The sequence below is a fragment of the Rutidosis leptorrhynchoides genome, chromosome 11, assembly GCF_046630445.1.
Source record: "Rutidosis leptorrhynchoides isolate AG116_Rl617_1_P2 chromosome 11, CSIRO_AGI_Rlap_v1, whole genome shotgun sequence".
NCBI lineage: Eukaryota > Viridiplantae > Streptophyta > Magnoliopsida > Asterales > Asteraceae > Rutidosis > Rutidosis leptorrhynchoides.
In genome coordinates, this window is record NC_092343.1 from 95793433 (window position 1) to 95937611 (window position 144179).

Consider the following 144179-nt stretch of genomic DNA (forward strand, 5'->3'; position numbering starts at 1 on the left):
TGAATTAAAATATTGACTATAACATATGAAACTAAACAATTCTTCAAGTTGCCACTTGATTTCATCTTAAACCTCATTTGTATCTTGGCGATTCCAAACTGCGTTCAAACATTTCATGATTCTTGAAAATACCTCAAACGAGAGGATGAACCAACCACACTTCATCTACGAAAGAAAAAATTTATGCATATAGTTATGCACCTGAGAAACTCTCGGCAACTGAGTAAAAGTTTAACATGTAGCCGCGTCAGATCTTTTGGCATTTATTAGCAAAAATAACTTTGCGATCCCTTTTCAAAGTAGCCAATTTTGTCACAGCTCTAGCAAGACAACTTCAACTTTTCATTCGAAACATCCTTATTATAACCTTGATATATATGCGTGCTCATTTATTGTTACCAGAGAACCGTTTATATTCCACCATATTACCCTCGGCGTTTAATCATCTAAAAACACAATTCTCTTGAAACCACCACGGATTGATAATCGATGACTCAGATATATTAGCATTAAATGCAGAGAAAACAGAAAAATTATAGATTGTCTAAAAGACAAAAAGTTTGATGATAAAGAAGGGAGTGTTAGGAACGTTCGATATAAAATTTGGTACTGAAAAACAGATTGAGCAAACCACGAAGGAGTCTCTGAACGAATCACAAGGACTAAACTTGTACATTAAGAATCCTGATGTTTCTGTTTCTAATGAAATCTTTAACGAATACCTTGCCTCTGACTCCAAACTCTGGCGGACAAATTTTCTTCACCATTCTTCGATATTAGAAATTCCAAGATATCATCGTATTTTTCATTATAAATATCCTCCATATTTCTGAAGATATTTTTATAACTATTCTTATCTGAAATCATTAATCTCTTCGTGCTATCAGTATTACATCATATAGAAACTGTTAGTTTCTATATTCTGTAAACTTCGAGCTTAAAATACGAATGTTATTGAAGTAATGTTGGGAACTGATGCATGAGTTAGTATAATATAATGACACTTGATCAACGTGATTATATTACAGTTAGTCATACTGAGTTTCTAATGGAACATGATGATTCACAGATCATAACGTCATCATGTGCCATGCTACATAACTCTTTCATTCTGCTTAACATCTGAACATATCAAGAAAATATATTCTTGATAGTTCTATCTTTCCCGGATATTCTGGTAATTTGACGAATCAAGATCGTGCTATTACCATTTCTTTCTTAGAACATTAACTATATTCATTCCGAAATTCATATCTACGAATTCTGGACCATTATTCGCTTGGTTTAAAGTCGGGGAAAAGAAAAACAAAAGAATGAATCTCCGAAATAGAAATGAGGGGTATAAATCACAGCAAATAGGAGAGAGTATTAACTGTGGATAATAATGATTATTGAAGACAGAAGCAGGGACTTTGAAATATAAGGAAGAATATAAAGCCCAACAACAACACCGAAATTATAAACTGTGGATATCAGTGCGTATAGCAATATAAAGACACGGGAGGATTATAAATACAATAATCCCTAGAGCATAGTAGAAATAAACAGATTCATCCTGTGGAAGTTAGAAAAGGAGAATGATTGTTGCAAAAGTAAGAATAAGGACAAGGATCAGAACTGGATTAAGCATTTTCACAATTTTTTTGGATGTATGAACTAAGAAAGAAAGTATAGGAATGGTGAGAATAATGGGACGGAAGAGTTTAATTTATAATAGAAATATCAGATAGAGTAATCGAGGCAGATCATCGTATTTAATTATAGAGATCTTAATTTCCTTACTCGCCGAAGAATCAAATCTTTCAGAATTCGAAGATTTTCTTTAAATTCCTTGAATTCCGGAATTCAATCACGACTACGTCAAAAGTTATGGAAAAATCTCCATTTCTTCATCTCGATCTTTTGTGATAGCTTCATTCATACGCTTCGATTAATCGAATCATTTTATCTATATTACTCAATGATGATAAAACTCAATTTATCAGCTCATATTCGTCATGAACACATTTCTATTGTTAGCCATAACCACCTCACTCAAATTTCGGGACGAAATTTCTTTAACGGGTAGGTGCTGTGATGACCTGGGAATTTCCGACCAAATTTAAACTTAATCTTTTTATGTTTACGACATGATAAGCAAAGTCTATAAACCGAGTCTCAATACTTTTGAACTGTTACATGAATTCAGTTACCATTGACCATTTCCGACGATTCACGAACAATAAATTATAAAGAATTATATGTATATAAATAAATAATATTTGGAATTAAAATATAAAATAATATATAGGGTTTTTTTACGTATATATATATATATATATATATATATATATATATATATATATATATATATATATATATATATATATATATATATATATATATTTTGTTAATCAATTACACCACCTTAAAGTTTCCTAACTTTTTGCAAAGTCTAAAAAGAAAAATCGTGTTTTAAAAATTCGTTTTACCAACTGGAGTATTATGGTCGACTGATTTTTTTTATTGTATGAAGAAGATGATGACTAAAAAGAACGAGTTAAATACAAAAGGATTGCTATTATAATTAGAAAAGTTGGAACGGAAGCATGGTTTGAGGTGTTGGGGTTAACCTAGAGTTCTCGGGTTCGAGCCTCTTCCATAGCAGTTTTTTTTTTTGGAAACCTCTTTAAGGTAGTTTTCATTTTTATTTTTTTTATTTTATTTTATTTTTATTTTTATTTCTATTATTGTTATTATTATTATTATTGTAATTATTGTTGTTGTTAATTATTATTATTGCTAATATCATTAAAATGTTTGTTAGGATAATTAAAAGTATTATTATTATGATTATTACTAATATTATTACTAGTAGTATTATTATTATGTTATCCTCATTACTTACTAGTAGTATTGTTATTATCATTAATATTAATACCATTATCATTACTAGTACTAGTATTATCACTAAATATTATTATTATGATTATAAGTATTATTACTAATATTATAATTAGGGGTACAAATTGATGTTATAAAAACTTTAGTTGGTTTAGAAATTAAACATGAAGATTTTATTATCATTGGTAACAAAAGTATTATTATCATTATTAGTATTGTAATGTTACGAATTTTTTATCATTTATACAAAACTTGTTATTTTGTTATCACCACAACTATATAATTATTATTATTATTATTATCATCATTTTTTTTTCTACTAGTATCAGTAATATTATTATTACTATGATTATTATTAAAATTATTATTATAAGTAATATTATTATTATCCATATAATCAAATACAACTTTTATTTACTAGTATTAATATTGTATATTATCATATATATAAAATTAAACTTATAAGTAATATTACATATAAGTATGAATTAATTACATTAATAATCTATATATAAAGAGTTATATATAACAAATTAGGTTTTTTTTTTTAAAAAAATAATAATAATAAATAAAGTCATATAAATATTAATCTTTTTGTATATATATACAAATTAATATATATATATATATATATATATATATATATATATATATATATATATATATATATATATAATATAAGAAATTATTCGAATTACAAGTATATGTATTAATATACATATGAATGATATAGGTTCGTGAATCCGAGGCCAACCCTGCATTGGTTCAATTTCGTTATATGTATTTTTACTACAAAATACAGTACGGTGAGTTTCATTAATCCCTTTTTAAATGCTTTCGCAATATATATTTTTGGGACTGAGAATACATGCGCTGTTTTTATAACTGTTTTACGAAATAGACACAAGTAATTGAAACTACATTATATGGTTGAATGATCGAAATCGAATATGCCCCTTTTTATTAAGTCTGGTAATCTAAGAATTAGGGAACAGACACCCTAATTGACACGAACTCTAAAGATAGATCTATCGGGCCCAACAAGCCCCATCCAAAGTACCGGATGCTTTAGTACTTTGAAATTTATATCATGTCCGATGGAGGATCCCGGAATGATGGGGATATTCTTATATGCATATTGTGAATGTCGGTTACCAGGTGTTCAATCCATATGAATGATACTTTTGTCTCTATATATGGGACGTATGTTTATGAGAAATATGAAATCTTGTGGTCTATTAAATTGATGGAAATGATTATTTATGTTAAACTAATGAACTCACCAACCTTTTGGTTGACACTTGAAAGCATGTTTATTCTCAGGTACGAAAGAAATCTTCCGCTGTGCATTAGCTCATTTTAAGGATATTATTTGGAGTCATTCATGACATATTTCAAAAGACGTTGCATTCGAGTCATGAAGTTCATTAGAGATTATTATTAATAAATGACAGATTAGGTCATTTATAGTTTGGATATTATGAAATGGTATGCATACCTGTCAACTTCCGATGTAATTAAAGTTTGTCTTTTAAAAACGAATGCAATGTTTGTAAAATGTATCATTTAGAGGTCAAGTACCTCGCGATGTAATCAACTATTATGAACCGTTTATAATCGATATGGACTTCTTCCGGATGGATTAGGACGGGGCGTTAAAATTTTGCACCATATTCTCCATATTGATTACTCGAGCGCGAAGTTCGTTGACTTCTTATATTATTCCAGGATGATTGTCGATAGGAACGAGCGGACTGTAGTGACCCGAAATTTTCCATGTTTATATATATTAATTGAGATTGATTTTTACATGACTAAATATTTCCAACGTGTTAAGCAATCAAACTTGTTAAGACTTGATTAAATGAAATAAGTTTCATATAGATAATTGATCACCCAAGTTGACCGGTTATTCATGAACGTTACAAAATTGTAAAAACTACATGTTGTGGTATATATAGACATATATATATATGTTTGACATAAGATTATGATGAGTAAGTATCTCACTAAATATATTAACAATGTGTGATATACATAAGAAATGAGATTACTAAGTTAAGAAACTCGAAATGATATATATAACAATTATCGTTATGATAACGTCTACTAAATACATATGTATCATATTAAGATATTGATACACTATATTTAACATGATAAAATGATATTTAAATATATCATTAAGTGTGTTAACAATAAACTACATATGTAAAAACAAGACTACTAACTCAAGAATTACGAAACGAGACTTATATGTAACGATTATTGTTGTAACGATATTTTAATGTATATATCATATTAAGAGATATTCATACATCATAATATCATGATAACATAATAATTTAACATCTCATTTGATATAATAAACATTGGCTTAACAACATTAATTGAGATCGTTAACTTAAAGGTTTCAAAACAACACTTACATGTATTGACTAACGAAGACTTAACGACTCCACTAGAATGTATATACATGTTGTGTTTTGATATGTATTTTTACAAAAGCAAACTAAAAATAAAAATCTTTTTTTTCTCTTTATATTAGCGTTGCGCTTCCGGCTTTTAAGCTAGAAATTGAGTTCCCCGGCAGCGGCGCCAAAAATACTTGATGTTAAAGATAAGGGGTATAAAATACTATTAAATTTTACAACGAAATACTATTAAATACGATACAATTTTACACAAGATATTTATTTATTTAGAGAATGGATATACTTAAACCTTGTTACAACACTTATAGGCAGTGTACCTAATCATACAGTAGTGTAGTTTTTAGTAAGTCCGGTTCGTTCCACAGGGAATCTTTTAATCAAAGCTTAACACTATATTAGTTTTATTTTATAAAAATACAAATATATATATAAGTAATATTATTATTATAAAGGGGGGTTTTTACCGTTTAATGACCGGTTTGTCGATTTTAAAAACTTTAGTCGCAGTTAAAACAAAATGTAAAATATTGAATAAATAAAAGACTTAATTTAAAGCGTAAAGTAAATAATGATAATGAAATTGCGATAAATAAAAGTGCGATAAAATAAACTTGCGATAATTAAAAAGTACGATAATTAAAAGTGCAATTAAATACAATAACAAAAAATAAAAGTGCGATAATTAGAAGTGCAATTAAATATAAAATAAAGGAAATTAAATATGAAATAAAATAATTATGCATATTTAAACTTCCGTAATCATGATGTTTGACGTGTTGATTTTAGTTTTATGCCCATGGGTTAATTGTCCTTTGTCCTGGATTATTTAATATGTCCGTCTGGTTTTTGCCCATAACAGTCCATCAGTCATAAATATAAAGTGCGAGTGTCCTCGTCAAATTATCCTTATGCCCGAAGTTAAATATTCCAACTAATTGGGGACTTAAACTGTAAGAAGATTTTAATACTTTGTTTAATAATTACACCAGGATGTCGACTGAGTGTAACCCAAGGTTTTAATACTTTGTTATCAATTATGCCAAGTGTCTGAAAGGACCCGTCCTAATCCATCTGGACGAAGTCCATATCGATTATAAATGATTCACAACAGTTGATTACATCGCGAGGTATTTGACCTCTATATGATACATTTTACAAACATTGCATTCGTTTTTGAAAAGACAATCTTTCAATAAAATGAAAGTTGACGGCATGCATACCATTTTATAATATATCTAACTATAACTGATTTAATAATAATCTTGATGATCTCAACGACTCAAATGCAACGTCTTTTGAAATATGTCATGAATGACTCCAAGTAATATCTTTAAAATGAGCAATTACACAGCGGAATATTTCTTTCGTACCTGAGAATAAACATACTTTAAAGTGTCAACCAAAAGGTTGGTGAGTTCATTAGTTTAACATAAATAATCATTTCATAACTTTAATAGACCACAAGATTTCATATTTCCATTTCTCATAAACATACGTCCCATGCATAGAGACAAAAAATATCATTCATATGGATTGAACACCTGGTAATCGACATTCACAATTTGTATATAAGAATATCCCCATCATTCCAGGATCCTCCTTCGGACATGATATAATTTCGAAGTACTAAAGCATCCGGTACTTTGGATGGGGCTCGTTGGGCCCGATAGATCTATCTTTAGGATTCGCGTCAATTAGGGTGTCTGTTCCCTAATTCTTAGATTACCAGACTATAAAGGGGCATATTCAGTTTAATAATCCAACCATAGAATGTAGTTTCATTTACTCATGTCTATTTCGTAAAACAGTTATAAAAGCAGCGTATGTATTCTCAGTCCCAAAAATGTAAAGAGTAAAAGGGAATCAAATAAACTCACCTATTGTATTTTGTAGTAAAAATACATATGACAATATTGAATAACTGAACAATGCAGGGTTGGCCTCGAATTCACGAACCTATATTATTCATATATGTATTAGATCATGTACTCGTAGTCGAACAAATATATATATTATTATTAGTAATATCCTTTTTATATTAATAATATATATATATATACATTTCATATATTCATTTTGTATATAATATTAATTTCTGTTATATTATATGTATAAAATATATCATTTTATTTAATACGTATTAATACATTACGTAGTTCTAGTATATCTATACAAAATGTTATTTTATAATTACTTGATGGTTATAATAGCATAGGTTTTATCCAAAAATTATGTATTTTATATATAAATATATTTATTCATATATAAGTATATATATTTATATATACATATATATATATATAAATATTAGTTATATTTATAAGTCACAACATATAATTATATTTACCATTTTTTACTAACGTTCTATTAATCCATATTAAGCTATATATATATATATATATATATATATATATACACCATTCTCATTTATAGTCGTAATATATTCTGTACTTTAATATATGCCAAGTTTTTTTGTAACTAACATTTACGCCTTAAGGTTATAACAGTCGCTATATATTAAAAATAAGTTCATTTAAAGTTTAACCTTATTAGTTTTCTATACATCTATATATATATATATATATATATATATATATATATATATATATATATATATATATATATATATATATATATATGTTACATATATCTATATAATTTTAATCATCGAAATCCTAATCTTCAAGATATCTTATCGTATTATCTCATATTATATTATAAACTTTATGTACTAACATATTAGTTATCCTATATACATACATATACTCATTCCCGATTCTTTTTACTCATCTTTTATTTACAATCACATTCATATTAAAATTTTCATTTTCATATTTCAAATTAATAATACTTATCATATTTATAGTTATAATAATTTTAATCTTTACTAGTAACTAGGTTAATAATAATAATTAGAATAATGATAATAATAACATTAAATAATATAACTAATGAAAATAATAATAACAACAATAATAATAATCCATGATAATAATAAATAAATAACAAAAAAAAAATATTAGATTGCTACCTTTAAGAAAACAGTGAAAAAGAATGCCCCTGCCGGGACTTGAACCCGCGACCTCCCGCTTACACACAACACCCTATAACCACTGAACCGATCTTTTTTTTCTGATTTATATTCCTCTTGAATTATATATTACCCGTATCTTTTTCCTACTAATTTTCTCCTTCATCATCATCAACACAGGATCGACCAAAGTAACCTCCTAAGGGCTTAATTGATAGTTATCATAATTAAAACATAAACGTTCGAATGTTGTTGAGTTTATTTAACAGAAAACAAAAAAAAAATCGAGCAGTAGCAGCACACTTATGAACACGAAGAACACCATACTTGATTTTTAATTTGAGACTGTTTTAGAACACAAGTTTAACATGAAATAGTTTGCAAAACGATCCCAGAAACTTTCTGGATCATCAATTTAACTTAACACATCGAAACCAATTCGAATTTTTATCAAGAACGGGTCTTTTGACTTTTGAAACTTAATCTTTGACCTCAAAATTCTCACTCAAATAAACGAATTGGGACTCAAGATTTTACAGAAAGTTTTCACAAGAGATTCCTAATAAGACTACGTTTTTAGATTTTGAAAAACAAATTGAAATCGAGCTTTTTGAAAATGGAACCAAGAACAGAGGTTACAACTTCACAGCTTCATTTTTCATTCAATTTAAAATAGATAAAAAGGGATATTTGATAATGAGGATATGAGGTCATTTGAATGTGACAATAACTAGCGTAATTCCTTTGATTTATGATCACTAATGGTCGACAGGAATTGTTTTTATCCGTAATATAAATCAAAAAAAAAATTACGAAGTAAATTGGGAATAGATTGGATCGTACAAATTGATAACGATGTGTAACAAAATTGGGACAAAAACAAAACGCAATTCACCATCAGACAACGATGGCAACTGAATTGATTCCAAATGGGTACGTTCTTTAGCATATTTTAATATTTAATAATTATAATTATATTAATAATAATTAAATTTCTATTAATATTAATAATAAAATCAATAATATTAATATTAATATTATCTAAAAAAATGATTTTATAATATTATCGGTATTAATAATTGTATTATTTTCTAATAATTAAAATATTGATAATGATAATAATTTATAATAATAATAATAATTCTTAATAATAATATCTAATAACAAATATTAATAATACTATTTTGATGCTAATATTATTATACATATTATTAATAATGAATGTAATAATAACATGTCAATTATATTATATCATGTAATTCTATATATATATTTGTTTTTATATTTACATACAGTATTTAAATATAATTGTTTATATATATATATATATATGTATATATATACATATGTATTATATTTAGCCTCATTAATTATTAAATATAACTATAATAATAATAATTCTTAATAATAATAACACTTTATAATGATGTAATGGGAAAAATAATTTTATTATTGTTAATAATAATATCTATAAGTTTCATGACAATAATATTATTAATAATGATGATAATATTTAAATTTATCACACTTTATATCTATATATATATTACTGCTAATACTTCTTATAGTAATTAGAGTAGTATTATTGTTGTATAAAATTTTAATATATTAATATTACATGTTATCGTTTATAATTTATATTAGGTAATAACTTATATTGGATAGTAATTTATATATATATATATATATATATATATATATATATATATATATATATATATATATATATATATATATATATATATATATATATATATATATATATATATATATATATATATATATATATATATATATATATATATAATAGATGTTAACAGAAATATAATATCATGTATCTTATTTTACATTTTTATTTCAAATGGTTAAATTATATTTTTATAATTTTAAGTTAATATACATATACTTTACATCTATATGTACATTTTTATTTACAAACAATTGTTCGTGAATCGTCAGGCGTGGTCAAAGGGTAATTGATTACATGAACATAGATTTCAAAACCTTCGAGACTCAACATTACAAATTTTTTTTTTGCTTATCGTGTCGCAAACATATAAAGATTAAAGTTTAAATTTGGTCGGAATTTCCCGGGTCACTACAGTACCTACCCGTTAAAGAAATTTCGTCCCGAAATTTGAGTGTGGTGGTCATGGCTAACAATAAAAATATTTTCATGACGATTATGAGTTGAAAATTAGAGTTTTATCATCATTGAGTAATATGGAAAAAAAAAAATTCAATTAATCGATGAGTATGAGTGAAACTATCATAAGAGAGGTCCCAACGGCATTGTCCATCTCTGCCCAAAACTCGCCTAAATTTTTAGCTGTTTATATAAAAATATATATATAAAAAAAAATCCCAACGGCTATCCCATCGGCCACTTTTACATTATATAAACACCAACCATATACTTCATTTTATACACTCAAACATATATTTCTTTTATATTTCCACCTCTCTTAAAATCAAAATCAAACACTCCCAAACTGCAAAATGCTAACACTTCCCCCAATGATTGTTTCATTCGATGTTCATTATGGAGGTGATTTTCGTATTTCGTTTGAAGATATCGACATTCGTGATGTTGGTTTGCAAGACTTGCTATCCTTTCTGAAAGAAAAAATTCCGTGTGAATTCACGTCTGTGTTCTTTTATAAAGACGATTATGATGTGGATTGTAGGGCAAGTTTTCTATGTACCGATGATCAATGGCACTTTATAAAAGATACCATTGAAGATCGTGGTAAACGCATTTCTCTGTATGTGGTTCTTGAAGATGAAGAGACATTGGGTTATCGTTACCTCGATGAATCAGCTGAAGCAGCAGCTGAAGCAGCAAGAGAAATACTGATGTCTCCAGAGTAACTCACAGATGATGAAATGACTAGTGAACGCTACATCACAGATGACGACGACGGTGACAAGTAGTTTGTATTTTTAGATTAATTGTCGTAATCTTTTAATTTTTAATTGTTGTGATGTTTTAATTTTTAATTATTGTAATTTCAGTGTTGTTGTCGAGTTTTATATCTTCCCTTATGTTTCGGAGCTCTTTGTCTTTTTAATCTCCTCTCGATCTCTAGTAAAACGAAGTAATTGTCCAGAATTTGTAATTATGGAGTGTCGAATGAATTTAATGTTATAATCAAGAAAGAACGTAATAGTACGATTTGATTCGTCAAATTACCAGAATCATTGAGAATAGAACTATCTAAAATATATTTTTCTTGATATGTTCAGAGGTTAATTAGAATGAAAGAGTTATGTAACATGGCACATGATGAAGTTATGATTTGTGAATCATCACGTCCCATTAGAAACTCAGCATGACTTACTGTAATATAATCATGTTGATCAAGTGTCATTATATTATACTAACTCATGCATCAATTTCAACACTACTCTAGAAATCATTCATAATTTAAACTCGAATTTTAAAGAATTTTAGAAACTAAAGTAGTTTCTTTTATGATATAATATAGATAGTACGAAGAGATAAATAATTTCGGACGAGAATATTTATGAAAATATTTTCAGAAATATCGAAGATATTTATGATGATATTTTGGAATTTCTAAGTTCGATGGTTGATGGAGAAAGATTTTCCGCAAGACTTTATCATGAGTACGGAGCAAGATATTCATTGAAGGTTTCATCGGATCCAGAATTACCTGGATTCTTTGAATATATGGTATGGTCCTTGTATTTGTCCTTGGTCTCCTTCGTGGTTAGTTCAATCCATTTTCCAGTTCCAACTTTTCTGAGCTTTTCCAACATACTATTCTTTATCATCAAACTTTCGATGATTAAGGTCGTTTACGGTTGTCTATGTTTCTGCTGCTTCATTCAGCTTTTTCAACATTCAGAGTATTGATTTGTAGACTGAGTGCTTTTCAGGATTTCAGATGAAAGATCATAATTCTAAGAGATGAATGTTATACATATAACTGTTGATGTAGATATGCTGTGAGTTTTCAAAGTACTGATTGCTGATTCCCGGTAATCGGTATGGCAGTTCTCGTTATAAGATGTGGATGAGTATATGATAGGGTTTCAATGAATAAATATAATGATTTGTCAGAAAGATTTAAGTCAAAAAGCAACGAGGTTGCTGGTACGTCTGCTGGTAATATGGTGAAATATAAAAGAATTCTCCGGTATCAAAAGGGTAATCGTATATATCAGGATTATAGTAAAGCTACTTCGAATGAAAAGTCAAAGTTGACTTGCTGAAGTTGTGACAAAATTGGCTACTTTGAAAAGGGATTGTAAGGTTATCTTCGGTAATAACAATGCCAAAGAAGTTAGCACAGATATGTATTAAACGTTTAAATCAGATTCAGAGTATTTTTTTCAGGTGCATAACTATATGCATAAATCTTTTCTTCCGTAGGTGAAGTGCGGTTGGTTCACTCTCTCGATTGAGGTGTTTCTAAGAATCATAAAAGGTTTGAACGCGGATTGTAATCGTCAAGATACAAATGAAGTTTAAGATGAAATCAAGTGGCAAACTTGAAGAATTATTTAGTTTCATATGTTATAATCAATATTTTAATTCATTTTTAATTGTCCAATCTTATTAGTCCACAGTCGATAGTCCACATTGACAGTCCAATAATTCATATACACTTTAATATATTATATTCGAATTAATTAATACGTGTCGTGACCCGTATACGTCTCAGACTCGATCACAACTCAAACTATATATATTATTATAGAATCAACCTCAACCCTGTATAGCGAACTCCCGCATTACTGCATATAGAATGTCTATGGTTATTTCGAATAATATATATAGATGCGTCGATATGATATGTCAAAACCTTGTATACGTGTCCTGATATTTAAAGTGCGTAAAATAAATAGCAGAAATTAAATGACGATAAATAAAATTACGAGAATTAAAATTGCGATAAATAAAATGCGATAAATAAATTGCGATAAACAAAAAGGTAATGCGGAATTAACAGTTAGCTAGGAACAGTTTGCTAGGATTTTGTTAGCGTGGATTCTTAATAGAATTTCATATTGTTAATTAATCTGTTTCTAATCAATTTTATTGTGTCCATTATTTCTTCGTTATGCCACTTGATGGATTCTGATAGGTCAAAATCCAAATATGAAATTGAATGAAAAAGGTTATTCTGCGGTAAACAGATTCGTATATCTGTGGATGTAAGTAGGATAGTAAATGACTGTTGAATCAGATTGGAAAAATGTACAGTGTAACTTATTAATGTGAAATCTGAATATTCCTCGGGTATTACCTACCCGTTAAAATATTTTCACCATTAACACTTTGTACAAAAGAATTTTTAATTACAATCCTTATGAAAACATATGTACATATATACTTTCTTCAGATGTAATCATGGATTTAATGAGTTAATATGATATTAAACTCATTTGGTTTTTGGTTAGAATTAGAATGAATAATCCCTAAATCTTTAGAGACTACATAATCGCCATGAAGAACGAAAATGATTGATGTAGAACGATAAGTAGTATGATGATTATACTCGAGGTACCGAATGAGACATTGAGCCATGGATTGTTGATGGTATTGGTGCTCTTATTGATGGTATTGTTGGTGTCGGTGATGTTGCTGAAGCTGGTACATTTTGCACCATATTCTCCGAATTGATTATTCGAGCGCGAAGTTCGTTGACTTATTACTTCAGGATGATTGTCGGTCGGAACGAGCGGATGAATAAGGTTCAGAATTGTGGTTAGAATATAATCTTGTCGGGTTACCCTAGAAATGAGACTGAAAATGGTGTCTCGAACAGGTTCGCCGGTAAACGCTTCAGGTTCATTGTCAAGAGGTGAATTCGGTTGGTGGAAGGGATTGCCTTCTGTGCGTTTCCATTAATTAAGTCAACTACGAACCCATCAGATGAATTGATAATGGCTGATTGGTTGATTCATGCCGATGACGCTATTTTCGGAGCTTAGGCGAACATCTATGTCGGAATAGCTGTCGGAATAACTATCGGAATAGCTATCGAAATCTGAGGGACTCGAACTGGTTGCAGGATTCATCTCGTACGATCAGATGGTGGATTTTCGATAAGAAATAGATTATAGGATGTAGATTAGTACCTTGCAATACATAATTTACATATGCATATATAATACTAAAATCCTATAAGTTATGAAGGAATCTACAGAAGCAGTCAGGCAAAGGTAACAACAACAGATACGCTAAGATATGAATTTATCTATACATAATCAATGCAATAGAGGCAGTAAGACGTGTCTAGACTTTAAGGATGATAAGCAAATGATTTCCGACTAGAAATGATAAGCAAAACTTTTGACATGCAGACACGGTCGAAGTTCAGACTCACTAATGCATCCTAACGACTTATCAGTTAGACACACTAATGCAGACCTGGTTCGCTAAGACCACCGCTCTGATACCAACTGAAAGGACCCGTCCTAATCCATCTGGACGAAGTCCATATCAATTATAAATGATTCACAACAGTTGATTACATCGCGAGGTATTTGACCTCTATATGATACATTTTACAAACATTGCATTCGTTTTTGAAAAGACAATCTTTCAATACAATGAAAGTTGACGGCATGCATACCATTTTATAATATATCTAACTATAACTGATTTAATAATAATCTTGATGATCTCAACGACTCAAATGCAACGTCTTTTGAAATATGTCATGAATGACTCCAAGTAATATCTTTAAAATGAGCAATTACACAGCGGAATATTTCTTTCGTACCTGAGAATAAACATACTTTAAAGTGTCAACCAAAAGGTTGGTGAGTTCATTAGTTTAACATAAATAATCATTTCATAACTTTAATAGACCACAAGATTTCATATTTCCATTTCTCATAAACATACGTCCCATGCATAGAGACAAAAAATATCATTCATATGGATTGAACACCTGGTAATTGACATTCACAATTTGTATATAAGAATATCCCCATCATTCCGGGATCCTCCTTCGGACATGATATAATTTCGAAGTACTAAAGCATCCGGTACTTTGGATGGGGCTCGTTGGGCCCGATAGATCTATCTTTAGGATTCGCGTCAATTAGGGTGTCTGTTCCCTAATTCTTAGATTACCAGACTATAAAGGGGCATATTCAGTTTAATAATCCAACCATAGAATGTAGTTTCATTTACTCGTGTCTATTTCGTAAAACAGTTATAAAAGCAGCGTATGTATTCTCTGTCCCAAAAATGTAAAGAGTAAAAGGGAATCAAATAAACTCAACTATTGTATTTTGTAGTAAAAATACATATGACAATATTGAATAACTGAACAATGCAGGGTTGGCCTCGGATTCACGAACCTATATTATTCATATATGTATTAGATCATGTACTCGTAGTCGAACAAATATATATATTATTATTAGTAATATCCTTTTTATATTAATAATATATATATATACATTTCATATATTCATTTTGTATATAATATTAATTTCTGTTATATTATATGTATAAAATATATCATTTTATTTAATACTTATTAATACATTACGTAGTTCTAGTATATCTATACAAAATGTTATTTTATAATTACTTGATGGTTATAATAGCATAGGTTTTATCTAAAAATTATGTATTTTATATATAAATATATTTATTCATATATAAGTATATATATTTATATATACATATATATATATATATATATAAATATTAGTTATATTTATAAGTCACAACATATAATTATATTTACCATTTTTTACTAACGTTCTATTAATCCATATTAAGCTATATATATATATATATATATATATATATATATATATATATATATATATATATATATATATATATATATATATATATATATACACCATTCTCATTTATAGTCGTAATATATTCTGTACTTTAATATATGCCAAGTTTTTTTGTAACTAACATTTACGCCTTAAGGTTATAACAGTCGCTATATATTAAAAATAAGTTCATTTAAAGTTTAACCTTATTAGTTTTCTATACATCTATATATATATATATATATATATATATATATATATATATATATATATATATATATATATATATATATATATATATATATATATATATATATATATATATATATATATATGTTACATATATCTATATAATTTTAATCATCGAAATCCTAATCTTCAAGCTATCTTATCATATTATCTCATATTATATTATAAACTTTATGTACTAACATATTACTTATCCTATATACATACATATACTCATTCCCGATTCTTTTTACTCATCTTTTATTTACAATCACATTCATATTAAAATTTTCATTTTCATATTTCAAATTAATAATACTTATCATATTTATAGTTATAATAATTTTAATCTTTACTAGTAACTAGGTTAATAATAATAATTAGAATAATGATAATAATAACATTAAATAATATAACTAATGAAAATAATAATAACAACAATAATAATAATCCATGATAATAATAAATAAATAACAAAAAAAAAAATATTAGATTGCTACCTTTAAGAAAACAGTGAAAAAGAATGCCCCTGCCGGGACTTGAACCCGCGACCTCCCGCTTACACACAACACCCTATAACCACTGAACCGATCTTTTTTTTCTGATTTATATTCCTCTTGAATTATATATTACCCGTATCTTTTTCCTACTAATGTTCTCCTTCATCATCATCAACACAGGATCGACCAAAGTAACCTCCTAAGGGCTTAATTGATAGTTATCATAATTAAAACATAAACGTTCGAATGTTGTTGAGTTTATTTAACAGAAAACAAAAAAAATCGAGCAGTAGCAGCACACTTATGAACACGAAGAACACCATACTTGATTTTTAATTTGAGACTGTTTTAGAACACAAGTTTAACATGAAATAGTTTGCAAAACGATCCCAGAAACTTTCTGGATCATCAATTTAACTTAACACATCGAAACCAATTCGAATTTTTATCAAGAACGGGTCTTTTGACTTTTGAAACTTAATCTTTGACCTCAAAATTCTCACTCAAATAAACGAATTGGGACTCAAGATTTTACAGAAAGTTTTCACAAGAGATTCCTAATAAGACTACGTTTTTAGATTTTGAAAAACAAATTGAAATCGAGCTTTTTGAAAATGGAACCAAGAACAGAGGTTACAACTTCACAGCTTCATTTTTCATTCAATTTAAAATAGATAAAAAGGGATATTTGATAATGAGGATATGAGGTCGTTTGAATGTGACAATAACTAGCGTAATTCCTTTGATTTATGATCACTAATGGTCGACAGGAATTGTTTTTATCCGTAATATAAATCAAAAAAAAAATTACGAAGTAAATTGGGAATAGATTGGATCGTACAAATTGATAACGATGTGTAACAAAATTGGGACAAAAACAAAACGCAATTCACCATCAGACAACGATGGCAACTGAATTGATTCCAAATGGGTACGTTCTTTAGCATATTTTAATATTTAATAATTATAATTATATTAATAATAATTAAATTTCTATTAATATTAATAATAAAATCAATAATATTAATATTAATATTATCTAAAAAAATGATTTTATAATATTATCGGTATTAATAATTGTATTATTTTCTAATAATTAAAATATTGATAATGATAATAATTTATAATAATAATAATTCTTAATAATAATATCTAATAACAAATATTAATAATACTGATTTTGATGCTAATATTATTATACATATTATTAATAATGAATGTAATAATAACATGTCAATTATATTATATCATGTAATTCTATATATATATTTGTTTTTATATTTACATACAGTATTTAAATATAATTGTTTATATATATATATATATATATGTATATATATACATATGTATTATATTTAGCCTCATTAATTATTAAATATAACTATAATAATAATAATTCTTAATAATAATAACACTTTATAATGATGTAATGGGAAAAATAATTTTATTATTGTTAATAATAATATCTATAAGTTTCATGACAATAATATTATTAATAATGATGATAATATATAAATTTATCACACTTTATATCTATATATATATTACTGCTAATACTTCTTATAGTAATTAGAGTAGTATTATTGTTGTATAAAATTTTAATATATTAATATTACATGTTATCGTTTATAATTTATATTAGGTAATAACTTATATTGGATAGTAATTTATATATATATATATATATATATATATATATATATATATATATATATATATATATATATATATATATATATATATATATATATATATATAGATGTTAACAGAAATATAATATCATGTATCTTATTTTACATTTTTATTTCAAATGGTTAAATTATATTTTTATAATTTTAAGTTAATATACATATACTTTACATCTATATGTACATTTTTATTTACAAACAATTGTTCGTGAATTGTCAGGCGTGGTCAAAGGGTAATTGATTACATGAACATAGATTTCAAAACCTTCGAGACTCAACATTACAAATTTTTTTTTGCTTATCGTGTCGCAAACATATAAAGATTAAAGTTTAAATTTGGTCGGAATTTCCCGGGTCACTACAGTGTCCTTGTACATAATTTCACCCCTGTTTTAATAATTCTAGTGGCTATTAATCCATTCCCGTGTCCGGTTAAATGAACGATTATTCGTACATATAAATATCCCGCCCATCGTGTCCGATTGAGTGTATATGGTTATTTATAGGGACGTACAATTGTAAATCTTTATATTAAAATTAACAAACTATCATTTAGTTAAAAAAATATAAAGCCCATTAATAGCCCATAGTCTAATTTCCACAAGTGTCGTTCTTTTATCCAACCCCTAATTATGGTACAAAGCCCAATTATCCAATTTTAGTAATTAGCCCAACATCATGATTACTTCATTTTAAATAAGCATAATAATAACTTAGTTACGAGACATTAAATTAAAAAGATTGAACATAACTTACAATGATTAAAAATAGCGTAGCGTTACCCGGACAGAATTTCGACTTACACCCTTACAACATTCGCTAACACACCCTTATTATTAGGATTTAAAATTAAAATATAAATTATATATACATATACTACGTTTGAGTGAAGAAGAAAAAGATGTGTTTTTACGTTCACCAAACTGCGAATTTATAGGCCTGTAGGCTGGAAAATATGCTCATGCGATCGCATGGAGTTTCTTCCTCCAGGCCATGCGATCGCATGGCCAGCTGGGGAGACTCAAAAGTCTTTGTTTTTTTATGCCGACGGTTTTTAAATATAATATAATATATATATTAATTTTAAGAATTAATTATATATTATATTATATTCATGTGCATAGTTGACTTAAAATTTTTAGTCTGTTGCGTCGAGCGTTGAGAGTTGACTCTGGTCCCGGTTCCGGATTTTCGAACGTCCTTGCGTACAATTTAATATCTTGTACTTTGCGTTTTGAATCTTGTACTCTTGTAATTTCGAGACGTTTCTTATCAATAATTGGAACCTCTTTGATTGTAATTTGTTCTTTTGAGCTTTTTGGTCGTTTGCGTCTTTAATTCGTCGAATCTATCTTTTATCTTCACCTTTTATTATTTAAACGAATATCACTTGTAAATAGAACAATTGCAACTAAAAGCTTGTCTTTCTTGAGGAATAATGCTATGAAATATATATTCGTTTTTAGCATTATCAAATATTCCCACACTTGAGCTTTGCTTGTCCTCAAGCAATATAGTCTTGAAATACTAGAATCACTTCTTTATTCTTCACACTTTGTACATCATTGATTTCTTTACGGCGGTATAAACAATGGTAGTTACATTGTGGTTTACAGTCCCACATGACTATAAAAATTTAGATCCTTTAAGAAATTGGATCTTTATAAAAACATTTGATCTTTTTAAAAATTCAATCTAGCTTTTACCCTAGATAAGTTTTCCGAAATAACCCTTCACCGGTGTTTGCAAAATATTTTTGTGGGTTTGGTGGGTTTCAGATTTGAAAATTTTAGCTCAAAACTTGTGATTTTGTGTCACCCACTTGCTAACCTTGTATTGGGAAAGCAACACGTCCAGTATACTTGCTCCGTATATTACCTTTCGGTAAACTACCGTCCGGTTGTAAAGGAAAGCGTTTGAACAAGCAATTGTTAAGGCAATGTCCCCTGACATGCTTTTAATTATGGTCTATAACGTGTCGGACGCAATTACTATCCTTGGTAGGAGCAATAGTAAAGCTCACCCTTATGATTTTTCGGTCTGGCACAAGGTCCTGTCTTTGACCATGCTATGCAACCACCGTTCTTACGGTTGACACCCGATTTGGTTCAGGTGGCCTAATGAATTCCAGGTGAATTCCTAGGATTTTACGTTCAATGGTAATGAACGCATTGAATATGGGTTTTCAGAAAACAAATCGGTTTGTAATTTTGATCAAAATATTTTTTCGTTCAAGCTCGAGTTTAGATATCATTGAATTCCATAAGTTTGTAATTCTCAATCTTTAAGGTCAATCTCTAGGATTGAGTAATATCTGTCTTAAAAGCTGATTTTTGATCTTTAAAAGAGATTATCCTTTCTGGGGATCTGATTTATTAGTCTTATCAAGCTAATTTGCACGGTGCCCCCCATTGTATGAGACATATCCTCTCATGGTTAAGATAAGTCTGACCACTTGGCGACCCTGTTTGATGCTGAGGTCCATGGATTTCCTGCTGATTTTAGTGATGACTTTTCTAGGTTTTTCGTCAATCTACAGCTGGTCTGGACGACAACTTCATGACATAAATCAAGAAGCGCGTGTCTTTTCAGAAGATTTTACTTCCTTTAAATGATGGATTTGATTCATCGTGTAGATCCATCTTTCTTTCAAATATATTACAGTAAATCGGGTAAAACTGTTTAGTTTAGTCCAAAGCAAAAGTATCTTCAATTATTTGTTACAGAAATATGTGATATATGTTTAAGATAACTTGGTAATTTTTCCCACACTTGGCTTTTATTTTCCTTTTTATTGTCCTCTATTCCATTTTAAATGAATTTTAACATTTTGGTTTGTTTCTCAATTTATGTCCTTTCTGAGGTAACAATAATTTCGGTGTTAACACCTAGTTTTATCGTTCATAAATATGTATAAACATGATTTTGAGTTCATTTAATTGAAAATTTTGAAAAATTTTACTAGAATTGGGTAGTCAGTATATAAGACTAGGGCTGTTCTTTATCAGAGAGCACTAGATTCTAATACAACTACTACTTTACTAGTATTTCTAATGGTAACCAAGTGTATAAAGTAAAAATTTTAAAATTCGAAAGAATTTAACCCCTTCCCACACTTAAGATCTTGCAATGCCCTCATTTGCAAGAAATCAGTAACAATTTAAATTATTGAGGGTGATTAGTGTGAAAATGATTAAATTTTACCAAAGTTTCCAAACATATTGGCGTTTGTTTGCTGAATGATAAATGGTGCATATCATTTGTTCATTCCGTCTGTTGTTACATCACATTTATCTTGTCGTCAAAATTAGTAGCTTTTGCTGAACTTAATGTCAGTCTTTGAAAATGCGCTGTTTTACCCTGTTTTGTACAATTTACAATATACATACATACAAATATAAACATGCATGACAATTTGAAATGGGACTTAATATCCCACTTTCAAATCCTAAATGTGAAATATTAGTACAAAAAATAATAAAAATGATAAAGATTACATAAGTATATTCAATAACATAAGTTTAAACATGAATAAGTAAAAAGATAAAAACATAAAAATCATATAAATAACCAAATGGAACCAAATCAGTCTGGATAGGGGTTCCAGTTCATCTCATCAGGTCGGTTCCATTGTTGGTTATAGGTGTTTTGATAGGCTTGGTTATAGTCATACCGGTTAAAGGGTGGTCGGATATCGGGGCTGTGTGGCGGAAAATGAGCAGGTCGAGTAGGTACATAGTTATTTGGTACCTGATATGATAGCTGGCTCATGATTTGGTACTGATGAACTACCCAGCTATCGTGTTGGCGTCGCCTATAATCCTCGTATACTCGCTCGGAGTTCCACTGCTCATACATACTATGTCTGGCCGCGTTCGTCATTGCTTCCTCATCTATACGAACGTGGACGTCAAGAATAGCATCTCGAAAGACATCCCTAATGTCTTCCGCCTCCTCCATTTCCTCGTCTGAGCCTCTCTCTACCTGAGGATGAGATCCCTCATAGGGTACTGCCTGGTTACGTCTACTTTTCAATACCTTAGCACCCACATAAACTTTCAATCCTATGGGCTCAACCTGTTCTCTACAAAGCTGTAATGGACCCCCTTGGTTCCTTTCAACACCTAAATACTCTCCAATGAGAGTAACAAAAATACCTCCTCCTATTATACTCCCGTCCTGCATTCCCTCTACCATTTTAGATAAATAAAAAGCAACACAGTAATGGATATTGACAAAGCTTCTAGGATCCCGAATACACTTTAGGTAGAATAAATCATGTAAGGTAATTTTTTCTTTATTGTGACCTCTCTGTGTAATCGAGTTAGCTAAAAATCTATGAATAATACGAAGCTCGGCTCTGTCAATATGTGTATAGGAGTGTTCTCCTGCTCGTGTAAAAACATCAAAATGTGACATACGCCTCCAAATGGCGTCAGCGTCAAAGTTGCTATCTACCCTTTCACCATAATGAATCAAATTTGTACAATTGGGTAATAGCAACTCACCAGGCGTATATATCTGTAAGGCCCTGGCCATGTCCAGCATGGACATTCTGTACATCCTACCGCCAAGGATAAACCTAAGAAATCTTCTATCATCTATTCTAACTATATTTGTATCAAGTGATACAGTACTCATCAACTCAACACACCATTCCTTATAAACAGGTCTACGAATGGTGAAGAGACGTTCCCAATCTGTAAAAGAAGAACTGCCATGCCTTTGAACTAAAAGCTGTCGAACACGGTCAGCTAGATGGACCATTTCCAAAGGGGCCCAATCGATTACCCTTGGCACCTCTACATTTTTTGTTACCAATTTGAATTTGTTCCTTTGATATGTCTCGTAATCTCTCCATCTCCTATCAAATCTCAGATTAGGATGCAGAGTGTGCTCAGGAATCGTTGGGAATTCTACTGGTGGCCTCATTGGGAATACTATGAATTCATCAACAAACTGTACCGGATCATAATAAGGTACGTGCTGATCAGGCTGTTGTTGTTGTTCCTGTTGTGGTTGTTGTTCGTGTTGCATTTCTGGTTCTGGTTCTGGTGCTGGTCGTCTAGATGATGATGCACCTGAACCTCCAGTATCGGCTTTCTGCAAAACACATTAAACACAAAATTTGTGCATCCAAATATGCATTAGTGTTAGCAAAATAACAACTTAAAACAATCACTATAACATGTTAAATCAAAATTAAACTTATACACATTTTCACAATTTTTTACAATTCTACACTTTTCAAATAAGCACATATGAAAATGTATACAAAATTCATAAGCATTTAACTCAAATAACATGTCAAAATAGTCATTACTAATAATTAAACAAGTCTCAAATGGCAAATATATCAAATTAATCAAGTTCATGAATTTTGGACTTAAAAAGTCCACTTTAATCTCTAAAAATCATGTTTAGGATCAATGTTTGGATCATTTAACTATCTAAACATGTTACACTACTCAATTTAGCAATAATTCATGACAAAAATCGGCCATAACCTGTTTATATCAAAAAGCCCCAAATTGCTCAAGAACACAAACCCTAGATTTCTAAAAATTTTGAAGTTTTTGGCTTCAAATCATGTTAAATAGCATCAATCTAGGTTATACATGCATAAAATACTAACAATTTAACACTAATTACACTAGAAATTAACAAAATTGCATTAGGTAAAAAATTGGTAATTATCACAAAAACTAGGAATTTATAGAGTTTAGGGGTGTAATTTTTACCATTTTGCTGAAGAATGAGAATCTAGGCATGATTAGGGCAAGAAAAATGACGAATTACGGTGGATTTTGGTGAATTTTGATGAAGATTTGAGATTATTTTCGTGTATGTTGTGTGTATTTTGTGGAGAAAGCAGAGCAGCAAGCTGTATGTATCAGGCCTGTTTTCCAGCTCCATGCGATCGCATGGAGTTGGAGTGCAATACCCATGCGATCGCATGGGTATCCGGGAACAGTGTTTTCAGTTTTTTTTTTTAATAAAACCTTATACTTTATAAAACATAAAATTAATAAAATTTTAAAAATTTGTTTCTTTTTAGGATGAGGGCGTTTCGGATCGTTGTCCTAGTCCGTCTCTCGACAAAATTTTAAAATTTGTCAATTTAAAGCGCGATTTTAAAAGCAAAGATTTTTGGGTTTTTTAATGTTTTTGGCATACTTTAATTCAATAAGATTAAAAATAATGATAATAAAAGTTCTCGTCCCTCCCTCGGGTAAAGCAATTTCGGTTCAACGACCTAGTCTTCAACTCACGACGAATTTTAAAAATCATATTTTTAACTTAGCGAAATAAAGTAAATTTTTGTTTTTAAATTCACACCAAACTTAAATTTAAAATGCATAAAATTAAAAATTCACACCAAACTTAATTAAAAATTTATATTATAAATTCACACCAAACTTATATTATATTTTTGTTTTTATACATACAAACTTATATTAAAAATATTAATTTTTCAAATATTTACAATTTTAAATATATTAATTTTAAAAAGTTTACAATATTATTTTAATTTTTATATATTAATTTTTAAAACATGGTAAAAATAAAATTAAAAATCTTTTTGGCTTTTATCCCACTTTAATCAATCAAATATTATCAAAAATATACGCCCTTCTTTTCGGTAAAGTAATTTCGGTTCCATGACCTAATTTAACTCATGATGAATTTTTGAAATATTTTGGGTTGATTGATTTAAGATATTTATACCTTAAGAATAAACGTTAAATTTCGCAGTGATGTAATAAATTTTTGTATGATATCAATAATTTCGGTCGCCAAACCTAATTTTATTCAATACCAATTTAATACTTTATAGCGAACAAATTAGCGTTTATTATCAAAAGGTTAAAAATAAAAATAAAAAATAAAAACTGTACAGACTTACCTGTGAGATAGTATTCTTAGTTATATGATCTATCCCATTCATAAGATAGTCGGTTTAATTAGTTTTCCATAGCTACATAGGCGTAACCTCGAGCATTCAGTGTTTTTTCTTCTAAACATATGAACGGTCCGTCTCTGCATAAAGTAACAAATTCGGTGTTTGAATAGGTTTGATTATTTGAACATTTACCTCCATGTGACCATTTTCCGCATTTGTGACATCTTTCTAGGTGTCGTGCTCTTCTTTTCGCTGCGGATTTTGATTTTCCTTTACCAAATTGTAACTTATTATCTTCGCATCTGGATTCTTTTCTTACTCCGTCCAATCTTTCTCTGATTACTGATACTAGTTCACTAGGAAGTGTGTCATTATTACGTTTAGTGATCAAAGCGTGTAGCATTAGACCATGGTTTAGTTCACAGGAAGTCTTCATTTCCTAAAAAAATAAAAATTCAGAATGGGGGGAGAAGATTAGTTCTTTAGGGTCTGCTAGGAAAAGACCATTCGGGTTCCATTTTCGAGAACTACACGAAAACAGACAATCTAACTCTAACAGAAATACATATTATCCTTTAAAGACTTGATTCTCCCCACACTTTGTTAGCTGTGGTATCGGAATTGTGATTAACTTCATTGTCGATTTCCATTGGACTATCTATGTAATGTTTAACTCTGTGACCATTAACCTTAAATTTAATCCCATTTGAATTTATTAATTCTATCATTCCGTATGGAAAAACTCTTTTGACTATGAATGGTCCAGACCATCTTGATTTCAATTTTCCAGGAAATAGCTTGAATCGTGAATTGAAAAGAAGAACTCTGTCTCCTTCTTTGAATTCTTTTAAACTTCTGATTCTTTTATCATGCCATTTTTTGTTCTTTCTTTATAGATTAACGAATTTTCGTATGCTTCATATCTTAATTCTTCTAATTCGTTTAATTGACTTAACCGTAGACGTCCAGCTTCATGTAAATCAAGATTACATGTCTTCAAAGCCCAAAATGCTTTGTGTTCAATTTCTACTGGAAGATGACATGCTTTTCCATAAACGAGTCTAAAAGGTGTGGTTCCAATTGGAGTTTTGTAGGCTGTTCTAAAATCCCAGAGTGCATCATCCAATTTAATGGACCATTCCTTTGGATTTGATCCTACGGTTTTTTCTAGAATACGTTTTAAAGCTCGGTTGGTATTTTCAACTTGTCCACTTGCTTGTGGATGATATGCGGTGGAGATTTTATGAGTTACTCCATATCTTTTGAGAACTTTCCCAAGTTGATTATTACAGAAATGAGTACCCCGATCACTTATTAAAGCTTTCGGTGTTCCAAACCTTGCAAAAAGACGTTTTAAAAAGTTGACTACAACTCGTGCATCGTTAGTTGGGAGAGCTTGTGCTTTCGCCCATTTAGATACATAATCAATGGCTACGAGAATATAGAGATTATTATGAGATTTTGGAAATGGACCCATAAAGTCAATACCCCAAATGTCAAATACTTCACATACTTGAATGACATTTTGTGGAATTTCATCACGTTGACTTATTTTTCCGGCTCTTTGACATGCATCACAGGATTTGCAAAGAAGGTGTGCGTCTTTGTAAATTGTAGGCCAATAGAATCCAGCATCATAAACTTTTCTTGCTGTTAGTTGAGGCCCATAATGCCTTCCTGTTGGTCCTGTGTGACAATGGTTTAAAATTTTACTAGCTTCATCTCCGAATACACATCGGCGTATTATTTCATCTGGACAACTTTTAAACAGATGTGGATCTTCCTAGAAATAGTGTTTTATATCACTGAAGAATTTCTTTCGTTTTTGGTACGATAATCATTTTTCAAGGAATCCACATACTAAATAGTTTGCATTGTCTGCAAACCATGGAATTTCATTATAATCTATCTTCAATAGATATTCATCACGAAAGTTGTCTTGTATGGCTGATTCATTTAGAACTTCTAATTCAGGATTTTCAAGACGAGAAAGATGATCAGCGGCTAGATTTTCTGCTCCTCTTTTATCTCGGATTTCAATATCGAACACTTGTAAGAGTAAGATCCAACGGATTAATCTTGGTTTGGCATCTTGTTTCGAAAATAGGTATCTAAGAGCAGAATGGTCGGTATAGACCACCGTTTTTGCTAGAACGAGATATGAACGAAATTTGTCAAAAGCAAAGACAATAGCAAGGAGTTCTTTTTCAGTAGTTGTGTAATTCGTTTGTGCTACTTGTAACGTCTTACTAGCATAATATATAGATTGAAATCATTTTTCAATCCTTTGTCCTAAAACGGCTCCCATTGCAAAATCACTTGCATCGCACATTAGTTCAAACGGTAAATTCAAATTCGGTGTTATCATGATCGGCTCATTAGTGAGTTTCTCTTTAAGAATATTAAAAGATTTTATGCATTCATCTGAAAAGATGAATGGAGCATCCTTTTCTAGGAGTTTATTCATAGGAGTGGCAATTTTAGAAAAATATTTTATGAAACGTCGGTAAAAACCGACATGCCCTAGAAAACTCCTAACTCCTCTAACATTGGTGGGATGTGGAAGTTTAGCAATTACATCTACTTTAGCTCTATCCACTTCAATTCCTTCTTTTGAAATTTTATGTCCAAGAACGATGCCTTCTTTAACCATGAAATGGCATTTCTCCCAATTAAGAACTAGATTTGATTGTTTGCATCTAATAAGCATTCGTTCAAGATTAGCTAGACATGATTCAAAAGTATCACCGAAGACTGAAAAGTCATCCATGAAAACTTCCATGCATTCTTCTATCATGTCGTGAAAAATCGCCATCATACACCTTTGAAAGGTTGCAGGGGCGTTGCAAAGTCCAAATGGCATGCTTTTGTAAGAAAAAGTACCATAAGGGTACGTGAACGTGGTTTTCTCTTGGTCCTCGGGTGCTATTGGAATTTGAAAATATCCGAAAAATCCATCTAGAAAACAATAGTAACTGTTTCCGGCTAGCCTTTCCAACATTTGATCAATGAAAGGTAAGGGAAAGTGATCTTTTCTGGTGGCATCATTTAATTTTCTATAATCAATACATACACGCCATCCTGTTACAGTCCTAGTAGGAATAAGCTCATTTTTCTCATTTGTAATGACAGTTATGCCACCCTTCTTAGGCACGCATTGAACTGGGCTTACCCATGGACTATCAGAAATTGGATAAATTAAACCTGCATCTAGCAGTTTAATAATTTCTTTTTTAACAACATCTTGCATATTCGGATTTAGTCTTCGTTGGCGTTGCACATACGTTTTATGACCTTCTTCCATAAGGATTTTATTTGTGCAATACGAAGGACTTATTCCTTTTATATCATGAATCTTCCATGCAATGGCTGGTTTATGAGCTTTCAACACAGAAATGAGTTGTGATTTCTCATTTTCAGTAAGAGAAGACGATATTATTACAGGTAATTCAGATTCACCATGTAAATAAGCGTATTCCAAATGGTTTGGAAGTGGCTTTAACTCTAATTTCGGAGGTTCTTCTATCGATGATTTATATCGATATCTGTCTTCTTCTTTTAGCATTTGAATTTCTTTTGTTGTTGGTTCATATCCATTAGCTATTAGTGTAGCTAACATTTCAGCTTCATCAATTGGTTCAGTTCCTTCTCCTAAAGAACATTCTCCTGTTCCTTGTAATTCTGGAAATTCTTCTAATAATTCTGCATGTGAATCTATAGTTTGAATATAATAACATGTATCATCTGCAAATTGCGGTTGTTGCATTGCTCTATCAACTGAAAAGGTAACACTCTCATCCTCTATACTTAGGGTCAATTTCTTACCGAACACGTCTATCATTGCTTTAGCCGTGTTTAAGAATGGTCTTCCTAATATGAGAGGAACTTGAGAATCTTCTTCCATGTCCAGAACAACAAAATCTACTGGAAATACTAAAGTACCAACTTTAACTAGCATGTTCTCCATTATCCCTCTAAGATATTTTATTGATCTATCGGCTAGTTGTATACTTATTCTTGTTGGTTTCAATTCTCTAAGGTCTAGTTTAGCGTATAATGAATACGGCATTAAATTTATACTAGCACCTAAGCCTGCCAATGCTTCTATTTAACTAAGACTACCCAGAAAACATGGAATTGTGAAACTTCCTGGATCAGATAATTTTTCTGGTATCTTATTCAACAGCACTGCTGAACAATTAGCATTCATAGTAATAGCCGAGAGTTCTTCCATTTTCTTTCTATTTGAGATTAGATCTTTCAGAAATTTAGCATATCTAGGCATTCCTGAAATCACATCAATGAAAGGAAGATTTACATTTATCGATTTAAACATATCCAAGAATTTGGATTGCTCGGCTTCAAGTTTCTCTTTTTTCATTTTACTCGGGTAAGGAAGTGGTGGTTGGTATGGTTTAACATAAGGTTTAGCCTTAACTGTGTTATCTTCATTAACCTTTTCAACTACCGGTTCTTTTTCCTTATCTTGATCAGGTTGTGGTTCTTGTGGAGTAGGAATAGCTTCATCAGAAGTTACAGTTCAGGTGGTTTAAGTGTTGTACCACTTCTTGTGGTAATGGCTTTAGCTGTTTCATTCCGGGGGTTAGCATTTGTATCACTAGGTAAACTTCCCGGTTTTCTTTCACCTATTAACCTTGCTAGGTTACTTACTTCTTGTTCCAAGTTTTGAATAGAAGCTTGTTGATTTCTAAATGCTTGAGCATTTTGTTCATTAGTTTGTTTTTGAGATGTGAAAAACTGCGTTTGAGTTTCAACTAGCTTTGTCATCATATCTTCTAAATTCGGCTTTTTATCATCGGTTTGTGGTGGTTTGTTTTGAAAATTAGGTCTTTGCTGATTGTAAGTATTATTGGATACTTGTTGATTGTTAGGACGTTGTTGGTTGTTGTATGGAATATTTCGATTATAATTCTGGTTTTGATTGTAAATTGGTCTTGGCGGTTGATAATTATTCTGATAATTATTTCCAGGCCTTTGGTTTAGATATGAAACATTCTCTCTTTGTTCCATTGTTAATTCAATACTGAGACAATCTTTTGTCAAATGTGGTCCTCCACACTGCTCACAACTAATTCGTATTGAGTGGATATCTTTAGTCATCTTTTCCATTCGTCTCTCGACAGCATCTATCTTTGCGGAAATGGAATCTAAGTCATGGCTAGAATCGGCTCTAGCTGCTTTAGATGATCTAACGATATCTTTTTCTTGGTGCCACTCATGTGAGTGGGAAGCAGTGTTATCAATAATTTTGTAAGCATCAGTTTCGGTTTTCTTCATAATAGAACCACCAGATGCTATATCGATGTCTTTTCTTGTAGTGATGTCGCATCCTTGGTAGAATATTTGTACTATTTGACAGGTGACTAAACCATGTTGCGGACATCCTCTTAATAACTTTCCAACTCTTGTCCACGCCTCATATAGAGTTTCATTTGGCTTCTGTGTGAACCTAACAATTTCTCCTTGAAGTCTTACGGCTTTAGATGCAGGAAAGAATTGTTTAAGAAATTTTTCAACTAAAACGTCCCATGTATCAATCGCCCCTTCAGGTAATGATTCCAACCAATCTTTGGCTTCTCCCTTTAAAGTCCAGAGAAATAACATGAGATATATCTGTTCATCCTCAACTTCTCTTATTTTAAATAGTGTGCAGATCCTATTAAAGGTATGAAGATGTTCATTTGGATCATCCTTCGGCGCACCACTAAATTGGCATTGATTAGTCACCATGTGTAGAATTTGTCGTTTGATTTCATAATCTGACGCATTAATGTCTGGATGAGTAATTGCGTGACCTTGGCCAGTGCGTTTAGCTCTCATTCGGTCTTCCATACTTAAAGGTTCCATTACTTCCATAATTGAATTTGTTGAATCGGAATCACTAGAGGATTCTGATTTAATGGTTCGTTCCTCAACAATCTCTGTTTGAATGATTGGTGGTTCCGGAGGAAAATTTAATGGTTCAGGATCTATGAATTGTCCCTGAATATTCTCCGGATTCTCAATTGTGAGGTCGGGTTCAAAAAATGGATTATCGGAAATTTGAATTGGAGTACTTGGTAGACTGGATGACGATTCTAAAGAAAAATCAACGGCGGTAATATTTGCTAAGTGTCTTGATCAAGTTACAGGTGGTGAACGTACAAAAGGTGGTGAACTTCTTGCTCGGTGCATTCACTGAATATCCTATTAGTTTTTAAAAGGAAAGAAAAATTATATAAGTTATCCAATTAATAGACTTTTCTGATTTTTCCCACGTTTCGAATAGCCAAAAGATGCAGCAGAGGGGCAGGATTCGTTTGGTCTCAATATAATTGAGGACTGTTTGGCTCCAATAACCCGGTCCACGTACAAATCCAACTATTACTACGAACCAGAAAATTTTGATGTCTATCAATTTAACCACTTAAAATAAATTTTCGTAATTTTAAGAAATTTAGATAAGAAGTAGAATAAAAATCTATGTCCTAAAAACTAGAATAGCGAGAAATAAGAAAGAAAAAGAGCGCGTCGAAAAAGGTCGAAAAAGAAAAAAAAATTGAAAAAGGCGTCGAAAAATGAAAAAGAAAAAGAGTGACTTATAAAACTTAAAAACACTCGACTAACCCAACTTTATTACTATCACTAACTTCAAATTATAATCGCAAATTGAGATTACTTATTGGAATGATAATTGATACATAGGTAAAAGGCGTCTAAAAATATTAAAGCTTACAAGTAAAACTATATCCCAAATGGAAATAACTTAAAAAGAAACTAAAACTTAAAAAGGCGTCGCAAAATTTTAAAGCACTTAAATCTTAGTCTAAAGAAAAAGCACTTAAGGGATTTTACGGCAAAACCTAAAAATCTAGAAGTAAAAATACTAAGGCAAAAACTTATGTTTAAAACTAAATATGAGCGAAAAATACAAATATTACGCTAAAACAATTAAAAAGGGACAAAATATAAAAATACACTAAAAGTTGTAAAAAGTACAATTTTTATAAAAATATTATTTTTATATTATTTATTTATTAAAACTATTAATTTTACAATTTAATTAAACTAAATATACAAATTAAATAAATAAACTAAACTTAATAATAAATTAACAAAACTAATTAGGGTTTAATTAAAAATTAATAATAATAATTACTCCGTAATAAATGCTGATTAGGGTTCTGTCAGGAGCGTCAGGGAGAACTCCGCGAGTTGCGGCTCCACCTGGCAACCAACTCCGCGAGTCGCGGAGATCGAAATTTCAGATGACAGGCTGTTTCGTTTCAGTTTTCGACGTAATTTTTTTTTTCTGTTTTTAATTTAATTAATATATTTATATAATTTAAATAAAACTTATCTTAAAAAACTAAAATAGAAATAAAATACTTTATAATTTTATAAATAAAAATCTTAAAACTAGATTTATATATATATATTTTTTTCGATTTTTTTTATGTTTTAATAAAAACAAAATATTTAAATAAAACTTATATTTTTTTATAAAATAAAAATAAAGAAACTTTATAAAACTTAAATATTTAACAAACTCTTAAAAATATTTATATTTTTATTTTCTTTTTATGTTTTCGAATATTTAAAACGTATTTTTACAAAAGCAAACTAAAAATAAAAATCTTTTTTTTCTCTCTTTATATTAGCGTTGCGCTTCCGGCTTTTAAGCTAGAAATTGAGTTCCCCGACAGTGGCGCCAAAAATACTTGATGTTAAAGCTAAGGGGTATAAAATACTATTAAATTTTACAAGGAAATACTATTAAATACGATACAATTTTACACAAGATATTTATTTATTTAGAGAATGGATATACTTAAACCTTGCTACAACACTTATAGGCAGTGTACCTAATCGTATAGTAGTGTAGTTTTTAGTAAGTCCGGTTCGTTCCACAGGGAATCTTTTAATCAAAGCTTAACGCTATATTAGTTTTATTTTATAAAAATACAATATATATATATATATATATATATATATATATATATATATATATATATATATATATATATATATATATATATATATATATATATATATATATATATATAAGTAATATTATTATTATAAAGGGGGGTTTTTACCGTTTAATGACAGGTTTGTCTATTTTAAAGCCTTTAGTCGCAGTTAAAACAAAATGTAAAATATTGAATAAATAAAAGACTTAATTTAAAGCGTAAATTAAATAATGATAATGAAATTGCGATAAATAAAAGTGCGATAAAATAAACTTGCGATAATTAAAAAGTACGATAATTAAAAGTGCAATTAAATAGAATAACAAAAAATAAAAGTGCGATAATTAGAAGTGCAATTAAATATAAAATAAAGGAAATTAAATATGAAATAAAAGAATTATGCTTATTTAAACTTCCATAATCATGATGTTTGACGTGTTGATTTTAGTTTTATGCCCATGGGTTAATTGTCCTTTGTCCTGGATTATTTAATATGTCCGTCTGGTTTTTGTCCATAACAGTCCATCAGTCATAAATATAAAGTGCGAGTGTCCTCGTCAAATTATCCTTATACCCGAAGTTAAATATTCCAACTAATTGGGGACTTAAACTGTAAGAAGATTTTAATACTTTGTTTAATAATTACACCAAGATGTCGACTGAGTGTAACCCAAGGTTTTAATACTTTGTTATCAATTATGCCAAGTGTCCTTGTACATAATTTCACCCCTGTTTTAATAATTCTAGTGGCTATTAATCCATTCCCGTGTCCGGTTAAATGAACGATTATTCGTACATATAAATATCCCGCCCATCGTGTCCGATTGAGTGTATATGGTTATTTATAGGGACGTACAATTGTAAATCTTTATATTAAAATTAACAAACTATCATTTAGTTAAAAAAATATAAAGCCCATTAATAGCCCATAGTCTAATTTCCACAAGTGTCGTTCTTTTATCCAACCCCCAATTATGGTACAAAGCCCAATTACCCAATTTTAGTAATTAGCCCAACATCATGATTACTTCATTTTAAATAAGCATAATAATAACTTAGTTACGAGACATTAAATTAAAAAGGTTGAACATAACTTACAATGATTAAAAATAGCGTAGCGTTACCCGGACAGAATTTCGACTTACACCCTTACAACATTCGCTAACACACCCTTATTATTAGGATTTAAAATTAAAATTAAAATTAAAATATAAATTATATATACATATACTACGTTTGAGTGAAGAAGAAAAAGATGTGTTTTTACGTTCACCAAACTGCGAATTTATAGGCTTGTGGGCTGGAAAATATGCTCATGCGATCGCATGGAGTTTCTTCCTCCAGGCCATGCGATCGCATGGCCAGCTGGGGAGACTCAAAAGTCTTTGTTTTTTTATGCCGAAGGTTTTTAAATATAATATAATATATATATTAATTTTAAGAATTAATTATATATTATATTATATTCATGTGCATAGTTGACTTAAAATTTTTAGTCCGTTGCGTCGAGCGTTGAGAGTTGACTCTGGTCCCGGTTCCGGATTTTCGAACGTCCTTGCGTACAATTTAATATCTTGTACTTTGCGTTTTGAATCTTGTACTCTTGTAATTTCGAGAAGTTTCTTATCAATAATTGGAACCTCTTTGATTGTAATTTGTTCTTTTGAGCTTTTTGGTTGTTTGCGTCTTTAATTCGTCGAATCTGTCTTTTGTCTTCACCTTTTATTATTTAAACGAATATCACTTGTAAATAGAACAATTGCAACTAAAAGCTTGTCTTTTTTGAGGAATAATGCTATGAAATATATGTTCGTTTTTAGCATTATCAGTAATCATATAAGATCAAGGAACCTTTGTTATTTACAGTAGGTTATCTTTCTAATTCAAGATAATATTCATATTCAAACTTTGATTCAATTTCTACAACTATAACAATCTTATTTTGAGTGAAAATCTTACTTGAACTGTTTTCGTGTCATGATTCTGCTTCAAGAACTTTCAAGCCATCCAAGGATCCTTTGAAGCTAGATCTATTTTTCTAATTTCTAGTAGTTTTATCCAGAAAACTTGAGGTAGTAATGATGTTCATAACATCATTCGATTCATACATATAAAGCTATCTTATTCGAAGGTTTAAACTTGTAATCACTAGAACATAGTTTAGTTAATTCTAAACTTGTTCGCAAACAAAAGTTAATCCTTCTAACTTGACTTTTAAAATCAACTAAACACATGTTCTATATCTATATGATATGCTAACTTAATGATTTAAAACCTGGAAACACGATGAACACCATAAAATCGGATATACGCCGTCGTAGTGAAACCGGGGGCTGTTTTGGTTTGGATAATTAAAAACTATGATAAACTTTGATTTAAAAGTTGTTCTTCTGGGAAAATGATTTTTCATATGTGAAATGTCCCGTTCATATTGATTATAAACGTTCCATATTAATTGATTTCGTTGCGAGGTTTTGACCTCTATATGAGACGTTTTTCAAAGACTGCATTCATTTTTAAAACAACCATAACCTTTATTTTATCAATAAAGGTTTCAAAAGCATTACGTAGATTATCAAATAATGATAATCTAAAATATACTGTTTACACACGACCATTACATAATGGTTTACAATAGAAATATATTACATAGACATATGTTTCTTGAATGCAGTTTTCACATAATATCATACAAACATGGACTCCAAATCTTGTCCTTATTTTAGTATGCAGCAGCGGAAGCTCTTAATATTCACCTGAGAATAAACATGCTTTAAACGTCAACAAAAATGTTGGTGAGTTATAGGTTTAACCCATATATATCAAATCGTAACAATAGACCACAAGATTTCATATTTCAATATACATCCCATACATAGAGATAAAAAGCATTCATATGGTGAACACCTGGTAACCGAAATTAACAAGATGCATATTTAAGAATATCCCCATCATTCCGGGACACCCTTCGGATATGATATAAATTTCGAAGTACTAAAGCATCCGGTACTTTGGATGGGGTTTGTTAGGCCCAATAGATCTATCTTTAGGATTCACGTCAATTAGGGTGTCTGTTCCCTAATTCTTAGATTACCAGACTTAATAAAAAGGGGCATATTCGATTTCGATAATTCAACCATAGAATGTAGTTTCACGTACTTGTGTCTATTTTGTAAATCATTTATAAAACCTGCATGTATTCTCATCCCAAAAATATTAGATTTTAAAAGTGGGACTATAACTCACTTTCATAGATTTTTTTACTTCGTCGGGAAGTAAGACTTGGCCACTGGTCGATTCACGAACCTATAACAATATATACATATATATCAAAGTATGTTCAAAATATATTTACAATACTTTTAATACATTTTGATGTTTTAAGTTTATTAAGTCAGCTGTCCTCGTTAGTAACCTACAACTAGTTGTCCACAGTTAGATGTACAGAAATAAATTGATAAATATTATCTTGAATCAATCCACGACCCAGTGTATACGTATCTCAGTATTGATCACAACTCAAACTATATATATTTTGGAATCAACCTCAACCCTGTATAGCTAACTCCAACATTCACATATAGAGTGTCTATGGTTGTTCCGAAATATATATAGATGTGTCGACATGATAGGTCGAAACATTGTATACGTGTCTATGCTATCTCAAGATTACATAATATACAATACAAGTTGATTAAGTTATGGTTGGAATAGATTTGTTACCAATTTTCACGTAGCTAAAATGAGAAAAATTATCCAATCTTGTTTTACCCATAACTTCTTCATTTTAAATCCGATTTGAGTGAATCAAATTTCTATGGTTTCATATTGAACTCTATTTTATGAATCTAAACAGAAAAAGTATAGGTTTATAATCAGAAAAATAAGTTACAAGTCATTTTTATAAAGGTAGTTATTTCAGTCGAAAGAACGACGTCTAGATGACCATTTTAGAAAACATACTTCCACTTTGAGTTAAACCATAATTTTTGGATATAGTTTCATATTCATAATAAAAATCATTTTCCCAGAATAACAACTTTTAAATCAAAGTTTATCATAGTTTTTAATTTACTAACCCAAAACAGCCCGCGGTGTTACTACGACGGCGTAAATCCGATTTTACGGTGTTTTTCGTGTTTCCAGGTTTTAAATCATTAAGTTAGCATATCATATAGATATAGAACATGTGTTTAGTTGATTTTAAAAGTCAATTTAGAAGGATTAACTTTTATTTGCGAACAAGTTTAGAATTAACTAAACTATGTTTTAGTGATTACAAGTTTAAACCTTCGAATAAGATAGCTTTATATGTATGAATCGAATGATGTTATGAACATCATTACTACCTCAAGTTCCTTGGATAAAGCTACTGAAAATGAGAAAAATGGATCTAGCTTCAAAGGATCCTTGGATGGCTTGAAAGTTCTTGAAGCAGAATCATGAAACGAAAACAATTTCAAGTAAGATTTCCACTCGAAATAAGATTGTTATAGTTATAGAAATTGAATTAAAGTTTGAATATGATTATTGCCTTGTATTAGAAAGATAACCTACTATAAGTAACAAAGGTTTCTTGATCTTGGATGATTACTTGGAATGAATTTAGAAAACTTGGAAGTAAACTTGCAATCTTGGAAGTATTCTTGATTTTATGAAACTAGAACTTTTGGAATTTATGAAGAACACTTAGAACTTGAAGATAGAACTTGAGAGAGATCAATTAGATGAAGAAAATTGAAGAATGAAAGTGTTTGTAGGTGTTTTTGGTCGTTGGTGTATGGATTAGATATAAAGGATATGTAATTTTGTTTTCATGTAAATAAGTCATGAATGATTACTCATATTTTTGTAATTTTATGAGATATTTCATGTTAGTTGCCAAATGATGGTTCCCACATGTGTTAGGTGACTCACATGGGCTTCTAAGAGCTGATCATTGGAGTGTATATACCAATAGTACATATATCTAAAAGCTGTGTATTGTACGAGTACGAATACAGGTGCATACGAGTAGAATTGTTAATGAAACTGAACGAGGATGTAATTGTAAGCATTTTTGTTAAGTAGAAGTATTTTTATAAGTGTCTTGAAGTCTTTCAAAAGTGTATGAATACATATTAAAACACTACATGTATATACATTTTAACTGAGTAGTTAAGTCATCGTTAGTCGTTACATGTAAATGTTGTTTTGAAACCTTTAGGTTAACGATCTTGTTGAATGTTGTTAACCCATTGTTTATTATAACAAATGAGATGTTAAATTTTTATATTATCATGATATTATGATATATAATATATCTTAGTATGATATATATACAGTTAAATGTCGTTACAACGATAATCATTACATATATGTCTCGTTTCGAAATCATTAAGTTAGTAGTCTTATTTTTACATATGTATTTCATTGTTAATACACTTAATAATATATTTACTTATCATTTAACATAATTAACCAAGTGTATCAATATCTTAATATGATTCATATGTACCTAGTAAGACGATAATCGTTATATATATCGTTTTCGAGTTTCTTAAATTAATAGTCTCATTTTTATGTATATAACTCATTGTTAAAATACCTAATGAGATACATACTTATAATAAAATCATGTTAACTATATATATAACCATATATATGTCATCGTATAGTTTTTACAAGTTTTAACGTTCGTGAATCACCGGTCAACTTGGGTGGTCAATTGTCTATATGAAACCTATTTCAATTAATCAAGTCTTAACAAGTTTGATTGCTTAACATATTGAAAACACTTAATCATGTAAATAACAATTTCATTTAATATATATATAAACATGAAAAAGTTCGGGTCACTACAGTACCTACCCGTTAAATAAATTTCGTCCCGAAATTTTAAGCAGTTGGAGGTGTTGACGTATCTTCTGGAAATAAATGCGGGTATTTCTTCTTCATCTGATCTTCACGCTCCCAGGTGAACTCGGGTCCTCTATGAGCAAAACATTTCTTCAATGAATTGAAGTTTTTAACCTCGGGTCCTCGGTATCTTGTTTTGTTTAAGTCTCTTAACCTCACGATCCATTATTTCGACGGGTTCTTCAATGAATTGAAGTTTTTCATTGATTTGGATTTCGTCCAACGGAATAGTGATATCTTCTTTAGCAAAACATTTCTTCAAATTTGAGACGTGGAAAGTGTTATGTACAGCCGCGAGTTGTTGAGGTAGCTCCAGTTGGTAAGCTACTGGTCCGACACGATCTATAATCTTGAATGGTCCAATGTACCTTGGATTTAGTTTCCCCCGTTTACCAAATCGAACAACGCCTTTCCAAGGTGAAACCTTAAGCATGACCATTTCTCCAATTTCAAACTCTATATCTTTTCTTTTACTGTCCGCGTAGCTCTTTTGTCGACTTTGGGGGTTTTCAACCGTTGTTGAATTTGGATGATCTTCTCAGTAGTTTCTTGTATTATCTCTGGACCCGTAATCTGTCTATCCCCCACTTCACTCCAACAAATTGGAGACCTGCACTTTCTACCATAAAGTGCTTTAAATGGCGCCATCTCAATGCTTGAATGGTAGCTGTTGTTGTAGGAAAATTCTGCTAACGGTAGATGTCGATCCCAACTGTTTTCGAAATTAATAACACATGCTTGTAGCATGTCTTCAAGCTTTTGTATCGTCCTTTCACTCTGCCCATCAGTTTGTGGATGATAGGCAGTACTCATGTCTAGACGAGTTCCTAATGCTTGCTGTAATGTCTGCCAGAATCTTGAAATAAATCTGCCATCTCTATCAGAGATAATAGAGATTGGTATTCCATGTCTGGAGATGACTTCCTTCAAATACAATCGTGCTAACTTCTCCATCTTGTCATCTTCTCTTATTGGCAGGAAGTGTGCTGATTTGGTGAGACGATCAACTATTACCCAAATAGTATCAAAACCACTTGCAGTCCTTGGCAATTTAGTGATGAAATCCATGATAATGTTTTCCCATTTCCATTCTGGGATTTTGGGTTGTTGAAGTAGACCTGATGGTTTCTGATGCTCCGCTTTGACCTTAGAACACGTCAAACATTCCCCTACGTATTTAGGAACATTGGCTTTCATACCCGACCACCAAAATTGTTTCTTGAGATCCTTGTACATCTTTCCCGTTCCAGGATGTATTGAGTATCTGGTTTTATGAGCTTCTCTAAGTACCATTTCTCTCATTTCTCCAAATTTTGGTACCCAAATCCTTTCAGCCCTATACCGGGTTCCGTCTTCCCGAATATTAAGATGCTTCTCCGATCCTTTGGGTATTTCATCCTTTAAATTTCCCTCTTTTAAAACTCCTTGTTGTGCCTCCTTTATTTGAGTAGTAAGGTTATTGTGAATCATTATATTCATAGATTTTACTCGAATGGGTTCTCTGTCCTTCCTGCTCAAGGCGTCGGCTACCACATTTGCCTTCCCCGGGTGGTAACGAATCTTAAAGTCGTAATCATTCAACAATTCAATCCACCTACGCTGCCTCATATTCAGTTGTTTCTGATTAAATATGTGTTGAAGACTTTTGTGGTCGGTATATATAATACTTTTGACCCCATATAAGTAGTGCCTCCAAGTCTTTAATGCAAAAACAACCGCGCCTAATTCTAAATCATGCGTCGTATAATTTTATTCGTGAATCTTCAATTGTCTAGACGCATAAGCAATCACCTTCGTTCGTTGCAATAATACACAACCGAGACCTTGCTTTGATGTGTCACAATAAATCACAAAATCATCATTCCCTTCAGGCAATGACAATATAGGTGCCGTAGTTAGCTTTTTCTTCAATAAATGAAACGCTTTCTCTTGTTCATCCTTCCATTCAAATTTCTTCCCTTTATGCGTTAATGCAGTCAAGGGTTTTGCTATTCTGGAAAAGTCTTGGATGAACCTTCTGTAGTAACCAGCTAGTCCTAAAAACTGGCGTATGTGTTTCGGAGTTTTCGGGGTTTCCCACTTTTCAACAGTTTTTATCTTTGCCGGATCCACCTTAATACCTTCTTTGTTCACTATGCGACCGAGGAATTGAACTTCTTCCAACCAAAATGCACACTTTGAAATATATATATATATATATATAAATATAAATATATATATATAAATATATATATATATATATATATATATATATATATATATATATGAAAAAATAGCGTACAATTCTTCCTTCCACAATACTTCTAACACCTTTCTCAAATGTTCACCGTGTTCTTGGTCATTCTTTGAGTAAATAAGTATGTCATCAATGAAAACAATGACAAACTTGTCAAGGTATGGTCCACACACTCGGTTCATAAGGTCCATGAACACAGCTGGTGCATTAGTTAAACCAAACGGCATGACCATAAACTCGTAATGATCGTAACGTGTTCTGAAAGCAGTCTTTGGAATATCATCTTCTTTCACCCGCATTTGATGATACCCGGAACGTAAGTCAATCTTTGAATAAACAGACGAGCCTTGTAGTTGATCAAATAAGTCGTCGATTCTCGGTAGTGGGTAGCGGTTCTTGATGGTAAGTTTGTTCAACTCTCGGTAGTCGATACACAACCTGAATGTACCATCTTTCTTCTTGACAAACAAAACAGGAGCTCCCCACGGTGATGTGCTTGGTCGAATGAAACCACGCTCTAAAAGTTCTTGTAATTAGCTTTGCAGTTCTTTCATCTCGCTGGGTGCGAGTCTGTAAGGAGAACGAGCTATTGGTGCAGCTCCTGGTACAAGATCTATTTGAAATTCAACGGATCGATGTGGGGGTAATCCCGGTAATTCTTTCGGAAATACATCGGGAAATTCTTTTGCGACGGGAACATCATTGATGCTCTTTTCTTCAGTTTGTACTTTCTCGACGTGTGCTAGAACAGCATAGCAACCTTTTCTTATTAGTTTTTGTGCCTTCAAATTACTAATAAGATGTAGCTTCGTGTTGCCCTTTTCTCCGTACACTATTAAGGGTTCTCCTTCTTCTCGTACAATGCGAATTGCATTTTTATAACATACGATCTCTGCTTTCACCTTCTTCAGCCAGTCCATGCCAACTCTTACATCAAAACTCCCTAACTCTACTGGTATCAAATCAATCTTAAATATTTCGCTACCCGGTTTAATTTCTCGATTCCGGCATATATTATCTGCTGAAATTAATTTACCGTTTGCTAATTCGAGTAAAATTTTACTATCCAAAGGCGTCAATGGACAACTTAATTTAGCACAAAAATCTCTACTCATATAGCTTCTATCCGCACCCGAATCAAATAAAACGTAAGCAGATTTATTGTCAATAAGAAACGTACCCGTAACAAGCTCCGGGTCTTCCTATGCCTCTGCCGCATTAATATTGAAAACTCTTCCGCGGCCTTGTCCATTCGTGTTCTCCTGGCTTGGGTAATTTCTAATAATGTGGCTCGGTTTTCCACATTTATAACAAACTACTTTGGCATAACCTGCTCCGACACTACTTGCTCTGCCATTACTCGTTCCGACACCATTTGTTCCTTTCGTTCTGTTAACCCCTGGTCTGTAGACCTCACACTTCGCCGCACTATGACCATTTCTTTTACACTTGTTTGCAAAATTTGGTGCAAAACCCCGAGTGATACTTTTCACACCTTTGACATAGCTGCTTCTGATTGTTGTTGCTGTTGCGGTTATTATTGTTGTTGGGATGATTGTTGTAGTTGCTGTTGTTATTGTTGTTGTTGTTGTTGTTGTTGGGCCGTTTGTTGTAGTTGCGATTGATGTTGCGATTGTTGGGATAGTTGTTGCGATTATTATTGTAATTGCTGTTGTTGTTGTATTGGTGATTCTTATCACCGTTTTCCTCCCACTTTCTTTTGACTTGCTTCACATTGGCCTCTTCAGCCGTCTGTTCTTTAATTCTTTCCTCAATCTGGTTCACTAGTTTGTGAGCCATTCTACATGCCTGTTGTATGGAGGCGGGCTCGTGTGAACTTATATCTTCTTGGATTCTTTCCGGTAATCCTTTCACAAACGCATCGATCTTCTCTTCCTCATCTTCGAACGCTCCCGGACACAATAGGCACAATTCTGTGAATCATCTTTCGTACGTGGTAATATCAAATCCATGGGTTCGTAACCCTCTAAGTTCTGTCTTGAGCTTATTGACCTCGTTTCTGGGACGGTACTTCTCATTCATCAAGTGCTTGAATGCTGACCACGGTAGTGCGTACGCATCATCTTGTCCCACTTGCTCTAGATAGGTATTCCACCATGTTAACGTAGAACCTATGAAGGTATGCGTAGCGTACTTCACTTTGTCCTCTTCGGTACACTTACTTATGGAAAACACCGATTCGACCTTCTCGGTCCACCGTTTCAATCCGATCGGTCCTTCTGTTCCATCAAATTCCAAAGTTTTGCAGGCAGTGAATTCTTTGTAGGTGCATCCTACACGATTTCCTGTACTGCTAGATCCAAGGTTATTGTTGGTATGTAGCGCAGCCTGTACTGCGGCTATGTTTGAAGCTAGAAAAGTACGGAATTCCTCTTCATTCATATTCACGGTGTGTCGAGTAGTCGGTGCCATTTCCTTCAAAATAGTCAAATGGAACAAGTTAATCATACAGAATATTAAGAGTAGTTAATAGTATTTCGTAGCATAATATGAACTCATTTATAAAAGCTTTTTCTTCATATTAGCATTTTATAAGTTTAAATTCAGGTAGTATCTACCCGTTAATTTCATACTTAGTAGCTAATATACAATTCAACTACTACAATTCTATATAAAAAACTGATTATAATAATATTTCGCGTTCAAACTTTTATACAATATTTTACAAACTTACAATACCGCTTATTTTACGTAAAGCATGAAATATAGCACACAATAACTTTGATACAAGATACTTGTGAAGATAATTCTAGCTAGTACACAAGTCGTTCAGCAAAGGCAATAAAGACACGTAATTCATACGTCCAGAAACAAGTCATGCATTCTGGTTTTACTAGGACTACTTCCCATCCTTGGTCTTGTCGAACATAACTGTTATGGCCGTTGATAAGACAGCGTGTTGTAATGTGGTCAAAGGGACGAGGGTTACGTAATGACCAACAGTCTCGTAATAACCTAAAAACCTCATTTCTTACCCCAATTATCGACTCCGTCACTTGTGGGAACGTTTTGTTTAATAGTTGTAGCCCGATGTTCTTTTTCTCACTTTGGTGAGAAGCGAACATTACTAACCCGTAAGCATAGCATGCTTCTTTATGTTGCATGTTAGCCGCTTTTTCTAAATCATGAAGTCCTATATTCGGATACATTGAGTCAAAATAATTTCTTAACCCGTTGCGTAAAATAGCATTTGGGTTCCCCGTAATATATGCGTCAAAGTAAACACATCGTAACTTATGGGTTTCCCAATGTGATATCCCCCATCTCTCAAACGAAAGTCTCTTATAAACCAAGACATTCTTGGAACGTTCTTCGAATGTCTTACAAACTGATTTCACCGTAAATAGTTGTGCCGAAGAATTCTGACCGACTCTAGACAAGATTTCATCAATCATGTCTCCGGGTAGGTCTCTTAAAATATTGGGTTGTCTATCCATTTTGTGTTTTTATACTGTAAAATAGACAAGAGTTAGATTCATAAAAAAAAATACTTATTAATACAAGCAATTTTTACATATATTATAAAGCATAAGCACACTATATTACATATATTACACCACACGAATACAACTATCTTATTCCGACTCGCTCGTTTCTTCTTCTTCGGTTTTGGTTCGTTTTGCCAAGTTTCTAGGGATATATGATGTTCCCCTAATACGAGCTGTCATTTTCCACAACGGTTTAGGAAAACCTGGTGGTTTAGAGGTTCCCCGGTCATTGTTACAACTTAAGGGCTTCGGGGGTAGACGATACATATAAAGTTCATCGGGGTTGGAATTAGATTTCGCTATTTTTATGCCCTTTCCCTTATTATTTTCTTTTGCCTTTTTAAATTTAGTTGGGTTAATTTCTATAACATCATCGGAATCCTTGTCAGGATCCGATTCATCGAAGAATTGGTAATCCTCCCAATACTTTGCTTCCTTGGCGGAAACACCATTGGCCATAATTAACTTTGGTCGGTTGGTTGAGGATTTTCTTCTACTTAACCGTTTTATTATTTCCCCCACTGGTTCTATTTCTTCTTCCGGTTCCGATTCTTCTTCCGGTTCCGATTCTTCTTTCAGTTCCGACTCTTCTTCCGGTTCCTCTTCGGGAACTTGTGAATCAGTCCACGAATCATTCCAATTTACATTTGACTCTTCATTATTATTAGGTGAGTCAATGGGACTTGTTCTAGAGGTAGACATCTATCACATAATATCAAACACGTTAAGAGATTAATATATCACATAATATTCACATGTTAAAAATATATAGTTTCCAACAAAATTTGTTAAGAAATCATTTTTCAAGTAAACACGATCGAAGTCCAGACTCACTAATGCATCCTAACAAACTCGATAAGACACACTAATACAAAATTCTGGTTCTCTAAGACCAACGCTCGGATACCAACTGAAATGTCCCGTTCATATTGATTATAAACGTTCCATATTAATTAATTTCGTTGCGAGGTTTTGACCTCTATATGAGACGTTTTTCAAAGACTGCATTCATTTTTAAAACAACCATAACCTTTATTTTATCAATAAAGGTTTCAAAAGCATTACGTAGATTATCAAATAATGATAATCTAAAATATACTGTTTACACACGACCATTACATAATGGTTTACAATAGGAATATATTACATCGACATATGTTTCTTGAATGCAGTTTTCACATAATATCATACAAACATGGACTCCAAATCTTGTCCTTATTTTAGTATGCAGCAGCGGAAGCTCTTAATATTCACCTGAGAAAAAACATGCTTTAAACGTCAACAAAAATGTTGGTGAGTTATAGGTTTAACCTATATATATCAAATCTTAACAATAGACCACAAGATTTCATATTTCAATATACATCCCATACATAGAGATAAAAATCATTCATATGGTGAACACCTGGTAACCGACATTAACAAGATGCATATTTAAGAATATCCCCATCATTCCGGGACACCCTTCGGATATGATATAAATTTCGAAGTACTAAAGCATCCGGTACTTTGGATGGGGTTTGTTAGGCCCAATAGATCTATCTTTAGGATTCGCGTCAATTAGGGTGTCTGTTCCCTAATTCTTAGATTACCAGACTTAATAAAAAGGGGCATATTCGATTTTGATAATTCAACCATAGAATGTAGTTTCATGTACTTGTGTCTATTTTGTAAATCATTTATAAAACCTGCATGCATTCTCATCCCAAAAATATTAGATTTTAAAAGTGGGACTATAACTCACTTTCATAGATTTTTTTACTTCGTCGGGAAGTAAGACTTGGCCACTGGTCGATTCACGAACCTATAACAATATATACATATATATCAAAGTATGTTCAAAATATATTTACAATACTTTTAATACATTTTGATGTTTTAAGTTTATTAAGTCAGCTGTCCTCATTAGTAACCTACAACTAGTTGTCCACAGTTAGATGTACAGAAATAAATCAATAAATATTATCTTGAATCAATCCACGACCCAGTGTATACGTATCTCAGTATTGATCACAACTCAAACTATATATATTTTGGAATCAACCTCAACCCTGTATAGCTAACTCCAACATTCACATATAGAGTGTCTATGGTTGTTCCGAAATATATATAGATGTGTCGACATGATAGGTCGAAATATTGTATACGTGTCTATGGTATCTCAAGATTACATAATATACAATACAAGTTGATTAAGTTATGGTTGGAATAGATTTGTTACCAATTTTCACGTAGCTAAAATGAGAAAAATTATCCAATCTTGTTTTACCCATAACTTCTTCATTTTAAATCCATTTTGAGTGAATCAAATTGCTATGGTTTCATATTGAACTCTATTTTATGAATCTAAACAGAAAAAGTATAGGTTTATAGTCAGAAAAATAAGTTACAAGTCGTTTTTGTAAAGGTAGTCATTTCAGTCGAAAGAACGACGTCTAGATGACCATTTTAGAAAACATACTTTCACTTTGAGTTTAACCATAATTTTTGGATATAGTTTCATGTTCATAATAAAAATCATTTTCCCAGAATAACAAATTTTAAATCAAAGTTTATCATAGTTTTTAATTAACTAACCCAAAACAGCCCGCGGTGTTACTACGACGGCGTAAATCCGATTTTACGGTGTTTTTCATGTTTTCAGGTTTTAAATCATTAAGTTAGCATATCATATAGATATAGAACATGTGTTTAGTTGATTTTAAAAGTCAAGTTAGAAGGATTAACTTTTATTTGCCAACAAGTTTAGAATTAACTAAACTATGTTCTAGTGATTACAAGTTTAAACCTTCGAATAAGATAGCTTTATATGTATGAATCGAATGATGTTATGAACATCATTACTACCTCAAGTTCCTTGGATAAACCTACCGGAAATGAGAAATATAGATCTAGCTTCAAAGGATCCTTGGATGGCTTGAAAGTTCTTGAAGCAGAATCATGACACGAAAACAATTTCAAGTAAGATTTCCACTCGAAATAAGATTGTTATAGTTATAGAAATTGAATTAAAGTTTGAATATGATTATTACCTTGTATTAGAAAGATAACCTACTATAAGTAACAAAGGTTTCTTGATCTTGGATGATTACTTGGAATGGATTTAGAAAACTTGGAAGTAAACTTGCAATCTTGGAAGTATTCTTGATTTTATGAAACTAGAACTTTTGGAATTTATGAAGAACACTTAGAACTTGAAGATAGAACTTGAGAGAGATCAATTAGATGAAGAAAATTGAAGAATGAAAGTGTTTGTAGGTGTTTTTGGTCGTTGGTGTATGGATTAGATATAAAGGATATGTAATTTTGTTTTCATGTAAATAAGTCATGAATGATTACTCATATTTTTGTAATTTTATGAGATATTTCATGTTAGTTGCCAAATGATGGTTCCCACATGTGTTAGGTGACTCACATGGGCTTCTAAGAGCTGATCATTGGAGTGTATATACCAATAGTACATATATCTAAAAGCTGTGTATTGTACGAGTACGAATACAGGTGCATACGAGTAGAATTGTTAATGAAACTGAACGAGGATGTAATTGTAAGCTTTTTTTTAAGTAGAAGTATTTTGATAAAATTCTTGAAGTCTTTCAAAAGTGTATGAATACATATTAAAACACTACATGTATATACATTTTAACTGAGTCGTTAAGTCATCGTTAGTCGTTACATGTAAATGTTGTTTTGAAACCTTTAGGTTAACGATCTTGTTGAATGTTGTTAACCCATTGTTTATTATAACAAATGAGATGTTAAATTGTTATATTATCATGATATTATGATATATAATATATCTTAGTATGATATATATACAGTTAAATGTCATTACAACGATAATCGTTACATATATGTCTCGTTTCGAAATCATTAAGTTAGTAGTCTTATTTTTACATATGTATTTCATTGTTAATACACTTAATAATATATTTACTTATCATTTAACATAATTAACCAAGTGTATCAATATCTTATTATGATTCATATGTACCTAGTAAGATGATAATCGTTATATATATCGTTTTCGAGTTTCTTAAATTAATAGTCTCATTTTTATGTATATAACTCATTGTTAAAATACCTAATGAGATACATACTTATAATAAAATAATGTTAACTATATATATAACCATATATATGTCATCGTATAGTTTTTACAAGTTTTAACGTTCGTGAATCACCGGTCAACTTGGGTGGTCAATTGTCTATATGAAACCTATTTCAATTAATCAAGTCTTAACAAGTTTGATTGCTTAACATGTTGGAAACACTTAATCATGTAAATAACAATTTCATTTAATATATATATATATATAAACATGGAAAAGTTCGGGTCACTACAATATGAACATGAAACTATATCCAAAAATCTTGGTTAAACTCAAAGTGAAAGTATGTTTTTCAAAATGGTCATCAAGATGTCGTTCTTTCGACGGAAATGACTACCTCTTTAGTAATTGACATGTAACTTAAATTTCTGACTATAAACCTATACTTTTTCTGTTTGGATTCTTAAATTAGAGTTCAATATGAAACCATAGCAATTTGATTCACTCAAAACGGATTTAAAATGAAGAAGTTATGGGTAAAACAAGATTGGATATTTTTGATCTTTTTAGCTACGGGAAATGTTTAACAAATCTATACAAATCATATCCTAGCTAACTTATATTGTATTATACATGTATTCTAATATATTATGTAATCTTGGGATACCATAGACATGTATGCAAATATTTTGACATATCATATCGACCCATGTATATATATTATTTGGAACAACCATAGACACTCTATATGCAGTAATGTTGGAGTTAGATATACAGGGTTGAGGTTGATTCCAAAAATATATATACTTTGAGTTGTGATCTAGCCTGAGACGTGTATACACTGGGTCATGGATTGATTCAAGATAATATATATATATATATATATATATATATATATATATATATATATATATATATATATATATATATATATATATATATATATATATATATATATATATATATATATATATATATATATATATATATCAATTTATTTCTGTACATCTAACTGTGGACAACTAGTTGTAGGTTACTAACGAGGACAGCTGACTTAATACACTCAAATCTTTAAAACATAATAAATATGGTGTAATTACATTTTGATCATATTTTGATATATATGTACATATTTGTATAGGTTCGTGAATCGATCTGTGGCCAAGTCTTATTTCCGAGGAAGGAAATATCTGTGAAAGTGAGTTATAGTCCCACTTTTAAAATCTAATATTTTTGGGAGGAGAATACATGCAGGTTTTATAAATGATTTACAAAATAGACACAAGTACGTGAAACTACATTCTATGGTTGAATTATCGAAATCGAATATGCCCATTTTTATTAAGTCTGGTAATCTAAGAATTAGGGAACAGACTCCCTAATTGACGCGAATCCTAAAGATAGATCTATTGGGCCTAACAAACCCATCCAAAGTACCGGATGCTTTAGTACTTCGAAATTTATATCATATCCGAAGGGTGTCCCGGAATGATGGGGACATTCTTATATATGTATCTTGTTAATGTCGGTTACCAGGTGTTCACCATATGAATGATTTTTATCTCTATGTATGGGATGTGTATTGAAATATGAAATCTTGTGGTCTATTGTTACGATTTGATATATATAGGTTAAACCTATAACTCACTAACATTTTTGTTGACGTTTAAAGCATGTTTATTCTCAGGTGAATATTAAGAGCTTCCGCTATTGCATACTAAAATAAGGACAAGATTTGGAGTCCATGTTTGTATGATATTGTGTAAAAACTGCATTCAAGAAACATATGTCGATGTAATATATTTCTATTGTAAACCATTATGTAATGGTCGTGTGTAAACAGTATATTCTAAATTATCATTATTTGAATAATCTACGTAATGTTTTTAAAACCTTTATTGATAAAATAAAGGTTATGGTTGTTTTAAAAATGAATGCAGTCTTTGAAAAACGTCTCATATAGAGGTCAAAATCTCGCAACGAAATCAATTAATATGGAGCGTTTATAATCAATATGAACGGGACATTTCAGTTGGTATCCGAGCGTTGGTCTTAGAGAACCAGAAAATTTGCATTAGTGTATCTTATCGAGTTTATTAGGATGCATTAGTGAGTCTGGACTTCGACCGTGTTTTCTTTAAAAATGATTGCTTAACATTTTTGTTGGAAACTATATATTATTAACATGTAAATATTATGTGATATATTAATCTCTTAACATGTTTGATATTGTGTGATAGATGTCTACCTCTAGCACAAATCCCATTGACTCACCTAATAATAACGAAGAGTCGAATATATATTGGGAAGATTCACAAGTTCTCGAAGAACCGGAAGAAGAGGAAACGGAACCGGAAGAAGAGGAACCGGAAGAAGAAGAGGTTCCGGAGGGGAGAATATTAGGAACCACAGAAAACCGGTCAAATAAAAGAAAATCCTCAACCAATGGACCAAAGTTAATAATGGTCAATGGTGTTTCCGCTAAGGAAGCAAAATATTGGGAAAATTACCAATTTTTTGATGAATTGGATCCTGATGAGGATTCCGATGATGTTATAGAAATTACCCCGACCCAATTTAATGAGGCAAAAGAAAATAATAAGGGAAAAGGCATCAAAATAGAGAAATCTGATTCCGACCCCGATGAACTTTATATGTACCGTCAACACCCGTATTTTCAATATCGTGACAATAACCTGGGAAACTCTAAACCACCGGATTTTTCTAAACCAATGTGGAAAACGATGACTCGTATTAGAGGAACATCATATATGAAATGTCCCGTTCTTATTGATTAAAAACGTTCCATATTAATTGATTTCGTTGCGAGGTTTTGACCTCTATATGAGACGTTTTTCAAAGACTGCATTCATTTTTAAAACAAACCATAACCTTTATTTCATAAATAAAGGTTTAAAAAGCTTTAAGTAGATTATCAAATAATGATAATCTAAAATATCCTATTTACACACGACCATTACATAATGGTTTATAATACAAATATGTTACATCGAAATCAGTTTCTTGAATGCAGTTTTTACACAATATCATACAAACATGGACTCCAAATCTTGTCCTTATTTTAGTATGCAACAGCGGAAGCTCTTAATATTCACCTGAGAATAAACATGCTTTAAACGTCAACAAAAATGTTGGTGAGTTATAGGTTTAACCTATATATATCAAATCGTAACAATAGACCACAAGATTTCATATTTCAATACACATCCCATACATAGAGATAAAAATCATTCATATGGTGAACACCTTGTAACCGACATTAACAAGATGCATATATAAGAATATCCCCATCATTCCGGGACACCCTTCGGATATGATATAAATTTCGAAGTACTAAAGCATCCGGTACTTTGGATGGGGTTTGTTAGGCCCAATAGATCTATCTTTAGGATTCGCGTCAATTAGGGTGTCTGTTCCCTAATTCTTAGATTACCAGACTTAATAAAAAGGGGCATATTCGATTTCGATAATTCAACCATAGAATGTAGTTTCACGTACTTGTGTCTATTTTGTAAATCATTTATAAAACCTGCATGTATTCTCATCCCAAAATATTAGATTTTAAAAGTGGGACTATAACTCACTTTCACAGATTTTTACTTCGTCGAGAAGTAAGACTTGGCCACTGCTGATTCACGAACCTATAACAATATATACATATATATTAAAGTATGTTCAAAATATATTTACAACACTTTTAATATATTTTGATGTTTTAAGTTTATTAAGTCAGCTGTCCTCGTTAGTAACCTACAACTAGTTGTCCACAGTTAGATGTACAAAAACAAATCGATAAATATTATCTTGAATCAATCCACGACCCAGTGTATACGTATCTCAGTATTGATCACAACTCAAACTATATATATTTTGGAATCAACCTCAACCCTGTATAGCTAACTCCAACATTCACATATAGAGTGTCTATGGTTGTTCCGAAATATATATAGATGTGTCGACATGATAGGTCGAAACATTGTATACGTGTCTATGGTATCTCAAGATTACATAATATACAATACAAGTTGATTAAGTTATGGTTGGAATAGATTTGTTACCAATTTTCACGTAGCTAAAATGAGAAAAATTATCCAATCTTGTTTTACCCATAACTTCTTCATTTTAAATCCGTTTTGAGTGAATCAAATTGCTATGGTTTCATATTGAACTCTATTTTATGAATCTAAACAGAAAAAGTATAGGTTTATAGTCGGAAAAATAAGTTACAAGTCGTTTTTGTAAAGGTAGTCATTTCAGTCGAAAGAACGACGTCTAGATGACCATTTTAGAAAACATACTTCCACTTTGAGTTTAACCATAATTTTTGGATATAGTTTTGTAACATCCCGCGTTTTTCCGTTAAATTTATTTTTAATACTATCTGTTTTTTTTATAATATCTTTCGTTATTTATATTCGTAGATTCCGTTGACAAACGTTCATAATATTTCCGTTATTTAATTATAACATCACTCGTTTACTCGAGCGTTTTTAAAATATTCGTTTGGCGAATTCACGCACCCGCTTTGAAACTTGAGGGACCGAGGTTGCCAAGTGGGCAAACTAGTTAACTAGGTCAACTAGTCAACCCACCTCATCCACCCATTCATCTCCACCCACCTTCTCACCTCTTTCTCCTCTTTCTCTCTTCATCTTCCATTTTTGAACTTAAACACCCAACTCACAAAAATCATCATCTAAATCCGGATCAAGAGGCAAACATCAAAACAAATTACATATTCGTGATCCTCTCTTCATCCTCTACATTTTGGTACCAATTTCATCTCGTTTGGGTAACATTTCTAAAACACTAAATTTCTCTAAATTCGTTTTATATACTTAAAATGGTGTTAGTTAGTGTCTATGGCTCGTGTATAACATGAATATATGTTTTGTTTGCTCGATTCGTTGTTTTGAGTAACTAGTTTGAACATTTGAAATGGGTGTGCTAAATCTTTAATTTTGGATGAGTTAATGTTGTTAAATTGTTAAAGTTCATATTTTAATTGTGTTACTAGTATCACTAGCTTCGTTTTGATGCGTAGGTTGATTAAGAAAACTTCAAACACATGATTATTGATTTTTGTGAATTTTGGTTAGGGTTTGATAGACTCTGAAATGAACTTTTGATGCGTTGAATGCTTGTTAATGTTGTTAGTAAGTGTTTAGATGCAATGTATGCTTAATTACCTTCGAAACGGCATATCGTATGTGTAAATTGGATTCCCGAATCATAAAATACGTTTTACGAACTTGAAACTTTGAAAATAAACCTTTCTTGATCAATTGACAAGTTTTCGGTTATTGTAATTGATGTTTTGCTTGTGAAAGGTAGTTAATTGTATTCCTTGTCAAAAGAGCTTTCCAATGATATAAGATGCGTATTCTAAGTGTTTACTGTTTGCGTTTTGTGCTAAATTGAATTTTGGATCAAGACTTGAACTTTTGAAACTGACCAGGTACCAGGCCACGCCTAATGTCGCGGCGCGACACCTCTGGCCACGGCGCGGCATTTGCCGTGTTTGGGTTCTGACCTACACGGTCAAAATTTAGAAAATGTTTGCTACGCTACGCACCTCCGATTCACATGTAACTTGTTCTAACATGCTTACATATGATTAAAAACCTTAGAAAAATAGTTCGGGACCCGACCCGAACGTGTTGACTTTTTCGTTGACTTTGACTTGACCGAGTTTGACTTTTAGTTAAACTTAACCAAACGTTTATGCAATCGTTCTAATCTTCTTTTATACTTGATTCTTGCATGAAACTTGACAACGTGATTCACATGCTATACTATTCGAGTCGTAACGAGCCATAGGACTAATTGAACACATTTTGCCCGACCTTGTTTCGTAACCGGTTAATTGATACAACTTACTTGTTTAGGTCAAGGCTAAGCAACAATCATGCACACGTTTACTTTGTGAAGTACTTTTATACTCGTGCACTCGAGGTGAGATCATAGTCCCATCTTTCAAACAACTTTTATGCTTTAAACTATGGGATGAGAAACATATACGTATCATGCTTTTACACTTTGAACACAAGTACGAAAACGAACATTCCACGTACGGGTTTGAACAAAAATCCTCAATTCAATTATCATTAGTTACACTTGCAGGGTGTAAACGTGAACTTATATTATGTGATCACATGGGCTTGACGAGCCTCATTCGGACGGTTCGCTACCGTTAGCGGATGAAATATATTTTCGGGTCTAGTGTATGTTCTAACACTACGCAAAGGGTGCAAAATAGTTAAGTTTGATAATTGGGTGCCCGGGATACAAATAACAACTTTTGGAATGCAAATGATTTTGATAATCATCTTATATTAAATCTTGTGGTTCAAATACAACGTTTACTAAAACACCTATGATTTTCACCAACGTTTTTCGTTGACAGTTTTCTATATGTTTCTCAGGTTCATACTTGGGTATTTGATACATGCTTCCGCGTACACTCATACTTGCTTGGGGTCAAGCATACATGCATACACTCTAATTTCTTGCTTGGAGTCAAGCATACATACATGCATACGCTAGTGATAGCACCTTTGGATTCAAACATATTGTTTACATACTTACGCTATTTATAGCAACTGTGATTTTAAACTAATTATGTCGCAAGATATTTCATTTGTACTTTACTACTTTTGTAAACTTAAACTTGTTGTCGATCCGTTTGGTGAACTAAACTTTGCAAGTCATGCACGTTTCAAATGAATGCGACATAATTTTGGTCAAACGCGTCTCATATAGGGACTATGACCACGTAACGGGACCTAAGTTAGCGGCGCCATCAATGACGATTTTTTCGGGTCACTACAGATGGTATCAGAGCGTTGGTTGTAGGGAACTAGGATGTGCATTAGTGTGTCTGACAGAGTCGTTAGGACGCATTGGTGAATCTAGACTACAACCGGATAGTTAATCCTTGCATTCTGACTTGCATTTGCTATAGATAGCACTTACTTGACTACTTGTGCATTATACTTAAATCATTCTTAGGTGAACCTCTTAATGGTACCAAGTTTTCATCATACGAATCCGTATTCTGCCACTTTCTGGTAACACACGTAAATTCAAGATTCATACGCGTAAGGATGACGACGACTTCATTAGTCACACTTGTTCGGGAACTCTGTCTCCTAGATTGTTATTCGCCACCGTTTCAACTTACTATAGGTGTCACACCGGTGTTCCTTACTATCTACCATATCGTGCTACTACCATCACTACTCCAGGTGAGTATCGTCATCAATACTTAACACTACGGTTGTGTACTATTCATTATCATGATTCGTTACACTTCTCGCACCGAAAGACATTATTGTTTGACTTGAACCTCATTGACTTGAACAATCATTTATACACTTCCCTCGGGGAACGCTTCTTTAGAGTTGCACAAATTCTTGCGATTAAATACGAGTCACGTTGGTGACGTCGCTATGCTTCGTTCATTTTAAAACTTCACGATTACACGAACCTGAATCTATGGAGTGATGTGGGGATGGAGGTATGAGTTAGCGTAATATAACGACACTCAATCAACGTGGTTATATTATGGTAAGTCATACCAAAGTTCTAATGACACGTGATGGTGGTTGGACTCGATCAACCTAATCACCACCATGTGCCATGTACATGACTTCATCTTTCTTGTTAGGTATCCGAAAACTCCGAGAATATTGATAACAACCATACCAAGGACACACCTTCGATTACTGTCGAACCATATTTATGCTTCCGAATGAATGATAAATTCTTTCGACTTCAAACATATGTTACACATGTATACTATCTCGTTTTCGCATAATTTTATCGACGAACTACAAATGCTTGGTATGCTCACATCGAGGCGGAAACCTCTCTCGCCTTACACTCGCACTTTCGTATAAGGAAATATTTATTTTAAATTCTCAATGGAGGGATAGACTCTTCACGTTATACAAGTATTCACCACGAGGGTGAATAGTCCTAATGAACGTTTTTCAGAACCCGGTACGAAACTTGCTCTAATAAACGTCTTCGAAAACCGATAAATTTTCCGCGGCGCGAAATTCTTGAGAAACAGAAACTTGTTCCAACAAATGTTTTCATGTCCTAACAAACTTTTTCAAATATACCTTAAGGAAATGTACCTCGTTTCGGATCGAGATTCTCATTTCACTTCTAGATTTCGGAGTGCCTTACAAAAAGCCTCGGGACCACGTTTAAACATGAGTACCGCGTATCATCCACAAACCGACGTACCAAGCAAACACATGATTCAAACCTTGGAAACCATAATACGAGTTTGCATTATCAACTTCAAATTTACTTGAGAAAAGTTTTTGCCTTTAACCAAATTCTCTTACAACGATGGTTATCATTTAAGTCTTAACGTCACACCTTTTGAAATCTTATATGACCGGAAACGTCATTCTCCTTTTGTTGAACCAAGTAAATGATAATCAAGTCACCGAACCCGGACTCATTCATGGAGTAACCGTTAAAATCGTTTCAAATCCGAGAAAGGCTCGAGATGGCCCGTAGTCACCAAAGGAGCTATGCCAATGTTAGACGTAAACCTTTCGAATTCCATGTGGGAAACCGCGTAACGTTAAAGTCGCACCTTGAAAAGGTGTAGTCCGTTCGGAAACATAGAAAGCTAAATCCGCGATATTTTTAGTCCTTTTGAAATCTTGGGGCGTGTTGTGCCCGTTGCTTACCGCTTCAAACTTCCGACTCAAACAAATACCGTTCATCCTACATTCTGTGTATCAAACTTAAAGGCATGTCTTGCGAAACAAGAACTTGTTATCCTCTTCTATGAACTTACTATCAACGATAAACTTCACTTCCTAGGAGGACCGGTTGAAACTATAAATCATGAAACCAAACTTTAAACCAACGTAAAATCCCGACCGTCAAAGTCCGTTGAAATTCCTAAGGACGTACCTTCACTTATTCGTAGAATCGGCAACACAACATTTCGAAGAAGAAATAACAACTACTACTTCCAACTAAATTTCGGGATGAAATTTCTTTTAAGGTGTAGGTAATGTAACATCCCGCGTTTTTCCGTTAAATTTATTTTTAATACTATCTGTTTTTTTTATAATATCTTTCGTTATTTATATTCGTAGATTCCGTTGACAAACGTTCATAATATTTCCGTTATTTAATTATAACATCACTAGTTTACTCGAGCGTTTTTAAAATATTCGTTTGGCGAATTCACGCACCCGCTTTGAAACTTGAGGGACCGAGGTTGCCAAGTGGGCAAACTAGTTAACTAGGTCAACTAGTCAACCCACCTCATCCACCCATTCATCTCCACCCACCTTCTCACCTCTTTCTCCTCTTTCTCTCTTCATCTTCCATTTTTGAACTTAAACACCCAACTCACAAAAATCATCATCTAAATCCGGATCAAGAGGCAAACATCAAAACAAATTACATATTCGTGATCCTCTCTTCATCCTCTACATTTTGGTACCAATTTCATCTCGTTTGGGTAACATTTCTAAAACACTAAATTTCTCTAAATTCGTTTTATATACTTAAAATGGTGTTAGTTAGTGTCTATGGCTCGTGTATAACATGAATATATGTTTTGTTTGCTCGATTCGTTGTTTTGAGTAACTAGTTTGAACATTTGAAATGGGTGTGCTAAATCTTTAATTTTGAATGAGTTAATGTTGTTAAATTGTTAAAGTTCATGTTTTAATTGTGTTACTAGTATCACTAGCTTCGTTTTGATGCATAGGTTGATTAAGAAAACTTCAAACACATGATTATTGATTTTTGTGAATATTGGTTAGGGTTTGATAGACTTTGAAATGAACTTTTGATGCGTTGAATGCTTGTTAATGTTGTTAGTAAGTGTTTAGATGCAATGTATGCTTAATTACCTTCGAAACGGCATATCGTATGTGTAAATTGGATTCCCGAATCATAAAATACGTTTTACGAACTTGAAACTTTGAAAATAAACCTTTCTTGATCAATTGACGAGTTTTCGGTTATTGTAATTGATGTTTTTGCTTGTGAAAGGTAGTTAATTGTATTCCTTGTCAAAAGAGCTTTCCAATGATATAAGATGCGTATTCTAAGTGTTTACGATTTGCGTTTTGTGCTAAATTGAATTTTGGATCAAGACTTGAACTTTTGAAACTGACCAGGTGTAACGACCCGCACTTTTTCGATCATTCTATACTTATAAGATTAATATTTACATAAATTAAACCTTGCCAACATGATAAGTAATCCAAATTGTCGAGACTTATATTTCCGAAAAGAGTTTTACACAACGTTTGACCGTCTAGTTTGACCGATTAAATCACGAACTATACAATATATGATAATTATACGTTTGTGTATATAAATGTATATATACATATTTAACATGATTAATAAATGTTTTAATATCTCATTTTGTATTAATAACAACAAGTTATAAGTATATTTTGAAACTACTAACTTAAGTTTTCAAAACGATAACTATACGTAACGTTATTTGACATAAATACTTAAGACTTATAATGTTATACATATATCGTATAAGTAATGTATTTAATCACTTTTAAGAACTTAAATACATAAAATCATATAAGTGTATTCACAAAAGATAGCTATATTTGAATCCTCATTCCATTTTTCACAAAATTTCTATACGTATACCTAGAGTATTTGTACTCGTATCATACCAAGCTTCTATACGTATTTACTATTGGTATATACACATCAAATCACCACCTAACCAGCCCTTATTCATGCCTTATGTATAAGGTAATTACTTTTGAATCATTGCAAGACTAATTACAAAAATACAAACTAGAATTTTGTCATGTTATCCTTAAAGATCACATTTTTAGGAGTATATATGTATCATCATTTTTGATTCATTTTTACTTCAATCTCTTAACTAAAAACACACACTCTTTCTTACTCTCTAAACTCCATAACAATCCAGCAAAGTTCCATAAAGATCTAGCTTCAAAAACCATACTAAAACACCATAAGAAAACCATACAAAAACACTTCAAGAAAACCCTCCAAGAACACCAACTTACTTCCAATCTTTCATCCACTTCTATCACCCTTTTGATTCTAGCTTCTTACTTCTCTTTTACAGCAAACTTATCCAAGGAACTTGAGGTAGAATCTATGTTCATAACCTTATTCGATTCATATATATATAGCTATCATATTTTGTGGTATACAAGTTTAACAACAAGAACATAGTTTGAATGTTTTCAAACTTGTTTGCAAACTAAATAGATCCTTCTAACTTAACTTTTAAAATACTTCAAGACATGTAACATAACTTATTTATATGCTAATTTAACAAGGTAAAACTTGGTTTTTCAAAGTATAAGTATTTTTGGAAAAATGGTCATTAAATGATTTTGTTGTAACAAAAATGTTTAACTTCATATGTTTCACTAATGTTTCACTTATGCCGTATGATTTTGAATACAAACCAAGGTATTTACAGTTCATAGTCTTAAAGAAGAACTCGATCCAAGAAGATGGCAATTTGAATCAACGAAAACGGATTTGTAACGAAGAAACTATGACCGAAACAAAATTGGTTATCCTAGATCATTTCAACTACGGGATCAATTGGAAAAAAATGATATAAATCACATATTTCTAAGATAACATGATATTTTATATATATGTACTTATAATTCAATTTTATATGGTTCAGGATCACCCGTAAAACAATACGAGAAGATTAATCATAAGATCCCATGTTTGTACGCAACACGTCATTTGACAACACCGGTACCATGGGTCAAGATTAATCTCGACCAATACATATACGATGGGGTTTTATTTATTTCGTTGGGGGTTTTGTTTATTGCGGGTATATTAAACATCTAAAAATGAACCATTAAAAATTGAATTACTAACATCGGAATGCTAACTACGGACTAAGGAAATATTCAAAATATTAAAAGTATAACAAGTATATATATATATAACGTTTGTTTTAAAATGAAAACATATTGATATATTATATATGGATAGGTTCGTGATATCAACCGGAAGACCGAGTCAAAATATATATATCATCAAGACAAGAGTGAGTATATAGTCCCACTTTTAAACTCTAAATATTTCGGGATGAGAATACATGTATTTTATGTTTTACGATATGGACACAAGTAACTGAAAAATATGTTCTACGTTGAGTTGTACCACTGGCATACTTCCCTGTAGCTTGGTAACTAATATTTACAGCGGTATTGTAAACGCGAATCCTGTTGATAGATCTATCGGGCCTGACAACCCCAACCGGACTGGACGACCAGTATTCAACGGTTGCACAGTACTTCGTTTTGTGACTACACTTGGTACGATGTAGTAAGATTTCATATTAAAGGGAATATGCGACGTGAAAATGTTAAGTATGGTTACCAAGTGCTCAACCACTTAGAATATTTTTATTGAAATGTTTATATACGAAATCTTGTGGTCTACATATATATATTGCTGCGCACTAAACCTATATCTCACCAACTTTATGTTGACGTTTTTAAACATGTTTATTCTCAGGTGATAATTAAAGCTTCCGCTGCATTATGTTGAATCTAAGCAGGATCATGCGTACTCATATTTGTGTCAAAAATAAAACTGCATATCCGAGGACGTGTGTTGTAAAATATGCTAGAAATCGTGTTGTTATTATCATTTGTAAAGTTTGTAAGTCGAAGATTATCGTTAAACGATAATCATCTTTTTATTGTCTAAAGCTTGTACAAAAATAATGGTTTGGTTTGTAATGTATAATATATGCAGTTTTCCTTTTTAAAAATGTCGCATATAGAGGTCAATACCTCGCAATGAAATCATACGTTATCTAACACGTTCTTATGGTTAAGGACGGGTTATGACATGTGGTATCAGAGCGTTGGTCTTAGCGAACCAGGTCTGCATTAGTGTGTCTAACCGAGAAGCCGTTAGGATACATTAGTAAGTCAGGACTTTGACCGGGTCTGATTTAAAAAAAAAAAAAACCATTGCTTATCACTGTTGGTTAAAATTTATATGTAAATATTATATAAGTACTAATGGGTTAGTTGTTGTGTGATAGATGTCGAGCTCAAAAATTGTTATCACAATCAACGACTCCGAATCAGAATCTTCAGATGGCGTTCCAGTCATTAACCTGTCTGATGACGAAAATGATATCTTTGGGGAAGACTCACAAATTCCGGATGAACCAACTATAGAAATATCGGAAAGTGAACCCGAGGAGGAAAGTGAACCCGAGGAGGAAAGTGAACCCGAGGAGGAAAGTGAACCCGAGGAAGAAATACAGGAAATTACAAAAGACGAGTTCGAACTAGGAAAGAAACGAAAGGCTAATGAATTAGAAAATCCAAATCCCGAGTTTAATGAGAATGATGTGGCACCAATTCCACTCAACACTACCACCCCTATCCCCGCTATTCCTATTCGTTCTGTCCCGGCATCCAGTTCTTCAGTCCCACAGCCAAAATATAGGCAGACAGTTAGGATAAGCGTTAAGCAAATCTTTGTGTCTAAACGTCCTAGAAAATAGATCAAACGATGCGCTGCTGTGTCAAACCATGGAACCGAATAATGTTTTGTATAATATTAATAGTGTGGTTTGCTTAATGTTCGATGTAAGATAAGCATATGTAAAATATTGAAGTATGAAATGCAATAATTTTCCATGGTTAAGTATTATTTAGATTGTAGTAATTGATTCTGTACTAAGCTATTAAGTATGAACATTAACGGGTAGGTACTACCCAAGATATAATTATAAAACGCTAATAAGAAGAAAAGGCTTTTATAATAATACCTAGTTCATATTATTAATAAGCTATAATGTACTATAAATACACACTACATCTATAATAATCCATGTGAATAATTATTTTCTTTCATTAGGAAATGGCGCGATTGAATCGAATGACGGAACAAGAACTCGAGGAACTCATCAACCAGCGAGTGAACGACAGAATGTTATGGGTTGAGGCTGCAAGAGCTGCTGCAGTTAATCCAAATCCTCGTGTAGGATGCTCCTACAAGACGTTCCAAGCTTGCAAGCCATCATCATTCAGTGGAACGGAAGGACCTATCGGTTTAACCCGATGGATAGAAAAGATGGAGACGGTGTTCAAAATCAGCGGTGGTGATGAAAAAGACATGACCAAGTTTGCATCGTGCACTTTACAAGATAGTGCACTCACATGGTGGAAGAATTATGTGAAGGCGGTAGGAGGAGATGTAGCTTATGATACTCCATGGGAAGAATTCAAAGCAATGATAATCACCGAGTATTGTCCAAGGAATGAGGTTATTAAGTTAGAAGATGAGTTACGAAGTTTGAAGGTGGTTGGTACTGAAATCACCAACTACAACCAGCGATTCATGGAATTAGTTTTGCTATGTCCTGAATTGGTTCCAACCGAAGAACGGAAGATTGAAATGTACAAAGCTGGTTTGCCCAAAAAGGTCAAGGCAAATGTTACAGCATCGAAACCTAAGACAATTCATGAAGCTATAACCATGGCAAACGAGCTAATGGATCAGGTCATCATGGATAAGAAAGTATCCAATACTGATGTGAAGGTATCAGGTAACAAAAGAAAGTGGAATGGAAATTATGATCGAGGTAACCAACAACAATCTTTTAAGAAACAAGAAAACACGCAAGGTGCGGGTAGTGGTTTAAGCTTTGGTTATAAAGGACAAAATCCTTTATGCAACCGTTGCCACAAACATCACTTTGGTTACTGTAGTGTGTTATGCACCAAGTGTAATCGACAAGGTCATCTTGCGGAAGATTGTAAGGCTCTCGTTACAAATGGCAACAAGACTCCTGCCACCAACGCAAATAGAACTGCTTTGGCTACCATTACTTGTTTTGGTTGTGGAAAACAAGGTCACTATAAGAGTCAGTGCCCGAATCAGAATGGCGGACCTGCACGTGGAAGAGCGTTTGTTATTAATGCTAGAGAGGCACGAGAAGACCCGGAGCTTGTTACGGGTATGTTTACCATTAATAACTTATCAGCATCTATTTTATTTGATACTGGCGCCGATAGAAGCTACGTGTGTATAAATTTTTACACTAAATTGAATTGTTCATCATTACCTTTAGATGCTAAGTACTTGATTGAGTTAGCTAATGGTAAACTAATTAAAGCCGATAAAATTTGTCGTGATTGTAAGATAAATTTAGCCGGAGAAACATTTAAGATTGATTTGATACCCGTAGAATTAGGAAGTTTTGATGTAATAGTCGGCATGGACTGGATGTCCAAAGTAGGAGCGGAAGTTGTTTGTGCCAAGAAGGCAATTCGTATTCCTGGTAAGGATAAAATGCCGGTGATGATTTACGGAGAGAAGGGTGATTCAAAGCTAAAACTCATTAGCTGTTTGAAAGCCAAAAAGTGTTTAGAAAAGGGATGTTACGCTATTTTAGCACATGTTAATAAAGTCGAAAAGGAAGAGAAGTGCATCAATGACGTGCCTGTGGCAAGAGATTTTCCCGAAGTTTTTCCGGAAGAATTGCCGGGATTACCTCCATTTAGATCGGTAGAATTTCAAATAGATTTAGTACCAGGAGCTGCACCAGTGGCTCGTGCTCCATATAGACTTGCACCGTCCGAGTTAAAAGAACTTCAAAGTCAGTTAAAAGAATTACTGGACCGTGGATTCATACGACCGAGTACTTCATCGTGGGGAGCTCCAATTTTGTTTGTTAAGAAGAAAGATGGATCTTTTAGGATGTGTATAGACTATCGTGAATTAAATAAGTTAACTATCAAGAATCGGTATCCACTACCGAGAATTGATGACTTATTTGATCAATTGCAAGGATCATGTGTTTATTCAAAAATCGACTTAAGATCGGGCTATCATCAACTACGCGTCAAAGAAGAGGACATTCCGAAAACTGCTTTTCGGACACGTTATGGTCATTACGAATTTTTGGTTATGCCGTTTGGATTGACGAATGCGCCAGCTGTATTCATGGACCTCATGAATCGAGTTTGTAGTCCGTATTTAGATAAGTTTGTTATCGTTTTCATTGATGATATTCTTATCTATTCCAAGAGTGAGCAAGAGCATGAAGAGCATTTAAGGTTGATACTGGAGTTGTTGAGAAAAGAACAACTTTATGCTAAATTTTCTAAGTGTGCTTTCTGGTTGAAAGAAGTACAATTTCTTGGCCACGTTGTTAGTAGCAAAGGAATTCAGGTTGATCCAGCAAAAATTGAAGCCATTGAAAAATGGGAGACTCCTAAGACACCAATGCAGATACGCCAATTTTTGGGTTTAGCCGGTTATTATAGAAGGTTTATTCAAGATTTTTCCCGAATAGCTAAACCGTTGACAGCGTTAACGCAAAAAGGGAAGAAATACGAATGGACCTCGGAGCAGGAGAACGCATTTCAATTGTTGAAGAAGAAGTTAACTACGGCGCCTATTTTATCGTTACCTGAAGGGAACGATGATTTTGAAATATATTGTGACGCTTCGCGACAAGGTTTTGGTTGTGTTCTTATGCAACGAAAGAAAGTAATTGCATTTGCATCCCGACAATTGAAGATTCACGAGCGGAATTATACGACGCATGATCTAGAACTGGGAGCAGTCGTGTTTGCATTGAAGATGTGGAGACATTACTTGTATGGGGTTAAATTCACTGTGTTTACTGATCATAAAAGCCTTCAACATATTTTCGATCAAAAACAGCTGAACATGAGGCAACGTAGGTGGGTTGAGTTAATAAATGACTATGATTGTGAAATTCGTTATCATCCCGGGAAAGCGAACGTGGTGGCCGACGCTCTAAGCAGAAAGGAACGAGAACCAATTCGAGTACGAGCGATGAACATAAAAATTCGCATGAATCTCAACTCACAAATCAAAGAAGTTCAACGAGAAGCACTTACTAAAGAAAATATAGGAAATGAAATAATGAAGAAGTATGAGAAGCAACTCGTTATGCGGGAAGATGGAATTCGATATTTTGCAAATCGTATTTGGGTACCGAAGTTGGGTGGATTAAGGAAGTTGATATTGAACGAGGCACATAAGACAAGATATTCGATACATCCTGGAGTTGGAAAGATGTACCAAGATCTTAAGACGCATTATTGGTGGCCTAATTTAAAAACAGACGTTGCAACATATGTTGGGGAGTGTTTAACTTGTTCCAAGGTTAAAGCAGAACACCAGAAGCCGTCAGGGTTACTTCAACAACCAGAAATTCCAGAATGGAAATGGGACGGTATTACCATGGATTTCATCACGAAGTTACCAAAGACTGCCTGGGGATACGACACCATTTGGGTGATTGTTGATCGTCTCACCAAGTCTGTACATTTCTTGCCTATAAAGGAAACGGATAGAATGGAGAAACTATTACGATTGTATATAAAGGAAGTTGTATCAAGGCATGGAATACCTATTTCCATTATATCCGATCGTGATAGTAGATTTACCTCAAAGTTTTGGCAATCACTACAGGAGGCACTAGGAACTCGGTTGGATATGAGTACCGCATATCATCCACAAACCGATGGACAGAGTGAAAGAACGATTCAGACTCTCGAAGACATGCTCAGGGCATGTGTGATCGATTTTGGAAACGGATGGGATAAATATCTACCGTTAGCAGAATTCTCGTATAATAATAGTTATCATGCGAGCATTGGAGCTGCGCCATTCGAAGCATTGTACGGAAGGAAGTGTAGATCTCCTATCTGTTGGAATGAAGTAGGAGATCGACATTTAACTGGTCCCGAGATCATACATGAAACGACTGAGAAGATAGTGCAAATCAAGGAGAGATTGAAAACATCCCGTAGTCGCCAAAAGAGCTACGCTGATGTTCGAAGGAAACCATTAGAGTTTCAGGTCGGGGACATGGTTATGCTAAAGGTGTCACCTTGGAAAGGTGTGATACGTTTCGGCAAAAGGGGTAAACTAAACCCAAGGTACGTAGGCCCGTTCAAGATCATCGAACGCATTGGACCGGTAGCTTATCGACTCGAGTTACCGCAACAACTCGCCGGAGTACATAATACCTTTCACATCTCGAACCTTAAGAAGTGTCTTGCAAAGGAAGACCTTACCATTCCTCTTGAAGAAATCCATGTCGACGAGAAACTACAATTCGTCGAAGAACCAATCGAAATCATGGACCGTGAAGTTAAAAAGCTCAAACAGAGCAATATACCGATTGTTAAGGTTCGTTGGAATGCTAGAAGAGGTCCCGAGTTTACGTGGGAACGAGAGGATCAAATGAAACGAAAGTATCCGCACTTGTTTCTCGATGACGCAAAATAGGTACAATTTTAAAATTTCGGGACGAAATTTATTTAACGGGGAGGTAATGTAACGACCCGCACTTTTTCGATCATTCTATACTTATAAGATTAATATTTACATAAATTAAACCTTGCCAACATGATAAGCAATCCAAATTGTCGAGACTTATATTTCCGAAAAGAGTTTTACACAACGTTTGACCGTCTAGTTTGACCGATGATATCACGAACTATACAATATATGATAATTATACGTTTGTGTATATAAATGTATATATACATATTTAACATGATTAATAAATGTTTTAATATCTCATTTTGTATTAATAACAACAAGTTATAAGTATATTTTGAAACTACTAACTTAAGTTTTCAAAACGATAACTATACGTAACGTTATTTGACATAAATACTTAAGACTTATAATGTTATACATATATCGTATAAGTAATGTATTTAATCACTTTTAAGAACTTAAATACATAAAATCATATAAGTGTATTCACAAAAGATAGCTATATTTGAATCCTCATTCCATTTTTCACAAAATTTCTATACGTATACCTAGAGTATTTGTACTCGTATCATACCAAGCTTCTATACGTATTTACTATTGGTATATACACATCAAATCACCACCTAACCAGCCCTTATTCATGCCTTATGTATAAGGTAATTACTTTTGAATCATTGCAAGACTAATTACAAAAATACAAACTAGAATTTTGTCATGTTATCCTTAAAGATCACATTTTTAGGAGTATATATGTATCATCATTTTTGATTCATTTTTACTTCAATCTCTTAACTAAAAACACACACTCTTTCTTACTCTCTAAACTCCATAACAATCCAGCAAAGTTCCATAAAGATCTAGCTTCAAAAACCATACTAAAACACCATAAGAAAACCATACAAAAACACTTCAAGAAAACCCTCCAAGAACACCAACTTACTTCCAATCTTTCATCCACTTCTATCACCCTTTTGATTCTAGCTTCTTACTTCTCTTTTACAGCAAACTTATCCAAGGAACTTGAGGTAGAATCTATGTTCATAACCTTATTCGATTCATATATATATAGCTATCATATTTTGTGGTATACAAGTTTAACAACAAGAACATAGTTTGAATGTTTTCAAACTTGTTTGCAAACTAAATAGATCCTTCTAACTTAACTTTTAAAATACTTCAAGACATGTAACATAACTTATTTATATGCTAATTTAACAAGGTAAAACTTGGTTTTTCAAAGTATAAGTATTTTTGGAAAAATGGTCATTAAATGATTTTGTTGTAACAAAAATGTTTAACTTCATATGTTTCACTAATGTTTCACTTATGCCGTATGATTTTGAATACAAACCAAGGTATTTACAGTTCATAGTCTTAAAGAAGAACTCGATCCAAGAAGATGGCAATTTGAATCAACGAAAACGGATTTGTAACGAAGAAACTATGACCGAAACAAAATTGGTTATCCTAGATCATTTCAACTACGGGATCAATTGGAAAAAAATGATATAAATCACATATTTCTAAGATAACATGATATTTTATATATATGTACTTATAATTCAATTTTATATGGTTCAGGATCACCCGTAAAACAATACGAGAAGATTAATCATAAGATCCCATGTTTGTACGCAACACGTCATTTGACAACACCGGTACCATGGGTCAAGATTAATCTCGACCAATACATATACGATGGGGTTTTATTTATTTCGTTGGGGGTTTTGTTTATTGCGGGTATATTAAACATCTAAAAATGAACCATTAAAAATTGAATTACTAACATCGGAATGCTAACTACGGACTAAGGAAATATTCAAAATATTAAAAGTATAACAAGTATATATATATATAACGTTTGTTTTAAAATGAAAACATATTGATATATTATATATGGATAGGTTCGTGATATCAACCGGAAGACCGAGTCAAAATATATATATCATCAAGACAAGAGTGAGTATATAGTCCCACTTTTAAACTCTAAATATTTCGGGATGAGAATACATGTATTTTATGTTTTACGATATGGACACAAGTAACTGAAAAATATGTTCTACGTTGAGTTGTACCACTGGCATACTTCCCTGTAGCTTGGTAACTAATATTTACAGCGGTATTGTAAACGCGAATCCTGTTGATAGATCTATCGGGCCTGACAACCCCAACCGGACTGGACGACCAGTATTCAACGGTTGCACAGTACTTCGTTTTGTGACTACACTTGGTACGGTGTAGTAAGATTTCATATTAAAGGGAATATGCGACGTGAAAATGTTAAGTATGGTTACCAAGTGCTCAACCACTTAGAATATTTTTATTGAAATGTTTATATACGAAATCTTGTGGTCTACATATATATATTGCTGCGCACTAAACCTATATCTCACCAACTTTATGTTGACGTTTTTAAACATGTTTATTCTCAGGTGATAATTAAAGCTTCCGCTGCATTATGTTGAATCTAAGCAGGATCATGCGTACTCATATTTGTGTCAAAAATAAAACTGCATATCCGAGGACGTGTGTTGTAAAATATGCTAGAAATCGTGTTGTTATTATCATTTGTAAAGTTTGTAAGTCGAAGATTATCGTTAAACGATAATCATCTTTTTATTGTCTAAAGCTTGTACAAAAATAATGGTTTGGTTTGTAATGTATAATATATGCAGTTTTCCTTTTTAAAAATGTCGCATATAGAGGTCAATACCTCGCAATGAAATCATACGTTATCTAACACGTTCTTATGGTTAAGGACGGGTTATGACACCAGGTACCAGGCCACGCCTAATGTCGCGGCGCGACACCTCTGGCCGCAGCGCGGCATTTGCCGTGTTTGGGTTCTGACCTACACGGTCAAAATTTAGAAAATGTTTGCTACACTACGCACCTCCGATTCACATGTAACTTGTTCTAACATGCTTACATATGATTAAAAACCTTAGAAAAATAGTTCGGGACCCGACCCGAACGTGTTGACTTTTTCGTTGACTTTGACTTGACCGAGTTTGACTTTTAGTTAAACTTAACCAAACGTTTATGCAATCGTTCTAATCTTCTTTTATACTTGATTCTTGCATGAAACTTGACAACGTGATTCACATGCTATACTATTCGAGTCGTAACGAGCCATAGGACTAATTGAACACATTTTGCCCGACCTTGTGTCGTAACTGGTTAATTGATACAACTTACTTGTTTAGGTCAAGGCTAAGCAACAATCATGCACACGTTTACTTTGTGAAGTACTTTTATACTCGTGCACTCGAGGTGAGATCATAGTCCCATCTTTCAAACAACTTTTATGCTTTAAACTATGGGATGAGAAACATATACGTATCATGCTTTTACACTTTGAACACAAGTACGAAAACGAACATTCCACGTACGGGTTTGAACAAAAATCCTCAATTCAATTATCATTAGTTACACTTGCAGGGTGTAAACGTGAACTTATATTATGTGATCACATGGGCTTGACGAGCCTCATTCGGACGGTTCGCTACCGTTAGCGGATGAAATATATTTTCGGGTCTAGTGTATGTTCTAACACTACGCAAAGGGTGCAAAACAGTTAAGTTTGATAATTGGGTGCCCGTGATACAAATAACAACTTTTGGAATGCAAATGATTTTGATAATCATCTTATATTAAATCTTGTGGTTCAAATACAACGTTTACTAAAACACCTATGATTTTCACCAATGTTTTTCGTTGACAGTTTTCTATATGTTTCTCAGGTTCATACTTGGGTATTTGATACATACTTCCGCGTACACTCATACTTGCTTGGGGTCAAGCATACATGCATACACTCTGATTTCTTGCTTGGAGTCAAGCATACATACATGCATACGCTAGTGATAGCACCTTTGGATTCAAACATATTGTTTACATACTTACGCTATTTATAGCAACTGTGATTTTAAACTAATTATGTCGCAAGATATTTCATTTGTACTTTACTACTTTTGTAAACTTAAACTTGTTGTCGATCCGTTTGGTGAACTAAACTTTGCAAGTCATGCACGTTTCAAATGAATGCGACATAATTTTGGTCAAACGCGTCTCATATAGGGACTATGACCACGTAACGGGACCTAAGTTAGCGGTGCCGTCAATGACGATTTTGTCGGGTCGCTACAAGTTTCATGTTCATAATAAAAATCATTTTCTCAGAATAATAAATTTTAAATCAAAGTTTATCATAGTTTTTAATTAACTAACCCAAAACAGCCCGCGGTGTTACTACAACGGCGTAAATCCGGTTTTACGGTGTTTTTCGTGTTTCCAGGTTTTAAATCATTAAGTTAGCATATCATATAGATATAGAACATGTGTTTAGTTAATTTTAAAATTCAAGTTAGAAGGATTAACTTTTGTTTGCGAACAAGTTTAGAATTAACTAAACTATGTTCTAGTGATTACGAGTTTAAACCTTCGAATAAGATAGTTTTATATTTATGAATCGAATGATGTTACGAACATCATTACTACCTCAAGTTTAGTAGGTAAACCTACTGGAAGTGACAAGAAATGATCTAGCTTCAAAGGATCTTGGATGGCTTGAAAGTTCTTGAAGTAGGATCATGACACAAAAACAAGTTCAAGTAAGATTTTTACTCGAATTAAGATAGTTTATAGTTATAGAAATTGAATCAAAGTTTGAATATGAATATTACCTTGAATAAGAAAGATAACCTACTGTATATAACAAAGGTTTCTTGATCTTAGATGATTACTTGGAATGGATTAGAAAGCTTGGAAGTAAATTAGTAAACTTGAAGGGATTTTTGAAGTGTTCTTGAAGTGTTCTTCCTATGATGATTATAGCTTGATTCTTGATGTGATTTTTGATGAAGATGATGATTAACTACTGGAAAAATACATTCATAATAGTGTGTGTGTGTGTTGAGAGAGAATTAGAAAGAGAATTGGAAGTGAAATGGAGTGAATGATGAGTGGTAATTGGTGAGTGGTGAGTGGGGTTAAAAGGAGTTCTAGTTAGTTGACTAGCTCATGGTAGAAGTTAAAATTGATTAGTCATACATGACATAATCAAGAGTGGAATCCCATGCTAGTTCCTATTGGTATATACCCATAGTAAGTACGTTTTGAAGCTGTGTATAATACGGGTAAGAATACGACTAGAATTCTTGATGAAAGAAAAGAATGGGAAAGTAACTGTAACCATTTTCATTAAGTATGAGTGTTTTGATATATGTCTTGAAGTCTTCCAAAAGTATTTTAATACATCTAAATACACTACATGTATATACATTTTAACTGAGTCGTTAAGTCATCGTTAGTCGTTACATGTAAGTGTTGTTTTGAAACCTTTAAGTTAACGATCTCAATTAATGTTGTTAACCCATTGTTTATTATATCTAATGAGATGTTAAATTATTATATTATCATGATATTATGATATATTAATATATCTTAATATGATATATATACATTTAAATGTCGTTACAACTATAATCGTTACATATATGTCTCGTTTCGAAATCCTTAAGTTAGTAGTCTTGTTTATATGTATATAACTCAATGTTAATATACTTATGGAGATACTTACTTATCATAATCTCATGTTAACCATATGTACATCCATATATATATCGTCATGTCGTTTTTACAAGTTTTAACGTTCGTGAATCGCCGGTCAACTTGGGTGGTCAATTGTCTATATGAAACATATTTCAATTAATCAAGTCTTAACAAGTTTGATTGCTTAACATGTTGGAAATATTTAATCATGTAAATATCAATCTCAATTAATATATATAAACATGGAAAAGTTCGGGTCACTACAGTACCTACCCGTTAAAAAAAATTCGTCCCGAAATTTTAAGCTGTTGAAGGTGTTGACGAATCTTCTGGAAATAGATGCGGGTATTTCTTCTTCATCTGATCTTCGCGCTCCCAGGTGAACTCAGGTCCTCTACGAGCATTCCATCGAACCTTAACAATTGGTATCTTGTTTTGCTTAAGTCTTTTAACCTCACGATCCATTATTTCGACGGGTTCTTCGATGAATTGGAGTTTTTCGTTGATTTGGATTTCATCTAACGGAATAGTGAGATCTTCTTTAGCAAAACATTTCTTCAAATTTGAGACGTGGAAAGTGTTATGTACAGCCGCGAGTTGTTGAGGTAACTCAAGTCGGTAAGCTACTGGTCCGACACGATCAATAATCTTGAATGGTCCAATATACCTTGGATTTAATTTCCCTCATTTACCAAATCGAACAACGCCTTTCCAAGGTGCAACTTTAAGTATGACCATCTCTCCAATTTTAAATTCTATATCTTTTCTTTTAATGTCAGCGTAGCTCTTTTGTCGACTTTGGGTGGTTTTCAACCGTTGTTGAATTTGGATGATCTTCTCGGTAGTTTCTTGTATAATCTCCGGACCTGTAATCTGTCTATCCCCCACTTCACTCCAACAAATCGGAGACCTGCACGTTCTACCATAAAGTGCTTCAAACGGCGCCATCTCAATGCTTGAATGGTAGCTGTTGTTGTAGGAAAATTCTGCTAACGGTAGATGTCGATCCCAACTATTTCCGAAATCAATAACACATGCTCGTAGCATGTATTCAAGCGTTTGTATCGTCCTTTTGCTCTGCCCATCAGTTTATGGATGATAGGCAGTACTCATGTCTAGACGAGTTCCTAATGCTTGCTGTAATGTCTGCCAGAATCTTGAAATAAATCTGCCATCCCTATCAGAGATAATAGAGATTGGTATTCCATGTCTGGAGACGACTTCCTTCAAATACAGTCGTGCTAACTTCTCCATCTTGTCATCTTCTCTTATTGGCAGGAAGTGTGCTGATTTGGTGAGACGATCATCTATTACCCAAATAGTATCAAAACCACTTGCAGTCCTTGGCAATTTAGTGATGAAATCCATGGTAATGTTTTCCCATTTCCATTCTGGGATTTCGGGTTGTTGAAGTAGACCTGATGGTTTCTGATGCTCAGCTTTGACCTTAGAACACGTTAAACATTCTCCTTCGTATTTAGCAACATCGGCTTTCATACCCGGCCACCAAAAATGTTTCTTGAGATCCTTGTACATCTTCCCCGTTCCAGGATGTATTGAGTATCTGGTTTTATGAGATTCTCTAAGTACCATTTCTCTCATATCTCCAAATTTTGGTACCCAAATCCTTTCAGCCCTATACCGGGTTCCGTCTTCCCGAATATTAAGATGCTGCTCCGATCCTTTGGGTATTTCATCCTTTCAATTTCCTTCTTTTAAAACTCCTTGTTGCGCCTCCTTTATTTGAGTAGTAAGGTTATTATGAATCATTATATTCATAGATTTTACTCGAATGGGTTCTCTATCCTTCCTGCTCAAGGCATCGGCTACCACATTTGCCTTCCCCGGGTGGTAACGAATCTCAAAGTCGTAATCATTCAACAATTCAATCCACCTACGCTGCCTCATATTCAGTTGTTTCTGATTAAATATGTGTTGAAGACTTTTGTGGTCGGTATATATAATACTTTTGACCCCATATAAGTAGTGCCTCCAAGTCTTTAATGGAAAAACAACCGCGCCTAATTCCAAATCATGCGTCGTATAATTTTGCTCGTGAATCTTCAATTATCTAGACGCATAAGCAATCACCTTCGTTCGTTGCATTAATACACAACCGAGACCTTGCTTTGATGCGTCACAATAAATCACAAAATCATCATTCCCTTCAGGAAATGACAATATAGGTGCCGTAGTTAGCTTTTTCTTCAATAACTGAAACGCTTTCTCTTGTTCATCCTTCCATTCAAATTTCTTCCCTTTATGCGTTAATGCAGTCAAGGGTTTTGCTATTCTGGAAAAGTCTTGGATGAACCTTCTGTAGTAACCAGCTAGTCCTAAAAACTGGCGTATGTGTTTCAGAGTTTTCGGGGTTTCCCACTTTTCAACAGTTTCTATCTTTGCCGGATCCACCTTAATACCTTTTTTGTTCACTATGTGACCGAGGAATTGAACTTCTTCCAACCAAAATGCACACTTTAAAAATTTAGCGTACAATTCTTCCTTCCTCAATACTTCTAACACCTTTCTCAAATGTTCACCGTGTTCTTGGTCATTCTTTGAGTAAATAAGTATGTCATCAATGAAAACAATGACAAACTTGTCAAGGTATGGTCCACACACTCGGTTCATAAGGTCCATGAACACAGCTGGTGCATTAGTTAAACCAAATGGCATGACCATAAACTCGTAATGACCGTAACGTGTTCTGAAAGCAGTCTTTGGAATATCATCTTCTTTCACCTGCATTTGATGATACCCGGAACGTAAGTCAATCTTTGAATAAACAGACGAGCCTTGTAGTTGATCAAATAAGTCATCGATTCTCGGTAGTGGATAGCGGTTCTTGATGGTAAGTTTGTTCAACTCTCGGTAGTCGATACACAACCTGAATGTACCATCTTTCTTCTTGACAAACAAAACAGGAGCTCCCCACGGTGATGTGCTTGGTCGAATGAAACAATGCTCTAAAAGTTCTTGTAATTGGCTTTGCAGTTCTTTCATCTCACTGGGTGTGAGTCTGTAAGGAGCACGAGCTATTGGTGCAGCTCCTGGTACAAGATCTATTTGAAATTCAACGGATCGATGTGGGGGTAATCCCGGTAATTCTTTCGAAAATACATCGGGAAAATCTTTTGCTACGGGAACATCATTGATGCTCTTTTCTTCAGTTTGTACTTTCTCGACGTGTGCTAGAACAGCATAGCAACCTTTTCTTATTAGTTTTTATGCCTTCAAATTACTAATAAGATGTAGCTTCGTGTTGCCCTTTTCTCCGTACACCATTAAGGGTTTTCCTTTTTCTCGTATAATGCGAATTGCATTTTTGTAACAAACGATCTCTGCTTTCACTTCTTTCAACCAGTCCATACCGATTATCACATCAAAACTCCCTAACTCTACTGGTATCAAGTCAATCTTAAATGTTTCGCTAACCAGTTTAATTTCTCGATTCCGACATATATTATCTGCTGAAATTAATTTACCATTTGCTAATTCGAGTAAAAATTTACTATCCAAAGGCGTCAATGGACAACTTAATTTAGCACAAAAATCTCTACTCATATAGCTTCTATCCGCACCTGAATCAAATAAAACGTAAGCAGATTTATTGTCAATAAGAAATGTACCCGTAACAAGCTCCGGGTCTTCCTGTGCCTCTGCCGCATTAATATTGAAAACTCTTCCGCGCCTTGTCCATTCGTGTTCTCCTGGTTCGGGCAATTTCTAATAATGTGGCCCGGTTTTCCACATTTATAACAAACTACATTGGCATAACTTGCTCCGACACTACTTGCTCTGCCATTACTCGTTCCGACACCATTTGTTCCTTTCGTTCTATTAACCCCTGGTCTGTAGACCTCACACTTCGCCGTGCTATGACCATTTCTTTTACACTTGTTGCAAAATTTGGTGCAGAACCCTGAGTGATACTTTTCACACCTTTGGCATAGCTGCTTCTGATTGTTGTTGTTGTTGCGGTTATTATTGTGGTTGGGATGATTGTCGTAGTTGCTGTTGTTGTTGTTGTTGTTGTTGTTGTTGTTGTTGTTGGGCCGTTTGTTGTAGTTGCGATTGATGTTGCGATTGTTGGGATAATTGTTGCGATTATTGTTGTAATTGCTGTTATTGTTGTATTGGTGATTCTTATCACCGTTTTCTTCCCACTTTCTTTTGACTTGCTTCACATTGGCCTCTTCAGCAGTCTGTTCTTTAATTCTTTCTTCAATCTGGTTCACTAGTTTGTGAGCCATTCTACATGCCTGTTGTATGGAGGCGGGCTCGTGTGAACTTATATCTTCTTGGATTCTTTCCGGTAATCCTTTCACAAACGCGTCGATCTTCTCTTCCTCATCTTCGAATGCTCCCGGACACAATAGGCACAATTCTGTGAATCGTCTTTCGTATGTGGTAATATCAGATCCTTGGGTTCGTAACCCTCTAAGTTCTATCTTGAGCTTATTGACCTCGGTTCTGGGACGGTACTTCTCGTTCATCAAGTGCTTGAATGCTGACCACGGTAGTGCGTACGCATCGTCTTGTCCCACTTGCTCTAGATAGGTATTCCACCATGTTAACGCAGAACCTGTGAAGGTATGCGTAGCGTACTTTACTTTGTCCTCTTCAGTACACTTACTTATGGCAAACACCGATTCGACCTTCTCGGTCCACCGTTTCAATCCGATTGGTCCTTCGGTTCCATCAAATTCCAAAGGTTTGCAGGCAGTGAATTCTTTGTAGGTGCATCCTACACAATTTCCTGTACTGCTAGATCCAAGGTTATTGTTGGTATGTAGCGCAGCCTGTACTGCGGCTATGTTTGAAGCTAGAAAAGTACGGAATTCCTCTTCATTCATATTCACGGTGTGTCGAGTAGTCGGTGCCATTTCCTTCAAAATAGTCAAATGGAACAAGTTAATCATACAGAATATTAAGAGTAGTTAATAGTATTTCGTAGCATAATATGAACTCATTTATAAAAGCTTTTTCTTCATATTAGCGTTTTATAAGTTTAATTCGGGTAGTACCTACCCGTTAAGTTCATACTTGGTAGCTAATATACAATTTAACTACTACAATTCTATATGAAAAACTGATTATAATAATATTTCGCGTTCAAACTTTTATACAATATTTTACAAACTTACAATACCGCTTATTTTACATAAAGCATGAAATATAGCACACAATAACTTTGATACAAGATAGTTGTGAAGATAATTCTAGCTAGTACACAAGTCGTTCAGCAAAGGCAATAAAGACACGTAATTCATACGTCCAGAAATAAGTCATGCATTCTGGTTTTACTTGGACTACTTCCCATCCTTGGTCTTGTGGAACATAACCGTTATGGCCGTTGATAAGACAGCGTGTTGTAACGTCGTCAAAGGGACGAGGGTTACGTAATGTCCAACAGTCCCGTAACAATCTAAAAACCTCATTTCTTACCCCAATTACCGACTCCGTCACTTGTGGGAACGTTTTGTTTAATAGTTGTAGGCCGATGTTCTTGTTCTCACTTTGGTGAGAAGCGAACATTACTAATCCGTAAGCATAACATGCTTCTTTATGTTGCATGTTAGCCGCTTTTTCTAAATCACGAAGTCCAATATTCGGATATATTGAGTCAAAATAATTTCTTAACCCATTGCGTAAAATAGCATTTGGGTTCCCCGCAATATATGCGTCAAAGTAAACACATCGTAACTTATGGATTTCCCAATGTGATATCCCCCATCTTTCGAACGAAAGCCTTTTATAAACCAAGGCATTCTTGGAACGTTCTTCGAATGTCTTACAAACTGATCTCGCCTTAAATAGTTGTGCCAAAGAATTCTGACCGACTCTAGACAAGATTTCATCAATCATGTCTCCGGGTAGGTCTCTTAAAATATTGGGTTGTCTATCCATTTTGTGTTTTTATACTGTAAAATAGACAAGAGTTAGATTCATAAAAAAAATACTTATTAATACAAGCAATTTTTACATATATCATAAAGCATAAGCACACTATATTACATATATTACACCACACGAATACAACTATCTTATTCCGACTCGCTTGTTTCTTCTTCTTCGGTTTTGGTTCATTTTGCCAAGTTTCTAGGGATATATGATGTTTCCCTAATACGAGCTGTCGTTTTCCACATTGGTTTAAAAAAACCTGGTGGTTTAGAGGTTCCCGGGTCATTGTTACAACTTAAGGACTTCGGGGGTTGATGATACATATAAAGTTCATCGGGGTTGGAATTAGATTTCTCTATTTTTATGCCCTTTCCCTTATTATTTTCTTTTGCCTTTTTAAATTCAGTTGGGGTAATTTCTATAACATCATCGGAATTCTCGTCAGAATCTGATTCATCGGAGAATTGGTAATCCTCCCAATATTTTGCTTCCTTAGCGGAAACACCATTGACCATAATTAACCTTGGTCGGTTGGTTGAGGATTTTCTTTTACTTAACCATTTTATTATTTCCCCCACCGGTTCTATTTCTTCATCCGGTTCCGATTCTTCTTCTGGTTCCGACTCTTCTTCCGGTTCCTCTTCGGGAACTTGTGAATCAGTCCACGAATCATTCCAATTTACATTTGACTCTTCATTATTATTAGGTGAGTCAATGGGACTTGTTCTAGAGGTAGACATCTATCACATAATATCAAACGCGTTAAGAGATTAATATATCACATAATATTCACATGTTAAAAATATATAGTTTCCAACAAAATTTGTTAAGCAATCATTTTTCAAGTAAACACGGTCGAAGTCCAGACTCACTAATGCATCCTAACAAACTCGATAAGACACACTAATGCAAAATTCTGGTTCTCTAAGACCAACGCTCGGATACCAACTGAAATGTCCCGTTCTTATTGATTAAAAACGTTCCATATTAATTGATTTCGTTGCGAGGTTTTGACCTCTATATGAGACGTTTTTCAAAGACTGCATTCATTTTTAAAACAAACCATAACCTTTATTTCATAAATAAAGGTTTAAAAAGCTTTACGTAGATTATCAAATAATGATAATCTAAAATATCCTGTTTACACACGACCATTACATAATGGTTTACAATACAAATATATTACATCGAAATCAATTTCTTGAATGCAGTTTTTAAACAATATCATACAAACATGGACTCCAAATCTTGTCCTTATTTTAGTATGCAATAGCGGAAGCTCTTAATATTCACCTGAGAATAAACATGCTTTAAACATCAACAAAAATGTTGGTGAGTTATAGGTTTAACCTATATATATCAAATCGTAACAATAGACTACAAGATTTCATATTTCAATACACATCCCATACATAGAGATAAAAATCATTCATATGGTGAACACCTGGTAACCGACATTAACAAGATGCATATATAAGAATATCCCCATCATTCCGGGACACCCTTCGGATATGATATAAATTTCGAAGTACTAAAGCATCCGGTACTTTGGATGGGGTTTGTTAGGCCCAATAGATCTATCTTTAGGATTCGCGTCAATTAGGGTGTCTGTTCCCTAATTCTTAGATTACCAGACTTAATAAAAAGGGGCATATTCGATTTCGATAATTCAACCATAGAATGTAGTTTCACGTACTTGTGTCTATTTTGTAAATCATTTATAAAACCTGCATGTATTCTCATCCCAAAATATTAGATTTTAAAAGTGGGACTATAACTCACTTTCACAGATTTTTACTTCGTTGAGAAGTAAGACTTGGCCACTGCTAATTCACGAACCTATAACAATATATACATATATATTAAAGTATGTTCAAAATATATTTACAACACTTTTAATATATTTTGATGTTTTAAGTTTATTAAGTCAGCTGTCCTCGTTAGTAACCTACAACTAGTTGTCCACAGTTAGATGTACAGAAATAAATCGATAAATATTATCTTGAATCAATCCACGACCCAGTGTATACGTATCTCAGTATTGATCACAACTCAAACTATATATATTTTGGAATCAACCTCAACCATGTATAGCTAACTCCAACATTCACATATAGAGTGTCTATGGTTGTTCCGAAATATATATAGATGTGTCGACATGATAGGTCGAAACATTGTATACGTGTCTATGGTATCTCAAGATTACATAATATACAATACAAGTTGATTAAGTTATGGTTGGAATAGATTTGTTACCAATTTTCACGTAGCTAAAATGAGAAAAATTATCCAATCTTGTTTTACCCATAACTTCTTCATTTTAAATCCGTTTTGAGTGAATCAAATTGCTATGGTTTCATATTGAACTCTATTTTATGAATCTAAATAGAAAAAGTATAGGTTTATAGTCGGAAAAATAAGTTACAAGTCATTTTTGTAAAGATAGTCATTTCAGTCGAAAGAACGACGTCTAGATGACCATTTTAGAAAACATACTTCCACTTTGAGTTTAACCATAATTTTTGGATATAGTTTTATGTTCATAATAAAAATAATTTTCTCAGAATAACAAATTTTAAATCAAAGTTTATCATAGTTTTTAATTAACTAACCCAAAACAGCCCGCGGTGTTACTACGACGGCGTAAATCCGGTTTTACGGTGTTTTTCGTGTTTCCAGGTTTTAAATCATTAAGTTAGCATATAATATAGATATAGAACATGTGTTTAGTTAATTTTAAAAGTCAAGTTAGAAGGATTAACTTTTGTTTGCGAACAAGTTTAGAATTAACTAAACTATGTTCTAGTGATTACGAGTTTAAACCTTCGAATAAGATAGTTTTATATTTATGAATCGAATGGTGTTACGAACATCATTACTACCTCAAGTTTAGTAGGTAAACCTACTGGAAGTGACAAGAAATGATCTAGCTTCAAAGGATCTTGGATGGCTTGAAAGTTCTTGAAGTAGGATCATGACACAAAAACAAGTTCAAGTAAGATTTTTACTCGAATTAAGATAGTTTATAGTTATAGAAATTGAATCAAAGTTTGAATATGAATATTACCTTGAATAAGAAAGATAACCTACTATATATAACAAAGGTTTCTTGATCTTAGATGATTACTTGGAATGGATTAGAAAGCTTGGAAGTAAATTAGTAAACTTGAAGGGATTTTTGAAGTGTTCTTGAAGTGTTCTTCCTATGATGATTATAGCTTGATTCTTGATGTGATTTTTGATGAAGATGATGATTAACTACTATAATTCTTAATATGATATATATACATTTAAATGTCGTTACAACTATAATCGTTACATATATGTCTCGTTTCGAAATCCTTAAGTTAGTAGTCTTGTTTATATGTATATAACTCATTGTTAATATACTTATGGAGATACTTACTTATCATAATCTCATGTTAACCATATGTATATCCATATATATATCGTCATGTCATTTTTACAAGTTTTAACGTTCGTGAATCGCCGGTCAACTTGGGTGGTCAATTGTCTATATGAAACATATTTCAATTAATCAAGTCTTAACAAGTTTGATTGCTTAACATGTTGGAAACATTTAATCATGTAAATATCAATCTCAATTAATATATATAAATATGGAAAAGTTCGGGTCACTACAATATATCCCTAGAAAATTAGGAAAAAGAACCAATTCCGAAGAAGAAGAAACCAGTGATTCAGATTAGAGGGGTGTGAGCATGTTGTGTAATAAATGTATTGTAGTGTGCTTGTACTTTTATGTTATACGTAAAAATTGCTTGTATTGTTTGTTATTACGAATCTAATCCTTGTCTATTTTACAGTATAAAAACAAAATGGACGTTAAGGGTAGACAACCGAATATTTTAGAAGACCTACTAGAGGATATTATTGAGGAAATCTTGTCTAGAGTCGGTCAGAATTTATCAGCACATTTAGTTTTGGCGAAATTAACTTGTCAAACATTTGAAAGACTTTCCAGAAATGCCTTAGTTTATAAAAGGCTTTCCTTTGATAGGTGGGGTATATCACATTGGGGAGACTTTAAGTTACGCCGTGTTTTCTTTAAAGTATTAAATGCGGGGAACCCAAATGCAATTTTACGCTACGGGTTAAGAACCTATTTTGACTCAACATATCCCAACATAGGATTTCGTGAATTAGAAAGAGCTTCTAACATGCAACATAAAGAAGCATGTTATGCTTACGGGTTAGTGATGTTCGCTTCTTACCAAAGTGAGAAAAAGAACATTGGATTGCAGCTTTTAAGTAAAACATTCCCACAAGTGACAGATTCAGTAGTTGGAGTGAGAAACAAGGTTTTTAGATTATTACGGGGCTGTTGGACATTACGAAACCCTCGTCCTTTTGACGACATTGCAACATGTTGCCTAGCCAATGGTCATAACGGTTATTTTCCACAAGACCAAGGATGGGAAGTCGTCTTAGTAAAACCAGAATGCATGACTTGTTTCTGGACTTATGAATTACGTGTCTTTATTTCCTTTGCTGAACAACTTGCGTATTAACTAGATTTATCTTCAAAACTGTCATGTATCATAGTGTACTATATTTCATGTTATATGTAATATAGCGAAGTTGTAAGTTTGAAGAATATTTGTATGTGATATATTATTATAATCAGTTTTTCATATGGAATTGTAGTAGTTGAATTGTATATTAGCTACTAAGTATGAACTTAACAGGTAGGTAGTACCCGAATTTAAACTTATAAAACGCTAATATGAAGAAAAAGTTTTTATAAATGAGTTCGTATTATGCTACGAGATACTATTGACTACTCTTAATATTCTGTATGATTAAATTGTTTCATTTGACTATTTTGAAGGAAATGGCACCGACTACTTGAAACACTTTGAATATGAGCGAAGAGGAATTTTGTGCCTTTCTTGCTTCAAACATAGCCGCAGTACAGGCCGCGCTACATACCAAAAATAACTCTGAATCTAGCAATACAGCTAACGGCACAAGAAATCATGTAGTATGCTCCTACAAGGAATTCACTGCCTGTAAACCTTCAGAATTTGATGGGACTGAAGGACCAATCGGATTGAAACGGTGGACCGAGAAAGTTGAATCAGTGTTTGCCATAAGTAAGTGTGCTGAAGAAGACAAAGTGAAGTACGCTACTCATACCTTCACAGGTATTGCGTTAACATGGTGGAATACCTATCTAGAGCAAGTGGGACAAGATGCTGCTTACGCGCTACCGTGGTCAGCATTCAAGCACTTGATGAACGAGAAGTACCGTCCCAGAACCGAGGTCAATAAGCTCAAGTCAGAACTTAGAGGTTTACGAACACAGGGATTCGATATTACTTCGTACGAAAGACGATTCACAGAATTGTGCCTATTGTGTCCGAGAGCGTTCGAAGATGAGGAAGAGAAGATCGACGCGTTTGTGAAAGGGTTACAGGAGAGAAACCAAGAAGATATAAGTTCACACGAGCCTGCCTCCATACAAAAGGCATGTAGAATGGCTCACAAACTAGTGAACCAGATTGAGAGAAGAATTAAAGAACAGGCAGCCGAAGAGGCCAACGCGAAGCTAGTCAAAAGAAAGTGAGAGGAAAACGGTGATAAGAGTCACCAAAACAACAACAACTATCCCAACAATCGCAACATCAATCGCAACAACAACAACAACAACAACAACAACAACAACAACAACAACAAAAACAACAACAACAACAACAACAACAACAACAACAACAACAACAACAACAACAACAACAACAACAACAACAACAACAACAACAACAACCGCGACAACAACAACAATCAGAAGCAGCTATGCCAAAGGTGTGAAAAGTATCACTCGGGGTTCTGCACCAAATTTTGCAACAAGCGTAAAAGAAATGGTCATAGCGCGGCAAAGTGTGAGGTCTACGGACCAGGGGTTAACAGAACGAAAGGAACAAATGGTGTCGGAATGAGTAATGGCGGAGCAAGTAGTGTCGGAGCAAGTTATGCCAATGTAGTTTGTTATAAATGTGGAAAATCGGGCCACATTATTAGAAATTGCCCGAACCAGGAGAACACGAATGGACAAGGCCGCGAAAGAGTTTTCAATATTAATGCGGCAGAGGCACAGGAAGACCCGGAGCTTGTTACGGGTACGTTTCTTATTGACAATAAATCTGCTTACGTTTTATTTGATTCGGGTGCGGATAGAAGCTATATGAGTATAGATTTTTGTGCTAAATTAAGTTGTCCATTGACGCCGTTGGATAGTAAATTTTTACTTGAATTAGCTAACGGTAAATTAATTTCAGCAGATTATATATGCCGGAATCGAGAAATTAAACTGGGTAGCGAAATATTTAAGATTGATTTGATACCAGTAGAGTTAGGGAGTTTTGATGTAATAGTTGGCATGGACTGGCTGAAGGAGATGAAAGCAGAGATCATATGTTACAAAAATGCAATTCGCATTGTACGAGAAGAAGGAGAACCCTTAATGGTGTACGGAGAAAAGGGCAACACGAAGCTACATCTTATTAGTAATTTGAAGGAACAGAAACTAATAAGAAAAGGTTGCTATGCTATTCTAGCACACGTCGAGAAAGTACAAACTGAAGAAAAGAGCATCAATGATGTTCCCGTAGCAAAAGATTTTCCCGATGTATTTCCGAAAGAATTACCGGGATTACCCCCACATCGATCCGTTGAATTTCAAATAGATCTTGTACCAGGAGCTGCACCAATAGCTCGTGCTCCTTACAGACTCGCACCCAGCGAGATGAAAAAACTGCAAAGCCAACTGCAAAAACTATTAGAACGTGGTTTCATTCGACCAAGCACATAACCATGGGGAGCTCCTGTTTTGTTTGTCAAGAAGAAGGATGGTACATTTAGGTTGTGTATTGACTACAAAGAGTTGAATAAACTTACCATCAAAAACCTTTATCCACTGCCGAGAATTGACGACTTATTTGATCAACTACAAGGCTCGTCGATTTATTCAAAAATCAATTTACGTTCTAGATATCATCAAATGCGAGTAAAGGAGGATGATATTCCAAAAACTGCTTTTAGGACGCGTTATGGTCATTACGAGTTTATGGCTATGCCGTTTGGATTGACTAACGCACCAGCTGTGTTCATGGACCTTATGAACCGAGTGTGTGGGCCATATCTTGACAAGTTTGTCATTGTTTTCATCGATGACATACTTCTTTACTCAAAGAATAATCAAGAGCACGAAGAACATTTGAGAAAAGTGCTAGAAGTATTGAGGAAAGAAAAACTGTACGCTAAGTTTTCAAAGTGTGCATTTTGGTTGGAAGAAGTTCAATTCCTCGGTCACATAGTGAACAAAGAAGGTATCCAGGTGGACCCGGCAAAGATCGAAACCGTTGAAAAGTGGAAAACCCTAAAAACTCCGAAGCATTTACGTCAATTTTTAGGATTGGCTGGTTACTACAGAAGATTCATCCAAGATTTCTCCAAAATAGCAAAACCCTTGACTGCATTAACGCATAAAGGGAAGAAATTTGAATGGAAGGATGAACAAGAGAAGGCGTTTCAGTTATTGAAGAAAAAGCTAACTACGGCACCTATAATGTCATTGCCTGAAGGGAATGATGATTTTGTGATTTATTGTGACGCATCAAAGCAAGGTCTCGGTTGTGTATTAATGCAACGAACGAAGGTGATTGCTTATGCGTCTAGACAATTGAAGATTCACGAGCAAAATTATACAACTCACGATTTGGAATTGGGTGATGTTGTTTTTGCATTAAAGACTTGGAGGCATTATTTATATGGGGTCAAAAGTATTATATATACCGACCACAAAAGTCTCCAACATATATTTAATCAGAAGCAACTGAATATGAGACAACGCAGGTGGATTGAACTGTTGAATGATTATGATTTTGAGATTCGATACCACCCGGGGAAGGCGAATGTGGTAGCCGACGCTTTGAGTAGAAAGGACAGAGAACCTATACGGGTAAAAGCTATGAATATAATTATTCGTACTAACCTTACTACTCAAATAAAGGAGGTGCAACAGGGAGTTATAAAAGAAGGAAAGTTGAAGAATGAGATACCCAAAGGATCAGAGAAACATCTTAATATTCGGGAAGACGGAACCCGATATAGGGCTGATAGAATTTGAGTACCAAGGTTTGGAGATGTGAGAGAAATGGTACTTAAAGAAGCACATAAAACCAGATATTCAATACATCCTGGAGCGGGGAAGATGTATAAAGATCTCAAGAAACACTTTTGGTGGCCGGGTATGAAAGCCGATATTGCTAAATATGTAGGAGAATGTTTGATGTGTTCTAAGGTCAAAGCTGAACATCAGAAACCATCAGGTCTACTACAACAACCTGAAATCCCGGACTGGAAATGGGAAAACATTACCATGGATTTCATTACTAAATTACCAAGGACTGCAAGTGGTTATGATACTATTTGGGTAATAGTTGATCGTCTCACCAAGTCAGCACACTTCCTGCCAATGAGAGAAGATGACAAAATGGAGAAGTTGGCACGATTGTATTTGAAGGAGGTTGTCTCCAGACATGGAATACCCATCTCTATTATCTCTGATAGGGATGGTAGATTTGTTTCAAGGTTCTGGCAGACGTTGCAACAAGCATTGGGGACTCGTCTAGACATGAGTACTGCCTATCATCCACAAACTGATGGGCAGAGCGAAAGGACGATACAAATGCTTGAAGACATGCTACGAGCATGTGTTATTGATTTCGAAAACAGTTAGGATCGACACCTACCATTAGCAGAATTTTCCTACAACAACAGTTATCATTCTAGTATTGAGATGGCGCCGTTTGAGGCACTTTATGGTAGAAAGTACGGGTCTCCGATTTGTTGGAATGAAGTGGGGGATAGAAAGATTACGGGTCCGGAGATAATACAATAAACTACCGAGAAAATCATCCAAATTCAACAACGATTGAAAACTGCCCAGAGTCGACAAAAGAGCTACGCGGACAGTAAAAGAAAAGATAAAGAGTTTGAAATTGGAGAAATGGTCATGCTTAAGGTTTCACCTTGGAAAGGCGTTGTTCGATTTGGTAAACGGGGGAAACTAAATCCAAGGTACATTGGACCATTCAAGATTATAGATCGTGTCGGACCAGTAGCTTACCAACTGAAGCTACCTCAACAACTCGCGGCTGTACATAACACTTTCCACGTCTCGAATTTGAAGAAATGTTTTGCTAAAGAAGATCTCACTATTCCATTGGACGAAATCCAAATCAATGAAAAACTTCAATTCATTGAAGAACCCGTCGAAATAATGGATCGTGAGGTTAAGAGACTTAAGCAAAACAAGATACCGATTGTTAAGGTTTGATGGAATGCTTGTAGAGGACCCGAGTTTACCTGGGAGCGTGAAGATCAGATAAAGTAGAAATACCCGCATCTATTTCCAGAAGATTCGTCAACACCTTCAACAGTTTAAAATTTCGGGATGAAATTTATTTAACGAGTAGGTACTGTAGTGACCCGAACTTTTCCATGTTTATATATATTAATTGAGATTAATTTTTACATGACTAAATGTTTCTAACGTGTTAAGAAATCAAACTTGTTAAGACTTGATTAAATGAAATAAGTTTCATATAGACAATTGATCACCCAAGTTGACCGGCGATTCACGAACATTACAAATTGTAAAAACTACATTTTGTGGTATATATAGACATATATATATGTTTGACATAAGATTATGATGAGTAATTATCTCACTAAATATATTAACAATGTGTGATATACATAAGAAATGAGATTACTAAGTTAAGAAACTCGAAATGATATATATAACAATTATCGTTATGATAACGTCTACTAAATACATATGTATCATATTAAGATATTGATACACTATATTTGACATGATAAAATGATATTTAAATATATCATTAAGTGTGTTAACAATGAACTACATATGTAAAAACAAGACTACTAACTCAAGAATTACGAAATGAGACTTATATGTAACGATTATCGTTGTAACGATATTTTAATGTATATATCATATTAAGAGATATTCATACATCATGATAACATAATAATTTAACATCTCATTTGATATAATAAACATTGGGTTAACAACATTAATTGAGATCGTTAACTTAAAGGTTTCAAAACAACACTTACATGTAATGACTAACGAAGACTTAACGACTCCATTAGAATGTATATACATGTTGTGTTTTGATATGTATTCTTACACTTTTGAAAGACTTCAAGACACATATCAAAGTACTTCTACTTAACAAAAATGCTTACAATTACATCCTCGTTCAGTTTCATCAACAATTCTACTCGTATGCACCTGTATTCGTACTCGTACAATACACGGCTTTTAGATGTATGTACTATTAGTATATACAATCCAATGATCAGATCTTAGCAGCCCATGTGAGTCACCTAACACATGTGGGAACCATCATTTGGCAACTAGCATGAAATATCTCATAAAATTACAAAAATATTAGTAATCATTCATGACTTATTTACATGAAAACAAAATTACATATCCTTTATATCTAATCCATATACCAACGGCCAAAAACACCTACAAACACTTTCATTCTTCAATTTTCTTCATATAATTAATCTCTCTCAAGTTCCATCTTCAAGTTCTAAGTGTTCTTCATAAATTCCATAAGTATAGTTTCATAAAAATCAAGAATACTACCAAGTTTGCAAGTTTACTTCCAAGCTTTCTAATACATTCCAAGTAATCATCTAAGATCAAGGAACCTTTGTTATTTAGAGTAGGTTATATTTCTAATTCAAGGTAATATTCATATTCAAACTTTGATTCAATTTCTACAACTATAACAATCTTATTTCGAGTGAAAATCTTACTTGAACTGTTTTCGTGTCATGATTCTGCTTCAAGAACTTTCAAGCCATCCAAGGATCCTTTGAAGCTAGATCCATTTTTCTCATTTAAAGTAGTTTTATCCAGAAAACTTGAGGTAGTAATGATGTTCATAACATCATTCGATTCATACATATAAAGCTATCTTATTCGAAGGTTTAAACTTGTAATCACTAGAACATAGTTTAGTTAATTCTAAACTTGTTCGCAAACAAAAGTTAATCCTTCTAACTTACTTTTAAAATCAACTAAACACATGTTATATATCTATATGATATGCTAACTTAATGATTTAAAACCTGGAAACACGATGAACACCATAAAATCGGATATACGAAGTCGTAATGAAACCGGGGGCTGTTTTGGTTTGGATAATTAAAAACTATGATAAACTTTGATTTAAAAGTTGTTCTTCTGGGAAAATGATTTTTCATATGAACATGAAACTATATCCAAAAGTCTTGGTTAAACTCAAAGTGAAAGTATGTTTTTCAAAATGGTCATCAAGATGTCGTTCTTTCGACGAAAATGACTACCTCTATAGTAATTGACATGTAACTTAAATTTCTGACTATAAACCTATACTTTTTCTATTTGGATTCTTAAATTAGAGTTCAATATGAAACCATATCAATTTGATTCACTCAAAACGGATTTAAAATGAAGAAGTTATGGGTAAAACAAGATTGGATATTTTTGATCTTTTTAGCTACGGGAAATGTTTAACAAATCTATACAAATCATATCCTAGCTAAATTATATTGTATTATACATGTATTCTAATATATTATGTAATCTTGGGATACCATATATACGTATGCAAATGTTTTGACATATCATATCGACCCATGTATATATATTATTTGGAACAACCATAGACACTCTATATGCAGTAATGTTGGAGTTAGCTATACAGGGTTGAGGTTGATTCCAAAAATATATATACTTTGAGTTGTGATCTAACCTGAGACGTGTATACACTGGGTCGTGGATTGATTCAAGATAATATATATATATCGATTTATTTCTGTACATCTAACTGTGGACAACTAGTTGTAGGTTACTAACGAGGACAGCTGACTTAATACACTCAAATCTTTAAAACATAATAAAAATGGTTGTAATTATATTTTGATCATACTTTGATATATATGTACATATTTTTATAGGTTCGTGAATCGATCCGTGGCCAAGTCATATTTCCGAGGAAGGAAATATCTGTGAAAGTGAGTTATAGTCCCACTTTTAAAATCTAATATTTTTGGAATGAGAATACATGCAGGTTTTATAAATGATTTACAAAACAGACACAAGTACGTGAAACTACATTCTATGGTTGAATTATCGAAATCGAATATGCCCCTTTTTATTAAGTCTGGTAATCTAAGAATTAGGGAACAGACACCCTAATTGACGCGAATCCTAAAGATAGATCTATTGGGCCTAACAAACCCCATCCAAAGTACCGAATGCTTTAGTACTTCGAAATGTATATCATATCCGAAGGGTGTCCCGGAATGATGGGGATATTCTTATATATGCATCTTGTTAATGTTGGTTACCAGGTGTTCACCATATGAATGATTTTTATCTCTATGTATGGGATGTGTATTGAAATATGAAATCTTGTGGTCTATTGTTACGATTTGATATATATAGGTTAAACCTATAACTCACCAACATTTTTGTTAACGTTTAAAGCATGTTTATTCTCATGTGAATATTAAGAGCTTCCGCTGTTGCATACTAAAATAAGGGCAAGATTTGGAGTTCATGTTTGTATGATATTGTGTAAAAACTGCATTCAAGAAACATATGTCAATGTAATATATTTCTATTGTAAACCATTATGTAATGGTCGTGTGTAAACAGTATATTTTAAATTATCATTATTTGATAATCTAAGTAATGTTTTTAAAACCTTTATTGATAAAATAAAGGTTATGGTTGTTTTAAAAATGAATGCAGTCTTTGAAAAACGTCTCATATAGAGGTCAAAACCTCGCAACGAAATCAATTAATATGGAACGTTTATAATCAATATGAACGGGACATTTCACGGATGAATAAGGTTTAGAATTGTGGATAGAATATAATCGTGATGAGATACTCTGGAAATGAGAGAGAAAATGGTGTCTCGAACAGGTTTGCTGAAAGAAATCTTCCGCTGTGCAATTGCTCATTTTAAAGATATTACTTGGAGTCATTCATGGCATATTTAGGTCAGTACCTCGCAATGGGACCAGATGTTGATGACTTCGTCCAGGTGGATTAGGACGGGTCATCACATTTGCCGGTAAGTGCTTCAGGTTCATCGTCAAGAGAACAATATGGCAGATGAAAGGGATCGCTTCTACTTGTCTCCAATGATTAAGTATACTACGAACTCATCAGATGAATTGGGGATGGATGATTGGTTGATTCATTCTGGTGACACTGCTTTCGGAGCTTAGGTGAAACTCCATATCGAAATAGTTGTCGGAATCCGAGGAATTTGAACTGGTTGAGGGATTCATCTCGTACAATCAGATGAAGGATTTTTGATAAGAAATAGATTATAGGATGTAGATTAGTATCCTGCCATACATAATTTATATATGCATATAAAATACTAAAATTTCATAAATTACGGAGGAATCTACGGAATCTGTCAGGCAAAGGTAATAAAAAAAGATACGCTAGATATGAATTAGCAGATACGCTAAGATATGAATTTTGTCTATACACTATTCATGCAATCATTGTAGTATGATGTGTCTAGACTAAGAAAGATAAGAAAGTGATTCCCTAAGATTGATAAGCAGGTAATTTTCGACACGAAATGATAAGCAAAACTTTTGACATGCAGACACGGTCGAAGTCCAGACTCACTAACGCATTTAAATAATTATCAGTTAGACACACTAATGCAAGACCTGGTTCACTAAGACCACCGCTCTGATACCACCTGTAGTGACCCGTCCTAATCCATCTGGACGAAGTCTTCAACAGCTGGTCCCATTGCGAGGTTCTGACCTCTATATGCCCTGAATGACTCCATGTAATATGAGCAAATGCACAGCGGAAGGTTTCTTTCATACCTGAGAATAAACATGCTTTAAAGTGTCAACCAAAAGGTTGGTGAGTTCATAGGTTTATCATAAAACAATAAAATTCATCATTTTGATAGACCACAAGATTTAAATGCTGCATGGTACAAATGTGCCTGAATCCTATACCCACCTGTAATGTACATGCTATATCTTTTAAATACAGTACACATTTCTCGTGTACGAAATCCCTTTTCATAAATCATAGTAACCGAACACATATCTTGTGCACAAAAATAACCTACACATAACCTGTGTATAAAATCATTCTCTCGATACATAACATTCATATCAATTGGTGGCAATTATCATGTCCACATAATTCAACGGTGGCAATTATCATGTCCACATAATTCAACGGTGGCAATTATCATGTCCACATAATTCAACGGTGGTAATTATCATGTCCACATAATTCAACGGTGGCAATTATCATGTCCACATAATTCATTCGAGGAATGTTTTGCTTGTGTCAATCTCGTCAAACATTTATAAAAGCAATTCATGTATTCCCAGTTCAAAATATATATTTCAAAAGCATTTAATAAAGCAGTGGTAAAAACAGCGCATGTATTCTCAGTCCCAAAAATGTAAAGAGTAAAAGGGAATCAAATGAACTCACCTAATGTATTTTGTAGTAAAAATACATATGAATATATTGAACAATGCAGGGTTGGCTTCGGATTCACTAACCTATAACAAGTATATATATATTAACACCTTTAATATTAATTAACTAGGTTTTCATCGTATTAAGACTAATATCCTTATATATATATATTCATTTTAATACTTATAATTTGTCGTAGTGTGTACATGATATATAACTTATTTACTAGGAATTATATTATATTAAAAAAATGATATTATGTAATATTAGTATATTTATGATATAGTTGATAATAATAATAATAATAATGATAATAATAATAGTAATAAGAATATTGATAATAATAATAATAATAATAATAATAATAATAATAATAATAATAATAATAATAATAATATTCATAACAATTAATAATAATAATAATTATTATTATTATAATAATAATAATAATAATTATAATAATAATAATAATAATAATAATAATAATAATAATAATAATAATATTAATATTAATATCAATTAAAATAATAATAACAATTATAATAATGATCATAATAACAATAATGATAGTATTTATAATAATAATAATAATAATAATAGATATAAAAATAAGAAGTATACCCTCTTTAAGGAGTTTTTACAAAAAAGAATTCTCCAAACCAGAATCGAACTCGAGACTTCTCGCTCATCAGACAAATGCCTTAACCATCTGCTCTGTCTGCTGTTTTCTGATTAAATTCGTATTTAAATTCTCTTAACCCCTATCATTCTATTTTCTTCTTCTTTATCATCTAAAGTCATCACATAATTACCCTCATCATCATACATCCATTTACCATCATCATAATCATACATCCAATATCAACATCGTCGTTTTTCGATATCATATTATCATTATCATCAAAACACGTCATAAACTCATCATCAACATCATAAAACTTCATCATCATTCGCCATCATAAATAACACAACTGTCATCATCATAATCATAATTAATTATCATGATCATTAGTCTAATTATCCATATCCACGACCCATTAGAAAAAAATAAAAAATAAATTGCAACCTGTAACGACCCGGATTTTTCCAATCGTTTTATACTTATGAGATTAATATTTACATAAATTAAACCTTACCAACATGATAAGCAATCTAAATTGTTGAGACTTATGTTTTTGAAAAGAGTTTTACACAACGTTTGACCGTCCAATTTGACCGATGATATCACGAACTATATAACATACGATAATTATACGTTTGTGTATATATATGTATTTATATATATTTAACATGATCTAAGTATGGTTTAACATCTCATTGTGTACTAATAACAATAATATAAAAGTATACTTTGAAACTACTAACTTAAGTTTTCAAAACGATAACTATACGTAACGTTCTTTGACATAAATACTTAAAATTTATAATGTTTATACATGTATCGTATAGATATGTATTTAATAACTTTTAAAGGGCTTTTATACATAAAACAATATAAGTATATTTACAAAAGATAGCTATATTTGAATCCTCGTTCTGTTTTCTCAAGATTTCTATACGTATATCAAGGGTATATGTACCCGTATCATACTCAGCTTCTATACGTATTTACTATTAGTATATACACATCAAATCAACATCCTAATCAACATTATTACTGCCCTAGATAAGAGGTAACTAGGATTTGTCAAGTAGCATGAATAATTAGTAAGAAAACAAAATTAGGAATCCTTTTCTTTCTTTATAAACTAAAAAAGTTTTTTTGAATGAACACCATTTCTTCACTCCATTTTCTCATACCTACACCCTCATTTCTCTCTCAAAATACTCCTAACTTCATACTTGATCATCTCCAAGCATTTTCCCCACCATTTAGCTTCAATTACAAGCCTTAAACACCATAAGAAAACTCTTTCAAGAACATATCAAAATAACCACCCATTTGAAGAAGTATGCTTCCAACCTTTTGATCTAACTCCATCACTCTTTGATTCCAAGATTTTTTCTTATCTCTTACAGTAACTTTGTCCAAGTAACTTGAGGTAGTAATCTTGTTCATAATCTTGTTCGATTCATAATTATATAGCTATCTTATTTTATATTGTAAAATTTTAACAACAAGAACATAGTTTGAATGAGTTCAAACTTGTTTGAAAACTAAATAGATCCTTCTAACTTAACTTTTAAAACACTTCAAGACCTGTAATATATCATAATGATATGCTAACTTAACAAGATATAACTTGGTTTTACAAAGAACATCTTAAAAACTGAATCTACGTCGTCAGAGTGCAACCGGGGGCTGTTTTGGGTTGGATAATTAAAAACCATCATGAACTTTGAATTGGAAGTTTATGTTCTGGAAAAATGATATTTCTTATGAATATGTTAACACATAAAAATTTCATGGTTTAACTCAAAGTGTAAGTATTTTTAGAAAAATGATCATTAAATGTTGTTTTTATGATGGAAAATGATCACTTTCATAAGTTTCACCAAAGTTTGACCTATAACCTGTGATTTCGAATACAAACTAAGGTATTTTTAGTTCATATTCTTAAAATTTGACTCGATCCAAGGAAGTGTCAAGTTGAACCAACAAAAACGGAGTTGTAATGAAGAAACTGCGACTAAAACAAGATTGGGTATCCGAAGCTAGTTTAGCTACGAAAATATTTGGAGAAAAAGTAAATTAATCATATCTTTTCTAATTAATATGATATTTTATATATAATTACTTATGATTTGATTTTATATATTTCAGGACAACCCGTAAACAACACGAGAAGATTAATCATAAGACCTCATGATTGTACGCAACACGTCATTTGACAACACGGTACTTTATGTACGCAACACGTCATTTGACAACATGGTACCATGGGTCGAGATTAATTCTGATCAACACGAATACGATGGGGTCTTTATTTATTTTATTGAGCAACTAATTGTGGACCACTAACATCGGACTGCTAACTACGGACTAAGAAAATATTAAAAGTATTATAAGTATATATATATATATATATATATATATATATATATATATATATATATATATATATATATATATATATATATATATATATATATATATATATATATATATATATAACGATTACTTGAAAAGAAAATATGTTGATATATTATAGATATGGTTAGGTTCGTGATATCTATCGGAGACCAAGTCGAGTTAAATACTTTCAAGGCAAAAGTGAGTATATAGTCCCACTTTTAAACTCTAAATATTTCGGGATGAGAATACATGCATTTTATGATTTACGTTATGGACACAAGTGATTAAAAATATATATTCTACGTTGAGTTGTACCACTGGCATACTTCCCTGTAACTTGGTAACTACTATTTACATGAGGTATTGTAAACGCGAATCCTGTTGATAGATATATCGGGCATGACAACTCCAACCGGACTGGACGACCAGTATTCAACGGTTGCACAGTACTTCGTTTCGGTGACTACACTTGGTACGGTGTAGTAAGATTTCATAATAAAGGGAATATGCGACGTTGATTAAATGTTAAGTATGGTTATCAAGTGCTCAACAACTTAGAATATCTTTATTAAAACGTTTATATATGAAATCTTGTGGTCTATTTTTATAACACTGCCGGCATTAAACCTATATCTCACCAACTTTATGTTGACGTTTTAAGCATGTTTATTCTCAGGTGATAATTAAAAGCTTCCGCTGCAACATGTTGAATTTAAGCAAGATCTTGAGTATGCATATTTGTGTCAAAAATAAAACTGCATATCGGAGAAGTTGTAATGTAAAATACGTTGGAAATCGTGTTGTTATCATCACATGTAAAGTTTGTAAGGCTAAGATTATCGCTAAACAATTATCATTATTATGTTGTTTAAACTTTGTATTTTTAATAAAAGTTATGGTTTGTATTGTAAAAACCAATGCAGTTTTCTTTGAAAAATGTCGCATATACAGGTCAATACCTCGCGATGAAATCATATGTTATTATATTTGTCCTTATGGTTTAGGACGGGTTATGACATGTGGTATCAGAGCGTTGGTCTTAGAGGACCAGAAAATTTGCATTAGTGTGTCTTATCGAGTTTGTTAGGATGCATTAGTGAGTCTGGACTTTGACCGTGTTTGATTTCAAAAACTATTGCTTATCCTTGTTGGTTAAAAAAAAAATAATATGTAAATATTATGTGGTACTAACGTGCTAGTTTTTATGTGATAGATGTCTGGCTTAGAACTTGTTATCACATTCAGTGACTCCGAACCAGAATCTTCAGATGGTGTTCCAGTCATTAACCTGTCTGATGATGAAAACGATACCTTTGGGGAAGACTCACAATTTTCGGATGAATCAATTGAAGAGGAACCAGAAAGTGATCCTGAGGAGGAAGAAATACAGGAAATTATGAAAGACAAGTTCGAAAGAGGAAAGAAATGAAAGGCTACTGAATTGGAAAATCCAAATCCCGAGCTTAGTAAGGATGTTGTGCCACCAACTCCACCAAACACTTCCACCCCTATTCCCTATTCCTATTAGTTCTATCCCGGCATCCAGTTCTTCAGCCCCTCAGCCAAAACGCAGGGAGACAATCAAGATAACCTATAAGCGATTTCTTTGAACACAAACGTTTTGGGTTAAATGATGCGCTGTTGTTTTAAACCATGGGATCATATAACGTTTTGTATAATATTACTAGTGTGGTTTGCTTAATGTTTGATGTAAGATAAGCATATGTAATATATTGAAGTGTGAAATGCAATAATTTTCCATGGTTGAGTATTATTTGGGTGATAGTAATTGATTTCTGTACTAAGCTATCAAGTATGAACTTTAACGGGTAGGTACTACCCTAGATATAATTATAAAATGCTAACAAGAAGAAAAGGCTTTTATAATAATAACTGGTTCATATTATTAATAAGCTACGATGTACTGTAAATACATACTACATCTATAATATTCCATGTGAATAATTATTTTTCTCATTCTTATTGAAGATTATGGCGAGATTGAACCGAATGACGGAACAAGAAATCGAGGAACTCATCAATCAGTGAGTGGACGACAGAATGTTATGGGTCGAGGCTGCAATAGGTGCTGCAGTTAACCCAAATCCTCGTGTGGGATGTACTTACAAAACTTTTCAAGGTTGCAAGCCCTCATCATTCAGTGGAACAGAAGGACCGATCGGTTTAACCCGGTGGATCGAAAAGATTGAGTCTGTGTTTAAAATCAGTGGTTGTATTGAGAAGGACATGACCAAGTATGCATTGTGCACCTTACAAGATAGTGCACTCACGTGGTGGAAAAACTATGTGAAGGCCGTGGGAGGAGATGTAGCTTATGATACTCCCTGGGAAGAATTCAAAACAATGCTAATCAATGAGTATTGTCCAAGGAACGAGGTTAGGAAGTTGGAAACTGAATTACGAAGCCTGAAAGTTGTTGGTACTGAACTCACCAACTACAATCAGCGATTCATGGAATTAGCTTTGCTATATCCCGAATTGGTACCAACCGAAGAACGGAAGATAGAACTGTACAAAGATGGTTTGCCTAAAAATGTCAAGGCAAATGTTAGAGCATCGAAACCCAAGACTATTCATGAAGCCATCACTATGGCAAACGAGTTGATGGACCAGATTATTTTGGATAAGAACACTGATGTCAAGACATCGGAAAACAAAAGAAAGTGGGAAGGTAATCAACAATCCAATAAGAAACAAGAAATCACGCAAGGTGTGGGTAGTGGTTCCAACTCAGGTTACAAAGGAAGAAATCCTTTATGTAACAGATGCCACAAACATCACTCTGGTTATTGTAATGTGGTGTGCGATAATTGTAATCGAAGGGGTCATCTTGCTGAAGATTGTAGGATTCCTGTTACAAATACCAATGGCACCAAGACTCCTGCCACCAATGCAAATAGAACTGCCTTGGCCACTGTTACATGCTATGGGTGTGGGAAACAGGGTCATTATAAGAGCCAGTGCCCAAATCCAGAGAAGAATAATGGATCTGCGCGTGGAAGAGCATTTATTATTAATGCTAGAGAGGCATATGAAGACCCGGAGCTGGTTACGGGTACGTTTATCATTAATAACTTATCAGCATCTATTATATTTGATACTGGTGCCGATAGAAGTTACATGTGTAGAGACTTTTATGCTAAATTGAATTGTCCATCATTACCTCTAGATGCTAAGTATATGATTGAGTTAGCTAATGGTAAACTAATTAAAGCCGATAAAATTTTCCGTGATTGTAAAATAAATTTAGCCGGAGAAACATTTAAGATTGATTTGATACCCATAGAATTAGGAAGTTTTGACGTAATTATCGGCATGGACTAGATGTCCAAAGTAGGAGTCGAAGTGGTGTGTGCTGAAAAGGCAATTCGTATTCCTCGAAAGGATAAATCAATGAAAATGATTTACAGAGATAAAGGTAACCCAAACCTAAATCTCATTAGCTATTTGAAAGCTCGAAAGTGCTTAGAAAATGGATGCTATGCCATCCTAGCACATGTAAAGAAAGTTGAAGAAAAGGAGAAGAATATTAACGATGTAAATGTAGTAAGAGACTTTCTCGATGTATTTCCGGAAGAATTACCGGGACTACCTCCTTTCAGGTCTGTAGAATTTCAAATAGATCTTGTACCAGGAGCTGCACCGATTTCTCGTGCTCCATATAGACTTGCACCGTCCGAGTTAAAAGAACTTCAGAGTCAGTTAAAAGAATTACTGGACCGAGGATTCATTCGACCGAGCACTTCACCGTGGGGAGCTCTGATTTTATTCATCAAGAAGAAAGACGGATCTTTTCGAATGTGTATAGATTATCGTGAATTAAATAAGTTAACTATCACGAATCTGTATCCACTACCGAGAATTGATGATTTATTTGATCAATTGCAAGGATCATGTGTTTACTCGAAAATCGACCTAAGGTCGGGCTATCATCAACTACGCGTCAAAGAAGAAGATATTCCGAAAACTGCTTTTCGGACACGCTACGGTCATTATGAATTTTTGGTCATGCCATTTGGATTAACGAATGCGCCAGCTGTATTCATGGACCTCATGAATCGAGTTTGTAGTCCGTATTTAGATAAGTTTGTTATCGTTTTCATTGACGATATTCTTATCTATTCCAAGAGTGAGCAAGAGCATGAGCAGCATTTAAGATTGGTATTAGAATTGTTAAGAAAAGAACAATTATACGCCAAATTTTCTAAGTGTGCGTTTTGGTTGAAAGAAGTGCAATTTCTTGGCCATGTTGTTAGTAGCAAAGGAATTCAGGTTGACCCAGCTAAAATTGAGGCCATTGAAAAATGGGAGACTCCTAAGACACCAACGCAGATACACTAATTTTTGGGTTTAGCTGGTTATTATAGAAGGTTTATTCAAGATTTTTCCCGAATAGCTAAACCATTAACAGCGTTAACACAAAAAGGGAAGAAGTACGAATGGACTTCTGAGCAGGAGAGTGCATTTCAATTACTGAAGAAGAAGTTGACTACAGCACCTATTTTATCGTTACCTGAAGGGAACGATGATTTTGAGATATATTGTGACGCTTCGCGACAAGGTTTTGGTTGCGTCCTTATGCAACGGAAGAAAGTTATAGCATACGCATCCCGACAATTGAAGATTCATGAGCGGAATTATACGACGCATGATTTAGAACTGGGAGCAGTAGTGTTTGCATTGAAGATATGGAGACACTACTTATATGGGGTTAAATGCATTGTGTTTACCGATCATAAAAGCCTTCAACATATCTTCGATCAGAAACAGCTGAACATGAGGCAACGTAGGTGGGTCGAGCTGATAAACGACTATGATTGTGAGATTTGCTATCATCCTGGGAAAGCGAATGTAGTGGCCGACGCTCTAAGCAGAAAGGAACGGGAACCAATTCGAGTACGAGCAATGAACATAAAAATTCGCATGAATCTCAACTCACAAATCAAAGAGGCTCAACGAGAAGCTCTTACTAAAGAAAACATAGGAAATGAAATAATGAAGAAGTATGGGAAACAACTCGTTATACGGGAAGATGGAATTCGATATTTTGCAAACCGTATTTGGGTACCAAAGTTGGGTGGATTAAGGAAGTTGATATTGAATGAGGCACATAAGACAAGATACTCGATACATCCTGGAGTTGGAAAGATGTATCAAGATCTTAAGACGCATTATTGGTGGCCTAATTTGAAGACAGACGTTGCAACATATGTTGGGGAATGTTTAACTTGTTCCAAAGTCAAAGCAAAACACCAGAAGCCGTCAGGATTACTTCAACAACCAGAAATCCCAGAATGGAAATGGGACGGTATTACCATGGATTTCATCACAAAGTTACCTAAGACTGCCTGGGGTTATGACACAATTTGGGTAATAGTTGATCGTCTCATCAAATCTGCACATTTATTGCCTATAAAGGAAATGGATAGAATGTAGAAACTATTACGATTATACATAAAGGAAATTGTTTCAAGGCATGGAATACCTATTTCCATTATATCCGATCGTGATAGTAGATTTACATCAACGTTCTGGCAATCACTACAGGAGGCTCTAGGAACTCGTTTGGATATGAGTACCGCATATCATCCGCAGACTGACGGGCAGAGTGAAAGAACAATTCAGACTCTTGAAGACATGCTCAGGGCATGTGTGATCGATTTTGGAAACGGATGGGATAAATATCTACCATTAGCAGAATTCTCGTATAATAACAGTTATCATACGAGCATTAAAGCTGCACCATTCGAAGCATTATATGGAAGGAAGTGTAGATCCCCTATCTGTTGGAATGAAGTAGGAGATCGACAATTAACTGGTCCCGAGATTATACACGAAACGACTGAGAAGATAGTACAAATCAAGGAGAGATTGAGGACGGCCCGTAGTCGCCAAAAGAGCTACGCCGATGTTCGAAGGAAACCATTAGAGTTTCAGATCGGTGACACGGTTATGTTAAAGGTGTCACCTTGTAAAGGTGTAATACGTTTTGGAAAAAGAGGTAAACTGAACCCAAGGTATGTAGGCCCGTTCAAGATCATCGAACGCATTGGACCAGTAGCTTATCGACTCGTGTTACCACAACAACTCGCCGGAGTACATAATACATTTCACATTTCAAACCTTAAGAAGTGTCTTGCAAAGGAAGACCTCACCATTCCTCTTGAAGAAATCCAAGTCGACGAGAAACTACAATTCATAGAAGAACCAGTCGAAATCATGGACCGTGAAGTTAAACAACTCAAGCCGAGCAACATACCAATCGTTAAGGTTCGTTGGAATGCTCGAAGGGGTCCCGAGTTTACTTGGGAACGAGAGGATCAGATGAAACAAAAGTACCCACATTTGTTTCCCGAGAACGCAAAATAGGTACAATTTTAAAATTTCGGGACGAAATTTATTTAACGGGTAGGTGCTGTAACGACCTGGAATTTTCCGATCGTTCTATACTTATGAGATTAATATTTACATAAATTAAACCTTACCAACATGATAAGCAATCCAAACTGTTGAGACTTATACTTTTGAAAAGAGTTTTACACAACGTTTGACCGTCCAATTTGACCGATGATATCACGAACTATATAACACACGATAATTATACGATTATGTATATGTACATATCTATACATATTTAACATGATTTAAGGATGGTTTAACATTTCATGGTGAACTAACAACAATGAGTTATAAGTATACTTTGAGACCACTAACTTAAGTTTTCAAAATGATAACTATATGTAACGTTCTTTGACATATATACTTACAATCTATAATGTGTTGTGATTTATGTCACCAATATGATTTAAGTGTAATGGGATTAATTTGTAACCTAAATAATCTTGATAAATATCGAATAAGTTTGGGGAAGTGTGGAGTGCACACTTGTTTGAACTTATCTTGATTATGATGGGGGTTCGGGGGCAGCGCCCCCGATAAGCGGGGTCCAAGGGGTGGCAACCCCTGGCGGGGTCCAAGGGGCAGAGCCCCTGGCTGGGGTCGAGCTGCCAGGTCATACCCATTAATTTGGGCTAACATTGCTTTATTAAAAATGTCTTAAAATTTTATTTTTGGCCCAGTTGGACCCAAAATAAAAGCCCGATTTTGAGCTTCTTTTACCGTATCATACCCATCATCCATACATATTTACTATTGGTAAATACACATCAAATCAATATCCTTATCAACTTTAGATCTGCCCTAGATAAGAGGGAATCTTATTTGTAAGCTAGCATACATTATTACTCAAAAATTCAACACAATAATTTGTCCTTGTTCCCTCAACAACCAGACTGTCCTATAAGTATCACCATCACCTTGGTTTTTCATTTCATTCTTACAACCATCTTTCTCTAACAAAAAAAAAACACACTCTTAGGAACTCTAAGTGTTCTTCACAATCTCACCAAATACTCATGAAGAACTAGCTTCATGAACAACCTATAATCATCATAAGAAAGTTTGATCAAGATTATTTTCTATCTTTTCCAGTAGCTTTATCCAAGTAACTTGAGGTAGTAACCTTATTCATAATCTTATTCGATTCATATTTATATAGCTATCTTATTTTGTGTTATAAAATTTTTAACAACAAGAACATAGTTTGAATGATTTCAAACCTGTTCGCAAACTAAATAGATCCTTCTAATTTGATTTTTAAAACACTTCAAAACCTGTAATATATCATATTATGACAAAATTGGATTAATCATATCTTGGCTAATTAACATAATATTTAATATATATTTACTTATGATTTGATTTTATATATTCCAGGACCACCCGTAAACAACACGAGAAGGTTAATCATAAGACCTCATGATTGTACGCAACACGTCATCTGACAACACGGTACTTTATGTACGCAACATGTCATTTGACAACATGGTACCATGGGTCGAGATTAATTCTGATCAATACGAATACGATGGGGTCTTTATTTATTTTATTGAGCAACTAATTGTGGTCCATTAACAACAGACTGCTAACTACGGACTAAGAAAATATTAAAAGTACTATAAGTATATATATATATGTAACAATTACTTGAAAAGAAAATATGTTGATATATTATATATATGGTTAGGTTCGTGATATCTATCGGAGACCAAGTCGAGTTAAATACCTTCAAGGAAAAGGTGAGTATATAGTCCCACTTTTAAACTCTAAATATTTTGGGATGAGAATACATGCATTTTATGATTTACGTTATGGACACAAGTGATTAAAAATATATATTCTACGTTGAGTTGTACCACTGGCATACTTCCCTGTAACTTGGTAACTATTATTTACATGAGGTATTGTAAACGCGAATCCTGTTGATAGATCTATCGGGCCTGACAACCCCAACCGGACTGGACGACCAGTATTCAACGGTTGCACAGTACTTCGTTTCGGTAACTACACTTGGTACGGTGTAGTAAGATTTCATAATAAAGGGAATATGCGACGTTGATTAAATGTTAAGTATGGTTATCAAGTGCTCAACAACTTAGAATATTTTTATTAAAACGTTTATATATGAAATCTTGTGGTCTATATTTATAACGCTGCCAGCATTAAACCTATATCTCACCAACTTTATGTTGACGTTTTAAGCATGTTTATTCTCAGGTGATAACTAAAAGCTTCCGCTGCAACATGTTGAATTTAAGCAAGATCTTGAGTATGCATATTTGTGTCAAAAATAAAACTGCATATCGGAGGATTTGTAATGTAAAATATGTTGGAGGTCGTATTGTTATTATCACATGTAAAGTTTGTAAGTCTAAGATTATCGCTAAACGATAATCATTATTAAGTTGTTTAAACCTTGTATTTGTAATAAAAGCTATAGTTTGTATTGTAAAAACGAATGCAGTTTTTGAAAAATGTCGCATATAGAGGTCAATAACTCGCGATGAAATCATATGTTATTGTATTCGTCCTTATGGTTAAGGTCAGGTTATGACAACCTATCCTACTATATTTGATTTGTCCTTCTGGCTCAAACTCAGTACAAATCACAACCTAATCCAAGAATAAATCCAAAATTTTGTTACACTTCGCTATCCCTATTTTTTCTTCTGATTTTATTTATGTCGACAAAATTGATATATAAATCGATAGTCTTGGTTATTGATACAAGTCATTCAAGTCTTTCCTCAACATTATCAAATATCAAATCCAATTACTCTAAATCAGACGAATTAAACAGAATTGATAAGAACAGACATCTCGATACTCTGTGTGTTCATCTTTTTAGTCAAATCACGAATTCGAAACACATTTAAAAATCTAACAATGCAGTTTAGTTATAAATCTTGTAATTAAACTATCTGCAAGGTTTCAAGATCCAATTTTTGTTATCGAATTTGAATTCATAAGTCAAAGGTTTTGAATAAAAAGTTAACCGTGAATTTCAAAATTAAATTAAAGCTTTAAAAGGTTGTTTCAGTTGAAATAAAGATTCATAAAGTTTCTATGGGTGATTTAAAACATAATTCATTTTATAATTTTCATCTAAAAAGGTCTGGATTGCAAAATCGAGTTTGAAGTTCCTGGGTGTTCTTGACGATCTGTTATCGTTTAATTTTTCAAAATTCTTGTTTCTATTAATTTTATAACAATCACAACAAGTCGTTTATATGTAATTCAAGTTCTAAATTAATCTGGTAACTTGAATTTTTGGTTGTTGTTCTTGGTCGAGTCTGTCTGTTTAAAGGAAGAAGAGGGAGGAATAGAAAACAGATAGAAAAAAAACGGGTTATAATTATTTGGAAATAATGTTAATCAGAAAAGTAAAGAGCAGCAGGATGGTTTGTGAGGGTGTAAGGGTAACGAGAGGTCTCGGGTTCGAGCCCGGCTCGAGGCATTTTGTTTTGAGAAAAGTTTGTTTGAGGTAGTTTTTATTACCAAAATTATTATTATTATTGTTATTATTATTATTATTATTATTATTATTATTATTATTATTATTATTATTATTATTATTATTATTATTATTATTATTATTATTATTATTATTATTATTATTATTATTATTATTATTATTATTGTTATTATTATTAATTGTTGTTAGTATTATATTAAAAATTTATAGTATAATTACCATTATTATTATTTTAGTTATTAATAAGTAATATCACCATTACTATTATTATTATTATTATTATTATTAGTCTTACAAGTATTATTAATATAGTTATTATTGTTAATTTTAATCATTTAAGTATTATTACTATTATTATTATTATTATATTATTATTATTATTATTATTATTATTATTATTATTATTATTATTATTATTATTATTATTATTATTGTTGTTATTATTATTATTATTATTATTATTATTATTATTATTATTATTATTATTATTATTGTTATTATCACACTTATCATTTTTGCTATTATTATTATCAATAAGTATTAGAATTATTATTAGTATTATTATTATTAATAAGTATTATGAAAATCAATTATTACTGTTATTATCGCTAATATAAGTAGTAGTTATCAATTAATATTATTGTTATCATAACCCTAATTACAATTATAATTATTATTATTATTGTTATTACTAATATCATTATCAAAATAAGTATTGTTATTAAGTAATATGATTATTAATATTATCATTATTAATATAAAAAAACTACCTTTTTAAGCAGATAAATATTTTTGTACATAAAAAAATATACTTATTACATATACTATAATTATATTAAAATTTTACATAACTATATACCTCAAACTTGCTAATATTATTTATATAAATACTTACAAATAACAAACTATAAATTTTTAAATATAACATTAAACAAGTATGTATATAAATATAGATATATTAATATAACTATATAAATATTAACCATTTTGAATATATACACAAGTTAAATATACATAATATATATAAATTAGGGATATAATAAATAAATTGGTTCAGTTACGATTATATGTTTTAATATATATATATACAAATGATATAGGTTCGTAAATCTGAGGCAAACCCTGCTTTGTTAAATGTTGTCATATGTATTTTTACTACAAAATACAGTATGGTGAGTTCATTTGATTCCCTTTTACTCTTTACATTTTTGGGACTGAGAATACATGCGCTACTTTTACAACTACTTTATTAAATGCTTTTGAAATTCATTTTGAACTGCGAATACATGAAATGCTCTTATAAATATTTGACGAGATAGACACAAGCAAAACATTCCTCGAATGAATTATGTGGACGTGATAATTGCCACCATTGAATTATGTGGACGTGATAATTGCCACAATTGATATGAATATTTTTCTCCTGATTATTATTGCTTGGTAACCTAAGAATTTGGGAACATCACTAATTTTGAGAATTAGTGCACGCCTAATTGACGCGAATCCTAAAGGTAGCTACCGGGTTTAACACCCCCACCCAGAATGTTCACTAGACGGAAGAGCTAGTGGGCGTGGTGTTTAGTACTTCGAAGTTTATATGATTATTATACAGACGAGATGTTCTGTTTTGGGGATATTATTATGCGCATTATATGTTAAGGTCGGTTACCAAGCCAAGCTATGAAAGCAATGAAATGTGAATGTTATGTATCGAGAGAATGATTTTATACACATGTTATGTGTATGTTATTTTTGTGCACAAGATATGTGTACGGTTACTAAGATTTATGAAAGATGATTTCGTACACGAGAAAGGTGTACTGTATTTAAAAGATATCGCATGTACATTACAGGTGGGTATAGGATTCGGGCCCATTTGTACCATGCATGATTTAAATCTTGTGGTCTATTAAAACGATGAAGTTTATTGTTTTATGATAAACCTATGAACTCACCAACCTTTTGGTTGGCACTTGAAAACATGTTTATTTTCAGGTATGAAAGAAATCTTCCGCTGTGCATTTGCTCATTTTAAAGATATTACTTGGAGTCATTCATGACATATTTCAAAAGACGTTGCATTCAATTCGTTGAGTTCATCAATATTATTATTAAGTCAATTATAGTTGGATATATTATGAAATGGTATGCATGCCGTCAACTTTCGATGTAATGAAAGATTGTCTTTTCAAAAACGAATGCAATGTTTGTAAAATGTATCATATAGAGGTCAAGTACCTCGCGATGTAACCAAATGTAATGTATTCATCCAGATGGATTAGGATGGGTCATGAAACCTGCTACCTGCAAGATATCCAAATTAGCAATGCGTTAGCAGACTTAGGAGCCAGTGTAAACCTAATGCCCTATTCATTATTCAAGAAGCTAGGATTAACTGACTTAAGGCCTACCAGAATGACTATCCAACTGATATGCCCAAATCGGATGATTTATTTATGCGGTGTCGTTAGGTCACAAAATGTTAATTCAGGATATCAACAGAAGAAGCTGATTGTTTAATTTATATATTTGATATCGGCTAAATAGTCAAGTTTTTACCCCCGATATTAGCCCTATTTATGATAAAGTAATTGACTTTATCATCTAAATAAGCATTTGTTTGCTTCATTTGGTAGATTATGTCATTACAAAGGCTATGTCTCAAGAATCACTAAAAACGGATGAAAAACGAGCAAAATCGGCTAAGACGATTAACTCGCGTTTAAATAACTTACTTTATAATTTTCGGAAAAGTTTATTTACTTAATCTCATGTTGTAGTATATTCAATTATGAACGCGTGGGCGCAAGAATCGTCAAAAACGGAGCTAAAACGAAGATTCTAGAGCGAAAACGGTGAAAGACAAGATACGATCCAGCAAACTCCTTGCCAAACGGCTTGCCATAATGGAAAATGGCCTGCCAGCAAACGGGCACCAAAAACGGCTTACCTGGGCAAACGGCCATGACAAACGGCTTACCAAACGGCCTGCCAAGTGGCAAGCCATTTTTCAGCCATTTAATTACAATTTTGCCACCAAGCACTTCCTATAAATGGGGGCTTCATCCTACCATTTCAAACACACCAATTCTTCACTTCTCTCTGAAATATCTCTCTATAGTCGCTCTCTAGTGATCTATACGAGATTAGTTCTCTCTCTACTTTCTCTCTCTAGATTCTAGAGAGAGAAAAGTACAGAGATTAGGAAATGTAATTATCTCTCTATTGTCGCTCTCTAGTGATCAATAGGAGATTAGTATGTAGTTAGTAGTAGAAGCTATCAAGCATTGTAATGCTACAGATATTATGAAGAAATACAAGTGTTATTCTGCCGACATTATTCGGTAATATCTATCCTTTCTTTTATTAATTTAGTATAATATTCTTGTTAGATATTTGTGATTTATTAATATTAGAAATGCTTGTTGCCATGATTTGTGAGTAATTGCTTGATTGTTTGCCACGATTTAATAATGTTAGTTATGGATGATTATCGTTTCATATTCACTTTCTGTCTATGAGATTAAACCTCGTTATTATCGTCGTTCCACCAATAAACGTGATTAAAACCTTTTATAAAGTCAACATTATAAAGGTAATTAATTATCTGTGTTTATACATTGGTCAAGGTTTGAACCCATCGAAAATACTATAAAGTACATGGGGAATTACCATAGGACCAGATCAAGAAATTGGTCAAGAGTATAAGACTCATGTTGAGATACTATAGGACCACTTGGGCATGGTCAAGGTTAGAAGCTATGGAACCACTATAAGTCTAGTACATGGTGGATAACTAAGAGATTTATTGGGTAGATTTAAGTAATGGTTGGTTTATATCATAAATGAGAATTTAACGCACTACAATACAAGCTAAGCTTATAAATCTTTAAGAATGACTGAGAACCATCAGAGGTTCTAATTTGTCTGCAACCCCTTAGATTTTACCAAACCATTGACAGAAAGGGATTCTAAACACAATCATAACCACCCACTTGGGTGATACACTAAGGTGTTAAGAAAGGTTGGATATTATATGTATAAGGCTATGCTACTTTATTCGTGCGCCCAAGGTATGCATTGCATCCAAGATGGGCCGCTTATATCCTTAAACTGGATAAATCGTCGGGAGTTGAGGATAATCCATCCGATCAGAATCTTCAAAGCCTAGTTCCTCGTGACATGCTAATCGGGAAACCGCTTAGTCGGGAATCTAGTTTTCACACCAAGGTATATCTATCCAAGGAGTGTCTCATAATCATCCCGACACTACATTATCTTAACTCATGGTGAACCACGTCTTCTCTGACCTTAGCTGTTGCATGCTAGCTAGCTTATTTTAATTATATTGCTTTAATATCTTAATTACAATTATATAAACTATTCAACCCAACTATTGTCTTTACATAATTTGATATTCCGATAAAGGTGTCTAGAATAAACCGGTTGGACTTGGTTATTGGATTTTCCGAACAGTCGCCAATTTATTGGGACCAAAAGGATCCTGCCACTCCACCACAAGGTGTACCTGGCCACTAGTCTTGGATACTAAATTGTGTACAAACCCAATCTTAATTACTAAACTATCTGAATAAACTCCGTTTCAAATTCAACCGCTCAAGGAACGACCCTAGGTCATATTTGCCCTTGCTAACTCATAAGAAGGAATAATAGATTTAGGCCCAGCATATATAAATTAAACAATCAGCTTTTCTTCTGTTGATATCCTGAATTGACGTTTTGCGACCTAACGACACCGTATAATTAAACCGTCCGATTTGGGCATACCATAAGGAACTGTAATTTTTAGCGCCGCTGCCGGGGAGCGGTAGTACGATTTGGAGCCTGTTTAGATTAGTTAGTTTTGAAGAGACCCTTTTGACGGAGACTAGCTTTGTTAGAAGTTACTAATTTTCCGTAGTTAGGTTAGATAAAATTAGTTTAATTTAGATTAATTGAAAAGTTTAAAATAGACTTCTTTATTAGTGAACCTTTAGGATGGTTTAACCTACTTAGACCGCTAAGAATTCTTCCAACACATCCTTTCTTCTATCTGATATCATGCATTGTACCCATCCGACGAGATCCACACTTATCTGTCGATAGTTCGACGATGTCCGCACGCATCACTCTCGCTGACATCACCAAACCCTCGTTAGAAGGACGAGGAGGACCGATACTCTATCCAGAGGTTAACGGAGCGTCTTTTGTGCTTAAGCATAGCATAATACAACTCATTCAAAATTACTGTCTATTCTATGGCTTACCAAATGATGATCCCAACTCTCACTTAGATAGATTCCTCTCTTTATCCAACTCATATAAGTAAAACGGAGTTGAACAAGATGTAGTTCGTCTGTATCTATTCTCCTATTCCTTAACTCTTCATGCAAAAGCCTGGTTAGGGGGGTTAGAACCCAACTCTATCAGCTTATGGGAGGAAATGGCAACAACTTTCTTAATCAAGTACTTTCCCCCATCAAAACAAATCAGACTTAGGAATGATATCGTAAACTTTCAACAAGTATGCGATGAATCACTCTACACTGCATGGGAAAGATTTAAACATTTGCTTCGAAGATGCCCGAACCACCGTCTTGAGAGCTCTGTTCAAATTTTAACCTTCTACAACGGACTGAATTGGAACAATCAGTCAACTCTTGATGTTGTTTCACAAGGTAACTTCATGAAATTCACCGCAGATGAGGCTTGGAGATTGATCGAGGAGATGACTATGCACCATCACGATTGGAACACGGAAGAGCTTGATTCATCAGCAACACCGCTTTTCACCTCCGATCCTATCGAAAATAAAACCATCAAATTTCTCTCAGACCAAATATAAAACATCACCAAAGAAATTAGAGAGCTAAAGAAACTCCCGCAACATGTGTCTCAAGTACAATTATGCCAGAATTGCACTAACCCACATCCAGCTAAGGTATACAAGGTTAAATGTGAGGACTCTGTTGTCTACTCTGATATGATCCTAGCTCATCCACACAACCCACCCACTAAACCCACTACCCCACCAGATACAAGTCCAGACAATGACCTACTGCGAATCATCCACATGATCACAGCAAGACAAGACGCAGCTGACTTAGTCATGACTAATCACTTGAGTAGTCTTGAAAATCAAATAAGCCAGCTAAATCAACGTCTCGATTCTCTAGGTTGTCCTAAAAATGACTCAAAGGTGGCACATAGCCAACCTTCAGTTTCTTCTAAGGAGGAGAAACTAACTAATACCTGTTCGGTAGTAGTCATTGAGTCATCACCTAAACCTACTGTGAAAGTACCCATTCCATTCTCGGGTCGTCTCAAGCAAAGACATAACAAGATGAAATCTTTCAAGCTTGACGGTAAATTTTTGGACACTGTGTCTAAAAATCCTCATAGTTGGAAGTATTTTAGGAAACTCCTATCATCAAAGGATAAGGTACCCGAAGTACCCAATGTCCCGCTGAACGCGGATTGTTTAGCCATTATCTTACATACTCTTCAAGAAAAATTAGGAGATACCGGACGATTTACCCTTCCTTGCTCTATCTACCAATCTGGTACTGTCTATTCTCTCGCTGACCTTGGTGCCAGCATCAATCTCATGCCCTACTCACTGTTCTAGAAACTCGAAATTAGAAACCTTAACCCTACCAAAATGAGCATCCAGCTAGTTGACCAATCCACTAGATATCCTAAGGGAATAGTTGAGAACGTCATTGTTAAGGTCGACAAATTCCTTTTTCCGACCAACTTTGTGGTTATGGACTATAAAGAAGACATGAAAACCCCTATCATCTTAGGAAGGCCTTTCATGAATACAGCCAAAGCAATCGTTGACGTTTATTCACGGACTATCACCCTGAGAGCCCGTGGAGAAGAGGTCACTTTCACGATTGACGAGTCTGTATGTCCTTCTGATAGGAACGACGAAGTAAATACCATCTCCACTAGGAAAGTCACCTCTTATTCCGAGAATGAAGGGAAGAAGATAGAAGTAGAAGACAAGACGAATAACCACTCCACACCAACCCAATTTTCACTCCCACCTTATTTTGATCTTTTAATGACTGGAGAGGATTTTGTTCTAGAAGAACTCTCTGAACCAATTATACTTGAAACTCCTGAACAGAGTGACGAGGAGGTGGATAAAGAAATTGAAATGGAAAGCCCGAATAAGAAGAAAGAGATGGAGGATTCTAGCACCAAAGTAGTGGTTAATATTGCTATCATATTGGAGACGTCAATGGACATCGTCCCACCTCCATCCTTAGAGTACAACATTACGACCAACCCGAAGTCACAAAGAAAAAAGACAGGTTTTGCGTCAGGGCTACCCTATAAACCAACACTCAAATACATAATGACATACACATCATTAAGTGATGAGGACCCGTTTGACCAACCCGCACCAATCAAGGAGGTAAAAGAAGTTGATAGCTTTGTTATACCTCAAGTTAAACAAAGCATTCACTTCGAACCACCTTCTCCTCTCATTGGACATACCTTATTCTATGTCTGCATCAATCTCATCGGTATGTTCCAATATTACCTCTTGTGTCTACTGATGGATGCAAGGGAGCCACCTAGATTTCCTGAGAAATAAGGCTAGAGTCAGGCTCGTGACTCGAACAAAAACAAGCGCTTCTCGGGAGGCAACCCGTGTGTTTATTTTTCTATAGCTTTAGTAGTATTTAGATTATGATAATTAGGTTAATTGAATAAAATGAGAAAGTGAAACTTAAAATAAAATTTTCAACGTTTCTTAGGACGAATTCACTTCTCCTACTTGTCTTGGGCTTAAGTGAATTAATTGCTACATTATTTCAAAAGTCTTAAAATTAAAGGCAGTCGACACTTTAAGTATGAGATTAAGCTTTTTAGTCATACACTGATTTGTTGAATTTTCAAAAACCTAATTTTGAAACCCTAAAGTTTCCAAATAACTTTTTCATCAAAATGCAAATCAGAGAGTCTATGGCCTAAAGCTTAATCACCTATCTAGGTTTGATCTTTTCCATTTTTACAAGTAACATACAGTTATTGATGCATGTGGTGGAGACTCTTTGAATAATGATGAAACGACAAGGAAACTCGTTGATTATTTCATTGCAAGTTATTGGTGGATGATGTATGGAGGATGAGAACGCCCTAATGAGCTCGAGTACACTTCAAGAAGACCGATTTGAATCCAGCGGAAGATGGTTCAAACTCAGTCTACCTTCAGATCCTCAGCTCACAGCCGCACCCAAGGGGAGTAATTCGTTTCTTTTTCTTTGTTTATTTTGCTTCGTTATATCTTTAAACTATACCCTCTCCTAAGCTTATCACTAAGTGTGGGATTCCAACCAAATATTGAGCTTAGATACATTTTTCGATATGTTCAAACTCTAAGTGTGGAATTTTAGCTCCCTAAAATCTAAAAATGAACATTAGGGACAATGTTCCTCTAAGTGTGGGATAGGGGTGTAGTACACCGTAAATATCTACGGGATGCTCGGAAAATGTTCTTAACTTAAAATTTTACTAAGCTTTTCGAGTATACCTACTATTTAGATTCTTTGTCCTCAACGTAAATTATTCAAAAATTTTGACTAAATGATACTTTCTGAAAAAATACTTTCGAAAATCAAGCGTGTTTGTTCTAAAATTAAGACAAATGAGGACAAATATCTTCTTAAGGATGAACCGATTCTCTAAAAGAGCATTGCATGACTAGGCATTATCGACCCAATATAATTGTTGTAAAGCTCCCCAAAAATGGCCCAATAAGCATTCATTTTTAATGCTTCACTATCTTTTCCATTGAGAGTGCCGATGTTAGCATTTAGAGTTAGAACTTGATCTTGACATACATTTCGAGGCCAATGGTTAGTAACCGCCATACGCGGTGTAGGTGCGATACTCCTTCCGAAATCATTCTGAATAGAGAAGACAAAAACCTCCGTTTCTGTTTCCACTCCACGCATTTAAACCGACCAACTCATCCTAAAGAGTTGATGAATCAGAAAATACTTACACCCAAATTCACTATCAAATACGTTACCTTTTCCACCCTCTTTTCTTTCTCATTTCCAAAATCTAGAGATTCAAAGAGATAGATCGACCAAGTTTACTTCAAACACTTGTCGAAAAATTCCGAAATTCGAGACTGTTTTTGATAGGTCAAAAGACCTATTTCTGGTGAAATACCATTCTCTCCGGGCACAAGAAGAAATAGACAAAGTTAAGAAGATGGGATATGAAAAAAAAAAAAAAAAAAATTGAGCAAAGTCTCAAAAACAAAGAAGAGAAAAGTCTTCAATTCAAAGCATATATCCCCCAAGAAAATGAAGATTGTGATCCAGGAGGATTGTAGAAAAGAAGTAAAGTCTTCGCTGAAAATCAGCACCCTCTAAAGGAACTCTTTAACAAAAATAGAGTACCATCTTTCCTACAAAAAGGATATCCTCATCATGAAACCAAAATAATCGAATCTCTCTAAATTTCAATGATTCGAAATCATCCTTTTCGCCATATCAAAACCTTCACTTTTCTCCGCAAACCAACCTTTAAACCCGCCCTTCCTCTTAAAAGAATGATTAGGGAAGAAGATCAGTGCCGTCCTTATCTAACCGGTGGAGATTTGATTCTTGGTCAAGCCTATGACAATACTTGCAACATGACTGGCTATGAGCGAATTTATTTCATAGATTGATAGGGAATCCTAAACACTTAAGTGATTTGAGTGACCCGTGTAAGGAAGCCAATGTCATGTAACCTCCCCTCATGCTTGCAGAGATAGTTTCTACCCTTTTTAGAAGACGGTTTGTCTGATTTTGCTCTTATAATAAATAACAAGCCACTTGAATAATAGAACGGAAACCTCAGAAGCATCCTTGAACTCAAAATAAAAGAAAGGTTTGCTTGAGGACAAGCAAAGTCTAAGTGTGGGATATTTGATATCGGCTAAATAGTCACGTTTTTACCCCCGATATTAGCCCCATTTATGATAAAGTAATTGACTTTATCATCTAAATAAGCATTTATTTGCTTCATTTGGTATATTATGTCATTACAAAGGCTATGTCTCAATAATCACTAAAAACGGATGAAAAATGAGGAAAAACGAGCAAAACCGGCTAAGACAATTAACTCGCATTTAAATAACTTATTTTATAATTTTTGGAAAAGTTTATTTACTTAAACTCATGTTGTAGGATATTCAATTACGAACGCATGGGCGCAAGAATTGTCAAAAACGGAGCTAAAACGAAGATTCTAGAGCGAAAACGGTGAAAGACAAGATACGATCCAGCAAACCCCTTGCCAAACGGCCTGCCAAGTGGCAAGCCGTTTTTCAGCCATTTAATTACAATTTTGCCACCAAGCACTTCCTATAAATGGGGGCTTCATCCCAACATTTCAAACACACCAATTATTCACTTCTCTCTCAAATATCTCTCTATAGTCGCTCTCTAGTGATCTATAGGAGATTAGTTCTCTCTCTACTTTCTCTCTCTAAATTCTAGAGAGCGAAAAGTACAGAGATTAGGAAATGTAATTATCTCTCTATTGTTGCTCTCTAGTGATCAATAGAAGATTAGTATGTAGTTAGTAGTAGAAGCTATCAAGCATTGTAACGCTACAGATATTATGAAGAAATACAAGTGTTATTCTGCCGACATTATTCGGTAATTTCTATCCTTTCTTTTATTAATTTATTATAATATTCTTGTAAGATGTTTGTGATTTATTAATATTAGAAATGCTTGTTGCCATGATTTGTGAGTAATTGTTTGATTTGTTTGCCATGATTTAATAATGTTAGTTAGGGATGATTATCGTTTCATATTCACTTTCTGTCTATGATATTAAACCTTGTTATTATCGTCCTTCCACCAATAAACGTGATTAAAACCTTTTATAAAGTCAACATTATAAGGGTAATTAATTTTCTGTGTTTATACATTGGTCAAGGTTTGAACCCATCGGAAATACTATAAAGTACATGGGGAATTACCATAGGACTAGATCAAGACATTGGTCAAGAGTATAAGACTCATGTCGATGTACTATAGGACCACTTGGGCATGGTCAATGTTAGAAGCTATGGAACCACTATAAGTCTAGTACATGGTGGATAACTAAGGGATTTATTAGGTAGATTTAAGTAAGGGCTGGTTTAAGTCATAAATGGGAGTTTAACGCACTACAATACAAACTAAGCTTATAAATCTTTAAGGATGACTGAGAACTATCAGAGGTTCTAATTTGTCTACAAACCCTTATATTTTACCAAACCATTGACAGAAAGGAATTCGAAAGACAACCATAACCACCCACTTGGGTGATACACTAAGGTGTTAAGAGAGGCTGGATATTATATGTATATGGCTATGCTACTTTATTCGTTCACCCAAGGTATGCATTGCATCCAAGATGGGCCGCTTATATCCTTAAACCGGATAAAGCGTCGGGAGTTGAGCATAGTCCATCCGATCAGAATCTTCAAAGCCTAGTTCCTCGTGACATGCTAATCAGGAAACCGCTTAGTAGGGAATCTAGTGTTCACACAAAGGTATATCTATCCAAAGAGTGTCTCATAATCATCCCGACACTACGTTATCTTAAATCAAGGTGAACCACGTCTTCTCTGTCCTTAGCTGTTGCATGCTAGCTAGTTTATTTTAATTATATTACTTTAATATCTTAATTACAATTATATAAACTATTCAACCCAACTATTGCCTTTACATAATTTGATATTCCGGATAAAAGTGGTGTCTAGAATAAACCGGTTGGACTTGGTTGTTGGATTTTCCGAACAGTCGTCAATTTATTTGGACCAAAAGGATCCTGCCTCTCCACACAAGGTGTACCTGGCCACTAGTCTTGGATACTAAATTGTGTACAAACCCAATCTTAATTACTAAACTATCTGAATAAACTCCATTTCAAATTCGACCGCTCAAAGAATGACCCTAGGTCATATTTGCCCTAGCTAACTCATAGGAAGGAATAATAGATTTAGGCCCAACATATATAAATTAAACAATCTGCTTCTTCTGTTGATATCCTGAATTGACGTTTTGCGACCTAACGACACCGCATAAATAAACCGTCCGATTTGGCCAGAATGACTATCCAACTCGCGGACAGATCAGTTAAGATTCCTCGAGGAATAGCTGAACATGTCCTAGTTAGATTGGGTAAGTTCGCGTTTCCCGTTGATTTTGTCATTATGGATATTGAGGAAGACACAAAGGTCCCACTCATTCTTGGCAGACCATTCCTGAATACTGCCAAGGCCGTAATTGATGTGCACGAGAAATCATTGAAATTAAGGGTTGGAAGAGAAGAAATCACATTCAATGTTGATCGTCTCATGAACCATCCTAAAGAAGAAGATGTAAATCTCTCTGATTCTTTCCAAGAACTCGTCAACGAATACCTGGAAGAAACCATGGCTATATGTAGTCAAGATCAAATTTCTAAGGATCTGTTTTTTACACCTCCTGAAGGAAATCTCGACAACCATTCAGCCATAAACCTTAGTCAACACAAATCTCCCCTCTCTGAAAGTAATTTTCTTGGCAAGACTATTCAAATAGCACCACTAGGACAAGGCATTCCTTTACCTCTATTAAGGAGAAGACCGAATGAAGAAACAGATTTCATTCCAGTATATCAGGAACCCCAGTCAAAGGAGGACTGTGAGAAGTTTCCCGAACCTACCTTCGAAACTAAAGAAGACGTTTCTAAAAAGGAAGCATTAAGAAGGAAAATTTCCAGAAATGAAGAACAGATAGCATCAGTGACCGCTACTGAAGAATCAAAATTCCAGGAGAAGTGTAACTCCTTAGATCGAAAGGAGATAGATAGGATGAAGCCATCTATCGAGGAACCTCCAGAATTGGAATTAAAGAAGTTACCCGATAATCTGGAGTATACATTCTTAGAAGGAGAATCGCAACTCCCTCTAGTCATCTCGAAAGACCTCACGCCACAAGAAAAGGCGAAATTGGTTCAAGTTTTTAAATCACATAAGAAGGCAATTTCTTGGAAGATCTCCGACATAAAAGGGATCAGCCCCAACTATTGCACCCACAAGATCTTCATGGAAGATGATTTCAAACCTTCAGTTTAGAGGCAAAGAAGGTTCAACCCTATGATTCAAGAAGTCATCAAGAAAGAAGTAATCAGACTTCTAGACGCCTGTCTAATCTATCCCATCTCTGATTCGCCATGGGTTAGTCCTTTTCAAGTGGTACCCAAAAAGGGAGGGACAACCGTAATTCAAAATGAGAATAATGAGCTTATTCCAACTCGGGAAGTCACTGGTTGAAGGGTTGCATTGATTATCATAAACTAAATGATGCAACCCGGAAGGATCATTTTCCATTACCTTTCATCGATCAAATGTTGGAACATCTATCAGGAAATGAATACTACTATTTCCTTGACGGTTTTTCTGGCTACTTTCAAATTCCCCTCGATCCAAAGGACCAAGAAAAGACAACCTTTACCTGTCCTTATGGAACATTTGCTTATCGACGCATGCCCTTTGGGTTATGCAATGCACCAGCTACATTCCAGCGATGCATGGTAGCAATATTCCACGACATGATTGAACGTTGTATGGAAGTCTTCATGGACGAATTCTCAGTTTTTGGTAATACCTTTGATTCGTGCCTTTCAAACCTTGACAAGATGCTCACCCGGTGTGAAGAGTCGAATTTAGTTCTGAATTGGAAAAAATGTCACTTCATGGTTAAAGAAGGGATAGTTTTAGGACATAAGATTTCAAAAGCAGGAATAGAATTTGATAAGGCTAAGATTGAGACCATTACTAAACTTCCAGAACCTACCACAGTAAAAGCGGTAAGGAGTTTCCTAGGACACGCCGGTTTCTACCGACGCTTCATTAAGGATTTTTCAAATGTCACACAACCTCTCACTCATCTCCTAGGAAAGGAAGTCCCGTTTGTCTTCAATGAAGAATGTCGAAAAGCATTCAACTATCTGAAGGAACAGCTAACACATGCACCCATCATGATAGCTCCTGATCAGAGCCTACCATTTGAAATCATGTGTGATGCTAGTGACTTCTTAGTTGGATCCGTGCTTGGACAACGGGTAGATAAGCACTTTCATCCAATATATTACGCAAGCAAAACCTTAACCGGAGCTCAAGAGAATTGCACTACCATGGAAAAGGAGCTGCTAGCCGTAGTATTCGCCTTCGACAAATTCCTTTCCTATCTCATCCTGTCCAAAACTACAGTCTATACAGATCATTCAGCCCTCAAATATCTATTCACTAAGCAAGATGCGAAACCAAGACTCCTACGATGGATCTTACTCCTTCAGGAATTTGATATTGAGATTAAAGATAAGAAAGGAGCAGAGAACATCGCAGCAGACCATCTTAGTCGTTTGGAGAACCCTGCGATGGAAAAACTTACTGAATAAGATATCAGAGATAAATTTCCGGAAGAACAGCTTTTGAGTTTAGGACAAACTCACATAGGATCACAATTTACTGACACTCCTTGGTATGCCGACATGGCCAACTACCTAGTTGCCGGAGTAGTACAAAAAGGAATGAGCACCTCCCGAAGAAGGAAGTTCTTCAGGGATGCCAAGTACTACTACTGGGAATATCCTTATCTGTTTAGAATTTGCCCTGATCAGATAATCAGGAGGTGCGTAGATGAAAAACAAGCAGCAGGGATTCTTCACCAATGTCACCATGGACCAACTGGAGGTCATCATGGAGCAAACTTAACAACAAGAAAAGCCTACAAATCAGGATTTTATTGGCCGTCTATATTCCGAGATGTGCAAGATCTTGTAAAGCGTTGCGACGCATGCCAAAGGCAAGGTAATATCTCTATGAAGAATGAGATGCCTCAGACTAATATCTAAGCTTGCGAGATCTTCGATATATGGGGATTAGACTTCATGGGGCCAGTCCCAAAGTCTAATGGAAAAGAATATGTGCTTGTAGTAGTAGATTACGTCTCCAGATGGGTCGAAACCCAAGCATTTCCAACTAATGATACCAAAGTCATCACCAACTTCCTGAAGAGACTCTTCTGCAGATTCGGAGCTCCTCGTGCTATAATAAGTGATAGAGGCACACATTTATGTAATACTCAATTTATGAAGGTGATGCAACAATACGGAGTTACCCACAAAATGTCCACTGCCTATCATTCGCAGACTAACGGACAAGCAGAGGTCACGAACAGAGCACTCAAAAGAATCTTAGAACGAACTGTCAGCCATCATGGAAATAAATGGGCCGAGAAACCAGACGATGCTCTGTGGGCATTCCGGACTGCTTACAAGAATCCTCTAGGGACTACACCCTACCGCATGATCTATGGAAAAGCCTGTCACCTTCCACTAGAACTTGAATATAAAGCTCTCTGGGCGCTGAAGACCTGCAACCTCGACCCCTCAGTTACCGCAAAGCATCGGAAGATGCAAATGAACGAACTCGCCGAATTAAGAGATCAAGCATAAGAAACGTCATACATCTACAAGAAACGAACGAAGCTTACGCATGATACAAAATTAATCCCTACGAAGTTCGCCCCTAGAGATAAAGTTCTACTCTTCAATTCTCGGTTCAAGAAGTTCGCTGGAAAATTTAGATCAAGATGGAGTGGCCCATACAAAGTTGTACATGCTTTTCCACACGGAGCCGTGGAATTGGAAGGACCTACTAGCAACTTTAAAGTCAACGACCACCGGTTAAAATCTTATCTAGAAGACCACAATAAAAAGGAGCACCTCTTCTCCTTTGATCCATTCTGAAGATCTGGCAAAGAAAAGTCGAGCTGTAATGACTTGATAAACAAAGCGCTTTTGGGAGGTACCCCTTGCTTATCCTTTTATTATTATTTATTTTTATTTCAATTATTTTCAGTCTTAAGATATTATCTCTGTACTAACAACTAAGCGCCGTACTTGCGCTTAGTACTTACAAGATTGTTGAATGTGTTCAGGAAAAAATGCCAAGTTCAGGAGCTTCAGTTTACATCCTAGTTCACAGGAGGAGGACTCCTAGAGTTTACTCATTCGGAAGCGGCGCTGATCAGAACAGGCCTTCAACAGGGCAATTAGGCCCAAGGCGATTGATATTGGAGAGTGTTGAGGAGGACATTGGCACAACACCGCCAGCTCCTCCCGTTCGACGATTTAGACGTTTAGCCAGGAGACCTGCTGTGATGCCTCGTATAAAATCATCGTGTACGATTCATCAACAACAGGATCATTACAAGGTCAAACACTACATGCTGTTTGAAAACCAGTTTGCATTCAGAAATGATAACGTTTTACAAAGGATAACGTGACACCAAGGTCGTTACAAAGTCATTGTTTGAAAATAACATAAATTACGAATGCAAGAGAAAAGTTCCATGATTGAGACATCTCTAAGTAATGCAGCGGAAATCTAACACAGCAGGTCCTTAACAGCAAGTCTATAACACCAAGATAACAAGTCTAATAGCGGAAGCAACATCGCCTAAGCACCTGAGAAATACACGCTTAAAAGTCAACACGAATGTTGGTGAGCTATAGTTTGTAATCAGTAAAGTAATGTAGACCACGAGATTTCAGTGCTTCAACAAGCAGTTTAAATCAGTATGAAAAGTATATGCTTAACCGTGGGCACCCGGTAACTAGACTTAATGTATGTATATCACCCCCTAAAAGTGCACTTGGCGAGTGCGTTTGTCCTCGAAGTATTAAACACCTGTTGAATGCTAGCGCGACTAGCCCGAGTGGGGTTGTCAAACCCTATGGATCCATATCTAAGAATCGCGTTCACGGTTCATAAACCAATGATTAAATGTTACCGAGCTAAGGGGAATCTTTGTGTCGTTATATCACCCACACATATGTAAAATTTAAGTACTCATGTCTAGTATGTAAAACTTAAAAAGCGCATGTATTCTCAGTCCCAAAAATAGTAAAAGTAGTAAAGGGATGCTATAACTCACAGTGAATAAGCAGTAAAAGTCGATATGAAACGTATACAAGTAGTAAGTCGGTCTGAAAGGTCGTCAACCTAAGTCAAAGGTCACTAGTACAGTATGTTGTCCCAATAAGTTTAAAAGTGAATAAATCAAGTTTAAGTGTCATCATCAACATCATCATTATCATCATCATTCATCAACACTAAGGTAAGTTTAACAAGAATATAGATCGAAACAAAAGGCTGACTTCGGACAGCTGTTACGACCTCTATACAAATCGAAAAGACGCGTAGTCAGTGGCTATGGCTCCGTATGTGAATCCTCTAACCGCTGACCAATTTTTAGAACCTAACTCATCTTCATTTGACCGTGGTAATGGTTTAAGTGCGAGTAGGTCAGAAATTTCACCACAACGTTACAAAGGCGTAGTGACTTTCGGAAGGCTATAAATCCTAAACTGTATATCAGAGTAAGTCGAGGCCTAAACGAAAAGTCATATACTCGAAACGAACTATCTAAAAATCAATTTTCCAGAAGCCCAGGAGTCTGATCACACCCCGAAAAATAGTAAGCAAGTGCTCCGGTGAGGTTCTTGGTGCTTGATGCTCATCACGGTTCTCATCCTTGATGTTTGTAAGCTTCAGGTGTACAACTCTTTAATGTTTTAGCATCACTTTGACCAAGGTTCAACCATCAATATACAACTAAGAGTAAAATCTATCATTCTACAAGTTTTGAACATCAAGATTGCCTCTTTATTGCATAGATCCAATAAAGCTTCAACTTTTGTCCATTTTACAAAAGTTTATGCATCTCCAACATACGTGATGATGAAGACTTGATCTTTATCATCACAACAAACACAAAAAGGTTCCAAGTAAGTGAGATCTACAATAATAACTTAGATCTCAAGTATTAAGAAAACCCTATGCTAGAAAGCTTGGATCTTTACAAGATTAATGAGACCATAAGCCAGAAAGTTAAGATCTTTAACAATATAATGAAAGTAATGAGACCATAAGCTAAAAAGCTAAGATTTTAACATAATAAGGAAACCCTAAGCTAAAAAGCTTGGATCTTTAGTGTTCTTGAAGATCTTGAAGCATAAAGCTTGGATCTTTAAGATACATGAAGATCATAAACACAAATTTTGATCTTTATAACAAAACAAAGAAATCACAAGCTAGATCTAATACGTAAATGAAGATTCAAAGATAGAAAGCTTGAATCTTTCATGTTCTTGAAGGATTCAAACCCAAGTTTGAATCTACAAGATATAACAAGATCAAAAGCTAAAAGCAAGATCCAATAAATGATGATGATGTCGTGTAGGTGAAGGGAAGAAGAAGAGAAAGAATATTTAAAACTTACACTTTTTAGAGTGAGAAAGACTAGAGAGAGAATTAGAGAGTAAGTGTGTGTAATTTTAAATGAAATTAAGTGTGAAATGAATGGGTTAAGCTTGGTATTTATAGGAGGTGAGGGTATGGGAGGGTGGTGAAATGTCCCGTTCTTATTGATTAAAAACGTTCCATATTAATTGATTTCGTTGCGAGGTTTTGACCTCTATATGAGACGTTTTTCAAAGACTGCATTCATTTTTAAAACAAACCATAACCTTTATTTCATAAATAAAGGTTTAAAAAGTTTTACGTAGATTATCAAATAATGATAATCTAAAATATCCTGTTTACACACGACCATTACATAATGGTTTACAATACAAATATGTTACATCGAAATCAGTTTCTTGAATGCAGTTTTTACACAATATCATACAAACATGGACTCCAAATCTTGTCCTTATTTTAGTATGCAACAGCGGAAGCTCTTAATATTCACCTGAGAATAAACATGTTTTAAACGTCATCAAAAATGTTGGTGAGTTATAGTTTTAACCTATATATATCAAATCGTAACAATAGACCACAAGATTTCATATTTCAATACACATCCCATACATAGAGATAAAAATCATTCATATGGTGAACACCTGGTAACCGACATTAACAAGGTGCATATATAAGAATATCCCCATTATTCCGGGACACCCTTCGGATATGATATAAATTTCAAAGTACTAAAGCATCCGGTACTTTGGATGGGGTTTGTTAGGCCCAATAGATCTATCTTTAGGATTCGCGTCAATTAGGGTGTCTGTTCCCTAATTCTTAGATTACCAGACTTAATAAAAAGGGGCATATTCGATTTCGATAATTCAACCATAGAATGTAGTTTCACGTACTTGTGTCTATTTTGTAAATCATTTATAAAACCTGCATGTATTCTCATCCCAAAAATATTAGATTTTAAAAGTGGGACTATAACTCACTTTCACAGATTTTTACTTCGTCGAGAAGTAAGACTTGGCCACTATTGATTCACGAACCTATAACAATATATACATATATATTAAAGTATGTTCAGAATATATTTACAACACTTTTAATATATTTTGATGTTTTAAGTTTATTAAGTCAGCTGTCCTCGTTAGTAACCTAGAACTAGTTGTCCACAGTTAGATGTACAGAAATAAATCGATAAATATTATCTTGAATCAATCCACGACCCAGTGTATACGTATCTCAGTATTGATCACAACTCAAACTATATATATTTTGGAATCAACCTCAACCCTGTATAGCTAACTCCAACATTCACATATAGAGTGTCTATGGTTGTTCCGAAATATATATAGATGTGTCGACATGATAGGTCGAAACATTGTATACGTGTCTATGGTATCTCAAGATTACATAATATACAATACAAGTTGATTAAGTTATGGTTGGAATAGATTTGTTACCAATTTTCACGTAGCTAAAATGAGAAAAATTATCCAATCTTGTTTTACCCATAACTTCTTCATTTTAAATCCGTTTTGAGTGAATCAAATTGCTATAGTTTCATATTGAACTCTATTTTATGAATCTAAACAGAAAAAGTATAGGTTTATAGTCGGAAAAATAAGTTACAAGTCGTTTTTGTAAAGGTAGTCATTTCAGTCAAAAGAACGACGTCTAGATGACCATTTTAGAAAACATACTTCCACTTTGAGTTTAACCATAATTTTGGATATAGTTTCATGTTCATAATAAAAATCATTTTCTCAGAATAACAACTTTTAAATCAAAGTTTATCATAGTTTTTAATTAACTAACCCAAAACAGCCCGCGGTGTTACTACGACGGCGTAAATCCGGTTTTACGGTGTTTTTCGTGTTTCCGGGTTTTAAATCATTAAGTTAGCATATCATATAGATATAGAACATGTGTTTAGTTAATTTTAAAAGTCAAGTTAGAAGGATTAACTTTTGTTTGCGAACAAGTTTAGAATTAACTAAACTATGTTCTAGTGATTACGAGTTTAAACCTTCGAATAAGATAGTTTTATATATATGAATCGAATGATGTTATGAACATCATTACTAACTAAAGTTTAGTAGGTAAACCTACTGGAAGTGACAAGAAATGATCTAGCTTCAAAGGATCTTGGATGGCTTGAAAGTTCTTGAATTAGGATCATGACACAAAAACAAGTTCAAGTAAGATTTTTACTCGAATTAGGATAGTTTATAGTTATAGAAATTGAATCAAAGTTTGAATATGAATATTACCTTGAATAAGAAAGATAACCTACTGTATATAACAAAGGTTTCTTGATCTTAGATGATTACTTGGAATGGATTAGAAAGCTTGGAAGTAAATTAGTAAACTTGAAGGGATTTTTGAAGTGTTCTTGAAGTGTTCTTCCTATGATGATTATAGCTTGATTCTTGAAGTGATTTTTGATGAAGATGATGATTAACTACTGGAAAAATACGTTCATAATAGTGTGTGTGTGTGTTGAGAGAGAATTAGAAAGAGAATTGGAAGTGAAATGGAGTGAATGATGAGTGGTAATTGGTGAGTGGTGAGTGGGGTTAAAAGGAGTTCTAGTTAGTTGACTAGCTCATGGTAGAAGTTAAAATTGATTAGTCATACATGACATAATCAAGAGTGGAATCCCATGCTAGTTCCTATTGGTATATACCCATAGTAAGTACGTTTTGAAGCTGTGTATAATACGGGTATGAATACGACTAGAATTCTTGATGAAAGAAAAGAATGGGAAAGTAACTGTAACCATTTTCGTTAAGTATGAGTGTTTTGATATATGTCTTGAAGTCTTCCAAAAGTATTTTAATACATCTAAATACACTACATGTATATACATTTTAACTGAGTCGTTAAGTCATCGTTAGTCGTTACATGTAAGTGTTGTTTTGAAACCTTTAAGTTAACGATCTCCATTAATGTTGTTAACCCATTGTTTATTATATCTAATGAGATGTTAATTTATTATATTATCATGATATTATGATATATTAATATATCTTAATATGATATATATACATTTAAATGTCGTTACAACGATGATCGTTACATATATGTCTCGTTTCGAAATCCTTAAGTTAGTAGTCTTGTTTATATGTATATAACTCATTGTTAATATACTTATGGAGATACTTACTTATCATAATCTCATGTTAACCATATGTATATCCATATATATATCGTCATGTCATTTTTACAAGTTTTAACGTTCGTGAATCGCCGGCCAACTTGGGTGGTCAATTGTCTATATGAAACATATTTCAATTAATCAAGCCTTAACAAGTTTGATTGCTTAACATGTTGGAAACATTTAATCATGTAAATATCAATCTCAATTAATATATATAAACATGGAAAAGTTCGGGTCACTACAGTACCTACCCGTTAAATAAATTTCGTCACGAACTTTTAAGCTGTTGAAGGTGTTGACGAATCTTCTGGAAATAGATGCGGGTATTTCTTCTTTATCTGATCTTCACGCTCCCAGGTGAACTCGGGTCCTCTACGAGCATTCCATCGAACCTTAACAATTGGTATCTTGTTTTGCTTAAGTCTTTTAACCTCACGATCCATTATTTGGACGGGTTCTTCGATGAATTGGAGTTTTTCGTTGATTTGGATTTCATCTAACGGAATAGCGAGATCTTCTTTAGCAAAAAATTTCTTCAAATTCGAGACGTGGAATGTGTTATGTACAGCCGTGAGTTGTTGAGGTAACTCAAGTCGGTAAGCTACTGGTCCGACACGATCAATAATCTTGAATGGTCCAATATACCTTGTTTTTAATTTCCCTCGTTTACCAAATCGAACAACTCCTTTCCAAGGTGCAACTTTAAGCATGACCATCTCTCCAATTTCAAATTCTATATCTTTTCTTTTAATGTCAGCGTAGCTCTTTTGTCGACTTTGGGCAGTTTTCAACCGTTGTTGAATTTGGATGATCTTCTCGGTAGTTTCTTGTATAATCTCCGGACCCGTAATCTGTCTATCCCCCACTTCACTCCAACAAATCGGAGACCTGCACTTTCTACCATAAAGTGCTTCAAACGGCGCCATCTCAATGCTTGAATAGTAGCTGTTGTTGTAGGAAAATTCTGCTAACGGTAGATGTCGATCCCAACTGTTTCCGAAATCAATAACACATGCTCGTAGCATGTCTTCAAGCGTTTGTATCGTCCTTTCGCTCTGCCCATCAGTTTGTGGATGATAGGCAGTACTCATGTCTAGACGAGTTCCTAATGCTTGCTGTAATGTCTGCCAGAATCTTGAAATAAATCTGCCATCCCTATCAGAGATAATAGAGATTGGTATTCCATGTCTGGAGACGACTTCCTTCAAATACAGTCGTGCTAACTTCTCCATCTTATCATCTTCTCTTATTGGCAAGAAGTGTGTTGATTTGGTGAGACGATCAACTATTACCCAAATAGTATCAAAACCACTTGCAGTCCTTGGCAATTTAGTGATGAAATCCATGGTAATGTTTTCCCATTTCCATTCTGGGATTTCGGGTTGTTGAAGTAGACCTGATGGTTTCTGATGCTCAGCTTTGACCTTAGAACACGTCAAACATTCTCCTACGTATTTAGCAACATCGGCTTTCATACCCGGCCACCAAAAATGTTTCTTGAGATCCTTGTACATCTTTCCCGTTCCAGGATGTATTGAGTATCTGGTTTTATGAGATTCTCTAAGTACCATTTCTCTCATATCTCCAAATTTTGGTACCCAAATCCTTTCAGCCCTATACCGGGTTCCGTCTTCCCGAATATTAAGATGCTGCTCCGATCCTTTGGGTTATTATGAATCATTATATTCATAGATTTTACTCGAATGGGTTCTCTGTCCTTCCTGCTCAAGGCATCGGCTACCACATTTGCCTTCCCCGGGTGGTAATGAATCTCAAAGTCGTAATCATTCAACAATTCAATCCACTTACGCTGCTTCATATTCAGTTGTTTCTGATTAAATATGTGTTGAAGACTTTTGTGGTCGGTATATATAATACTTTTGACCCCATATAAGTAGTGCCTCCAAGTCTTTAATGCAAAAACAACCGCGCCTAATTCCAAATCATGAGTCGTATAATTTTTCTCGTGAATCTTCAATTGTCTAGACGCATAAGCAATCACCTTCGTTCGTTGCATTAATACACAACCGAGACCTTGCTTTGATGCTTCACAATAAATCAAAAAATCATCATTCCCTTCAGGCAATGACAATATAGGTGCCGTAGTTAGCTTTTTCTTCAATAACTGAAACGCTTTCTCTTGTTCATCCTTCCATTCAAATTTCTTCCCTTTATGCGTTAATGCAGTCAAGGGTTTTGCTATTCTGGAAAAGTCTTGGATGAACCTTCTGTAGTAACCAGCTAGTCCTAAAAACTGGCGTATGTGTTTCGGAGTTTTCGGGGTTTCCCACTTTTCAACAGTTTCTATCTTTGCCGGATCCACCTTAATACCTTTTTTGTTCACTATGTGACTGAGGAATTGAACTTCTTCCAACCAAAATGCACACTTTGAAAATTTAGCGTACAATTCTTCCTTCCTCAATACTTCTAACACCTTTCTCAAATGTTCACCGTGTGCTTGGTCATTCTTTGAGTAAATAAGTATGTCATCAATGAAAACAATGACAAACTTGTCAAGGTATGGTCCACACACTCGGTTCATAAGGTCCATGAACACAGCTGGTGCATTAGTTAAACCAAATGGCATGACCATAAACTCGTAATGATCGTAACGTGTTCTAAAAGCAGTCTTTGGAATATCATCTTCTTTCACCCGCATTTGATGATACCCGGAACGTAAGTCAATCTTTGAATAAACAGATGAGCCTTGTAGTTGATCAAATAAGTCGTCGATTCTCGGAAGTGGGTAGCGGTTCTTGATGGTAAGTGAAAGGATCCGAAACTAATCATCCGGACGTTGTCCATATTGATTACAAACGAATTACAATAGTTGATAACATTGCGAGGTACTTGCCCTCTATATGATACATCTTACAAACGTTGCATTTATTCTTAAAAGGCAATCTATAGTTACATCCATAATTGACATATTCGCCTGACATTTCATAATATTCAAATGACCTAAACCGCCATTTACTTAATAATAGTCTCTATGAACTTCAATGACTCGAATGCAACGCCTTATGATATAAGTCCTTAATGGCCTCAAGTAGTATCCTTAGTACGAGATAATGCACAGCGGAAGACTTAATTCATACCTGAGAATAACATGCTTTAAAATGTCAACATAAAGTTGGTGAGATATAGGTTTAATGTCGACAGCGATATAAATATAGACCACAAGATTTCATATATAAACATTTTAATAAAAATATTCTAAGTGGTTGAGCACTTGGTAACCATACTTAACAATTAATCACGTCGCATATTCCCTTTAATATGAAATCTTACTACACTGTACCAAGTGTAGTCACGAAACGAAGTACTGTGCAACCGTTGAATACTGGTCGTCCAGTCCGGTTGGGGTTGTCAGGCCCGATAGATCTATCAACAGGATTCGCGTTTACAATACCGCTGTAAATATTAGTTACCAAGCTACAGGGAAGTATGCCAGTGGTACAACTCAACGTAGAATATATTTTTCAGTTACTTGTGTCCAAAACGTAAAACATAAAATACATGTATTCTCATCCCGAAATATTTAGAGTTTAAAAGTGGGACTATATACTCACTTTCGTCTTGAAGATATATATAATTTGACTTGGTCTCCGGTTGATATCACGAACCTATCCATATATAATATATCAATACCTTTTCTTTTTAAACAAACGTCACATATATATACTTGTTATACTTTTAATACTTTGAATAATTCCTTAGTCCGTAGTTAGCAGCTCGTTGTTAGTAATTCAATTTTAATGGTTCATTTTTAGATGTTTAATATACCCGCAATGAAATAAATAAAACCCCCAACGAAATAAATAAAACCCCATCATATATGTATTGGTCGAGATTAATCTTGACCCACGGTACCGGTGTTGTCAAATGACGTGTTGCGTACATAAAGTACCGGTGTTGTCAAATGACGTGTTGCGTACAAACATGGGATCTTATGATTAATCTTCTCGTGTTGTTTACGGGTGATCCTGAACCATATAAAATTGAATTATAAGTACATATATATAAAATATCATGTTATCTTAGAAATATTTGAATTATTTAATTTTTCCCAATTAATCCCGAAGTTAAACAAGTCTAGGATAACCAATTTTGTTTCGGTCATAGTTTCTTCGTTACAAATCCGTTTTCGTTGATTCAACTTGCCATCTCCTTGGATCGAGTCCCTCTTTAAGACTATGAACTGAAAATACCTTGGTTTGTATTCAAAATCACACGGCATAGGTGAAACTTTAGTGAAACTTATGAAGTTAAACATTTTTGTTACAAAAAAATAACACTTAATGACCATTTTTCAAAAAATACTTATACTTTGAATTAAATCATGAAATTTTTATGTGTTATCATATTCATAGTAAAAATTATTTTTCCAGAAAATAAACCTCCAATTCAAAGTTTAAAATGGTTTTTAATTATCCAACCCAAAACAGTCCCCGGTTGCACTCCGACGTCGTAAAAACAGTTTTTAAGATATTCTTTGAAAAACCAAGTTATACCTTGTTAAGTTAGCATATATTTAAGTTATATTACAGGTCTTGAAGTATTTTAAAAGTTAAGTTAGAAGGATCTATTTAGTTTGCAAACAAGTTTGAAAACTTTCAAACTATGTTCTTGTTGTTAAAATTGTATACCACAAAATATGATAGCTATATATATATATGAATCGAATAAGGTTATGAACATAGATACTACCTCAAGTTCCTTGGACAAGGTTGCTGTAAAAGAGGAGTAAAAAGCTAGAACCAAAAGGGTGATGGAATTGGATGAAAGATTGGAAGTAAGTTTGTGTTCTTGGAAGGATTTCTTGAAGTGTTTTTGTATAGTTTTCTTATGGTGTTTAAGTAAGGTTTTTGAAGCTAAATGATGGGGAAAATGCTTGGTGATGATCAAGTATGAAGTTAAGAGTATTTTGAGAGAGAAATGGAAGTGTAAGTATGAGAAAATGGGGTGAAGAAATGGTGTGCATGCAAAAAAACGTTTTTAGGTTATAAAGGAAAAAAAAAATACCTAACTTTGTTTTCTTGCTAAATAATTCATGCTACTTGACAAATGGTTGGTTCCACATGTTTCTTAATCATTTAAGGCTGCTAAGGAGCAGATTTTTATTGGTATATACCAATAGTAAATACATCTAGAAGCTGCATATGATACGGGTACATATACCCTAGGTATACGTATAGAAATCTTTGAGAAAACGGAACGAGGATTCAAATATAGCTATCTTTTGTAAATATACTTATATTGTTTTATGTATTTAAGTCTTTAAAAGTGATTAAATACATTACTTATACGATATATGTATAAACATTATAGGTCATAAGTATTTAAGTCAAATAACGTTACGTATGGTTATCGTTTTGAAAACTTAAGTTAGTAGTTTCAAAATATACTTATAACTTATTGTTATTAATACAAAATGAGATATTAAAACATTCTTAGATCATGTTAAATATGTATATATACATATATATACACAAACGTATAGTTATCATATATTGTATAGTTCGTGATATCATCGGTCAAACTAGACGGTCAAACGTTGTGTAAAACTCTTTTCGAAAACATAAGTCTCAACAATTTGGATTGCTTATCATGTTGGTAAGGTTTAATTTATGTAAATATTAATCTTATGAGTATAGAACGATCGAAAAAGTGCGGGTCAACTTTAGGGTTTTTGCTTATCGTGTTGGAACCATATAGAGATTAGAGTTTAAATTTGGTCGGAAATTTCCGGGTCGTTACAGTACCCACCCGTTAAAGAAATTTCGTCCTCGAAATTTGGTAGAGGGTGTCATAAATAACAATAGGAATGTTTTCATGACGAATATGAGGTAATAATTAAATTTTATCATTATTGAAAGATTTAGATAAAACGATTCGGTTATGTGAGACGCACGAGCGAAGCTATCACAAAAGAGTGAAATGAGTAAATATAGAATTGTTGTAACCGATGACGTGATTATGATAGATTTCCGGGATTTAAGGGTTTTAAAGAAAATCTTATGTAATAAGATTTAGTTTTGCGGCGATCAGGATCTTCTTTGATTTAACGCGGCAATCTGTTTTGATTTCTTTGTCGAATATTTCACTATAAATTTACCTCCTTCCCTTTCTTTCTTCCCACATCTTCTATTCTTTCTCTTTAGTTCCTACTTTAAGACATTCGCTAATATGCTCCATCCCATTCTAATCCTTGTTATATTTCTAACTTTCATATCTTTCATTCTTCTTTTTCATCTATCACCAGAAGAATCTATTCTCTTTTATCCTTTCCTTGGAATTATAATGTTTTTAATTCTCCCGTGCCTTTACGTTGCAATACGTATTGATATGCACGGTTTGTAGTTTTGGGGTTGTTGTTAGGTTTTATACCTTCCCTTATATTTCGATGTTCCTACTCCCGTCCCTTAAAATCATTGTCATCCACAGTTAATGCTCTCTCTTATTTGCTGTGGTTTATGTTCCTATTTCTATTCTGAGGTTTTGTCCCTTCGTTTCTTCTTCCCGTCCTCGAGCCAAGCGAACAATGGTCCGAAATTCGTAGGTAGGAAATTTGGAATGAACCTAGCTATTGGTTTTAGAATGAAATTGTAATGACACGATCTTGATTCGTTAAATTACTCGAATATTCCGGAAAAATAGAACTATCAAGGTGATACGTTCTAATATGTTTGGAGACTTGATATAATGTAAGAGCCGTGTAACATGGCACATGATGACGGTACTGTGAATCATCACATTCCATTAGAAACTTAACATGACTTACTGTAATATAATAAAGTTGATCAAGTTTCATTATATTATACTAATTCATGCATCAGTTCCCAACACTACTTCAAATCATTTATATTTTAATCTCGGAGGTTTCAGAATTTAGAAATTAACACAGTTTCTTTTATATTGTAACGCAGATGTTACGGAGAGATAAATGATAGCAGATAGGAATAGTTGTAAAAATATCTCCAGAAATATGAAAAATATGTATAACGAATGATATGAAGATATCTTATAATATCTAAGATAAGATGATGATGAAAAATATCATCCGGGCAAGGTTTTGAATAAAGAGTAGGGTTCTTACTGACGGTTTCAGGAGGTACGGAATCGTTTGTATTCTTTGAGAGCAGGTTTAGTCCCTGTGATTTATCAACAGCCTCTTTCATACTTTGCTTCATCCGTTTTCTAGTTCCAAACTTTTTTTTTTCAGCTTTACCACCTTACTATTCTTTGTCATCAAACTTTTGACCGTTAAAGTCGTTTACAGTTTTTGCTGCTTCGTTAGCATTTCAAGAACTATTTCATAGTCCCGGGTGTTTTTCAGAAACTTCACGTTCAGATTATGAAATTCTTAGGGATAGACATTATAGATATGATGGAAGAAGTTCCGCGAGATTTTCAAAATAATGATTGTTGATTTCGCCAAAAGGATAACGATCTGCTGGTGCACCTGTTGATGTTGTCGAGGGATATAAAAGGTTTTCCGGTAATGACGGCGAAAGGACAAGGTATAAATATCATGATTATAATAGAAATAATCTCACTGAAAAGTCGAAGTGGAGCTGTGACAAAATTAGCTTCTTGAAAAGGAATTGTAGGGTTGTTCTTGCTAATAAATGGCAAAGGATTCAATACGTTATGTGTTAAATTATGAATTTGGATTCGAGAGTTCTTCAGGTGTATAACTGTATGTATAAATCTTCATTCCGTAGGCGAGGTGCGGCGGGTTCAACTTCTCGATCGAGGTGTTTTCAGGAATCATGAAAGGATTTGAATGCGAATTGTAATCGTCAAGTTACGAATGAGGTTTAAGATAAAATCAAGTGGCAAGCTTGAAGAATTGTTTAGCTTCATATGTTACAATCAACATTTTAATTCATTTTAATTGTCCAGAGTTAGCCGGAACAGTTAGCGTGGAATCCTTAATAGATTTTTAATTAGTTAAATCGTGTGTTTCTAACAAATTTTTTTTTTATTTTGTCCAATGTTTTCTTCTTTATGCCACTTGTTGGATTCTGGTAGGTCAAAATCCGAATATGAAATTTGATTGAAAATGGTTATTCTGGGGTGAGCGGATACGAATATCGGTGGTTGTAAGTAAGATAATAGATAACTGTTGAATCAGATTCAAGAATGTACAATATAACTTATTAATGTGAATTCTAAATATTCCTCGGGTACTACCCACCCGTTAAAATATTTTCATCATTAATAGTTTGTACGAAGGAATTTTTAATTACTATCTTTATGAAAATATACTTGCATATATATTTTCTTCAGAGATAATCATAGATTTAATGAGTCAATAAGATATTAAACTCATTTGATTTATCGTTAATTCTAGATTACATAATCTCTAAGACTTTAGAAATTACATAATCGTCATACGATACGTAAAGCAAAGATAATCGATGTAGAACGATATATAGAATGAAGATCATACTCGAAGTACAGATATTGAGTCGTGTGATGTTGATATTCGAGATACAGATTGTGATGTTGAGATTTAAGGCGCGGTTGTGTTTGGGGTGATAAAGGTACTGTCGGCGTTGACGATGGTAGTACGGATTATGCTGCTGGTGCTGCTGTTGGTGTTTGTAACCTTCGCACCATATTCTCCAAAACCACTACCCGAGCACGGAGTTCGTTGACTTCTTCTATTATACCGGGATGATTGACGGTTGGAACGAGCGAATGAACAAGATTTGAAATATGGGATAGTATGTAATCATGACGAGATACTCTAGAAATGAGCGAGAAAATGGTGTTTCGAATAGGTTCGCCGGTAAGTGCTTCAGGTTCATCGTTAAGAGGACAATTTGGTGGATGGAATGGATCACCTTCTTCTTGCCTCCAGAAATTTAGTATATTACGAACCCATCCCCAATTCATCCAGAATAGATGATGGGAAATTGGTTGATCCATTCCGATAACGCTGTTCTCGGAGCTCGAATGGAAATCCATATCGGCGAAGCTATCGAAGTCGGAGGAATTTGAGCTGGATGAAGAATCCATCTTGTATGGTCGGAGAAATGAATTTTTGGTTTGGAATAGATTATAGGAGTTGGGTTTGGTACTCTTCAATACATAATTTACATATGTATATATAATATCAAAATCCCATGAATTACGGAGAATCTTTGAAATACGTTAGGCAATGTCTATAGTAACAGATACGCTAGGATATGAATTTTGTCTATACATTATCGATGCACTAAATGCAGTAAGACGTGTCTAGACTTAAGAATGATAAGCAGGCAGTTCCCTAAGGATGATAAGCAGATGATTTCCGACTAGGATTGATAAGCAAAACTTTTGACAGGCAGACACAGTCAAAGTCCAGACTCACTTAATGTATCCTAACAACTACTAGTTAGACACACTAATGCAAGGCCTGGTTCGCTAAGACCAACGCTCTGATACCAACTGAAAGGATCCGAAACTAATCATCCGGACGTTGTCCATATTGATTACAAACGAATTACAATAGTTGATAACATTGCGAGGTACTTGCCCTCTATATGATACATCTTACAAACGTTGCATTTATTCTTAAAAGGCAATCTATAGTTACATCCATAATTGACATATTCGCCTGACATTTCATAATATTCAAATGACCTAAACCGCCATTTACTTAATAATAGTCTCTATGAACTTCAATGACTCGAATGCAACGCCTTATGATATAAGTCCTTAATGGCCTCAAGTAGTATCCTTAGTACGAGATAATGCACAGCGGAAGACTTAATTCATACCTGAGAATAACATGCTTTAAAATGTCAACATAAAGTTGGTGAGATATAGGTTTAATGTCGACAGCGATATAAATATAGACCACAAGATTTCATATATAAACATTTTAATAAAAATATTCTAAGTGGTTGAGCACTTGGTAACCATACTTAACAATTAATCACGTCGCATATTCCCTTTAATATGAAATCTTACTACACTGTACCAAGTGTAGTCACGAAACGAAGTACTGTGCAACCGTTGAATACTGGTCGTCCAGTCCGGTTGGGGTTGTCAGGCCCGATAGATCTATCAACAGGATTCGCGTTTACAATACCGCTGTAAATATTAGTTACCAAGCTACAGGGAAGTATGCCAGTGGTACAACTCAACGTAGAATATATTTTTCAGTTACTTGTGTCCAAAACGTAAAACATAAAATACATGTATTCTCATCCCGAAATATTTAGAGTTTAAAAGTGGGACTATATACTCACTTTTGTCTTGAAGATATATATAATTTGACTTGGTCTCCGGTTGATATCACGAACCTATCCATATATAATATATCAATACCTTTTCTTTTTAAACAAACGTCACATATATATACTTGTTATACTTTTAATACTTTGAATAATTCCTTAGTCCGTAGTTAGCAGCTCGTTGTTAGTAATTCAATTTTAATGGTTCATTTTTAGATGTTTAATATACCCGCAATGAAATAAATAAAACCCCCAACGAAATAAATAAAACCCCATCATATATGTATTGGTCGAGATTAATCTTGACCCACGGTACCGGTGTTGTCAAATGACGTGTTGCGTACATAAAGTACCGGTGTTGTCAAATGACGTGTTGCGTACAAACATGGGATCTTATGATTAATCTTCTCGTGTTGTTTACGGGTGATCCTGAACCATATAAAATTGAATTATAAGTACATATATATAAAATATCATGTTATCTTAGAAATATTTGAATTATTTAATTTTTCCCAATTAATCCCGAAGTTAAACAAGTCTAGGATAACCAATTTTGTTTCGGTCATAGTTTCTTCGTTACAAATCCGTTTTCGTTGATTCAACTTGCCATCTCCTTGGATCGAGTCCCTCTTTAAGACTATGAACTGAAAATACCTTGGTTTGTATTCAAAATCACACGGCATAGGTGAAACTTTAGTGAAACTTATGAAGTTAAACATTTTTGTTACAAAAAAATAACACTTAATGACCATTTTTCAAAAAATACTTATACTTTGAATTAAATCAAGAAATTTTTATGTGTTATCATATTCATAGTAAAAATTATTTTTCCAGAAAATAAACCTCCAATTCAAAGTTTAAAATGGTTTTTAATTATCCAACCCAAAACAGTCCCCGGTTGCACTCCGACGTCGTAAAAACAGTTTTTAAGATATTCTTTGAAAAACCAAGTTATACCTTGTTAAGTTAGCATATATTTAAGTTATATTACAGGTCTTGAAGTATTTTAAAAGTTAAGTTAGAAGGATCTATTTAGTTTGCAAACAAGTTTGAAAACTTTCAAAGTATGTTCTTGTTGTTAAAATTGTATACCACAAAATATGATAGCTATATATATATATGAATCGAATAAGGTTATGAACATAGATACTACCTCAAGTTCCTTGGACAAGGTTGCTGTAAAAGAGGAGTAAAAAGCTAGAACCAAAAGGGTGATGGAATTGGATGAAAGATTGGAAGTAAGTTTGTGTTCTTGGAAGGATTTCTTGAAGTGTTTTTGTATAGTTTTCTTATGGTGTTTAAGTAAGGTTTTTGAAGCTAAATGATGGGGAAAATGCTTGGTGATGATCAAGTATGAAGTTAAGAGTATTTTGAGAGAGAAATGGAAGTGTAAGTATGAGAAAATGGGGTGAAGAAATGGTGTGCATGCATAAAAACGTTTTTAGGTTATAAAGGAAAAAAAAAAATACCTAACTTTGTTTTCTTGCTAAATAATTCATGCTACTTGACAAATGGTTGGTTCCACATGTTTCTTAATCATTTAAGGCTGCTAAGGAGCAGATTTTTATTGGTATATACCAATAGTAAATACATCTAGAAGCTGCATATGATACGGGTACATATACCCTAGGTATACGTATAGAAATCTTTGAGAAAACGGAACGAGGATTCAAATATAGCTATCTTTTGTAAATATACTTATATTGTTTTATGTATTTAAGTCTTTAAAAGTGATTAAATACATTACTTATACGATATATGTATAAACATTATAGGTCATAAGTATTTAAGTCAAATAACGTTACGTATGGTTATCGTTTTGAAAACTTAAGTTAGTAGTTTCAAAATATACTTATAACTTATTGTTATTAATACAAAATGAGATATTAAAACATTCTTAGATCATGTTAAATATGTATATATACATATATATACACAAACGTATAGTTATCATATATTGTATAGTTCGTGATATCATCGGTCAAACTAGACGGTCAAACGTTGTGTAAAACTCTTTTCGAAAACATAAGTCTCAACAATTTGGATTGCTTATCATGTTGGTAAGGTTTAATTTATGTAAATATTAATCTTATGAGTATAGAACGATCGAAAAAGTGCGGGTCAACTTTAGGGTTTTTGCTTATCGTGTTGGAACCATATAGAGATTAGAGTTTAAATTTGGTCGGAAATTTCCGGGTCGTTACAGTAAGTTTGTTCAACTCTCGGTAGTCGATACACAACCTGAATGTACCATCTTTCTTCTTGACAAACAAAACAGGAGCTCCCCACGGTGATGTGCTTGGTTGAATGAAACCATGCTCTAAAAGTTTTTGTAATTGGTTTTGCAGTTCTTTCATCTCGCTGGGTGCGAGTCTGTAAGGAGCACGAGCTATTGGTGCAGCTCCTGGTACAAGATCTATTTGAAATTCAACGGATAGATGTGGGGGTAATCCCGGTAATTCTTTCGGAAATACATCGGGAAATTCTTTTGCGACGGGAACATCATTGATGCTCTTTTCTTCAGTTTGTACTTTCTCGACTTGTGCTAGAACAGCATAGCAACCTTTTCTTATTAGTTTTTGTGCCTTCAAATTACTAATAAGATGTAGCTTCGTGTTGCCCTTTTCTCCGTACACCATTAAGGGTTTTCCTTTTTCTCGTATAATGCGAATTGCATTTTTGTAACAAACAATCTCTGCTTTCACTTCTTTCAACCAGTCCATACCGATTATCACATCAAAACTCCCTAACTCTACTGGTATCAAGTCAATCTTAAATGTTTCGCTAACCAGTTTAATTTCTCGATTCCGACATATATTATCTGCTGAAATTAATTTACCATTTGCTAATTCGAGTAAAAATTTACTATCCAAAGGCGTCAATGGACAACTTAATTTAGCACAAAAATCTCTACTCATATAGCTTCTATCCGCACCCGAATCAAATAAAACGTAAGCAGATTTATTGTCAATTAGAAACGTACCCGTAACAAGCTCCGGGTCTTCCTGTGCCTCTGCCGCATTAATATTGAAAACTCTTCCGCGGCCTTGTCCATTCGTGTTCTCCTGTTTCGGGCAATTTCTAATAATGTGGCCCGGTTTTCCACATTTATAACAAACTACATTGGCATAACTTGCTCCGACACTACTTGCTCCGCCATTAATCGTTCCGACACCATTTGTTCCTTTCGTTCTATTAACCCCTGGTCCGTAGACCTCACACTTCGCCGCTCTATGACCATTTCTTTTACACTTGTTGCAAAATTTGGTGCAGAACCCCGAGTGATACTTTTCACACCTTTGGCATAGCTGCTTCTGATTGTTGTTGTTGTTGCGGTTATTATTGTTGTTGGGATGATTGTTGTAGTTGCTGTTGTTGTTGTTGTTGTTGTTGTTGTTGTTGTTGTTGTTGTTGTTGTTGTTGTTGTTGTTGGGCCGTTTGTTGTAGTTGCGATTGATGTTGCGATTGTTGGGATAATTGTTGCGATTATTGTTGTAATTGTTGTTGTTGTTGTATTGGTGATTCTTATCACCGTTTTCTTCCCATTTTCTTTTGACTTGCTTCACATTGGCCTCTTCAGCAGTCTGTTCTTTAATTCTTTCTTCAATCTGGTTCACTAGTTTGTGAGCCATTCTACATGCCTGTTGTATGGAGGCGGGCTCGTGTGAACTTATATCTTCTTGGATTCTTTCCGGTAATCCTTTCACAAACGCGTCGATCTTCTCTTCCTCATCTTCGAATGCTCCCGGACACAATAGGCACAATTCTGTGAATCGTCTTTTGTATGTGGTAATATCAAATCCTTGGGTTCGTAACCCTCTAAGTTCTGTCTTGAGCTTATTGACCTCGGTTCTGGGACGGTACTTCTCGTTCATCAAGTGCTTGAATGCTGACCACGGTAGTGCGTACGCATCGTCTTGTCCCACTTGCTCTAGATAGGTATTCCACCATGTTAACGCAGAACCGGTGAAGGTATGCGTAGCGTACTTTACTTTGTCCTCTTCAGTACACTTACTTATGGCAAACACCGATTCGACCTTCTCGGTCCACCGTTTCAATTCGATCGGTCCTTCGGTTCCATCAAATTCCAAAGGTTTGCAGGCAGTAAATTCTTTGTAGGTGCATCCTACACGATTTCCTGTACTGCTAGATCCAAGGTTATTGTTGGTATGTTGCACAGCCTGTACTACGGCTACGTTTGAAGCTAGAAAAGTACGGAATTCCTCTTCATTCATATTCACGGTGTGTCGAGTAGTCGGTGCCATTTCCTTCAAAATAGTCAAATGGAACAAGTTAATCATACAGAATATTAAGAGTAGTTAATAGTATTTCGTAGCATAATATGAACTCATTTATAAAAGCTTTTTCTTCATATTAGCGTTTTATAAGTTTAAATTCGGGTAGTACCTACCCGTTAAGTTCATACTTAGTAGCTAATATACAATTCAACTACTACAATTCTATATGAAAAACTGATTATAATAATATTTCGCGTTCAAACTTTTATACAATATTTTACAAACTTACAATACCGCTTATTTTACATAAAGCATGAAATATAGCACACAATAACTTTGATACAAGATAGTTGTGAAGATAATTCTAGCTAGTACACAAGTCGTTCAGCAAAGGCAATAAAGACACGTAATTCATACGTCCAGAAACAAGTCATGCATTCTGGTTTTACTAGGACTACTTCCCATCCTTGGTCTTGTGGAACATAACCGTTATGGCCGTTGATAAGACAGCGTGTTGTAACGTCGTCAAAGGGACGAGGGTTACGTAATGTCCAACAGTCCCGTAACAATCTAAAAACCTCATTTCTTACCCCAATTACCGACTCCGTCACTTGTGGGAACGTTTTGTTTAATAGTTGTAGGCCGATGTTCTTGTTCTCACTTTGGTGAGAAGCAAACATTACTAATCCGTAAGCATAACATGCTTCTTTATGTTGCATGTTAGCCGCTTTTTCTAAATCACGAAGTCCAATATTCGGATATATTGAGTCAAAATAATTTCTTAACCCATTGCGTAAAATAGCATTTGGGTTCCCCGCAATATATGCGTCAAAGTAAACACATCGTAACTTATGGATTTCCCAATGTGATATGCCCCATCTTTCGAATGAAAGCCTTTTATAAACCAAGGCATTCTTGGAACGTTCTTCGAATGTCTTACAAACTGATCTCGCCTTAAATAGTTGTACCGAAGAATTCTGACCGACTCTAGACAAGATTTCATCAATCATGTCTCCGGGTAGGTCTCTTAAAATATTGGGTTTTCTATCCATTTTGTGTTTTTATATTGTAAAATAGACAAGAGTTAGATTCATAAAAAAAAATACTTATTAATACAAGCAATTTTTACATATATCATAAAGCATAAGCACACTATATTACATATATTACACCACACGAATACAACTATCTTATTCCGACTCGCTTGTTTCTTCTTCTTCGGTTTTGGCTCGTTTTGCCAAGTTTCTAGGGATATATGATGTTCCCCTAATACGAGCCGTCGTTTTCCACATTGGTTTAGAAAAACCTGGTGGTTTAGAGGTTCCCGGGTCATTGTTACAACTTAAGGACTTCGGGGGTTGACGATACATATAAAGTTCATCGGGGTTGGAATTAGATTTCTCTATTTTTATGCCATTTCCCTTATTATTTTCTTTTGCCTTTTTAAATTCAGTTGGGGTAATTTCTATAACATCATCGGAATTCTCGTCAGAATCCGATTCATCGGAGAATTGGTAATCCTCCCAATATTTTGCTTCCTTAGCGGAAACACCATTGACCATAATTAACCTTGGTCGGTTGGTTGAGGATTTTCTTTTACTTAACCGTTTTATTATTTCCCCCACCGGTTCTATTTCTTCATCCGGTTCCGATTCTTCTTCCGGTTCCGATTCTTCTTCTGGTTCCGACTCTTCTTCCGGTTCCTCTTCGGGAATTTGTGAATCAGTCCACGAATCATTCCAATTTACATTTGACTCTTCATTATTATTAGGTGAGTCAATGGAACTTGT